This window comes from Odontesthes bonariensis, chromosome 23 (genome assembly GCF_027942865.1).
Source record: "Odontesthes bonariensis isolate fOdoBon6 chromosome 23, fOdoBon6.hap1, whole genome shotgun sequence".
Classification (NCBI taxonomy): domain Eukaryota; kingdom Metazoa; phylum Chordata; class Actinopteri; order Atheriniformes; family Atherinopsidae; genus Odontesthes; species Odontesthes bonariensis.
The window spans coordinates 378,780-522,958 of NC_134528.1; the positions used below are offsets into that span (position 1 = coordinate 378,780).

Below are 144,179 nucleotides of genomic sequence, written 5' to 3' on the forward strand. Positions count from 1 at the left end.
ACAGCTCGTGACCATAGGTGAGGGTAGGCTCTCGTTCTTTCGGTCCCTACCCACAGCTCGTGACCATAGGTGAGGGTAGGATCTCGTTCTCTCGGTCACTACTCACAGCTCGTGACCATAGGTGAGGGTAGGATCTCGTTCTTTTGGTCCCTACCCACAGCTCGTGACCATAGGTGAGGGTAGGATCTCGTTCTTTCGGTCACTACCCACAGCTCGTGACCATAGGTGAGGGTAGGATCTCGTTCTTTCGGTCACTACCCACAGCTCGTGACCATAGGTGAGGGTAGGATCTCATTCTTTCGGTCCCTACCCACAGCTCGTGACCATAGGTGAGGGTAGGATCTCGTTCTTTCGGTCACTACCCACAGCTTCTGACCATAGGTGAGGGTAGGATCTCGTTCTTTCGGTCCCTACCCACAGCTCGTGACCATAGGTGAGGGTAGGATCTCGTTCTTTCGGTCCCTACCCACAGCTTCTGACCATAGGTGAGGGTAGGATCTCGTACTTTCGGTCCCTACCCACAGCTCGTGACCACAGATGAGGGTAGGATCTCGTTCTTTCGGTCACTACCCACAGCTTCTGACCATAGGTGAGGGTAGGATCTCGTTCTTTCGGTCCCTACCCACAGCTCGTGACCATAGGTGAGGGTAGGATCTCGTTCTTTCGGTCCCTACCCACAGCTTCTGACCATAGGTGAGGGTAGGATCTCGTTCTTTCGGTCCCTACCCACAGCTCGTGACCACAGGTGATGGTAGGAACTCGTTCTTTCGGTCACTACCCACAGCTCGTGACCATAGGTGAGGATAGGAACTCGTTCTTTCGGTCACTACTCACAGCTTAGAAATTCTGTCCATAAAAATTATGAACAGAATCGGTGACAAAGGGCAGCCCTGACGGAGTCCAACCCTCACAGGAAACATGTCCGACTTACTGCCGGCAATACGGACCAAACTCTGACACCCAGGGCCAGATTAACACTTTGCTGTACCCTGGGCAACAATATTCAAGGGCCCCATGATCACGACCCCAGGATCACCATAATCTGACAAAATACAGAACTACGTCCTCTTATCAAGGACACTCACTCACATATGATGTTATGAAAACAAAACACATCAGCATCAGTATAATCTGGCAAAATTGACCCACTACATAGAGAGGGAAGGCAGTGTCCTCCATTTTCACAAAAAAATAAATAAGCAATCACTTTCAAAGCATCCAATATTTATTTAACAACACATATTCCCAACACAGATGTATTGAACTGATAAAGCCATCACAGAGGAAGTCCACAGACAAGACAAGAACAATCTAGTTATAGTGCAATATAAACATTTTGAAATCTGCCTGTTTTCTCTCAACAACAATAAACTATTTACAGCATTTCCATGGAGCCACCACAAGGAAAAAATAAATAAAATGCAGTATCTGCAGTATCATCTGTATAATTTTAACTTGTCACATCACAACTCAACAAGACTGGCAAGGGTTAAACATTTTAATGCAAAATAACATTTGGAAATCTGTCAATTTCTCTCAATTAGACAAGACAAAACAAATTTAATCTTAAATAATGGGGAAGTGCATGTTTAAATTTGAAATGCTTGATTTAATTTGGCAAACTTCTTACACTGGCATTTTTCTGGACTTTGAATGTGCAAACTGGTGTACAATATCTTCAAAATCAAGGGTACTAACAAGTTCATGTTCGATGGCCAAGAGAGAAAGTGCAGAGAGCCGTGTCTGTGACATTGTGGTCCTCAGCTCATTTTTAACTCGTTTCAAAACAGAAAACGACCTCTCACCCTCACAGTTAGACACAGGCAAGGTTAAAAACAGTCTTAGTGCAACATAAACATTTGGAAATGTTGTCTTAAGTCCATGTCTCTCAAGAGCTTGCAGCAGCTGTACAGGTGAAGTCTCATTCTGCACAAAGTGCTTGAACTGAATAAGTTCGTCTGACAAGGAACCATCTAAATCTGTCGGATAAGTGGAGCACAGTTTAGCAGCTCTTTCACGCACATCACAATCATTGCAGTCCCTCTCAAATAAAACTCCAAAGAGGTCACACACATGTGTGTAGGCTTCAATGCGCTTGGATAGGCACGAACAAAGTCTGTCAATGATGACATGATATGTTTCAACCTTAAATCTCTGACTACTATCAGTAAAAGCTACTTCACTGTCATCACTAGACTCGTCTGCAAATTTCTTTCTTTTTCTCACACGTCGAGTGTCAAATTTATAGTTTTGTGTGGCACTAATAGTGCGCGCGGATTCTTCGAGCTCAGCAAACTGTTCTCGTAAAGAGCCAACATATGAATGCAGTGACCGCAAAAGGCCAAGAGCAGTAGCTAAATCCATGTCGCTCCTTTGGAGTTGGTCACTTGTTGCCTTAAATCTATGCAGTACCCGGTCCCACAACATAGTCATTATTACTGTTTCAAGTTTATCAAGTTTTGTGACCAATGCAGCAGCTTCGAGTTTGGTTTGTGTTTTCTCATCACAGTCTGAAGCTAATTTGGCTAATGTATCTCTGATTGCCCTGTAATTTTCATTGAGAGCTTTTGTGGAGTCTGCTCTGCAACTCCATCGAGTGCTGCTGAGGGATTTTAGAGTGTATCTAATGTAATGTTCGCTGTTATGAAAAACTGTATTCCAGCGGTGTGTTGATGCGCTACAAAATGTATACAGGGACTGTAACAGTTCAAAAAATAAGTTCACCTCCTCACAGCAATTATCAATACTGTTAACACCTACGAGGTTCAGCGAATGGGCAGCACACGGTGTATAATGAATTAGTGGGTTTTGTTTTTTCAAGTGTGCCTGGAGGCCGCTGTATTTGCCAGACATATTGCTAGCATTATCAAAACTTTGGCCACGACAGTTTGACAAGTCTAACCCCAAGCCTCGCACCATTTCAATCACAGATTCAGCTAGGCTTGCACCTGTGTGGCTGTGGATGGGCTCAAACCCAATGAATCTTTCCAAGACTCTGCCATCTGCACTGACAAAACGAAAAACAAATGTGAGCTGATGTGTGCTAAATCTGGTGTTGAATCAACGATTACAGAGAAATATTTAGCGTGTCTGATTTCCTCTGCTATCACTTGCTTAGTTTTGTCACCCATTAATGAAATAAATTCTTCACACACAGTTGAGGACATGTAAGATGGCCTACCTCTGCCCTTATTGCCATGCTTCTCAAGGTGCTCCTTTAAAAAGGGATCAAACTCCGCGATCAGTTCAAGCAGTCCCAAATAGTTCCCATTGTGCGCGGAGCCCAGCAGCTCGTTGTCGCCTCGAAATGGCAGTCCTCTCGCTCCCAAAAATTTAATAACGGCAACCACACGTCGAAGGACTTCTTTCCAGTACTGCTGTTCTGCCTCACACTGTCGGGCAAGAGAAGCGTCAACTCTGCATGCGAATTTAGACCGGTGCAATAAAGAAAGCATGTTTTGTCTGTGTTCTGCACTCTTTTCATGATCACTAATCCTCTCTGGATGTTTCCAATCACAGAATCCGCTGACAAATGCAGGCTTTTGGGATGATAAGAGTTTGCAGGCATAGCAATAAACTGATCCAGTTGATGGCGAGTAAAGAAGCCATTCCCTTGGCACAATTTGGTTGTTTGGGAGACGACAATTAAGCACATCGTTGGTGAGGGAGCGTGTCCAACTCCCAAGCCCGGACTCTCTTACCGATGCCGGATACTTAGCAGCCCGGTTCTGGAAAGCTGCAGGCCCCCGGGAGATCGCCTCTTCCCGCAGCTGCTCCGTAACCGGTCCCCACAGTGCAGGATCCCCAGGGAGTAGCAGAGGCGTTGAGGTACAGGGGCAACTCTCAGACTCGATGAGCGGCTCAGATGGCGGTGAGACTCGAGGCCCATCACCGCTTCCCTCAACGGTCGCACTCGCGGCAGAATTTGGGCCGTCGGTTGAAGATGCCGGGGGCTCTTTGCTAACCTCTTCGCTCTCTGGGCTGTGGACATTAGCTAGCGCCAGCAATGAAGAAATATCCTGGCTAGCTGAGCTGTCCTTGTTGACGGAAGCTACCTTAGAACAGTTGGTAACATTTACTGGAGTGAAGAAGTTACCTATTTTTGGAATATACTTTAAATTTTCTGTGTTTCTGATGTCCTTCTCCTTTTTTAATTTCCGTTTCGCGCTCCCACTCAGCTTCTCCATGTTTGCTAATTGTGAACAAGCGCTTGACATCATGAAACCGCTCAGTGCACGTTGATTGGCGTCACCTTTAACCCGCCTCATACGGGCTGACCAATCACAGCTCATGGTCACAGTCACAGAAAGCCAGGGGCAGAGATTCTGTGCCGCGCATAGACTACAGATGCAGCGCAACGGCTCCCGCGGACAGTTTAATACGCGAGAGATAACCAGATATTTTGCTTGTGCCGTCACTGCCCAGGGCCCCATAGAAGTCGAGGGCCCCTGGGCAATTGCCCAATTGCCCATATGGTTAATCCGGCCTTGCTGACACCGGTCATTCAGAGACCGAACAGCCCATATCAAGGGGTTAGGCACTCCATACTCCCGGAGCACCCCCCACAAGAGTCCCCGAGGGACACGGTCGAACGCCTTCTCCAAGTCCACAAAACACATGTAGACCTTAACAAAACTAAGACATGAAAAACTAAAACATGGTAAAACTAAGAACTTATAGAGAAACTAAAAATGTGACAAAAACCCACAGACATGACATGTGGTAGCTAACGCAGCACTCTGTGGTAACTAACGCAGTACTCTGGGCAGATTACTTCCCTGAATGCTCTCGGACATCCTGACCTTATCTGACTTCATCTTCTTGCTCTCAGTTTCTTCGTCCCTGCTCAGTTATTCAGATGATTATTTAACTCATTTGCTGCTTAATATTCAGACTTCTGGACTTCCTCTCCATCTGCTGCCTAATGGACTGAAGTTGATGTGAAATTCTTCAGTTTTAAACACTTCTGAGCGGACTTGTTCCAGCACGAGCTCTGCTTAATATTTAACCCACTAAGTGGTTGTTAAAGCAGACTGAGTGAACCCCAGCAGCTGTTTGTGGGGTGTTTTAATAACTAACGCGGCCTGGTGGCTGCATTATGGATGCTGAATTAAACATGGCTGCACATCTTCCACCATACATCCTTTTATGCAGACAGGCAGCCAATGAGAAGCCAGTAAGCTTGATTTCAGAGCTCTGATTGGACCAGAGATACTAAGCTGATGACTCAATGAGGTTTACCTGGTCACAGGTTATTACAGGACCGGGTCACAGATACTGTTCATACTAAAGCCGGTTCTGCTGCAGTTCTGGATCTTTCACTAAATTCAGTCTGACCCAGTCTGACCCAGTCTGACCCTATCTGATCCAGTCTGATCCAGTCTGATCCAGTCTGATCCAGTCTGAACCTATCTGATCCAGTCTGATCCAGTCTGATCTTGTCTGATCCAGTCTGATCCAGTCTGATCCCATCTGATCTTGTCTGATCCAGTCTGATCCAGTCTGACCCAGTCTGACCCAGTCTGATCCAGTCTGATCCAGTCTGATCCCGTCTGATCTTGTCTGATCCAGTCTGATCTAGTCTGACCCAGTCTGATCCAGTCTGACCCAGTCTGATCCCATCTGATCCAGTCTGATCCAGTCTGATCCAGTCTGATCCCATCTGATCTTGTCTGATCCAGTCTGACCCAGTCTGATCCAGTCTGACCCAGTCTGATCCCATCTGATCCAGTCTGATCCAGTCTGATCCAGTCTGATCCAGTCTGACCCAGTCTGATCCAGTCTGATCCCATCTGATCTTGTCTGATCCAGTCTGACCCAGTCTGACCCAGTCTGATCCAGTCTGACCCAGTCTGATCCAGTCTGATCCAGTCTGACCCAGTCTGACCCAGTCTGACCCAGTCTGATCCAGTCTGACCCAGTCTGACCCAGTCTGACCCAGTCTGATCCAGTCTGACCCAGTCTGACCCAGTCTGATCCCATCTGATCTTGTCTGATCCAGTCTGACCCAGTCTCATCCAGTCTGACCCATCTGACCCAGTCTGATCCAGTCTGATCCAGTCTGATCCCATCTGATCTTGTCTGATCCAGTCTGATCCAGTCTGATCCAGTCTGATCCAGTCTGAACCTATCTGATCCAGTCTGATCCAGTCTGATCCAGTCTGACCCAGTCTGATCCAGTCTGACCCAGTCTGACCCAGTCTGATCCACTCTGATCCAGTCTGATCCAGTCTGATCTTGTCTGATCCAGTCTGACCCAGTCTGACCCAGTCTGATCCAGTCTGATCCAGTCTCATCCAGTCTGACCCATCTGACCCAGTCTGATCCAGTCTGATCCAGTCTGACCCAGTCTGACCCAGTCTGACCCAGTCTGATCCAGTCTGATCCAGTCTGACCCAGTCTGACCCAGTCTGATCCAGTCTGATCCAGTCTCATCCAGTCTGACCCATCTGACCCAGTCTGATCCAGTCTGATCCAGTCTGACCCAGTCTGACCCAGTCTGACCCAGTCTGATCCAGTCTGATCCAGTCTGACCCAGTCTGACCCAGTCTGATCCCATCTGATCTTGTCTGATCCAGTCTGATCCAGTCTGAACCTATCTGATCCAGTCTGATCCAGTCTGACCCAGTCTGACCCAGTCTGATCCAGTCTGACCCAGTCTGATCCAGTCTGACCCAGTCTGATCCCATTTGATCTTGTCTGATCCAGTCTGATCCAGTCTGACCCAGTCTGATCCAGTCTGACCCAGTCTGATCCAGTCTGATCCAGTCTGACCCAGTCTGATCCAGTCTGATCCAGTCTGATCCAGTCTGAACCTATCTGATCCAGTCTGATCCAGTCTGACCCAGTCTGACCCAGTCTGATCCAGTCTGACCTAGTCTGATCTTGTCTGATCCAGTCTGATCCAGTCTGACCTAGTCTGATCTTGTCTGACCCAGTCTGATCTTGTCTGATCCAGTCTGATCCCATCTGATCTTTTCTGATCCAGTCTGACCCAGTCTGACCCAGTCTGACCCAGTCTGACCCAGTCTGATCCACTCTGATCCAGTCTGATCCAGTCTGATCTTGTCTGATCCAGTCTGACCCAGTCTGACCCAGTCTGATCCAGTCTGATCCAGTCTCATCCAGTCTGACCCATCTGACCCAGTCTGATCCAGTCTGATCCAGTCTGACCCAGTCTGACCCAGTCTGACCCAGTCTGATCCAGTCTGATCCAGTCTGACCCAGTCTGACCCAGTCTGATCCCATCTGATCTTGTCTGATCCAGTCTGATCCAGTCTGAACCTATCTGATCCAGTCTGATCCAGTCTGACCCAGTCTGACCCAGTCTGATCCAGTCTGACCCAGTCTGATCCCATTTGATCTTGTCTGATCCAGTCTGATCCAGTCTGACCCAGTCTGATCCAGTCTGACCCAGTCTGATCCAGTCTGATCCAGTCTGACCCAGTCTGATCCAGTCTGATCCAGTCTGATCCAGTCTGAACCTATCTGATCCAGTCTGATCCAGTCTGACCCAGTCTGACCCAGTCTGATCCAGTCTGACCTAGTCTGATCTTGTCTGATCCAGTCTGATCCAGTCTGACCTAGTCTGATCTTGTCTGACCCAGTCTGATCTTGTCTGATCCAGTCTGATCCCATCTGATCTTTTCTGATCCAGTCTGACCCAGTCTGACCCAGTCTGATCCAGTCTGACCCAGTCTGATCCAGTCTGACCCAGTCTGACCCAGTCTGATCCAGTCTGACCCAGTCTGATCCAGTGTGTGTGTGTGTGCGTGTGTGTGTGTGTGTGTGTGTGTGTGTGTGTGTGTACGCAGCGACATTAACATTAAAATGATAACTGCTTGGTTCTTTAAAGTCGTCTTCAAAGACAAAATGGAAGTTGAGGCTTTTTTGACTGGCAGATGGAAACTGACCAATCACAGGCTGACCTGAGGAAGGATGACTGACAGCTAATTAACAACAGTATGTGCAGATCAGCCTTTTGAAGCTGATTCCCCGTCTCACACGTGCACACACACATTACAATAACATGACTCAGCAGCTCACCTGTAATAACAGGAGTGATGATGATTGATTGTGTTTCCATGGTGACGTTTAAATGGAGGATTAGTTCAGGTGTAACTACCTGAGGTGGACTCACTCCCTGTCTGTCAAATTTAGATCCAAAACAGCTCCGCCCCCTGATGGCTGCCTACTGTATGGGTCATAAGCTCCGCCCCCTGATGGCTGCCTACTGTATGGGTCATAAGCTCCGCCCCCTGATGGCTGCTTACTGTATGGGTCATAAGCTCCGCCCCCTGATGGCTGCTTACTGTATGGGTCATATTAAGCTCCGCCCCCTGATGGCTGCTTACTGTATGGGTCATAAGCTCCGCCCCCTGATGGCTGCCTACTGTATGGGTCATAAGCTCCGCCCCCTGATGGCTGCCTACTGTATGGGTCATAAGCTCCGCCCCCTGATGGCTGCTTACTGTATGGGTCATATTAAGCTCCACCCCCTGATGGCTGCTTACTGTATGCGTCATAAGAAAACGTGGAGAGTCTAACCCTAACCCTAAACGTGGACAGGCTAACCCTAACCCTAAACGTGGACAGGCTAACCCTAACCCTAAACGTGGACAGGCTAACCCTAACCCTAAACGTGGACAGGCTAACCCTAACCCTAAACGTGGACAGGCTAACCCTAACCCTAAACGTGGACAGGCTAACCCTAACCTTAAACGTGGACAGGCTAACCCTAACCCTAAACGTGGACAGGCTAACCCTAACCCTAAACGTGGACAGGCTAACCCTAACCCTAAACGTGGACAGGCTAACCCTAACCTTAAACGTGGAGAGGCTAACCCTTACCCTACCATAGAAAACGTGGACAGGCTAACCCTAACCTTAAACGTGGACAGGCTAACCCTAACCCTAAACGTGGACAGGCTAACCCTAACCCTAAACGTGGACAGGCTAACCCTAACCTTAAACGTGGACAGGCTAACCCTAACCCTAAACGTGGACAGGCTAACCCTAACCCTAAACGTGGACAGGCTAACCCTAACCTTAAACGTGGACAGGCTAACCCTAACCTTAAACGTAGACAGGCTAACCCTAACCCTAAACGTGGACAGGCTAACCCTAAGCCAGACGCAGAAAACAAAGACTAAACCAGAAGAACTCCAGAAAGGAGAATCAGATCAGAAATCATTTTATTTCCATGTGTGTGTGTTTTCCTGAGTATGTTTCCCCCTTTCTTCTTCTTCCTTTAAAGATTTCTTGCTTTTGAGGCTCTCCTCGGCCCCCGTGTCGGAGCATCTTCCTCGCTGTGACTCTTCTTCTTCACGCTGGGACGGCGTGTGCACTGACATTTGTGAGCAGCATGCCTCTGACTGTGTTCAAAGCGCTCTCAGCTGGTTCCGGATCAGCCTGAGCCCGCTGACATTCAGCCGGTCTCAGGTCATCCTGACTCCCCTCTTCTTCTTCTGTGCTGCTGCTTCCTGGCTTCTTCTTCTTTAATTAGCTTACAGTGAGAGCTCGTTAGCTGAATGGAACGGCCGTGATTTGATTACTCGTTGGGATCGGGGTGTTAACGAGCTGCTGAGTGTTTACATGAATGCTTTTTACGCTACATGTTGTTTGTTTTCAGAGGCTAAACGCTCATTAATGAAGCTCCCGTCTGGTTCATTCATGTGAAGGAGCTGTTTCTGTCTGTGGAATCTTCTGCATATATTTGGGAGTTTGTGAGTCGCTCATTGACTCTGTAGCGCCCCCTACGATGCTTAAAAATGGTCCCCGCATTGGGGTTAGTTTAGCGTGGGACAACAAAATTCGGTACACTCATTCATCATGCCCAGACGCACAAAAAAGTCTCAGGCCGCCATGGTCCCACGTCCACAGGAAGGCGGCCATTTTGGATTTAAGGTACGTTTTGGTGCCATTTTTGACCGATTCCACGCCTTGCATAAGATCGAACTCGTCCTACAGATTTAATGCTACAGACTTCAAACTTGGCCAGGTTACTCTTAAGACATGGGGGGAAATTTATGGGGAAACCTTTTCAAAACTTAAAGGGCGTGGCCGTGGCGACGCCTCAAAGTTTGATGACTCGCCATCACTCGCCACAAAAAATGAAGTCGCTTATAACTCCCATATACATTATCCAATCTGTCCCAAACTCCATACGGTGAATGCTGGACCCAGCCTGAACGCACACATATTATCATAACGACATCCACCTATAGCGCCACCTGCTGGTGGTTGTAAACGTCTCTTTTTTTCCATACCTCACATTTGATCGAATTCCTCCTACAGATTTAATGGTAACAGCTCCAAACTTGGCCAGGTTACTCTTAAGACACGGGGGAAAAATCATGGAGAAACTTTTCCAAACTCTGAACGGTGTGGGCGTGGCCAGGCGGTGAAAATCGTGTGATGGCGTTTGTGATTTGAAAGCCTTATCATCATCGCAAGGTCATGAAACTTGGCACACACGTCCACCCTGACGACCTCGTACGTATGTAAAGGGTATCGTATGTGGGCGGAGCTGCGCGACTACGGCGTGCAGCGCATGCCCCAACGTGCGCACATCTCGGCCCCGCATGCTTGCAGCTTTAATTCTGCTGGTTTCTGTTGTCTGATTTGAATCATATTTCACTTATTTGAGTTAAATCTTCGTCCTCCTTCTGTCTGGTGATGAGGTTTGGGGCCATCAAAGCATCCGTCCACCTGTAATTCTGTTGAGTTCAACATTAGTAGATGTATTGATTTTGGCTGATTATGTTTGAGTTGAAGGGAAAATGGAGGATAAACAGACATTTCATCCCTTTATCAGGTTAAAAGACCAAACAAAGAGGTTTCTGCAGTGGAGGAGTCATGTGATACCGGCTCCAGCGTTCTTTCAGACGAGGCTCTGGGTCTCCGTTCATCCAGGAGTCGGTCCTCCTCCTCTTTAACTGACTGCCTCTCTCCTCCTCTTCCTCCTCTTCTTCTCTTTAACAGACTGCCTCTCTCCTCCTCTTCCTCCTCTTCTTCTCTTTAACTGACTGCCTCTCTCCTCCTCTTCCTCCTCTTCTTCTCTTTAACTGACTGCCTCTCTCCTCCTCTTCCTCCTCTTCTTCTCTTTAACTGACTGCCTCTCTCCTCCTCTTCCTCCTCTTCTTCTCTTTAACTGACTGCCTCTCTCCTCCTCTTCTTCTCTTTAACTGACTGCCTCTCTCCTCCTCTTCCTCCTCTTTAACTGACTGCCTCTCTCCTCCTCTTCCTCCTCTTTAACTGACTGCCTCTCTCCTCCTCTCTCCTCCTCTTCCTCCTCTTTAACTGACTGCCTCTCTCCTCCTCTTCCTCCTCTTCTTCTCTTTAACTAACTGCCTCTCTCCTCCTCTTCTTCTCTTTAACTGACTGCCTCTCTCCTCCTCTTCCTCCTCTTTAACTGACTGCCTCTCTCCTCCTCTTCTTCTCTTTAACTGACTGCCTCTCTCCTCCTCTTCTTTTCTTTAACTGTCTGCCTCTCTCCTCCTCTTCCTCCTCTTTAACTGACTGCCTCTCTCCTCCTCTTCCTCCTCTTTAACTGACTGCCTCTCTCCTCCTCTTCCTCCTCTTCTTCTCTTTAACAGACTGCCTCTCTCCTCCTCTTCTTCTCTTTAACAGACTGCCTCTCTCCTCCTCTTCTTCTCTTTAACAGACTGCCTCTCTCCTCCTCTTCTTCTCTTTAACTGACTGCCTCTCTCCTCCTCTTCCTCCTCTTCTTCTCTTTAACTGACTGCCTCTCTCCTCCTCTTCTTCTCTGTCTGATTTTAGCTGCAGGGCTCTGGGCGCTGCTTCTGATTGGCTGCTGAATTGCAGAGGGAATCACTGTGATTGGCAGCTGAAACAGTTTGGCAGGAAGAACACAAGGCAGCTAATTACTGAGAAGTGTGTGAGCTCTGGTCCTCCATCATGTGCCGATCCTGTTGTTTCCAGTTTGGGAGGCAGTTTGGGAGGCAGAGCCTTCAGTTATCAGGCCCCTCTCTGTGGAACCAGCTGCCAGTTTGGGAGGCACAGCCTTCAGTTATCAGGCCCCTCTCTGTGGAACCAGCTGCCAGTTTGGGAGGCAGAGCCTTCAGTTATCAGGCCCCTCTCTGTGGAACCAGCTGCCAGTTTGGGAGGCAGAGCCTTCAGTTATCAGGCCCCTCTCTGTGGAACCAGCTGCCAGTTTGGGAGGCAGAGCCTTCAGTTATCAGGCCCCTCTCTGTGGAACCAGCTGCCAGTTTGGGAGGCAGAGCCTTCAGTTATCAGGCCCCTCTCTGTGGAACCAGCTGCCAGTTTGGGAGGCAGAGCCTTCAGTTATCAGGCCCCTCTCTGTGGACAACTGCCATGATTAACAGTAAGGAGTGTTTTTGACCAAAATAAGTTGGTGTGTAAATAACTCATGACTTCTTGGGCATTTATTAAACCTGTGAGAGCAAACAACCTCCTGACTGTGGTGGCAAACTGGTACTGTAGTCAAAAGCATCTGTTTGCTTCGGAACAACTGGTTCTGTGGTTTCTAGACAGAACAAAGACACAATAGAACGCCACAATGGTTATCTTGCTTAAAACAAAATATGGGAGAGCTGTTGGCTGACCTTTAGGAGCCTCAAACGGTCAAAGGACCTTAGAGATGAAGCTGCTCACAGAACACCAGCATGAAACCTCGATGGAGGTCAAACTGTACATCACCCACTGTCTGATCCAAACGGTTCTTCTGGAGATGGTGGGGTTCTTCTGGATGTTTTCCAGGATGCAGCAGTCCCCGGGGCTGTGGGAGTCCTGCTGTGGTGGAAGTCAGATCAGAGCGTCGTTAGGAGCTGCAGACAGGAAACTCCTCTCAGATGTGATAGTCATGTCTGCAGACTGAGAGCTGAACCAAAATCAGTTCTGACTCTGTTTAATGATTAAAAACGCTGAATTCCCCTTTAAAAGTTTTCCCAGAAGGACAAAAAAACAGCTTCAATCACACAGTGGTCATCTGTGTGTGTGTGATGTTTGATGATTGGATCCATTCAGATCAATCCCAAAGCTCAGAGCTCCAGAGCACCCTGAAGAACTCTGGGATGCATCCCGTATTCCCTCTAATGTTCGCTCTAATGTTCGCTCTGATCATTGGGTGGACTTCCTGTCTTTAATGGGACCTGTTTGACATCTGCATCTCCATCCGCATCTCCATCCATTCTCCTGTCCATTCATCTGCCCATCCATCCATCTATGAGTCCATCTGTCCATCCATCCATCCATCTATCCATCCATCTATCCATCCATCCATCCATCCATCTATCTGTCCATCCATCCATCCATCCATTAGTCCATCCATCCATCCATCCATCCATCCATCCATCCATCCATCCATCCATCCATCCATCTATCTGTCCATCCATCCATCCATCCATTAGTCCATCCATCCATCCATCCATCCATCCATCCATCCATCCATCTATGAGTTCATCTGTCCATCCATCCATCCATCTATCCATCCATCCATCTGTCCATCCATCCATCCATCCATTAGTCCATCTGTCCATCCATCCATCCATCTGTCCATCCATCCATCTATGAGTCCATCTGTCCATCCATCCATCCATTAGTCCATCTGTCCATCCATCCATCCATCTGTCCATCCATCCATCTATCCATCCATCCATCTGTGAGTCCATCTGTCCATCCATCCATCCATCTGTCCATCCATCCATCCATTAGTCCATCCATCCATCCATCCATCCATTAGTCCATCTGTCCATCCATCCATCCATTAGTCCATCCATCCATCCATCCATCCATCCATTAGTCCATCTGTCCATCCATCCATCCATGAGTCCATCCATCCATCCATCTGTCCATCCATCCATCCATGAGTCCATCCATCCATCCATCCATCCATCCATCCATTAGTCCATCTGTCCATCCATCCATCCATGAGTCCATCCATCCATCCATCTGTCCATCCATCCATCCATTAGTCCATCTGTCCATCCATCCATCCATTAGTCCATCTGTCCATCCATCCATCCATCTGTCCATCCATCCATCTATCCATCCATCCATCCATGAGTCCATCCAACCATCTATCTGTCCATCCATCCATCCATTAGTCCATCCATCCATCCATCCATCCATTAGTCCATCTGTCCATCCATCCATCCATTAGTCCATCCATCCATCCATTAGTCCATCCATCCATCCATCCATCCATTAGTCCATCTGTCCCTCCATCCATCCATTAGTCCATCCATCCATCCATCCATCCATTAGTCCATCTGTCCATCCATCCATCCATGAGTCCATCCATCCATCCATCTGTCCATCCATCCATCCATGAGTCCATCCATCCATCCATCCATCCATCCATCCATTAGTCCATCTGTCCATCCATCCATCCATGAGTCCATCCATCCATCCATCCATCCATGAGTCCATCTGTCCATCCATCCATCCATGAGTCCATCCATCCATCCATCCATCCATTAGTCCATCTGTCCATCCATCCATCCATTAGTCCATCCATCCATCCATTAGTCCATCCATCCATCCATCCATCCATTAGTCCATCTGTCCATCCATCCATCCATTAGTCCATCCATCCATCCATCCATCCATTAGTCCATCTGTCCATCCATCCATCCATGAGTCCATCCATCCATCCATCTGTCCATCCATCCATCCATGAGTCCATCCATCCATCCATCCATCCATCCATCCATTAGTCCATCTGTCCATCCATCCATCCATGAGTCCATCCATCCATCCATCTGTCCATCCATCCATCCATTAGTCCATCTGTCCATCCATCCATCCATTAGTCCATCTGTCCATCCATCCATCCATCTGTCCATCCATCCATCTATCCATCCATCCATCCATGAGTCCATCCAACCATCTATCTGTCCATCCATCCATCCATCCATCCATCCATCCATCTGTCCATCCATCCATCTATGAGTCCATCTGTCCATCCATCCATCCATTAGTATATCTGTCCATCCATCCATCCATCTGTCCATCCATCCATCCATGAGTCCATCCATCCATCCATCCATCCATCTATCCATCCATCCATCCATCCATCTATCTGTCCATCCATCCATCCATCCATTAGTCCATCCATCCATCCATCCATCCATTAGTCCATCCATCCATCCATCCATCCATTAGTCCATCCATCCATCTGTGAGTCCATCCATCCATCCATCCATTAGTCCATCCATCCATCTGTGAGTCCATCCATCCATCCATCCATCCATTAGTCCATCCATCCATCCATCCATCCATTAGTCCATCCATCCATCCATTAGTCCATCCTTCCATCTATTAGTCCATCCATCCATCCATCCATCCATAGTGACAGGATGGTGTCGTGGTAAAATCTTCATCAGTGTCTCGGAGTGTTACGTTTCGTGGACGCGAGGCTTGGAAGGACACGAATGCGGACTTCAAAAACAAAACAGGACTTGATTTATTTTCACAAAGAGAACAAGGTTAACATAAAACACGGCTGGCTGGATGAAAAAAACTAAACCATGAAAAGAAAACATGACTAAACAAAACACAGAACATGGCTTGGCAATACATGAAAACACTCAACTTGGTTTAGCGTGGCGTAACGTGGCGCAGTGTGGCGTGGCGTTGTGTGGCGTGGCGTGGCGTTGAGTAACGTGGCGTCGGGTTGCGTTGCGTTGCGTTGCGTTGCGTTGCGTTGCGTGGCGTGGCGTGGCGTGGCGTGGCGTGGCGTGGCGTGGCGTGGCGTGGCGTACAGGATGAATGGTTAAGGTGCAAGGATCTCACAATGAGAGAAAACAGGGAACCTAAAAGCTGTGGGGACTGATGAGTCAAACTGATGACCTGAACATGGGGACTGAGGAAAGAGAAACTGAGGAAAACTAAAGACTAAACAGGAACTAAACACCAAGGCATGAGAAACTAAAACCTGATTAAACACAAAACTAAGAACTAAAAACATGGCACCAAACCCCATGTTGGTGGCAGAGTTTGTAAAATCAGTGATTTCTGACTCATTTGGTTTGTTTCTGCTGCTCAGACAGGAACTTTTCTTTCCTTCATCGTTCAGGAAACGAACTCAGACTTTAAATCTGTCATCTTGTCTAAAGGTCGACAGCAGCGGAGCTACTGAGTAAAAACTAATGACGGGAATAAAACCCACATTACACCTGTGTGTGTGTGTCATTACCTGTGCTCTACAAAAACATTAATGACACCTATAAAAGTAAAAAATGAGAGTTTTAATGTGCGGCAGTCATCATGCAGCTGCTGTCGGTGTGTGCGTGTGCGCCTGCTGTGTCTGGAGGCTGGTCAGTTGTTCCATTAATGGCCCCTCCCACCTTAACGAGCTGAAGATGAGGCCTCGTTAAGGCAGAGATCAGCTCAATAAAACCCAGAACTTCTCTCTTTCACCTGCTGAAACTGTGGTGACCAAGAGTTGGAGCAGGAGCGTGCACCTGGCGGTCATACGATCACATGATCATCCACTCATAAGAGGACCAAGGTTCAGGACTGTCCGGATCAGGATGCCCCGAGTGCCCTGAGGGAAGAGGGCGGAGCCTCCGGCCCCGAGGGAAGAGGGCGGAGCCTCCGGCCCCGAAGGAAGAGGGCGGAGCCTCCGGCCCCGAGGGAAGAGGGCGGAGCCTCCGGCCCCGAAGGAAGAGGGCGGAGCCTCCGGCCCCGAGGGAAGAGGGCGGAGCCTCCGGCCCCGAGGGAAGAGGGCGGAGCCTCCGGCCCCGAGGGAAGAGGACGCAGCCTCCGGCCCCGAGGGAAGAGGGCGGAGCCTCCGGCCCCAAGGGAAGAGGGCGCAGCCTCCGGCCCCGAGGGAAGAGGGCGGAGCCTCCTGCCCCGAATGAAGAGGGTGGAGCCTCTGGCCCCCAACTGAAGAGGGCGGAGCCTCCGGCCCCGAGTGAAGAGGGTGGAGCCTCCGGCCCCGAAGGAAGAGGGTGGAGCCTCTGGCCCCCAACTGAAGAGGGCGGAGCCACCGTCCCCGAGAAAAGAGGGTGGAGCCTCCGGACCCCAAGTGAAGAGAGTGGAGACTTTGGCCCCCAAGTGAAGAGGGCGGAGCCTCTGGCCCCCAAGTGAAGAGGGTGGAGCCTCTGGCCCCCAAGTGAAGAGGGCGGAGCCTCCAGCCCAGAGTGAAGAGGGTGGAGCTTCTGGCCCCCAAGTGAAGAGGGCGGAGCCTCCAGCCCAGAGTGAAGAGGGCGGAGCCTCCGGCCCAGAGGGAAGAGGGTGGAGCCTCCGGCCCCGAATGAAGAGGGCGGAGCCTCAGGCCCAGAGGGAAGAGGGTGGAGCCTCCGGCCCCCAAGTGAAGAGGGCGGAGCCTCTGGCCCCCAACTGAAGAGGGCGGAGCCTCCGTCCCCGAGAGAAGAGGGCGGAGAATACGGCCCCCAAGTGAAGAGGGCGGAGCCTCTGGCCCCCAAGTGAAGAGGGCGGAGCCTCAAGCCCAGAGTGAAGAGGGTGGAGCTTCTGGCCCCCAAGTGAAGAGGGCGGAGCCTCCAGCCCAGAGTGAAGAGGGCGGAGCCTCCGGCCCCCAAGTGAAGAGGGCGGAGCCTCTGGCCCCCAAGTGAAGAGGGCGGAGCCTCAAGCCCAGAGTGAAGAGGGTGGAGCTTCTGGCCCCCAAGTGAAGAGGGCGGAGCCTCCAGCCCAGAGGGAAGAGGGTGGAGCCTCCAGCCCCCAAGTGAAGAGGGTGGAGCCTCTGGCCCCCAAGTGAAGAGGGTGGAGCCTCCGGCCCCGAGGGAAGAGGGTGGAGCCTCCGGCCCCCAAGTTAAGAGGGTGGAGCCTCCGGCCCCGAATGAAGAGGGTGGAGCCTCCGGCCCCCAAGTGAAGAGGGTGGAGCCTCTGGCCCCCAACTGAAGAGGGCGGAGCCTCTGGCCCCGAGGGAAGAGGGTGGAGCCTCTGCCCCCCAAGTGAAGAGGGTGGAGCCTCTGGCCCCCAACTGAAGAGGGCGGAGCCTCTGCCCCCTAAGTGAAGAGGTTGGAGCCTCTGGCCCCCAACTGAAGAGGGTGGACCCTCTGGCCCCCAAGTGAAGAGGGTGGAGCCTCCGGCCCCGAGGGAAGAGGGCGGAGCCTCCAGCCCCGAATGAAGAGGGTGGAGGCTCCGGCACACAGGGAAGAGGGCGGAGCCTCTGGCCCCCAAGTGAAGAGGGTGGAGCCTCCGGCCCCAAGTGAAGAGGCTGGAGCCTCTGGCCCCCAAGTGAAGAGGGTGGAGCCTCCGGCCCCGAGGGAAGAGGGTGGAGCCTCCGGCCCCCAAGTGAAGAGGGTGGAGCCTCCGGCCCCGAATGAAGAGGGTGGAGCCTCCGGCCCCCAAGTGAAGAGGGTGGAGCCTCTGGCCCCCAAGTGAAGAGGGCGGAGCCCCTGGCCCCCAAGTGAAGAGGGCGGAGCCCCTGGCCCCCAAGTGAAGAGGGTGGAGCCTCCGGCCCCGAGGGAAGAGGCTGGAGCCTCTGGCCCCCAAGTGAAGAGGGCGGAGCCTCTGGCCCCCGAGTGAAGAGGGTGGAGCCTCTGGCCCCCAAGTGAAGAGGGTGGAGCCTCTGGCCCCCAGAGTGAAGAGGGCGGAGCCTCCGTCCCCGAGAGAAGAGGGCGGAGCCTCTGGCCCCCAACTGAAGAGGGCGGAGCCTCCGTCCCCGAGAGAAGAGGGTGGAGCCTCTGCCCCCCAATTGAAGAGGGTGGAGCCTCCGGCCCAGAGTGAAGAGGGCGGAGCCTCCGTCCCCGGGAGAAGAGGGTGGAGCCTCTGCCCCCCAATTGAAGAGGGTGGAGCCTCCGGCCCAGAGTGAAGAGGGCGGAGCCTCTGCCCCCCAATTGAAGAGGGTGGAGCCTCCGGCCCAGAGTGAAGAGGGCGGAGCCTCTGCCCCCCAAGTGAAGAGGGTGGAGCCTCCGGCCTCCAAGTGAAGAGGGTGGAGCCTCTGGCCCCGAATGAAGAGGGTGGAGCCTCCGGCCCCCAAGTGAAGAGGGTGGAGCCTCTGCCCCCCAAGTGAAGAGGGCGGAGCCTCTGGCCCCGAGGGAAGAGGGTGGAGCCTCTGCCCCCTAAGTGAAGAGGTTGGAGCCTCTGGCCCCCAACTGAAGAGGGTGGACCCTCTGGCCCCCAAGTGAAGAGGGTGGAGCCTCCGGCCCCGAGGGAAGAGGGCGGAGCCTCCAGCCCCGAATGAAGAGGGTGGAGGCTCCGGCACACAGGGAAGAGGGCGGAGCCTCTGGCCCCCAAGTGAAGAGGGTGGAGCCTCCGGCCCCAAGTGAAGAGGCTGGAGCCTCTGGCCCCCAAGTGAAGAGGGTGGAGCCTCCGGCCCCAAGTGAAGAGGCTGGAGCCTCTGGCCCCCAAGTGAAGAGGGTGGAGCCTCCGGCCCCGAGGGAAGAGGGTGGAGCCTCCGGCCCCCAAGTGAAGAGGGTGGAGCCTCCGGCCCCGAATGAAGAGGGTGGAGCCTCCGGCCCCCAAGTGAAGAGGGTGGAGCCTCTGGCCCCCAAGTGAAGAGGGCGGAGCCCCTGGCCCCCAAGTGAAGAGGGTGGAGCCTCCGGCACCGAGGGAAGAGGCTGGAGCCTATGGCCCCCAAGTGAAGAGGGCGGAGCCTCTGGCCCCCAAGTGAAGAGGGTGGAGCCTCCAGCCCCGAGTGAAGAGGGTGGAGCCTCTGGCCCCCAAGTGAAGAGGGTGGAGCCTCTGGCCCCCAGAGTGAAGAGGGCGGAGCCTCGGTCCCCGAGAGAAGAGGGCGGAGCCTCTGGCCCCCAACTGAAGAGGGCGGAGCCTCTGGCCCCCAACTGAAGAGGGCGGAGCCTCCGTCCCCGAGAGAAGAGGGTGGAGCCTCTGCCCCCCAATTGAAGAGGGTGGAGCCTCCGGCCCAGAGTGAAGAGGGCGGAGCCTCCGTCCCCGGGAGAAGAGGGCGGAGCCTCTGCCCCCCAAGTGAAGAGGGTGGAGCCTCTGGCCCCCAACTGAAGAGGGTGGAGCCTCTGGCCCCGAGGGAAGAGGGCGGAGCCTCTGCCCCCCAAGTGAAGAGGGCGGAGCCTCTGGCCCCCAAGTGAAGAGGGTGGAGCCTCTGGCCCCGAGGGAAGAGGGCGGAGCCTCTGCCCCCCAAGTGAAGAGGGTGGAGCCTCTGGCCCCCGAATGAAGAGGGCGGAGCCTCCGGCCCCGAGTGAAGAGGGTGGAGCCTCTGGCCCAGAGTGAAGAAGGCGGAGCCTCCGGCCCCGAGTGAAGAGGGCGGAGCCTCCGTCCCCGAGTGAAGAGGGCGGAGCCTCTGGACCCGAGGGGAAGAGGGCGGAGCCTCCGGCCCCGAGTGAAGAGGGCGGAGCCTCTGGCCCCGAGGGAAGAGGGCGGAGCCTCCGGCCCAGAGTGAAGAGGGTGGAGCCTCCGGCCCAGAGTGAAGAGGGCGGAGCCTCCTGCCCCAAGTGAAGAGGGCGGAGTCTCATGCCCAGAGTTAAGAGGGCGGAGCCTCCGGCCTAGAGTGAAGAGGGCGGAGCCTCCGTCCCCGAGTGAAGAGGGCGGAGCCTCTGGCCCCGAGTGAAGAGGGCGGAGCCTCCATCCCCGAATGAAGAGAGGGCGGAGCCTCTGGCCCCGAGTGAAGAGGGCGGAGCCTCCGGCCCAGAGTGAAGAGGGTGGAGCCTCCGGCCCCGAGTGAAGAGGGCGGAGCCTCCTGCCCAGAGTGAAGAGGGCGGAGCCTCTGGCCCCGAGGGGAAGAGGGCGGAGCCTCCATCCCCGAATGAAGAGAGGGCGGAGCCTCTGGCCCCGAGGGAAGAGGGCGGCGCCTCCGGCCCAGAGTGAAATAAAACAGGAAGTAATACAAAGACAGCTTAGCCTTTTCTCCCTGTTTCCCTTCTATAAAATCCACTCTGTAAATAGAATGAATTGAGTCTCTTGGTGTGTATTCAGAATGATGCATTGTGGGTAATAAAAAGTGAAAATCTTCCTGATAATGAGACAAAGTTTCCTTTTATCTGCAGGAACACATCAGGACAGATGAAAGCAGGAGCGTGTTAATGACGGGGCCTTCAGGGTTCATCCTTAAACATTATCATCTGTACAGGATGTCATCAGAAAGTCTACGCCGTTACCGTGGAAACCAGAGCCTGACAACGAAGCAGAGCGGATCAATAACAGTCTGATCTGGTTTATTCTGGTTTATTCTGGTTTTGGACCTGATTTATTCTGGTTTAGTCCTGTTTTACAGCTGTTTTAGTCCTGTTTTAGTCCTGGTTTATTCTGGTTTAGACCTGTTTTAGTCCTGATTTATTCTGGTTTTAGACCTGTTTTAGTCCTGGTTTATTCTGGTTTAGTCCTGTTTTACAGCTGTTTGTCATGTTAAAGGCGTCTGTGTCTCAGTTCTGTGGCTGCTGACTGAAACACTGACGTGCTGCAGGATCAGGATCAGGATCAGGATCAGGATCACACCACAGGCGTGTGCTTTGGAAACAATACGACACACACCTGAGAGTCTGAACAACATGTGCACAGGAACCTGTTCCCACCCACTGGGCATGCTCAGTAGAGAGCATAAACCTTCATTGTTGGTTTGCCTGCTCTGCTGGGAGACGCCTCAGAACTTTTTGTATTTGTTGGTGTTTGAGTTTCATCTGGGAGGGGGGGGTAGTCATGTGACCCAGGTGCAGGACAGATCTGCTCCTCAGGATGTTTAGTCTGCAGCCTTTTCTTCCTTGTTGTCTCATTAATCACTTCCTCCTCTCTCATTAGCCGGAGCCGTGTGACCTCACAGAGTGTAAACGTGACCTCAGAGAACGCGCAGCCGACGCTCAGCAGGTGTTATCGATCTGCAGTGATGCTTAGATCCTTAGTGATGCGGTTCGGTGGGATTAATGATGGCATCGCAGCTTTGGGGCGGAGTCCCAGTCTGATTACAGAGTCAGCACGGGATGTGCAGACCGTTTGGGATGCAGTGACCTCTGACCTCTGTCGTACTGCAGCAGCGGCTGCAGAAGCTCACCTGCAGAACTCCATACAAAAAGGTTTAATTAAAGCTCCTCCTCTGACAATCAGCTGCTCGTCATCCGATTAACACGCTGCAGCGAAACAGAGCGGAGCAGAACCAGAACCTGTTCCCCACAGCTGGTCCTGGTCTGGGCTGTTGGCTCCACAGGAGTCCAGCTTCGCAGGACTGGATCCGTCTCGGTTCTGGTCTGTTTTCTTTAAAAAAGGAAACTAAGCCTGATCCTGCAGGAACAGATGCATGGAGCAGGTTTTCTGCATCACTCTGAGACAGGATGTTCCTGATTTTAACAAGGTTACGAAGGTGGAAGAAGGCAGTCCTAGAAACCTGTTTTATATGCGAGTCAGAGGACAGATCCTGGTCAGAAACAGTGCACGTGCCCTGGGCGTGTGCACGTGTCATCAGAGCAGAGCATCCTGTTTTATGTTGATGTCTGCTTCCTCTTGTTTACAAACAACTTTTCAGTGTGTGTGTGTGTGTGTGTGTGTGTGTGTGCATGTGCATGTGCATGTGCACGTGCACGTGCCTCTCTGAGCTTCTCTTGTTTGCTCTGATAAACTCTGGGCCAGTTCCATCTCTCTGTTCTTTGTTCTTCATCTGGACTCGGGCTGATCTCGGTCCCTCGGCTCTCCGCTCTTCCAGGACTCTCCAGGATTCTCCAGGACCTCCTCTGATGTGTGTTCCAGGTGAGGCTGCTGCAGGAGATGCAGCCAGAACACAGACCTGGACCTGGACCAGGAAGCAGAGTGTTGCAGATGGTGCGCTCCTGTGGGACGGCCGACCACCAGGTCATGTGACCCCGACAGATTGCTTTCCTCTCGTTCCCCCCCCACCCCCCCTCTCTTCCTCTTTATGCTCTCGGTTCCCCCCCTCTCTTCCTCTATACTCTCGGTTCCCCCCCTCTCTTCCTCTTTATACTCTCGGTTCCCCCCCTCTCTTCCTCTCTATGCTCTCGGTTCCCCCCCTCTCTTCCTCTATGCTCTCGGTTCCCCCCCTCTCTTCCTCTATGCTCTCGGTTCCCCCCCTCTCTTCCTCTCTATGCTCTCGGTTCCCCCCCTCTCTTCCTCTAAACTCTCGGTTCCCCCCCTCTCTTCCTCTATGCTCTCGGTTCCCCCCCCCTCTTCCTCTATGCTCTCGGTTCCCCCCCTCTCTTCCTCTAAACTCTCGGTTCCCCCCCCCTCTTCCTCTTTATGCTCTCGGTTCCCCCCCTCTCTTCCTCTTTATACTCTCGGTTCCCCCCCCCTCTCTTCCTCTTTATAATGTTTTCAGTTTGTTTTGTTTACACTTTCTTCTTCTGTGTCTTCAGATTATAAAACCAGTTCAGATGTTTCTGTAAACAGCTGATTATTAGTGGAACCACAGCTCCACCTGTAGGAGGCCCAGAGCACTGCAGGACAGAGAGTCCAGCCTCCGTCGGTGCAGCCTCCGTCGGTGCAGCCTCCGTCGGTGCAGCCTCCGTCGGTCGGTGCAGCCTCCATCGATCGGTGCAGCCTCCGTCGGTGCAGCCTCCGTCGGTCGGTGCAGCCTCCGTCGGTCGGTGCAGCCTCCATCGATCGGTGCAGCCTCCGTCGGTGCAGCCTCCGTCGGTGCAGCCTCCGTCGGTGCAGCCTCCGTCGATGCAGCCTCCGTCGGTCGGTGCAGCCTCCGTCGGTGCAGCCTCCGTCGGTCGGTGCAGCCTCCGTCGGTGCAGCCTCCGTCGGTGCAGCCTCCGTCGGTGCAGCCTCCCGGTAGTCGTCCATTGTGCCGTCACGTCAACTTAACTCGCCGGATTGGATGCCTAGTGTCGCCGTGTTGCTACTACAGAGGGGCGTGTATACGAAGTTGTAGATAGAATATACGGTAGAATGGCTCCGGGGGAAAGTAAATAACTTGTGATTTTAACCAACCGAAGTTTCTCCCTCTAAAAATGTGAGTTTTGGATGGAAATTAATGTGTATAAATCGTCAGCAATGGAACATTATTTCATATTGCACCATGGATCTGGATCTGCGAGCGAGGAGAGCTGCTGTGCTGCTGCTGCGACACAGGAGATCACATGATCTACTGTCATTGGGTAACGCACTACGACTGCCGTGGCTAATTTGCATAAACTTCGAGCGAGCCAAACTTTTTGACGTGCCGCAGGTCCCCCGCTCACCGTGCCGGAATCCCAGCATGCTTTGCGAACACGGCGACAACGATCGGCCGGATTACATTGAAAATGAACTGAATCCGTTGGATACGGCTTGCGTTGACGGAACAATGGACGCCTAGCGTCCTTCGGTTCAGGGTTTTATGAATCACAACACAATGAAAAATCATCTTTGTAGTGAATAAAGAACAAAGAAAGAACAGTTCCCCTTCTGTTCTCAGATGATGTGCAGATGAACATAAACGTCTTCTGACTTTGGGAGGAAACTGCAGTGAATCATTGATCGTTCACAGAAGACCTTAATCAATAATTATTAAGTGATCAGGAAGAATTTCTGAGGAATCAGCCTCAGTTTTCTCTGCTTTTTTTTAAACATTTTTTTATTGGAGAGAATGAGCATTGATCAAAGTTATTCAACATATTTTTTCTTCACTCGTATCCTTCACTATGATGGATACGATGGAGAACCTTGAACTGAATGAAGCCAAGGCATGAGGTCGACCCATTTACTCTATAACCCAGCATCCCAGGTTGGACATATCTGTTCCAAGTTCTCCTACACTGAAAAAAACAACTCGTAAGATTTACTTAGAAAACCCTTTGTAAGTATTTGCACTCAGATTATTTAAGTAATATTTAATGCAGCCAATATCAAGTAAATGTTACTCACCATAAAACACAACAGTTTTGAAGATATTAAGTAACATTAACTTAATTACATCTAAGTTTTATTTATTTAAACAAATGAAGTAAAGTCTACTTGTTTTTCATAGGCAGGAACATCATTTTACTCAAAATTCTAAGTAAATGTTATATATCTGTAGTATTTGCTGTTATGAAGTAACTTAGTAGATTTTAACGATACACTTTCAGAGTAAAGTTTATGTACATACAACTATTAAACATTTAAATTGTATGAGGAAACCTAAGTAAAACTTACTCTTCCCCCATAATTCATGTATTACGTTAATAAAATGTTTAATTTTATTTAAGAAGCTCGAGTTCTTACTGAATCTTAAAAATACAAGGTAGAAATTATGTTACTCTAATAGAGTTTACTTCAACAAAAAGTCACTTTGTTCTGTGACCTGATACTATTACGCATTATTGAGATGAGACCTCTACGGTGCGTGGGAATTTGCAGAATGACATCTATTCCTTTTTTCGGAGGTAAATTAGGGAAACGTGGGCTGCTTAAGTAAGGACAAAGGTATTCAAAAAATGAGGAACAATTTCAATTTAATAGTTCCAAAAAAGTCAAATATGAATAACAATTAAATCGTACAAAAAACTAATTTGGGCCCGACTAAAATGAGGTCAACTAATTTAACACTAACAACACAACCAAAAACTGACCTCCAAACAAAGAACCATAGGCTGCTTAAACAGGGACGGAGTAACCCAAATCTGCCACATGAGGGAGCATAATAAAAGGGAAAAATTACAAAATTAGCTTCAGCAAGATATAAAACAAATAAAGCAAAACTAACTTTACCTTAGCACAAATAATAAGTGAATGTTAAAGTGACAAAATTAAGGAACTAAGGCCAAATTTAACAAATAAAGCCCCCCCCCCCTCAGTCTTTTAGAAAGAGTGGTATGTTCCAGGCTTCCTCCTCCAGCTGATCTCAATTTGCAGAAGAACAAGTGTAAATCATTCAAATTATCTAAAATGCAAATATAGAATAAATAAATACTAACACGATGTGGTGGTGGTAAGAGCTTCCACCACAGTACCAACAAACTGGCGAATCTGAAAATAGCGTTAAAGGTTGAAGCGCTGTAAGTTAAATCTGGTGGAGCGAGCGTAAAAGGTTCCATCTCATAGAGGTCACTAAATGTGCTTCAGCCTCTGAACAAAGAGGATCTGAAGTGGCTGAGATGGACATGATGACTGCAGGTGGGAGCATAGAGAGAGAAGTCTGTCGGATTAAACTTTATGGTGGACAACAGGACACGAGGAGTGTTGTTCAGGGCTGTGTTCCAAACCGCCTACTACATACTACATACTGCATACTACATACTGCATACTGCATACTGCATACTGCATACTACATACTGCATACTACATACTACATACAGTACTACATACTACATACTGCATACTGCATACTACATACTGCATACTACATACTGCATACTGCATACTGCATACTGCATACTACATACTGCATACTACATACTGCACACTGCATACTGCATACTACATGCTGCATACTGCATACTGCACACTACATACTGCATACTGCATACTGCATACTACATACTACATACTACATACTGCATACTGCATACTGCATACTACATGCTGCATACTGCATACTGGATACTACATGCTGCATACTACATACTGCATACTACATACTGCATACTACATACTGCATACTGCATACTGCATACTACATGCTGCATACTGCCTACTGCATACTACATGCTGCATACTACATACTGCATACTGCATACTACATGCTGCATACTGCATACTGCATACTGCATACTGCATACTACATACTGCATACTGCATACTACATACTGCATACTGCATACTGCATACTACATGCTGCATACTGCATACTGCATACTATATGCTGCATACTACATACTACATGCTGCATACTGCATACTACATACTGCATACTGCATACTACATGCTGCATACTGCATACTGCATACTACATGCTGCATATTACATACTGCATACTACATACTACATACTGCATACTACATACTGCATACTACATAATGCATACTGCATACTACATACTGCATACTGCATACTGCATACTACATGCTGCATACTGCATACTGCATACTGCATACTGCATACTACATACTGCATACTGCATACTACATACTGCATACTGCATACTACATACTGCATACTGCATACTGCATACTACATGCTGCATACTGCATACTGCATACTATATGCTGCATACTACATACTACATGCTGCATACTGCATACTACATACTGCATACTGCATACTACATGCTGCATACTGCATACTACATACTGCATACTGCATACTACATGCTGCATACTGCATACTGCATACTACATGCTGCATATTACATACTGCATACTACATACTGCATACTGCATACTACATACTGCATACTACATAATGCATACTGCATACTGCATACTACATGCTGCATACTGCATACTACATACTGCATACTGCATACTACTTGCTGCATACTGCATACTGCATACTACATACTGCATACTGCATACTACATACTGCATACTACATGCTGCATACTACATGCTGCATACTACATGCTGCATACTACATACTACATACTGCATACTACATGCTGCATACCGCATACTGCATACTGCATACTACATACTGCATACTGCATACTACATGCTGCATACTACATACTGCACACTGCATACTACATACTGCATACTGCATACTGCATACTGCATACTTTATACTACATGCTGCATACTACATACTGCATGCTGCATACTACATACTGCATACTGTATACTACATACTGCATACTGCATACTGCATACTGCATACTACATACTGCATACTGCATACTGCATACTACATACTGCATACTACATACTGCATACTGCATACTACATACTGCATACTACATACTGCATACTGCATGCTGCATACTGCATACTACATACTGCATACTGCATGCTGCATACTACATACTGCATACTGCATACTACATACTGCATAGTACATACTGCATACTGCATACTACATGCTGCATACTACATACTGCATACTACATACTGCATACTGCATACTACATACTGCATACTACATACTGCATACTACATACTGCATACAACATACTGCATACTACATACAGCATACTACATACTGCATACTGCATACTACATACTGCATACTATATACTGCATACTGCATACTGCATACTGCATACTACATAACACATACTGCATACTGCATACTACATACTGCATACTGCATACTGCATACTACATACTACATACTGCATACTGCATACTACATACTGCATACTACATACTGCATACTGCATACTACATACTGCATACTGCATACTGCATACTACATACTACATAACACATACTGCATACTGCATACTACATACTGCATACTGCATACTACATACTGCATACTACATACTGCATACTGCATACTGCATACTACATACTACATAACACATACTGCATACTGCATACTACATACTGCATACTGCATACTGCATACTGCATACTGCATACTACATACTACATACTACATACTGCATACTGCATACCACATGCTGCATACTACATGCTGCAAGTTAAATCTGGTGGAGCGAACATCAAAGGTTCCATCTTATAGAGGTCACTAAGCCTCTGCCTCTGAACAAAGAGGATCTGATGTGGCTGGAGACTGACCTCCAGACCTGAACCCGGAGTCCAGAACCGGGTCCTAAGAAGAGGTAGGCCTGAAGGCCGGCCAATCAGAGAGCTTCAAACGGTCTCATTCAGGTCAACAGTTTCCTCTGATGTTTGCTGAGCCGCGTGCACGTGCACATGCACATGCACACACACATGCACCCCCCCCTCTGGGAGGTTATTTGAACATTTTTGGTCAAACAGTTTTTCTTCTCTTTGCTGCAAACTGACAGAAAATCAATCTGTCCTTCATCTTCCATCTTGTTTTTCTCCTCCTCCTCCTCCTCCTCACCTGGATCCCGTCAGCATCACGTGGTAACCGTGACAACCAAACTAACGGCCCTGATTGGTTCCCTGCCTTTGTTCAGAGGTTTGTTTTGACTTTCAGCTGAACCTGTGTGTGTGTGTATGTGCATGTGTGTGTGTGTGTGTGTGCACGTCACTCTGTGGGCAGGTCAGGTGACCTCTGACCCCTCCCCCCAGCTGACAGCCTCACACTGTAACAAACGCTGTGGGGGGGTTTACACGTCTGGTTCTGGTTGGTTGGAGGGTAATTAATCACATGGCTGTCAGAGCTGTCCATCAGAGTGACGTGCACACTCACACGCACATGCACACACACACACACACACACACAGGAACAGTAATGTTTTAATGTTTTAATGTTTTCCTTTGAGCCGAGCAGCTGCAGGGTTTCTGCATCCTGATCAATATGAACACACCTGTCCTCTCTGACAGCCCGCCTCTGATTGGATGAAACAGAACCTGACAGAACGCCTCTGATTGGATGAAACAGAACCAGAGTTCAGTTAAAGGTAGTTTGGTGAAGAGCTCCGTGAGCTCTATGAGTTAATTATTAAAGGTAAGAAGTCATTAGAGGGAAACCCGGCGTTGGGCTGTCAGCTGTCAGTCACACAGATGAAAGGGAACATGTTTCATCTGAACACATTCTGTGGGAATAAATTAATGTGGGGCTGGTTTTAGTGAAGTTGTGAGGACAAAAATCAGTATCAGAAATATTAGTCATTCAGTTCTGGTCCTCTGAAGTTATGGAAACGCACACATATGTGACTGTGTTTTATGTATTCAGCAGACCGCTATCCTGACCATTCTACATCCTGACCATCCTACATCCTGACCATCCTACCTCCTGACCATCCTACATCCTGACCATCCTACGTCCTGACCATCCTACCTCCTGACCATCCTCCATCCTGACCATCCTCCATCCTGACCATTCTACATCCTGACCATCCTACATCCTGACCATCCTACATCCTGACCATCCTCCATCCTGACCATCCTACATCCTGACCATCCTACCTCCTGACCATCCTACCTCCTGACCATCCCACCTCCTGACCATCCTACCTCCTGACCATCCTACCTCCTGACCATCCCACCTCCTGACCATCCCACCTCCTGACCATCCTACATCCTGACCATTCTACATCCTGACCATCCTACATCCTGACCATCCTACCTCCTGACCATCCTACCTCCTGACCATCCTACCTCCTGACCATCCCACCTCCTGACCATCCTACATCCTGACCATCCTACCTCCTGACCATCCTACATCCTGACCATCCTACCTCCTGACCATCCCACCTCCTGACCATTCTACATCCTGACCATCCTACCTCCTGACCATCCCACCTCCTGACCATCCTACATCCTGACCATCCTACATCCTGACCATCCTACATCCTGACCATCCTCCATCCTGACCATCCTACATCCTGACCATCCTCCATCCTGACCATCCTACCTCCTGACCATCCTACATCCTGACCATCCTGACCATCCTCCATCCTGACCATCCTACCTCCTGACCATCCTACATCCTGACCATCCTGACCATCCTACATCCTGACCATCCTACATCCTGACCATCCTCCATCCTGACCATCCTACATCCTGACCATCCTACATCCTGACCATCCTCCATCCTGACCATCCTCCATCCTGACCATCCTCCATCCTGACCATCCTACCTCCTGACCATCCTCCATCCTGACCATCCTCCATCCTGACCATCCTACATCCTGACCATCCTCCATCCTGACCATCCTACATCCTGACCATCCTACCTCCTGACCATCCTACATCCTGACCATCCTACATCCTGACCATCCTACATCCTGACCATCCTACATACTGACCATCCTACATCCTGACCATCCTCCACCCTGACCATCCTACATCCTGACCATCCTACATCCTGACCATCCTCCATCCTGACCATCCTACCTCCTGACCATCCTACATCCTGACCATCCTACATCCTGACCATCCTACCTCCTGACCATCCTACATACTGACCATCCTACATCCTGACCATCCTCCATCCTGACCATCCTACATCCTGACCATCCTACATACTGACCATCCTACATCCTGACCATCCTCCACCCTGACCATCCTACATCCTGACCATCCTACATCCTGACCATCCTCCATCCTGACCATCCTACATCCTGACCATCCTACCTCCTGACCATCCTACATCCTGACCATCCTACATCCTGACCATCCTACCTCCTGACCATCCTACATCCTGACCATCCTACATCCTGACCATCCTACATCCTGACCATCCTACCTCCTGACCATCCTACATCCTGACCATCCTACATCCTGACCATCCTACGTCCTGACCATCCTACATACTGACCATCCTACATCCTGACCATCCTCCATCCTGACCATCCTACATCCTGACCATCCTCCATCCTGACCATCCTCCATCCTGACCATCCTACCTCCTGACCATCCTACCTCCTGACCATCTTACGTTCTGACTATCCTACGTTCTGACCATCCTACATCCTGACCATCCTACATCCTGACCATCCTACATCCTGACCATCCTACCTCCTGACCATCTTACGTTCTGACTATCCTACGTTCTGACCATCCTACCTCCTGACCATCCTACATCCTGACCATCCTCCACCCTGACCATCCTACATCCTGACCATCCTACATCCTGACCATCCTACATCCTGACCATCCTCCATCCTGACCATCCTACATCCTGACCATCCTACATCCTGACCATCCTCCATCCCGACCATCCTCCATCCTGATCATCCTACCTCCTGACCATCCTACATCCTGACCATCCTACATCCTGACCATCCTACATCCTGACCATCCTACCTCCTGACCATCCTCCATCCTGACCATCCTCCATCCTGACCATCCTCCATCCTGACCATCCTACATCCTGACCATCCTCCATCCTGACCATCCTACATCCTGACCATCCTACATCCTGACCATCCTCCATCCTGACCATCCTCCATCCTGACCATCCTACATCCTGACCATCCTACATCCTGACCATCCTCCATCCCGACCATCCTCCATCCTGATCATCCTACATCCTGACCATCCTACCTTCTGATCATCCTACATCCTGATCATCCTACATCCTGACCATCCTACGTCCTGACCATCCTCCATCCTGATCATCCTACATCCTTACCATCCTACCTCCTGACCATCTTACGTTCTGACCATCCTACATCCTGACCATCCTACATTCTGACCATCCTACATCCTGACCATCCTACATCCTGACCATCCTACATCCTGACCATCCTCCATCCTGACCATCCTACGTCCTGATCATCCTACATCCTGACCATCCTACCTCCTGACCATCCTACATCCTGACCATCCTACGTCCTGATCATCCTCCATCCTGACCATCCTACATCCTGACCATCCTACGTCCTGATCATCCTACGTCCTGACCATCCTACATCCTGACCATCCTAAATCCTGACTATCCTACGTCCTGACCATCCTACATCCTGACCATCCTACGTCCTGACCATCCTACATCCTGATCATCCTACGTCCTGACCATCCTACATCCTGACCATTCTCCAACCTGACCATCCTACGTCCTGACCTGCAGCCTGCTGATCTATCATCTATGGTGAGAAGATTCTTCCAATGCTGGTCTCTTAACCTCTCCAACGCTGGTCTCTGAACCTCTCCAACGCTGGTCTCTTAATTTCTCCAACGCTGGTCTCTAAACCTCTCCAACGCTCATCTCTGAACCTCTCCAACGCTGGTCTCTAAACCTCTCCAACGCTGGTCTCTAAACCTCTCCAACGCTCATCTCTGAACCTCTCCAACGCTGGTCTCTGAACCTCTCCAACGCTGGTCTCTGAACCTCTCCAACGCTGGTCTCTAAACCTCTCCAACGGTGGTCTCTGAACCTCTCCAACGCTGGTCTCTGAACCTCTCCAACGCTGGTCTCTGAATCTCTCCAACGCTGGTCTCTGAACCTTTCCAACGCTGGTCTCTGAACCTCTCCAACGCTGGTCTCTAAACCTCTCCAACGCTGGTCTCTGAATCTCTCCAACGCTGGTCTCTGAACCTTTCCAACGCTGGTCTCTGAACCTCTCCAACGCTGGTCTCTGAACCTCTCCAACGCTGGTCTCTGAATCTCTCCAACGCTGGTCTCTGAACTTCTCCAACGCTGGTCTCTGAACCTCTCCAACGCTGGTCTCTAAATTTCTCCAACGGTGGTCTCTGAACCTCTCCAACGCTGGTCTCTTAACCTCTCCAACGCTGGTCTCTGAACCTCTCCAACGCTGGTCTCTAAACCTCTCCAACGCTCATCTCTGAACCTCTCCAACGCTGGTCTCTGAACCTCTCCAACGCTGGTCTCTGAACCTCTCCAACGCTGGTCTCTAAACCTCTCCAACGGTGGTCTCTGAACCTCTCCAACGCTGGTCTCTGAACCTCTCCAACGCTGGTCTCTGAATCTCTCCAACGCTGGTCTCTGAACCTTTCCAACGCTGGTCTCTGAACCTCTCCAACGCTGGTCTCTAAACCTCTCCAACGCTGGTCTCTGAATCTCTCCAACGCTGGTCTCTGAACCTTTCCAACGCTGGTCTCTGAACCTCTCCAACGCTGGTCTCTGAACCTCTCCAACGCTGGTCTCTGAATCTCTCCAACGCTGGTCTCTGAACTTCTCCAACGCTGGTCTCTGAACCTCTCCAACGCTGGTCTCTAAATTTCTCCAACGGTGGTCTCTGAACCTCTCCAACGCTGGTCTCTTAACCTCTCCAACGCTGGTCTCTGAACCTCTCCAACGCTGGTCTCTAAACCTCTCCAACGCTCATCTCTGAACCTCTCCAACGCTGGTCTCTGAACCTCTCCAACGCTGGTCTCTGAACCTCTCCAACGCTGGTCTCTAAACCTCCCCAACGCTGGTCTCTGAACCTCTCCAACGCTGGTCTCTGAACCTCGCCAACGCTGGTCTCTGAACCTCTCCAACGCTGGTCTCTAAACCTCTCCAACGCTGGTCTCTGAACCTCTCCAACGCTGGTCTCTGAACCTCTCCAACGCTGGTCTCTGAACCTCTCCAACGCTGGTCTCTAAACCTCTCCAACGCTGGTCTCTAAACCTCTCCAACGCTGGTCTCTGAACCTCTCCAACGCTGGTCTCTAAACCTCTCCAACGCTGGTCTCTAAACCTCTCCACCGCTGGTCTCTAAACCTCTCCAACGCTGGTCTCTGAACCTCTCCAACGCTGGTCTCTAAACCTCTCCAACGCTGGTCTCTGAACCTCTCCAACGCTGGTCTCTAAACCTCTCCAACGCTGGTCTCTAAACCTCTCCACCGCTGGTCTCTAAACCTCTCCAACGCTGGTCTCTGAACCTCTCCAACGCTGGTCTCTGAACCTCTCCAACGCTGGTCTCTGAACCTCTCCAACGCTGGTCTCTGAACCTCTCCAACGCTGGTCTCTGAACCTCTCCAACGCTGGTCTCTAAACTTCTCCAACGCTGGTCTCTGAACCTCTCCAACGCTGGTCTCTGAACCTCTCCAACGCTGGTCTCTGAACCTCTCCAACGCTGGTCTCTAAACCTCTCCAACGCTGGTCTCTAAACTTCTCCAACGCTGGTCTCTTAACCTCTCCAACGCTCATATCTGAACCTCTCCACCGCTGGTCTCTGAACCTCTCCAACGCTGGTCTCTAAACCTCTCCAACGCTCATCTCTAAACCTCTCCAACGCTGGTCTCTGAACCTCTCCACCGCTGGTCTCTGAACCTCTCCAACGCTGGTCTCTGAACCTCTCCAACGCTGGTCTCTAAACCTCTCCAACGCTGGTCTCTAAACTTCTCCAACGCTGGTCTCTTAACCTCTCCAACGCTCATATCTGAACCTCTCCACCGCTGGTCTCTGAACCTCTCCAACGCTGGTCTCTAAACCTCTCCAACGCTCATCTCTAAACCTCTCCAACGCTGGTCTCTGAACCTCTCCACCGCTGGTCTCTGAACCTCTCCAACGCTGGTCTCTGAACCTCTCCAACGCTGGTCTCTGAACCTCTCCAACGCTGGTCTCTGAACCTCTCCAACGCTGGTCTCTGAACCTCTCCACCGCTGGTCTCTGAACCTCTCCAACGCTGGTCTCTGAACCTCTCCAACGCTGGTCTCTAAACCTCCCCAACGCTGGTCTCTGAACCTCTCCAACGCTGGTCTCTGAACCTCTCCAACGCTGGTCTCTGAACCTCTCCAACGCTGGTCTCTGAACCTCTCCAACGCTGGTCTCTGAACCTCTCCAACGCTCATATCTGAACCTCTCCAACGCTGGTCTCTGAACCTCTCCAACGCTCATATCTGAACCTCTCCAACGCTGGTCTCTAAACCTCCCCAACGCTGGTCTCTGAACCTCTCCAACGCTGGTCTCTGAACCTCTCCAACGCTGGTCTCTGAACCTCTCCAACGCTGGTCTCTGAACCTCTCCAACGCTGGTCTCTGAACCTCTCCAACGCTCATATCTGAACCTCTCCAACGCTGGTCTCTGAACCTCTCCAACGCTGGTCTCTAAACCTCTCCAACGCTCATATCTGAACCTCTCCAACGCTGGTCTCTGAACCTCTCCACCGCTGGTCTCTGAACCTCTCCAACGCTGGTCTCTGAACCTCTCCAACGCTGGTCTCTGAACCTCTCCAACGCTGGTCTCTGAACCTCTCCAACGCTCATATCTGAAACTCTCCAACGCTGGTCTCTGAACCTCTCCACCGCTGGTCTCTGAACCTCTCCAACGCTGGTCTCTGAACCTCTCCAACGCTGGTCTCTAAACCTCTCCAACGCTGGTCTCTAAACCTCTCCAACGCTGGTCTCTAAACCTCTCCAACGCTGGTCTCTGAACCTCTCCAACGCTGGTCTCTGAACCTCTCCAACGCTGGTCTCTGAACCTCTCCAACGCTGGTCTCTGAACCTCTCCAACGCTGGTCTCTAAACCTCTCCAACGCTGGTCTCTAAACTTCTCCAACGCTGGTCTCTTAACCTCTCCAACGCTCATATCTGAACCTCTCCACCGCTGGTCTCTGAACCTCTCCAACGCTGGTCTCTAAACCTCTCCAACGCTCATCTCTAAACCTCTCCAACGCTGGTCTCTGAACCTCTCCAACGCTGGTCTCTAAACTTCTCCAACGCTGGTCTCTAAACCTCTCCAACGCTCATCTCTAAACCTCTCCAACGCTGGTCTCTGAACCTCTCCAACGCTGGTCTCTAAACTTCTCCAACGCTGGTCTCTGAACCTCTCCAACGCTGGTCTCTGAACCTCTCCAACGCTGGTCTCTAAACTTCTCCAACGCTGGTCTCTAAACCTCTCCAACGCTGGTCTCTGAACCTCTCCAACGCTGGTCTCTAAACTTCTCCAACGCTGGTCTCTAAACCTCTCCAACGCTCATCTCTAAACCTCTCCAACGCTGGTCTCTGAACCTCTCCAACGCTGGTCTCTGAACCTCTCCAACGCTGGTCTCTGAACCTCTCCAACGCTGGTCTCTAAACCTCTCCAACGCTGGTCTCTAAACCTCTCCACCGCTGGTCTCTAAACCTCTCCAACGCTGGTCTCTGAACCTCTCCAACGCTGGTCTCTGAACCTCTCCAACGCTGGTCTCTGAACCTCTCCAACGCTGGTCTCTAAACTTCTCCAACGCTGGTCTCTGAACCTCTCCAACGCTGGTCTCTAAACCTCTCCAACGCTGGTCTCTGAACCTCTCCAACGCTGGTCTCTAAACCTCTCCAACGCTGGTCTCTAAACCTCTCCAACGCTGGTCTCTGAACCTCTCCAACGCTGGTCTCTAAACCTCTCCAACGCTGGTCTCTAGACCTCTCCAACGCTGGTCTCTGAACCTCTCCAACGCTCATATCTGAACCTCTCCAACGCTGGTCTCTGAACCTCTCCAACGCTGGTCTCTGAACCTCTCCAACGCTGGTCTCTAAACCTCCCCAACGCTGGTCTCTGAACCTCTCCAACGCTGGTCTCTGAACCTCTCCACCGCTGGTCTCTGAACCTCTCCAACGCTGGTCTCTGAACCTCTCTAACGCTGGTCTCTAAACCTCTCCAACGCTCATATCTGAACCTCTCCAACGCTGGTCTCTGAACCTCTCCACCGCTGGTCTCTAAACCTCTCCAACGCTGGTCTCTGAACCTCTCCAATGCTGGTCTCTGAACCTCTCCAACGCTGGTCTCTGAACCTCTCCAACGCTGGTCTCTGAACCTCTCCACCGCTGGTCTCTGAACCTCTCCAACGCTGGTCTCTAAACCTCTCCAACGCTGGTCTCTAAACCTCTCCAACGCTGGTCTCTAAACCTCTCCAACGCTGGTCTCTAAACCTCTCCAACGCTGGTCTCTAAACTTCTCCAACGCTGGTCTCTGAACCTCTCCAACGCTCATATCTGAACTTCTCCAACGCTGGTCTCTGAACCTCTCCACCGCTGGTCTCTGAACCTCTCCACCGCTGGTCTCTGAACCTCTCCAACGCTGGTCTCTGAACCTCTCCACCGCTGGTCTCTGAACCTCTCCAACGCTGGTCTCTAAACCTCTCCAACGCTGGTCTCTAAACCTCTCCAACGCTGGTCTCTAAACCTCTCCAACGCTGGTCTCTAAACCTCTCCAACGCTGGTCTCTAAACTTCTCCACCGCTGGTCTCTGAACCTCTCCAACGCTCATCTCTGAACCTCTCCAACGCTGGTCTCTGAACCTCTCCAACGCTGGTCTCTGAACCTCTCCAACGCTGGTCTCTGAACCTCTCCAACGCTGGTCTCTAAACCTCTCCAACGCTGGTCTCTGAACCTCTCCAACGCTGGTCTCTGAACCTCTCCAACGCTTGTCTCTAAACCTCTCCAACGCTGGTCTCTAAACTTCTCCAACGCTGGTCTCTAAACCTCTCCAACGCTGGTCTCTAAACCTCTCCAACGCTGGTCTCTAAACCTCTCCAACGCTGGTCTCTTAACCTCTCCAACGCTGGTCTCTAAACCTCTCCAACGCTGGTCTCTTAACCTCTCCAACGCTGGTCTCTGAACCTCTCCAACGCTGGTCTCTGAACCTCTCCACCGCTGGTCTCTGAACCTCTCCAACGCTGGTCTCTAAACCTCTCCAACGCTCATCTCTAAACCTCTCCAACGCTGGTCTCTGAACCTCTCCAACGCTGGTCTCTGAACCTCTCCAACGCTGGTCTCTAAACCTCTCCAACGCTGGTCTCTGAACCTCTCCAACGCTGGTCTCTGAACCTCTCCAACGCTGGTCTCTAAACCTCTCCAACGCTGGTCTCTGAACCTCTCCACCGCTGGTCTCTGAACCTCTCCAACGCTGGTCTCTAAACCTCTCCAACGCTGGTCTCTAAACCTCTCCAACGCTGGTCTCTAAACCTCTCCAACGCTGGTCTCTAAACTTCTCCAACGCTGGTCTCTGAACCTCTCCAACGCTCATATCTGAGCTTCTCCAACGCTCATCTCTGAACCTCTCCAACGCTGGTCTCTGAACCTCTCCAACGCTGGTCTCTGAACCTCTCCAACGCTGGTCTCTAAACCTCTCCAACGCTGGTCTCTAAACCTCTCCAACGCTGGTCTCTGAACCTCTCCAACGCTGGTCTCTAAACCTCTCCAACGCTGGTCTCTAGACCTCTCCAACGCTGGTCTCTGAACCTCTCCAACGCTCATATCTGAACCTCTCCAACGCTGGTCTCTGAACCTCTCCAACGCTGGTCTCTGAACCTCTCCAACGCTGGTCTCTAAACCTCCCCAACGCTGGTCTCTGAACCTCTCCAACGCTGGTCTCTGAACCTCTCCACCGCTGGTCTCTGAACCTCTCCAACGCTGGTCTCTGAACCTCTCTAACGCTGGTCTCTAAACCTCTCCAACGCTCATATCTGAACCTCTCCAACGCTGGTCTCTGAACCTCTCCACCGCTGGTCTCTAAACCTCTCCAACGCTGGTCTCTGAACCTCTCCAATGCTGGTCTCTGAACCTCTCCAACGCTGGTCTCTGAACCTCTCCAACGCTGGTCTCTGAACCTCTCCACCGCTGGTCTCTGAACCTCTCCAACACTGGTCTCTAAACCTCTCCAACGCTGGTCTCTAAACCTCTCCAACGCTGGTCTCTAAACCTCTCCAACGCTGGTCTCTAAACCTCTCCAACGCTGGTCTCTAAACTTCTCCAACGCTGGTCTCTGAACCTCTCCAACGCTCATATCTGAACTTCTCCAACGCTGGTCTCTGAACCTCTCCACCGCTGGTCTCTGAACCTCTCCACCGCTGGTCTCTGAACCTCTCCAACGCTGGTCTCTGAACCTCTCCACCGCTGGTCTCTGAACCTCTCCAACGCTGGTCTCTAAACCTCTCCAACGCTGGTCTCTAAACCTCTCCAACGCTGGTCTCTAAACCTCTCCAACGCTGGTCTCTAAACCTCTCCAACGCTGGTCTCTAAACTTCTCCACCGCTGGTCTCTGAACCTCTCCAACGCTCATCTCTGAACCTCTCCAACGCTGGTCTCTGAACCTCTCCAACGCTGGTCTCTGAACCTCTCCAACGCTGGTCTCTGAACCTCTCCAACGCTGGTCTCTAAACCTCTCCAACGCTGGTCTCTGAACCTCTCCAACGCTGGTCTCTGAACCTCTCCAACGCTTGTCTCTAAACCTCTCCAACGCTGGTCTCTAAACTTCTCCAACGCTGGTCTCTAAACCTCTCCAACGCTGGTCTCTTAACCTCTCCAACGCTGGTCTCTAAACCTCTCCAACGCTGGTCTCTAAACCTCTCCAACGCTGGTCTCTTAACCTCTCCAACGCTGGTCTCTAAACCTCTCCAACGCTGGTCTCTTAACCTCTCCAACGCTGGTCTCTGAACCTCTCCAACGCTGGTCTCTGAACCTCTCCACCGCTGGTCTCTGAACCTCTCCAACGCTGGTCTCTAAACCTCTCCAACGCTCATCTCTAAACCTCTCCAACGCTGGTCTCTGAACCTCTCCAACGCTGGTCTCTGAACCTCTCCAACGCTGGTCTCTGAACCTCTCCAACGCTGGTCTCTGAACCTCTCCAACGCTGGTCTCTAAACCTCTCCAACGCTGGTCTCTGAACCTCTCCACCGCTGGTCTCTGAACCTCTCCAACGCTGGTCTCTAAACCTCTCCAACGCTGGTCTCTAAACCTCTCCAACGCTGGTCTCTAAACCTCTCCAACGCTGGTCTCTAAACTTCTCCAACGCTGGTCTCTGAACCTCTCCAACGCTCATATCTGAGCTTCTCCAACGCTCATCTCTGAACCTCTCCAACGCTGGTCTCTGAACCTCTCCAACGCTGGTCTCTGAACCTCTCCAACGCTGGTCTCTGAACCTCTCCAACGCTGGTCTCTGAACCTCTCCAACGCTCATCTCTGAACCTCTCCAACGCTGGTCTCTGAACCTCTCCAACGCTGGTCTCTGAACCTCTCCAACGCTGGTCTCTAAACCTCTCCAACGCTGGTCTCTGAACCTCTCCAACGCTGGTCTCTGAACCTCTCCAACGCTGGTCTCTAAACCTCTCCAACGCTGGTCTCTAAACTTCTCCAACGTTGGTCTCTTAACCTCTCCAACGCTCATATCTGAACCTCTCCACCGCTGGTCTCTGAACCTCTCCAACGCTGGTCTCTAAACCTCTCCAACGCTCATCTCTAAACCTCTCCAACGCTGGTCTCTGAACCTCTCCAACGCTGGTCTCTGAACCTCTCCAACGCTGGTCTCTGAACCTCTCCAACGCTGGTCTCTAAACCTCTCCAACGCTCATATCTGAACCTCTCCAACGCTGGTCTCTGAACCTCTCCACCGCTGGTCTCTGAACCTCTCCAACGCTGGTCTCTGAACCTCTCCAACGCTGGTCTCTAAACCTCTCCAACGCTCATATCTGAAACTCTCCAACGCTGGTCTCTGAACCTCTCCACCGCTGGTCTCTGAACCTCTCCAACGCTGGTCTCTGAACCTCTCCAACGCTGGTCTCTAAACCTCTCCACCGCTGGTCTCTAAACCTCTCCAACGCTGGTCTCTAAACCTCTCCAACGCTGGTCTCTGAACCTCTCCAACGCTGGTCTCTGAACCTCTCCAACGCTGGTCTCTGAACCTCTCCAACGCTGGTCTCTAAACTTCTCCAACGCTGGTCTCTGAACCTCTCCAACGCTGGTCTCTGAACCTCTCCAACGCTGGTCTCTAAACCTCTCCAACGCTGGTCTCTAAACCTCTCCAACGCTGGTCTCTGAACCTCTCCAACGCTGGTCTCTAAACCTCTCCAACGCTGGTCTCTAAACCTCTCCAACGCTCATATCTGAACCTCTCCACCTCTGGTCTCTGAACCTCTCCAACGCTGGTCTCTAAACCTCTCCAATGCTCATCTCTAAACCTCTCCAACGCTGGTCTCTGAACCTCTCCAACGCTGGTCTCTGAACCTCTCCACCGCTGGTCTCTGAACCTCTCCACCGCTGGTCTCTGAACCTCTCCACCGCTGGTCTCTAAACCTCTCCAACGCTGGTCTCTAAACCTCTCCAACACTGGTCTCTAAACCTCTCCAACGCTGGTCTCTGAACCTCTCCAACGCTGGTCTCTAAACCTCTCCAACGCTGGTCTCTAAACCTCTCCAACGCTGGTCTCTGAACCTCTCCAACGCTCATATCTGAACCTCTCCAACGCTGGTCTCTGAACCTCTCCAACGCTGGTCTCTAAACCTCTCCAACGCTGGTCTCTAAACCTCCCCAACGCTGGTCTCTGAACCTCTCCAACGCTGGTCTCTGAACCTCTCCACCGCTGGTCTCTGAACCTCTCCAACGCTGGTCTCTGAACCTCTCCAACGCTGGTCTCTAAACCTCTCCAACGCTCATATCTGAACCTCTCCAACGCTGGTCTCTGAACCTCTCCACCGCTGGTCTCTGAACCTCTCCAACGCTGGTCTCTGAACCTCTCCAATGCTGGTCTCTGAACCTCTCCAACGCTGGTCTCTGAACCTCTCCAACGCTGGTCTCTGAACCTCTCCAACGCTGGTCTCTGAACCTCTCCAACGCTGGTCTCTGAACCTCTCCAACGCTGGTCTCTGAACCTCTCCACCGCTGGTCTCTGAACCTCTCCAACGCTGGTCTCTAAACCTCTCCAACGCTGGTCTCTAAACCTCTCCAACGCTGGTCTCTAAACCTCTCCAACGCTGGTCTCTGAACCTCTCCACCGCTGGTCTCTGAACCTCTCCAACGCTGGTCTCTAAACCTCTCCAACGCTGGTCTCTGAACTTCTCCAACGCTGGTCTCTGAACTTCTCCTACGCTGGTCTCTGAACCTCTCCAACGCTGGTCTCTGAACCTCTCCAACGCTGGTCTCTGAACCTCTCAAGAACACAGATGACCTTATCATGATGGCGAGGAACAGACCAGATCACTTCCTGTTTTCTCTGTTTGCCAGCATGAAGTTTTTATGTGTGAACATCAGGAGGAAGCAGAGCTCTGATATATTCATAACCGCGTCCTGTTTTTTCTCATGAAGAATTCATGCAGCAGACACCAGAACAAAGCTCGGCTAAATGAAAGCCCCTGAAATGCCACTCAGGGGGTAAAAGGATCTTTATACCCAGAGTCACGCTTCATGTTTCATGTCTGACGCTTTTATTTCTGCCTCAGATGGCACGCCGACGGCGACAGGAAGAAAACACGTGGCTGAAAGTGTTGAGCTGTTTCCTGCTGGAGCTGCCAGTTTGGGAGGCAGAGCCTTCAGTTATCAGGCCCCTCTCTGTGGAACCAGCTGCCAATTTGGGAGGCAGAGCCTTCAGTTATCAGGCCCCTCTCTGTGGAACCGGCTGCCAGTTTGGGAGGCAGAGCCTTCAGTTATCAGGCCCCTCTCTGTGGAACCTGCTGCCAGTTTGGGAGGCAGAGCCTTCAGTTATCAGGCCCCTCTCTGTGGAACCGGCTGCCAGTTTGGGAGGCAGAGCCTTCAGTTATCAGGCCCCTCTCTGTGGGACCGGCTGCCAGTTTGGGAGGCAGAGCCTTCAGTTATCAGGCCCCTCTCTGTGGAACCAGCTACCAGTTTGGGAGGCAGAGCCTTCAGTTATCAGGCCCCTCTCTGTGGAACCAGCTGCCAGTTTGGGAGGCAGAGCCTTCAGTTATCAGGCCCCTCTCTGTGGAACCAGCTGCCAGTTTTGGAGGCAGAGCCTTCAGTTATCAGGCCCCTCTCTGTGGAACCAGCTGCCAGTTTTGGAGGCAGAGCCTTCAGTTATCAGGCCCCTCTCTGTGGAACCAGCTGCCAGTTTTGGAGGCAGAGCCTTCGGTTATCAGGCCCCTCTCTGTGGAACCAGCTGCCAGTTTGGGAGGCAGAGCCTTCGGTTATCAGGCCCCTCTCTGTGGAACCAGCTGCCAGTTTGGGAGGCAGAGCCTTCAGTTATCAGGCCCCTTTCTGTGGAACCAGCTGCCAGTTTGGGAGGCAGAGCCTTCAGTTATCAGGCCCCTCTCTGTGGAACCAGCTGTCAGTTTGGGAGGCAGAGCCTTCTGTTATCAGACCCCTCTCTGTGGAACCAGCTGCCAGTTTGGGAGGCAGAGCCTTCAGTTATCAGGCCCCTCTCTGTGGAACCTGCTGCCAGTTTGGGAGGCAGAGCCTTCAGTTATCAGGCCCCTCTCTGTGGAACCAGCTGCCAGTTTGGGAGGCAGAGCCTTCAGTTATCAGGCCCCTCTCTGTGGAACCAGCTGCCAGTTTGGGAGGCAGAGCCTTCAGTTATCAGGCCCCTCTCTGTGGAACCAGCTGCCAGTTTGGGAGGCAGAGCCTTCAGTTATCAGGCCCCTCTCTGTGGAACCAGCTGCCAGTTTGGGAGGCAGAGCCTTCAGTTATCAGGCCCCTCTCTGTGGAACCAGCTGCCAGTTTGGGAGGCAGAGCCTTCAGTTATCAGGCCCCTCTCTGTGGAACCAGCTGCCAGTTTGGGAGGCAGGGCCTTCAGTTATCAGGCCCCTCTCTGTGGAACCAGCTGCCAGTTTGGGAACCAGAGCCTTCAGTTATCAGGCCCCTTGTTGTAATTTGGTGCTATTTTAATAAAATGAATTGAATTAAATCATTATTTAAGCACACCATTCACCAGTGACAGGATTTAAGAAGCAGGCTGATGTGGTCCCAGCTGATTCTGGTTCTGGTTCTGGTTCTGGTTCTGGATCACTGCAGCAGTCTAAAGAATTAATCTAATGAATACTGAAGGAGAAGCAGACTTAATACTTTCTGAGAGGAGGGAAGCTCTTTGTTCAGGAGGAAATTTGTGAAAGAGGGGAGGGGCAGAAGAGGGGGGGGCAGAAGAGAGGGGGGGGCTGAAGGGGGTGGGGGAGGGGGGAGGGGGGCAGGAGGAGCAGATACATGTTCGGGGGCCTCGGGGACGGAGATTTTCCGCTCAGAATCCTTCAACATGAAGACGATGTGAAACAGGCTGACGGAGGGGAGGAAACAGTCAGAGCTGACGGAGGAGTGGAGGGGTGGAGGGGTGGTGGAGCAGGGGGGGCCGGAGGGACCGGAGTCCTATCCCAAACAGCGTTTAGCACTCTGATGACCTTCATCATCCTCCTCCTCTCATTCCTTCATCGTGCTCAGGTTCTTTCGCTCCGTTTGCTCAAACAGCTTCCACTCGTTTAACTGAGCCTCAGGAGAGGCTTCTGTTCATCTGTTCATCCATCTATCTGTTCATCTGTTCATCCATCCATCCATCTGTCCATCCATCTATCTGTTCATGTGTTCATCTGTCCATCTATCTATCTGTTCATCTGTTCATCCATCCATCCATCCGTCTGTCCATCCATCTATCTGTTCATGTGTTCATCCGTCTGTTCATCTGTCCATCCATCCGTCTGTCCATCCATCTATCTGTTCATGTGTTCATCTGTCCATCTATCTATCTGTTCATCTGTTCATCCATCCATCCATCTGTCCATCCATCTATCTGTTCATGTGTTCATCTGTCCATCTATCTATCTGTTCATCTGTTCATCCATCCATCCATCTGTCCATCCATCTATCTGTTCATGTGTTCATCTGTCCATCTATCTATCTGTTCATCTGTTCATCCATCCATCCATCCGTCTGTCCATCCATCTATCTGTTCATGTGTTCATCTGTCCGTCCATCCATCCATCCATCTATCTGTTCATCCGTCTGTTCATCTGTCCATCTATCTATCTGTTCATGTGTCCATCTATCTATCTGTTCATCCATCCGTCTGTTCATCCATCTATCCGTCCATTACAGTTTTTCTCAGTCGCTTTGGTGCAATTCTCGAATTATCCTCGCCATTTGCAAAACAGTACGCCATTTCTCAAAACTATTTGGACAAATAGCAAAACACCATGGATGACCTGCAAAAGCCACTCTCCTGCTCAAAATCCTTAGTTCATCTCTCAAAACTAAATATCTGTGTCAATGAACATGTCAGTGCCATCAGAATGTCAAGTCCTTGTGTCATTGTGTACGGATAAGACAGTCAAACTGCTTAGTCATGTTGTCAATATAACAGTGTACTCTGGAGGGATGTTCTGATGTAAACTATGGCTAAGTTTTGATGACAATTATTGTAATTTACACCTTAGTGTATGTGTGAGATTGATTACAAGAGACAAGATTCACAATTACCCTTTTACTGTTTGTAATTTGTACAAAAAAGAAAAGACAGCACTGCATAGCACAAAGAAAAAGTAGAAATGTGAACCTACAATCTAGTAAGGGAAAACTGTACATACAGTGCTGTAGGAATTACAGTGCAGACAGTCTTCCTAGACCTGTTGACGTTCCGGTCTGTTGGGCCATATTCTCATCCACGTCACATTGAATATTATCTCTTGCGATGCAGCGTGGAAAGAATCTTCTTGAGTGTCTTATCCAGCCTCTGCAGGCATCTGCTGTGATGTCCTCACACGCCGCATCCATGGCAGCCAGAAGGGTAATTTGTGTATGTGGCTGGCGATCATACACTTACCAACGCCACGCAGAGAAAAACTCTTCAATGGGGTTAAGGAATGGGGAGTAGGGTGGGAGGAACTCCATCAGCATCCTATTGTGAGCTGCAAACCATTGCCTGACGATGTTTGAGCGATGGAAGCTGACATTGTCACAAATTACCACATGCTTTGGCAAGTCATCTCCAATCTGACCTCTCATGTTCAGACATGAGATCCCTGTAAAGAGCGTCTAAAAAGGTGACTGGACGCTCTGTGTTATATGGACCAATAAGGGGAATATGCGTTAGCACACCATTTTCTGAGATGGCAGCACCCATTGTTATGTTCCCGCCCCGTTGGCCTGGCCCGATGATATTTCGCCCACGCCTTCTGCGTTTTGTGAGGTTGAAGCCAGCCTCATCCATGTAGATGAAGCTGTGCAGTGGCTCGCTTGCTTCCAGTTCCATTATACGCTATATCCAGAATACACAAAATTAGTTTTATGAGTTACATGCATTTTCATTTTGATAAGGTTACATCAAATGTATACAGCACATATTGCATCTTCTTTTCTACAGCCATAGCAAATGTGTAAAGGTCACACTTACTGTACTGTATATCACTATGCAATGTTGTACTGTTTACTGTGAAGTACGGCTACTGTATGCTCATACATGTTTTACCTGTACATAATGGTAGCGCAGCTCCGTCACTCTTTCAAAGGGAACAGTGTACAGCTGTTTCATATGCATTTGGTGTCTTTTCAGTACCCTGTCAATTGTTGAGATGCTGACTGTTTGGATGTTTGCAAAGATGTTGTTGTCCTCTATGATGGCACTCTGTATCTCCCTAAGTCTTATGGCATTGTTCTCTATAACCATGGTGCAAATGGCCTCCTCCTGTTCAGGTGTGAAAAGGGGCCCTCTGCCACCCCTGTGAAGTTGTCTTGCAGTCCTATGTGGAAACAATATAGCAATGCAAAACACAAAATTGAGTAAGATAAAATGTCACTGTATGAAGTATACTTACTCATATTGTAATGTGGAATACTGTTACATTGTATGAAGCATTACAGAACAGTGCCTGTTGTTGGATTACATACCTGTTCTCTCGACGAAAAGTCTGAACGATTGAGGACACAGTTGTTCTGCCAACATTTGGCTGCACCCTTCGACCAGCCTCTGCCATGTAAGCCCATGATTAAGAACATGGTCCACAAGGGTGGCTCTGATGAGATCCTCATGATATGTATGATGATATGTCCTCGGCCTCTTCTGCCTCTTCCTCTGTTCTGCCTCCCAACTCCTCCTCCTCCTCCTCCTCCTCCTCCTCCTCCTCCTCCTCCTCCTCTTCCCTGTTGGCCCCGTCTAATTCCTTCCATTGTCAGACATTGAAACATTGTGTTGTGCTCCAGCTATATATATATTTGTCAGTTGATTGGTCGTTAGAGAAAGTCAACATTCACCTGGGAGCAATTTACCAATTCTGGACAGATTTTGAACAAAAGTCTAAGACATATTATGACAACTTGTTCAACCATTTTGCATGTAAAGACCTATACGATGAACTAATGCCTTAATGTTGTGGGGGGTGAGACTATTCAACAGAGACCTGTACAATACATTTTGATCAACATGACAAAAGCAATTGATAATGTAGGAAACAGCAGAGAATTGTACATAATCATGTGCATGGATGTGCCAAAGCATTGGCAACTTGCTGAAAGAAATGAGAAACTGCTTGTTTGATGTGCACAAGTGAGAAAAACTGTAAGATTAAGATCAGATTTATTGTCATGCATACACACGAAATGTGTCCTTCGCTTTTAACCCATCCAGCACCTGTTTGACACACACATGCACATGCACATGCACATGCACATGCACATGCACATGCACATGCACATGCACATGCACATGCACATGCACATGCACATGCACATGCACATGCACATGCACATGCACAGGGTCACACACTCAGAGACAGATGCCAGCCTGGAGCGGTGGGCAGCCATGAAGCGCCCGGGGAGCATGTGGGGCACGGTGCCTTGCTCAAGGGCACCTCAGCCATGACAAGGAGGTGGACTGACACCCCTCCAGCTATCAGTTCCACCAGTCTTTTTTTTTGAGTGGTGAGAGTGGGAATCGAACCGCCAACCTTCCGGTTATTGGACGACCAACTCTAACCACTCACTCTCTCTCTCTCTCTATCCATCCATCCATCCATCCATCCATTTAAATCTGTCATCATGATAAATCTTTTTTCCTGAAACTGAGTTTCTCTTTGATTTCGAAATAAAATCCACATTCGATCGTCTTTGATCTTTGAATCTCTGACCAATACCATCAAACACAGTGTGATGATGTCACTGTGTCTTATTTTGAACAGTTGTTGTATGAAGTGGGTTTAAAACATCTGGTTTCTACTAACTTTATGATCCTAAACATACAGGTAATTTACAGAAACCTTTATAACGGCAAACCGATGAAGCTGTGTCAGATCTTTATGTCTCTGCCGCCACCTGCTGGTCACTTTGTTTCACTGCAGCACCAGACTGACCGCAGATCAGCTCTTTCTGTGAGTGACCGGAAGTGGGGACAGTTTTCACTTCAGTTTCTCACAAATGCAAGACATCAAATAACGTGTTTTGACATTTTTGACCTTTGAACGTGAAGCCTCGAAATCTCGCGAGAGTTTGCCATCGCCATCATTGGGCTGCTTTAAAATCTCGCGAGAGTTTTTAAACTTGATTTGCAACAAAGCAGAATAACGACATATAAATGTGTACATAACGTCAAAAAAAAAAAAAAAAAAAAGCCAGTCAAGGGGAGCATAAGGATGAGAATAATAATAAGAGAATGACAGTCACAAAACTCTTGCAAAAAGAAAACTATTGAACAAACTGACATATGTGCCGAGGAGTCTCGTGTAAAAAAAAAAACAAATAAAACAAAGATTTAGGACAACAGTTCGTCCATAATCCCAAGTTGGGAACAAGCCCATATTGTTGTTTTTGCTTTATGATTAGTTGAAGGTTTAATTGTGAGCAAGTATTGCTTTTATTCAATCAAAAAAACATAGAAATGTGGTTTTCTTTTAAAAAAAAATTGCATTTGTGTAAGTGAAACTTTGCTTTGACAATTAATAAATGAATAAAGAAAACCTTCGGATTCATTTTGCCACTGACATGTTCCCAGTACAACTGGAAGCTTGCTGATATTTTTAAGTCAACAAAATTACAAAAATGTTGCCAGAAATCTTTACACTGAGGACACATCCAGAACAAATGAGTCATGGACTCAGGGCAAAGGTCACAAAAGGTACAGTTCACATTAACGTTAGAGCTGAACTTCTTTAGGTAGTCTTTAGCAGGGTGGATCCTGTGCGAGAGTTTGCCATCGCTATCATTGACCTGCTTTGAAATCTCGCGAGAGTTTGCCATCACTATCATTGGCCTGCTTTGAAATCTCGCGAGAGTTTGCCATCGCTATCATTGACCTGCTTTGAAATCTCGCGAGAGTTTGCCATAGCTATCATTGGCCTGCTTTACTCTGACGTGAAAAAATTTGAAAACCATGTAAGGCAAGAAAAAGTGAACGTGATTGGTCAGCCTGTCAACAACGTAGCTTCCGGTCCAATACTGAGACTTCAAAGCTAAATCACATGAATATTCAGCGTGATGAATAGCCCACTGGCGCGCTGCTGTGAGTCATAAACCAGTTTGAACTGGTTTTAAAGATGCTTCTTCGGCTCCCTGTGAATCTCTTTAGAAAGAAGATGTGCGTGTTTCACACACGCGGAGCACGAGCAGACCACAGACTCTTATTGTGACGCTCATACCGGAAGTACAGCGGTGGTCGCTGTAAACTTTGTGTTGCCGGTCAACAGAAGGTCGGCCAACAACCCACAAGCTGCAACAGCGAGCGGGTAGTTAGTCAGCAGCTAGTTAGCAGCAAGTTAAACCGGTGACCAGCCCCAATAACCCGGTGGGGTTACTCTGTGAAGGCGGGAAACGGGCTGCTTCCGGTCTGCGTTGGACGCGAACGGGCTGTTTACAGGCTGGTTAGCCGTTAGCATGCAGTGTGCTAATCTGCTGAAGAGGCGGGGCCTGGAGGCGGAGGCGGAGCCGTGGAGCCGCAGACCGGTGAGACACCTGTCCTGTCAGGACCTCTGCAGGTGGAGCTGTAGCTCACAGGTGGAGCTGCAGCTCACAGGTGGAGCTGTAGCTTACAGGTAGAGCATTAGCTTACAGGTGGAGCTGTAGCTTACAGGTGGAGCTGTAGCTCACAGGTAGAGCTGTAGCTCACAGGTGGAGCTGTAGCTTACAGGTAGAGCATTAGCTTACAGGTGGAGCTGTAGCTTACAGGTAGAGCTGTAGCTTACAGGTGGAGCTGTAGCTCACAGGTGGAGCATTAGTTTACAGGTGGAGCTGTAGCTTACAGGTGGAGCTGTAGCTTACAGGTGGAGCTGCAGTTTACAGGTGGAGCTGCAGCTCACAGGTGGAGCTGTAGCTTACAGGTAGAGCATTAGCTTACAGGTGGAGCTGTAGCTTACAGGTGGAGCTGTAGCTCACAGGTGGAGCTGCAGTTTACAGTTGGAGCTGTAGCTCACAGGTAGAGCTGTAGCTTACAGGTGGAGCTGTAGCTTACAGGTGGAGCTGCAGCTTACAGGTGGAGCTGTAGCTTACAGGTGGAGCTGCAGTTTACAGGTGGAGCTGCAGCTCACAGGTGGAGCTGTAGCTTACAGGTAGAGCATTAGCTTACAGGTGGAGCTGTAGCTTACAGGTGGAGCTGTAGCTCACAGGTAGAGCTGTAGCTTACAGGTGGAGCTGTAGCTTACAGGTAGAGCATTAGCTTACAGGTGGAGCTGTAGCTTACAGGTGGAGCTGTAGCTCACAGGTGGAGCTGCAGTTTACAGGTGGAGCTGTAGCTCACAGGTAGAGCTGTAGCTTACAGGTGGAGCTGTAGCTTACAGGTGGAGCTGCAGCTTACAGGTGGAGCTGTAGCTCACAGGTAGAGCTGTAGCTCACAGGTAGAGCTGTAGCTTACAGGTGGAGCTGTAGCTCACAGGTGGAGCATTAGTTTACAGGTGGAGCTGCAGCTCACAGGTGGAGCTGTAGCTTACAGGTGGAGCTGTAGCTCACAGGTGGAGCTGCAGTTTACAGGTGGAGCTGTAGCTCACAGGTAGAGCTGCAGCTCACAGGTGGAGCTGTAGCTTACAGGTAGAGCTGCAGCTCACAGGTAGAGCTGTAGCTTACAGGTGGAGCTGTAGCTCACAGGTGGAGCTGCAGTTTACAGGTGGAGCTGTAGCTCACAGGTAGAGCTGCAGTTTACAGGTGGAGCTGTAGCTCACAGGTAGAGCTGCAGCTCACAGGTGGAGCTGTAGCTTACAGGTAGAGCTGCAGCTCACAGGTGGAGCTGTAGCTTACAGGTGGAGCTGTAGCTTACAGGTAGAGCTGCAGTTTACAGGTGGAGCTGTAGCTCACAGGTGGAGCTGCAGCTTACAGGTGGAGCTGTAGCTTACAGGTAGAGCTGTAGCTCACAGGTGGAGCTGCAGCTTACAGGTGGAGCTGTTGCTTACAGGTAGAGCTGTTGCTTACAGGTGGAGCTGTAGCTTACAGGTGGAGCTGCAGCTCACAGGTGGAGCTGTAGCTTATAGGTGGAGCTGTAGCTTACAGGTAGAGCTGCAGCTTACAGGTGGAGCTGTAGCTACAGGTGGAGCTGCAGCTTACAGGTGGAGCTGCAGCTTACAGGTAGAGCATTAGCTTACAGGTGGAGCATTAGCCTACAGGTGGAGCATTAGCTTACAGGTGGAGCATTAGCTTACAGGTGGATCTGCAGCTCACAGGTGGAGCTGCAGTTTACAGGTGGAGCTGTTGCTTACAGGTAGAGCTGTTGCTTACAGGTGGAGCTGTTGCTTACAGGTGGAGCTGTAGCTTACAGGTGGAGCTGCAGCTCACAGGTGGAGCTGTAGCTTATAGGTGGAGCTGTAGCTTACAGGTAGAGCTGCAGCTTACAGGTGGAGCTGTAGCTACAGGTGGAGCTGCAGCTTACAGGTGGAGCTGCAGCTTACAGGTAGAGCATTAGCTTACAGGTGGAGCACTAGCCTACAGGTGGAGCTGCAGCTTACAGGTGGAGCATTAGCTTACAGGTGGAGCATTAGCTTACAGGTGGAGCTGCAGCTCACAGGTGGAGCTGCAGTTTACAGGTGGAGCTGCAGCTTACAGGTGGAGCTGTAACTTACAGGTGGAGCTGCAGTTTACAGGTGGAGCTGTAGCTTACAGGTAGAGCTGCAGCTTACAGGTGGAGCTGTAACTTACAGGTGGAGCTGTAGCTTACAGGTAGAGCTGCAGCTTACAGGTGGAGCTGTAGCTTACAGGTAGAGCAGCAGCTTACAGGTGGAGCTGTAGCTTACAGGTGGAGCTGTAGCTCACAGGTGGAGCTGTAGCTTACAGGTGGAGCTGTAGCTTACAGGTAGAGCTGCAGTTTACAGGTGGAGCTGTAGCTTACAGGTGGAGCTGTAGCTCACAGGTGGAGCTGTAGCTTACAGGTAGAGCTGTAGCTTACAGGTGGAGCTGCAGCTCACAGGTGGAGCTGTAGCTTACAGGTAGAGCTGTAGCTTACAGGTGGAGCTGTAGCTTACAGGTGGAGCTGTAACTTACAGGTGGAGCTGTAGCTTACAGGTAGAGCTGCAGTTTACAGGTGGAGCTGTAGCTTACAGGTGGAGCTGTAGCTCACAGGTGGAGCTGTAGCTTACAGGTAGAGCTGCAGCTTACAGGTGGAGCTGTAGCTTACAGGTAGAGCTGCAGCTTACAGGTGGAGCTGTAGCTTACAGGTAGAGCAGCAGCTTACAGGTGGAGCTGTAGCTTACAGGTGGAGCTGTAGCTTACAGGTAGAGCTGCAGTTTACAGGTAGAGCTGCAGCTTACAGGTGGAGCTGCAGCTTACAGGTGGAGCTGCAGTTTACAGGTGGAGCTGCAGCTCACAGGTGGAGCTGCAGTTTACAGGTGGAGCTGTAACTTACAGGTGGAGCTGCAGTTTACAGGTGGAGCTGTAACTTACAGGTGGAGCTGCAGCTCACAGGTAGAGCTGCAGCTTACAGGTGGAGCTGTAACTTACAGGTGGAGCTGTAGCTTACAGGTGGAGCTGTAGCTTACAGGTAGAGCTGCAGCTTACAGGTGGAGCTGCAGCTTACAGGTGGAGCTGTAGCTTACAGGTAGAGCTGCAGCTTACAGGTGGAGCTGTAGCTTACAGGTGGAGCTGTAACTTACAGGTGGAGATGTAGCTTACAGGTGGAGCTGCAGTTTACAGGTGGAGCTGCAGTTTACAGGTGGAGCTGCAGTTTACAGGTGGAGCTGTAGCTTACAGGTGGAGCTGCAGCTTACAGGTGGAGATGTAGCTTACAGGTGGAGCTGCAGTTTACAGGTGGAGCTGCAGCTTACAGGTGGAGCTGTAGCTTACAGGTTGTCACCGGGAGTCCACTGGTCACTGGGAGGCCCCTGGGGGGCCCCGGTACCTGGGAGGCCCCTGCTTGGTTCCGTGTGCCAACAGTAATTGAGGATAATGATGTTTGCTTTCAGAAGCGGATGTGTTTGGAGGCGGAGCTTCAGGGGTCTGAGAGTCCAATGGAAACGTCCCACTCTGCGACCAATCGGCAGCCGGAGCAACAGGTCAGTGAAGGTTGTCATGACAACAGGGCCTAACAGAGTCCAACAGTCTGAGAGAAGCTGAAGGTGATCCGCAGCAGATGGCGAGCAGAAGAAGAGAGAAGAAGAAGGGGGATGATGTCACAGATCACAACAGACTGGCTGCGGCCTGAAAAACAGGAAGTATGAAGACGTGATGTAAACAAGCATTAATGTAGCTAAAACTACATTTAGCTAACTAACGCTGACCGTAACACGCTGACGCCGTCACACGCTGACGCCGTCACACGCTGACGCCGTCACATGCTGACAGTTACACGCTGACCGTTACACGCTGACAGTTACACGCTGACCGTTACACGCTGACAGTTACACACTGACAGTTACACTCTGACAGTTACACACTGACAGTTACACTCTGACAGTTACACACTGACAGTTACACTCTGACAGTTACACACTGACAGTTACACTCTGACAGTTACACACTGACAGTTACACACTGACAGTTACACTCTGACAGTTACACGCTGACCGTTACACGCTGACAGTTACACGCTGACAGTTACACTCTGACCGTTACACGCTGACAGTTACACGCTGACAGTTACACTCTGACAGTTACACGCTGACAGTTACACGCTGACCGCTACACGCTGACAGTTACACGCTGACAGTTACACGCTGACCGCTACACGCTGACCGTTACACGCTGACAGTTACACGCTGACAGTTACACTCTGACCGTTACACGCTGACAGTTACACGCTGACAGTTACACGCTGACCGCTACACGCTGACCGTTACACGCTGACAGTTACACGCTGACAGTTACACTCTGACCGTTACACGCTGACAGTTACACGCTGACCGCTACACGCTGACCGTTACACGCTGACAGTTACACGCTGACCGCTACATGCTGACCGCTACACGCTGACAGTTACACGCTGACCGCTACACGCTGACCGTTACACTCTGACCGTTACACGCTGACAGTTACACGCTGACCGTTACACGCTGACAGTTACACGCTGACCGCTACACGCTGACCGTTACACGCTGACAGTTACACGCTGACAGTTACACGCTGACCGCTACACGCTGACAGTTACACGCTGACAGTTACACTCTGACCGTTACACGCTGACAGTTACACGCTGACAGTTACACGCTGACCGCTACACGCTGACCGTTACACGCTGACAGTTACACGCTGACAGTTACACTCTGACCGTTACACGCTGACAGTTACACGCTGACCGCTACACGCTGACCGTTACACGCTGACAGTTACACGCTGACCGCTACACGCTGACAGTTACACACTGACAGTTACACGCTGACAGTTACACCCTGACAGTTACACGCTGACAGTTACACGCTGACAGTTACACGCTGACAGTTACACTCTGACAGTTACACACTGACAGTTACACTCTGACCGTTACACGCTGACAGTTACACACTGACAGTTACACGCTGACCGCTACACGCTGACAGTTACACACTGACAGTTACACACTGACCGTTACACACTGACAGTTACACTCTGACAGTTACACACTGACAGTTACACACTGACAGTTACACGCTGACAGTTACACACTGACAGTTACACTCTGACAGTTACACTCTGACAGTTACACGCTGACAGTTACACGCTGACAGTTACACTCTGACAGTTACACGCTGACAGTTACACTCTGACAGTTACACGCTGACAGTTACACACTGACAGTTACACGCTGACCGCTACACGCTGACAGTTACACGCTGACAGTTACACGCTGACAGTTACACGCTGACAGTTACACACTGACAGTTACACGCTAACAGTTACACGCTGACAGTTACACGCTGACAGTTACACACTGACCGCTACACGCTGACAGTTACACACTGACAGTTACACGCTGACAGTTACACGCTGACAGTTACACGCTGACAGTTACACGCTGACAGTTACACGCTGACAGTTACACGCTGACCGTTACACGCTGACAGTTACACGCTGACAGTTACACGCTGACCGTTACACGCTTACCGTTACACGCTGACGCTGACAGTTACACACTGACAGTTACACACTGACAGTTACACACTGACCGTTACACACTGACAGTTACACTCTGACAGTTACACGCTGACCGTTACACACTGACAGTTACACACTGACCGTTACACGCTGACAGTTACACGCTGACGCTGACAGTTACACTCTGACAGTTACACGCTGACAGTTACACGCTGACAGTTACACACTGACAGTTACACTCTGACAGTTACACTCTGACAGTTACACGCTGACAGTTACACACTGACAGTTACACTCTGACAGTTACACACTGACCGTTACATGCTGACAGTTACACACTGACAGTTACACACTGACAGTTACACACTGACAGTTACACACTGACAGTTACACACTGACAGTTACACTCTGACAGTTACACGCTGACAGTTACACTCTGACAGTTACACAGTGACCGTTGCACTCTGACAGTTACACTCTGACAGTTACACACTGACAGTTACACACTGACCGTTACACACTGACAGTTACACGCTGACAGTTACACACTGACAGTTACACACTGACAGTTACACGCTGACAGTTACACGCTGACAGTTACACGCTGACCGTTACACGCTGACCGTTACACGCTGACCGTTACACGCTGACCGTTACACGCTGACGCTGACAGTTACACACTGACAGTTACACACTGACAGTTACACACTGACAGTTACACACTGACCGTTACACACTGACCGTTACACACTGACAGTTACACGCTGACAGTTACACGCTGACCGTTACACACTGACAGTTACACACTGACAGTTACACACTGACCGTTACACGCTGACAGTTACACGCTGACGCTGACAGTTACACGCTGACGCTGACAGTTACACGCTGACAGTTACACGCTGACAGTTACACACTGACGCTGACAGTTACACGCTGACAGTTACACGCTGACGCTGACAGTTACACGCTGACAGTTACACGCTGACAGTTACACGCTGACGCTGACAGTTACACGCTGACGCTGACATTTACACGCTGACAGTTACACGCTGACAGTTACACGCTGACAGTTACACGCTGACAGTTACACGCTGACGCTGACAGTTACACGCTGACAGTTACACGCTGACAGTTACACGCTGACGCTGACAGTTACACGCTGACGCTGACAGTTACACGCTGACGCTGACAGTTACACGCTGACAGTTACACGCTGACAGTTACACGCTGACAGTTACACACTGACAGTTACACACTGACAGTTACACACTGACAGTTACACTCTGACAGTTACACGCTGACAGTTACACGCTGACAGTTACACGCTGACAGTTACACACTGACAGTTACACTCTGACAGTTACACGCTGACCGTTACACGCTGACAGTTACACTCTGACAGTTACACACTGACAGTTACACGCTGACAGTTACACTCTGACAGTTACACACTGACCGTTGCACTCTGACAGTTACACTCTGACAGTTACAGCTGACAGTTACACTCTGACAGTTACACTCTGACAGTTACACACTGACAGTTACACACTGACAGTTACACACTGACCGTTACACACTGACAGTTACACGCTGACAGTTACACTCTGACAGTTACACACTGACAGTTACACGCTGACAGTTACACTCTGACAGTTACACTCTGACAGTTACACTCTGACAGTTACACTCTGACAGTTACACGCTGACAGTTACACTCTGACAGTTACACACTGACCGTTACACGCTGACAGTTACACTCTGACAGTTACACTCTGACAGTTACACGCTGACCGTTACACGCTGACAGTTACACTCTGACAGTTACACGCTGACAGTTACACTCTGACCGTTACACGCTGACAGTTACACGCTGACAGTTACACTCTGACAGTTACACGCTGACAGTTACACGCTGACAGTTACACGCTGACAGTTACACTCTGACAGTTACACGCTGACAGTTACACGCTGACCGCTACACGCTGACAGTTACACACTGACAGTTACACACTGACAGTTACACGCTGACAGTTACACTCTGACCGTTACACGCTGACAGTTACACTCTGACAGTTACACTCTGACCGTTACACGCTGACAGTTACACGCTGACAGTTACACTCTGACAGTTACACTCTGACCGTTACACGCTGACAGTTACACGCTGACAGTTACACTCTGACAGTTACACGCTGACAGTTACACGCTGACAGTTACACTCTGACCGTTACACGCTGACAGTTACACTCTGACAGTTACACGCTGACAGTTACACGCTGACCGCTACACGCTGACAGTTACACACTGACAGTTACACACTGACAGTTACACGCTGACAGTTACACTCTGACCGTTACACGCTGACAGTTACACGCTGACAGTTACACGCTGACCGCTACACGCTGACCGTTACACGCTGACAGTTACACGCTGACAGTTACACTCTGACCGTTACACGCTTACAGTTACACGCTGACCGCTACACGCTGACCGTTACACGCTGACAGTTACACGCTGACCGCTACACGCTGACCGCTACACGCTGACAGTTACACGCTGACCGCTACACGCTGACCGTTACACTCTGTCCGTTACACGCTGACAGTTACACGCTGACCGTTACACGCTGACAGTTACACGCTGACCGCTACACGCTGACCGTTACACGCTGACAGTTACACGCTGACAGTTACACGCTGACCGCTACACGCTGACAGTTACACGCTGACAGTTACACGCTGACAGTTACACTCTGACCGTTACACGCTGACAGTTACACGCTGACAGTTACACGCTGACCGCTACACGCTGACCGTTACACGCTGACAGTTACACTCTGACCGTTACACGCTGACAGTTACACGCTGACCGCTACACGCTGACCGTTACACGCTGACAGTTACACGCTGACAGTTACACGCTGACAGTTACACACTGACAGTTACACGCTGACAGTTACACGCTGACAGTTACACGCTGACAGTTACACGCTGACCGTTACACGCTGACAGTTACACACTGACAGTTACACGCTGACCGCTACACGCTGACAGTTACACACTGACAGTTACACGCTGACAGTTACACACTGACAGTTACACACTGACAGTTACACGCTGACAGTTACACACTGACAGTTACACGCTGACAGTTACACGCTGACAGTTACACGCTGACAGTTACACACTGACCGCTACACGCTGACAGTTACACGCTGACAGTTACACGCTGACAGTTACACGCTGACAGTTACACGCTGACCGTTACACGCTGACAGTTACACGCTGACCGTTACACGCTGACCGTTACACGCTGACAGTTACACGCTGACCGCTACACGCTGACCGTTACACGCTGACAGTTACACGCTGACCGTTACACGCTGACGCTGACAGTTACACACTGACAGTTACACACTGACAGTTACACACTGACAGTTACACACTGACCGTTACACACTGACAGTTACACGCTGACAGTTACACGCTGACAGTTACACGCTGACCGTTACACACTGACAGTTACACACTGACCGTTACACGCTGACAGTTACACGCTGACGCTGACAGTTACACTCTGACAGTTACACGCTGACAGTTACACGCTGACAGTTACACACTGACAGTTACACTCTGACAGTTACACTCTGACAGTTACACGCTGACAGTTACACACTGACAGTTACACTCTGACAGTTACACACTGACCGTTACATGCTGACAGTTACACACTGACAGTTACACACTGACAGTTACACACTGACAGTTACACACTGACAGTTACACACTGACAGTTACACTCTGACAGTTACACTCTGACAGTTACACGCTGACAGTTACACTCTGACAGTTACACAGTGACCGTTGCACTCTGACAGTTACACTCTGACAGTTACACACTGACAGTTACACACTGACCGTTACACACTGACAGTTACACGCTGACAGTTACACACTGACAGTTACACACTGACAGTTACACGCTGACAGTTACACGCTGACAGTTACACGCTGACCGTTACACGCTGACCGTTACACGCTGACCGTTACACGCTGACCGTTACACGCTGACGCTGACAGTTACACACTGACAGTTACACACTGACAGTTACACACTGACCGTTACACACTGACCGTTACACACTGACAGTTACACGCTGACAGTTACACGCTGACCGTTACACACTGACAGTTACACACTGACAGTTACACACTGACCGTTACACGCTGACAGTTACACGCTGACGCTGACAGTTACACGCTGACGCTGACAGTTACACGCTGACAGTTACACGCTGACAGTTACACACTGACGCTGACAGTTACACGCTGACAGTTACACGCTGACGCTGACAGTTACACGCTGACAGTTACACGCTGACGCTGACAGTTACACGCTGACGCTGACAGTTACACGCTGACAGTTACACGCTGACGCTGACAGTTACACGCTGACGCTGACATTTACACGCTGACAGTTACACGCTGACAGTTACACGCTGACAGTTACACGCTGACAGTTACACGCTGACGCTGACAGTTACACGCTGACAGTTACACGCTGACAGTTACACGCTGACGCTGACAGTTACACGCTGACGCTGACAGTTACACGCTGACGCTGACAGTTACACGCTGACAGTTACACGCTGACAGTTACACGCTGACAGTTACACACTGACAGTTACACACTGACAGTTACACACTGACAGTTACACTCTGACAGTTACACGCTGACAGTTACACGCTGACAGTTACACGCTGACAGTTACACGCTGACAGTTACACGCTGACAGTTACACACTGACAGTTACACTCTGACAGTTACACACTGACCGTTACACGCTGACAGTTACACTCTGACAGTTACACTCTGACAGTTACACACTGACAGTTACACGCTGACAGTTACACTCTGACAGTTACACACTGACCGTTGCACTCTGACAGTTACACTCTGACAGTTACAGCTGACAGTTACACTCTGACAGTTACACTCTGACAGTTACACACTGACAGTTACACACTGACCGTTACACACTGACAGTTACACGCTGACAGTTACACTCTGACAGTTACACACTGACAGTTACACGCTGACAGTTACACTCTGACAGTTACACTCTGACAGTTACACTCTGACAGTTACACTCTGACAGTTACACGCTGACAGTTACACTCTGACAGTTACACACTGACCGTTACACGCTGACAGTTACACTCTGACAGTTACACGCTGACAGTTACACTCTGACAGTTAGACACTGACCGTTGCACTCTGACAGTTACACTCTGACAGTTACAGCTGACAGTTACACTCTGACAGTTACACTCTGACAGTTACACACTGACAGTTACACACTGACAGTTACACACTGACCGTTACACTCTGACAGTTACACTCTGACAGTTACACTCTGACAGTTACACACTGACAGTTACACGCTGACAGTTACACTCTGACAGTTACACACTGACCGTTACACGCTGACAGTTACACTCTGACAGTTACACGCTGACAGTTACACTCTGACAGTTACACACTGACCGTTGCACTCTGACAGTTACACACTGACCGTTACACTCTGACAGTTACACTCTGACAGTTACACTCTGACAGTTACACGCTGACAGTTACACGCTGACCGCTACACGCTGACAGTTGCACTCTGACAGTTACACGCTGACCGTTACACGCTGACAGTTACACGCTGACAGTTACACGCTGACCGCTACACGCTGACCGTTACACGCTGACAGTTACACGCTGACCGTTACACGCTGACAGTTACACGCTGACAGTTACACGCTGACCGCTACACGCTGACCGTTACACGCTGACAGTTACACGCTGACAGTTACACGCTGACCGTTACACGCTGACGCTGACAGTTACACACTGACAGTTACACACTGACAGTTACACACTGACCGTTACACACTGACAGTTACACGCTGACAGTTACACGCTGACCGTTACACACTGACCGTTACACACTGACAGTTACACACTGACAGTTACACACTGACCGTTACACACTGACAGTTACACACTGACCGTTACACACTGACAGTTACACTCTGACAGTTACACGCTGACAGTTACACACTGACAGTTACACACTGACAGTTACACACTGACAGTTACACTCTGACAGTTACACGCTGACCGTTACACACTGACAGTTACACACTGACAGTTACACACTGACCGTTACACACTGACAGTTACACTCTGACAGTTACACACTGACAGTTACACACTGACCGTTACACGCTGACAGTTACACTCTGACAGTTACACACTGACAGTTACACACTGACAGTTACACACTGACAGTTACACACTGACAGTTACACACTGACAGTTACACACTGACAGTTACACACTGACAGTTACACTCTGACAGTTACACACTGACAGTTACACACTGACAGTTACACGCTGACAGTTACACGCTGACAGTTACACGCTGACAGTTACACGCTGACAGTTACACGCTGACAGTTACACGCTGACAGTTACACGCTGACAGTTACACGCTGACCGTTACACGCTGACAGTTACACTCTGACAGTTACACACTGACAGTTACACACTGACAGTTACACACTGACCGTTACACACTGACAGTTACACACTGACAGTTACACACTGACAGTTACACACTGACAGTTACACACTGACCGTTACACACTGACAGTTACACACTGACAGTTACACACTGACAGTTACACACTGACAGTTACACACTGACAGTTACACACTGACAGTTACACTCTGACAGTTACACGCTGACAGTTACACGCTGACAGTTACACTCTGACAGTTACACTCTGACAGTTACACACTGACCGTTGCACTCTGACAGTTACACTCTGACAGTTACACACTGACAGTTACACTCTGACAGTTACACTCTGACAGTTACACGCTGACAGTTACACGCTGACAGTTACACTCTGACAGTTACACACTGACCGTTACACTCTGACAGTTACACTCTGACAGTTACACTCTGACAGTTACACACTGACAGTTACACTCTGACAGTTACACTCTGACAGTTACACGCTGACAGTTACACACTGACAGTTACACTCTGACAGTTACACACTGACCGTTACACTCTGACAGTTACACACTGACAGTTACACACTGACAGTTACACACTGACCGTTACACTCTGACAGTTACACTCTGACAGTTACACACTGACAGTTACACACTGACCGTTACACTCTGACAGTTACACTCTGACAGTTACACTCTGACAGTTACACGCTGACAGTTACACGCTGACAGTTACACGCTGACCGTTACACGCTGACCGTTACACGCTGACCGTTACACGCTGACGCTGACAGTTACACACTGACAGTTACACGCTGACCGTTACACGCTGACCGTTACACGCTGACCGTTACACGCTGACCGTTACACGCTGACGCTGACAGTTACACTCTGACAGTTACACTCTGACAGTTACACACTGACAGTTACACACTGACCGTTACACACTGACAGTTACACACTGACAGTTACACTCTGACAGTTACACGCTGACAGTTACACGCTGACAGTTACACGCTGACAGTTACACGCTGACAGTTACACTCTGACAGTTACACTCTGACCGCTACACGCTGACAGTTACACGCTGACAGTTACACGCTGACAGTTACACGCTGACAGTTACACGCTGACCGTTACACACTGACAGTTACACACTGACAGTTACACACTGACCGTTACACACTGACAGTTACACACTGACCGTTACACACTGACAGTTACACTCTGACAGTTACACGCTGACAGTTACACTCTGACAGTTACACGCTGACCGTTACACACTGACAGTTACACACTGACAGTTACACACTGACCGTTACACACTGACAGTTACACTCTGACAGTTACACGCTGACAGTTACACACTGACAGTTACACACTGACAGTTACACACTGACAGTTACACACTGACAGTTACACTCTGACAGTTACACGCTGACAGTTACACTCTGACAGTTACACGCTGACCGTTACACGCTGACCGTTACACACTGACAGTTACACACTGACAGTTACACACTGACAGTTACACACTGACAGTTACACTCTGACAGTTACACGCTGACAGTTACACTCTGACAGTTACACGCTGACCGTTACACACTGACAGTTACACACTGACAGTTACACACTGACCGTTACACACTGACAGTTACACACTGACAGTTACACACTGACAGTTACACACTGACAGTTACACTCTGACAGTTACACACTGACAGTTACACACTGACAGTTACACTCTGACAGTTACACGCTGACAGTTACACACTGACAGTTACACTCTGACAGTTACACACTGACCGTTACACTCTGACAGTTACACTCTGACAGTTACACACTGACAGTTACACACTGACCGTTACACTCTGACAGTTACACACTGACAGTTACACACTGACAGTTACACACTGACCGTTACACTCTGACAGTTACACTCTGACAGTTACACACTGACAGTTACACACTGACCGTTACACTCTGACAGTTACACTCTGACAGTTACACACTGACAGTTACACACTGACCGTTACACACTGACCGTTACACACTGACAGTTACACTCTGACAGTTACACTCTGACAGTTACACTCTGACCGCTACACGCTGACAGTTGCACTCTGACAGTTACACGCTGACCGTTACACGCTGACAGTTACACGCTGACAGTTACACGCTGACCGTTACGCTGACAGTTACACGCTGACAGTTACACGCTGACCGTTACACTCTGACAGTTACACGCTGACCGCTACACGCTGACCGTTACACGCTGACAGTTACACGCTGACAGTTACACGCTGACCGTTACACGCTGACCGTTACACGCTGACGCTGACAGTTACACACTGACAGTTACACACTGACAGTTACACACTGACCGTTACACGCTGACAGTTACACGCTGACGCTGACAGTTACACTCTGACAGTTACACACTGACAGTTACACTCTGACAGTTACACTCTGACAGTTACACACTGACAGTTACACGCTGACAGTTACACACTGACAGTTACACTCTGACAGTTACACGCTGACAGTTACACTCTGACAGTTACACACTGACAGTTACACGCTGACAGTTACACACTGACAGTTACACACTGACAGTTACACTCTGACAGTTACACTCTGACAGTTACACTCTGACAGTTACACTCTGACAGTTACACACTGACAGTTACACGCTGACAGTTACACACTGACAGTTACACTCTGACAGTTACACTCTGACAGTTACACACTGACAGTTACACGCTGACAGTTACACACTGACAGTTACACTCTGACAGTTACACGCTGACAGTTACACTCTGACAGTTACACTCTGACAGTTACACACTGACAGTTACACTCTGACAGTTACACACTGACAGTTACACTCTGACAGTTACACACTGACCGTTGCACTCTGACAGTTACACTCTGACAGTTACACACTGACAGTTACACTCTGACAGTTACACTCTGACAGTTACACTCTGACAGTTACACTCTGACAGTTACACGCTGACAGTTACACGCTGACAGTTACACGCTGACAGTTACACACTGACAGTTACACTCTGACAGTTACACTCTGACAGTTACACGCTGACAGTTACACGCTGACAGTTACACACTGACAGTTACACACTGACAGTTACACACTGACAGTTACACACTGACAGTTACACTCTGACAGTTACACGCTGACAGTTACACGCTGACAGTTACACACTGACAGTTACACACTGACCGTTACACTCTGACAGCCGCTTAGCTCTGAGATACATATACAGTTCTACACCCAGAGTAAATTCATTCCTCATCAGATGTGCCAGCCTCTGCTGACGTGACACCACAGGTGGCATTGTGTATGCTTTCTTCGTATGCTTTTCTTCGTCCGGTTCTTCAGCTTGTTTCCTCAACAGTGACGCTCGCTGGTCTGGAGAGAACTGCAAATGTGACGCATACTCGGCGCAAACTGCGCTTATGAGCTGAAGGAACAGTGAAGGGGCTGGCGCTTTCGATGACGTCATTAATGGTTCTCGAGCCAGAACAGTTGCGCGGTTGTGCTGAGTAAGAATCAGGCTTTACACGCTGACCGTTACACACTTCATCTGTTTGTTCCGGGGCAGAACTGTTCTGAGACTCTCAGGCTGTTGGACTTTATGCGCTGCTGCTGTTGCTATGGAAACCCGTTGATGTGTGTGTGCACGCAGGTTGGTGCCGCCCAGCTCAGACCTTCTTCGCTCTGCTGCCCCCGGTGCCTCGGAGGAGAACCGGTAAGACGCCAGGATGTGCTGCTCTGTGATTGGCTGATTGCTGGTGAAATGCATCCTGGGAGTCGTATTTTAAGTGTGTTTTAATTTCAGGGTCACATCAGCCACATCATGGGGCACTGAGGAGGAAAAGGAGGAAGAGGAGGGATGAGAGGAAGGAGGAGGAGGAAACCGTCCAGCTGTCCAATCACATTTCTGCTTCATGATGTCATCATGGCCACACCTGATTGGACCAATGGGGTGCCTCTCTGTCATCATTGATCCATCAGTCTGCTTCCTTTACCTTTATCAGTTGCCCCCTCCTCCTCCTGATCATCTGATTGGTGAACCTGTTCTGTTCGACATGAAAGCAGCACTTTAAAATGTGTGAAGTTTTACATCAGCTGATCGGTAATCGTTGCCTCGGCTGTGACCTCTGACCTCCCCGTGAGGCGTTCACCGTCTCTTTCTGTAGACGTCAAAGGGCTATCGCTCAGTGGGTGTTTTAAACCCAGACTCTGAGCTCTCAGGATCACTCCTCATTTGGGAGTCTTTAAAGTTCTTCTTCTGTGGTGTTCAAGTTTTTGCTCTTTTCAAAGGGACTGAACATGTTTATTGATCTGAAGTCTGTATTAATTAATCTGATTAACGAGGCATTAAAGTGATTAAATCTGATGAGAAGAAGATCAAACATTTAGAAAACTTTCTATTTTTATGAGGCATATTTTTAGATTTTTACCTTTAATCTGAATGTTAAAACTGCTTCCTGCAGAGGGCTATTTCTGATGACATCACTTCCTACTCCAGGGCTGACCAATCAGAGGACAGCATTTGTACTGTACACCGATTTCAAATAAAATATTTGACAGAAAACCTGATGTTTGTGTTTCATGGGAACTGATAAACCCAGGGTGTTGTCTGGCAGGCGGCAGCAGAAGCTGCCGGGTCACATGACTCACGGCTTGTTTTGTTATGGAAACGATAGAAATGAAAACCAAACAGGAAGTCATTTTTAAACCATTTATTGACCCAAAATCAGAACTCAAAATGTCACATGACTGAAAACTAAAGCAGAAGAAGAACTCTGGATGGCTCCTCCCCCTGGTGGCTCCTCCCCCGGGCCGTCCTCCTTCAGGTGGGTTTGGCCCTCTTGGCTGCGGGCGCCTCACCTGCACAGGTGAACACAGAGAGCTCAGGTCAGGACCGAGTCCACAGAACGCCACACATCCCCAGGGATTCAACGATTCAGTCCGTCTGGTACCAACTCGGTTCAGCCCAGATATTTGGGACTGAATCGTTGAATCCCTGGGGATGTGTGGCGTTCTGTGGAGTCTGAGGTGAAAACGGGTCGACGTGACGTCGGTCCGGCGCCACTGATGCAGAACGAGAACACGCTGAAGGAGGTCCCGGGAGGTTCTGGCTCCAGGAGGTCTGGATCCAGTCCACTGGGTCAGGTTCAGGTTCTGTTGTAGTTCTGCAGAACCGCACCAGGATCAACCCGCTCGGTGTTCTGATTCTGACGGTCGGACTCGTCTTCACCTCAGACTCAGCTGGACCGACCCGGGAGAAAACTTACAGTCCGCCGGGTCCTGTGGCGCCTCCTGCTGGGTCCTCAGCGTGAACACGGCGCCGCTGGCGGTCTGCCTGGTTTCTGCACACACACACGCACGCACACACGCACGCACGCACGCACACACACACACACACTGTGGTCAGAGGGTTTCTGACAGCATCAGCAGAACTTTACTGGGTCAGAACCAACCTGCATGCAGCAGAGCAGCTCTGCAGGTGGAGGACACGGCTTCTTTGGCATCTCCGTCTGACAAACCGAAGAGCAACGCTCTGAGGGCCACATCAGGAAAACATCGGGAACACATCGGGAACACATCGGGATCACAAACACATCGGGAACACATCGGGAACACATCGGGAACACAAACACATCAGGAACACATCGGGAACACAAACACATCAGGAACACATCGGGAACACATCGGGAACACATCGGGAACACAAACACATCGGGAACACAAACACATCGGGAACACAAACACATCGGGAACACAAACACATCAGGAACACATCGGGAACACATCGGGAAAACATCGGGAACACATCGGGAACACATCGGGAACACAAACACATCGGGAACACATCGGGAACACATCGGGAACACATCGGGAACACAAACACATCAGGAACACATCGGGAACACATCGGGAACACATCGGGAACACATCGGGAACACATCGGGAACACATCAGGAACACATCGGGAACACAAACACATCGGGAACACAAACACATCGGGAACACATCGGGAACACATCGGGAACACATCGGGAACACATCGGGAACACATCAGGAACACATCGGGAACACAAACACATCGGGAACACATCGGGAACACATCGGGAACACAAACACATCGGGAACACATCGGGAACACATCGGGAACACATCGGGAACACAAACACATCGGGAACACATCGGGAACACATCGGGAACACAAACACATCGGGAACACAAACACATCGGGAACACATCGGGAACACATCAGGAACACATCGGGAACACATCGGGAACACATCAGGAACACATCAGGAACACAAACACATCGGGTACACAAACACATCGGGAACACAAACACATCGGGAACACATCGGGAACACATCAGGAACACATCGGGAACACAAACACATCGGGAACACATCGGGAACACATCAGGAACACAAACACATCGGGAACACATCAGGAACACATCGGGTACACAAACACATCGGGAACACATCGGGAACACATCGGGAACACGAACACATCGGGAACACATCAGGAACACATCGGGAACACATCGGGAACACATCGGGAACACATCGGGAACACAAACACATCAGGAACACATCGGGAACACATCGGGAACACAAACACATCGGGAACACATCGGGAACACATCGGGAACACATCAGGAACACATCGGGAACACAAACACATCGGGAACACATCGGGAACACATCAGGAACACATCGGGAACACATCGGGAACACATCAGGAACACAAACACATCGGGTACACAAACACATCGGGAACACATCGGGAACACAAACACATCGGGAACACATCGGGAACACATCGGGAACACAAACACATCGGGAACACATCAGGAACACATCAGGAACACATCGGGAACACAAACACATCGGGTACACAAACACATCGGGAACACAAACACATCGGGAACACATCGGGAACACATCAGGAACACATCAGGAACACAAACACATCGGGAACACATCGGGAACACATCAGGAACACATCAGGAACACAAACACATCGGGAACACATCGGGAACACATCGGGAACACAAACACATCGGGAACACATCGGGAACACATCAGGAACACAAACACATCGGGAACACATCGGGAACACATCAGGAACACAAACACATCGGGTACACAAACACATCGGGAACACATCGGGAACACATCGGGAACACAAACACATCGGGAACACATCGGGAACACATCAGGAACACAAACACATCGGGAACACATCAGGAACACATCAGGAACACAAACACATCGGGTACACAAACACATCGGGAACACATCGGGAACACATCGGGAACACAAACACATCGGGAACACATCGGGAACACATCAGGAACACAAACACATCGGGAACACAAACACATCGGGAACACATCGGGAACACAAACACATCGGGAACACATCGGGAACACAAACACATCGGGAACACAAACACATCGGGAACACATCGGGAACACATCGGGAACACAAACACATCGGGAACACAAACACATCGGGAACACAAACACATCGGGAACACATCGGGAACACATCAGGAACACATCGGGAACACAAACACATCGGGAACACATCGGGAACACATCGGGAACACATCGGGAACACATCGGGAACACATCGGGAACACAAACACATCGGGAACACATCAGGAACACATCGGGAACACAAACACATCGGGTACACAAACACATCGGGAACACATCGGGAACACATCAGGAACACAAACACATCGGGAACACATCGGGAACACATCAGGAACACATCAGGAACACATCGGGAACACATCGGGAACACATCAGGAACACAAACACATCGGGAACACATCGGGAACACATCAGGAACACATCAGGAACACATCGGGAACACATCGGGAACACATCAGGAACACATCAGGAACACATCGGGAACACATCGGGAACACAAACACATCAGGAACACATCGGGAACACATCAGGAACACATCGGGAACACATCAGGAACACATCGGGAACACAAACACATCGGGAACACATCAGGAACACATCGGGAACACAAACACATCGGGAACACATCGGGAACACATCAGGAACACATCAGGAACACATCGGGAACACATCGGGAACACATCAGGAACACATCGGGAACACATCGGGAACACATCGGGAACACAAACACATCAGGAACACATCGGGAACACATCGGGAACACAAACACATCGGGAACACATCAGGAACACATCAGGAACACATCGGGAACACAAACACATCAGGAACACATCGGGAACACATCGGGAACACATCAGGAACACATCGGGAACACAAACACATCGGGAACACATCGGGAACACATCAGGAACACATCGGGAACACATCAGGAACACATCAGGAACACAAACACATCGGGAACACATCGGGAACACATCGGGAACACATCGGGAACACATCGGGAACACATCGGGAACACAAACACATCGGGAACACATCGGGAACACATCAGGAACACATCGGGAACACATCGGGAACACATCAGGAACACAAACACATCGGGTACACAAACACATCGGGAACACATCGGGAACACATCGGGAACACAAACACATCGGGAACACATCGGGAACACATCGGGAACACAAACACATCGGGAACACATCAGGAACACATCAGGAACACATCGGGAACACAAACACATCGGGTACACAAACACATCGGGAACACAAACACATCGGGAACACATCGGGAACACATCGGGAACACAAACACATCGGGAACACATCGGGAACACATCGGGAACACAAACACATCGGGAACACATCGGGTACACAAACACATCGGGAACACAAACACATCGGGAACACAAACACATCGGGAACACATCGGGAACACATCAGGAACACATCGGGAACACAAACACATCGGGAACACATCGGGAACACATCGGGAACACATCGGGAACACATCGGGAACACAAACACATCGGGAACACATCGGGAACACATCGGGAACACATCGGGAACACATCGGGAACACATCGGGAACACAAACACATCAGGAACACATCGGGAACACATCGGGAACACAAACACATCGGGAACACATCGGGAACACATCGGGAACACAAACACATCGGGAACACATCGGGAACACATCAGGAACACATCGGGAACACATCGGGAACACATCAGGAACACAAACACATCGGGTACACAAACACATCGGGAACACATCGGGAACACAAACACATCGGGAACACATCGGGAACACAAACACATCGGGAACACATCAGGAACACATCAGGAACACATCGGGAACACAAACACATCGGGAACACATCGGGAACACATCGGGAACACATCGGGAACACAAACACATCGGGAACACAAACACATCGGGAACACATCAGGAACACATCGGGTACACAAACACATCGGGAACACAAACACATCGGGAACACATCAGGAACACATCAGGAACACAAACACATCGGGAACACATCGGGAACACATCAGGAACACATCAGGAACACAAACACATCGGGAACACATCGGGAACACATCGGGAACACATCGGGAACACAAACACATCGGGAACACATCGGGAACACATCAGGAACACAAACACATCGGGAACACATCGGGAACACATCAGGAACACATCAGGAACACAAACACATCGGGTACACAAACACATCGGGAACACATCGGGAACACATCGGGAACACATCAGGAACACAAACACATCGGGAACACATCGGGAACACATCGGGAACACAAACACATCGGGAACACATCGGGAACACATCAGGAACACATCGGGAACACAAACACATCGGGAACACATCGGGAACACATCGGGAACACATCGGGAACACAAACACATCGGGAACACATCAGGAACACATCGGGAACACAAACACATCGGGTACACAAACACATCGGGAACACATCGGGAACACATCGGGAACACAAACACATCGGGAACACATCAGGAACACATCAGGAACACAAACACATCGGGAACACATCGGGAACACATCAGGAACACATCAGGAACACATCGGGAACACATCGGGAACACATCAGGAACACATCAGGAACACATCGGGAACACATCGGGAACACAAACACATCAGGAACACATCGGGAACACATACACATCGGGAACACATCAGGAACACATCAGGAACACATCGGGAACACAAACACATCAGGAACACATCGGGAACACATCGGGAACACATCAGGAACACATCGGGAACACAAACACATCGGGAACACATCGGGAACACATCAGGAACACATCGGGAACACATCAGGAACACATCAGGAACACAAACACATCGGGAACACATCGGGAACACATCGGGAACACATCGGGAACACATCGGGAACACAAACACATCGGGAACACATCGGGAACACATCAGGAACACATCGGGAACACATCGGGAACACATCAGGAACACAAACACATCGGGTACACAAACACATCGGGAACACATCGGGAACACATCGGGAACACAAACACATCGGGAACACATCGGGAACACATCGGGAACACATCGGGAACACAAACACATCGGGAACACATCAGGAACACATCAGGAACACATCGGGAACACAAACACATCGGGTACACAAACACATCGGGAACACAAACACATCGGGAACACATCGGGAACACATCGGGAACACAAACACATCGGGAACACATCGGGAACACATCGGGAACACAAACACATCGGGAACACATCGGGAACACATCGGGAACACAAACACATCGGGAACACATCGGGAACACATCGGGAACACATCAGGAACACATCAGGAACACAAACACATCGGGAACACATCAGGAACACAAACACATCGGGAACACATCGGGAACACATCGGGAACACATCAGGAACACATCAGGAACACAAACACATCGGGTACACAAACACATCGGGAACACATCGGGAACACATCGGGAACACATCAGGAACACAAACACATCGGGAACACATCGGGAACACATCGGGAACACAAACACATCGGGAACACATCGTGAACACATCGGGAACACATCGGGAACACATCGGGAACACAAACACATCGGGAACACATCAGGAACACATCGGGAACACAAACACATCGGGTACACATCGGGAACACATCGGGAACACAAACACATCGGGAACACATCGGGAACACATCGGGAACACAAACACATCGGGAACACATCAGGAACACATCAGGAACACAAACACATCGGGAACACATCGGGAACACATCAGGAACACAAACACATCGGGAACACATCGGGAACACATCAGGAACACATCGGGAACACATCGGGAACACATCAGGAACACAAACACATCGGGAACACATCGGGAACACATCGGGAACACAAACACATCGGGAACACATCGGGAACACATCAGGAACACATCGGGAACACAAACACATCGGGAACACATCGGGAACACATCAGGAACACATCGGGAACACATCGGGAACACATCGGGAACACATCGGGAACACAAACACATCGGGAACACATCAGGAACACATCGGGAACACAAACACATCGGGTACACAAACACATCGGGAACACAAACACATCGGGAACACATCAGGAACACATCAGGAACACAAACACATCGGGAACACATCAGGAACACATCGGGAACACAAACACATCGGGAACACATCAGGAACACATCGGGAACACAAACACATCGGGTACACAAACACATCGGGAACACATCGGGAACACATCGGGAACACAAACACATCGGGAACACATCAGGAACACATCGGGAACACATCGGGAACACATCAGGAACACATCAGGAACACATCGGGAACACATCGGGAACACATCGGGAACACATCAGGAACACATCAGGAACACATCGGGAACACATCGGGAACACATCAGGAACACATCAGGAACACCTGTAAGTCAACACTTAAACACTGACTCTAACCTGATACGCACACAGTGTGTGTCGATCACTGATTGGAGGATACAGGTTGGTGACATCATACGGTCCTCTGAGCTCCAGAGCCTGAAAACACAAAGATCAGATTAGAGAAGTACGGTGGCCCCAAAGGGTCAAAACTACAGAGCCACAAGGCTCTGAAGGACCGGTCCAAACCAATGGGCAGAACTAACCCAAACACTCCCACCCAAACACTCCCACCCAAACGCTCCCAGCCAAACGCTCCCAGCCAAACTCCCAGCATGCTTTGCAGAGGAAAAGAGGAGGAGACCACAGATCGGTGACTCACCTTCTCAGCTGCGCTGGACAGGATCACATTCTGAAAAACACAAAACACCTTTCAGGTTACATCTGTGATGTCAGTGATGATGTCACACAGCAGACCACCAATCCCACGCCAGGCCCACGGCGCACACCTTTCCTTTGCAGCTCTCCATCAGACACACGGCGTTGGCGATGGTGTAGCGCCTCATGGTGGAGTCTCTGATGGCGGCGGCGTAGGACACCTCGAACACCACACCTCTGTCTATGGCCTGCCAACACACACAAGCTCTGAGTCATTCCTTTGAGGAGTGTTCAGGAATAGTTCTCCAGGCTTCTTGAAGGACATCCCAAAGCTCTTCTTTGGATGTGGGCTGCCTTTTGTTGCGTTCTCTGCCAACATGACCCCACACTGCTTCAGTAATGTTGAGGTCTGGGCTCTGGGGAGGATTCATCCCTCCATCAGACCTGCTGCCGCTGATTTTCAGTCCACTTCTTGTGTCATCCCAACCCAGTCTCACAGCAAAACGTGTGATAGCTACGTTGGTCCTCAAGGGAAAACGTGGTATTGTCACAATTTGGCCCCCAAAATTGTGACAATACCACGTTTTATTTGGCCTATTCATTTACATTGCTCCATAGCAACCACCTTAACAACGGTACAAAATGTTTTATTGTTACGTTTTTTCAAGGAGATACTAAAATCTTTGGCGAAACTAATAAACGAAAGATCGTCTACATTCTTATGAAAATATGATGCATAGATCTCGCTAGAAATGCCATCGAAATGCATACAGATGCTTTCTTAAAATGTTATGTTTTTCACAGAAAAAAAGGTCGACAGTCGGCCATTTTCTTTCTTTAGCTGAGGGAAACTTGATAGTCACGTGACCTGGTTGCGAAGCAATGTAAATGAATAGGCCAAATAAAACGTGGTATTGTCACATTTTTGGGGGCCAAATTGTGACAATACCACGTTTTCCCTTGTGGACCAACGTAGCTATCACATATTTTCTGTGAGACTGGGTTGTCCTTTGGCACAGCTCAGCCTTTTCTCCCTGTTTCCCTTCCTTAAGAACGGCTTCTTGACAGCCACCCTTCCATGGAGCCCATTTCTGATCAGGCTTGGGCCAACAGCAGATGGATCAGCTGAAGGTCCAGATGCATCTCTCAGCTCCTGTGTCAGGTCTTTGCTGGATTTTTTCCTCTTTCTTAAGGACATCACTTTCAGATCCTGTTCATCTGCTGGAGATAGTTCTTTAGGCCTGACACTTCTTCTTCTGTCCTCCACTTGTCCAGTTTCCTCAAATGTTTTAAGGACACACTGCACACCATGCTGAGATATGCCAAGTTTCCAGCTAACAGCTCTTTGGGAATCAGCTTGTTGCTGCAGAAATCCTGTTTTCTGTCTGTCACACTGTGTTATCTTTGCTGTTTTTCACACATGCAGCTAAAGAAATGGGAACAAATCTTAATTCCAGCCTAAAACCCACAAAGAGCTTCTAGATTATTCATTTCTGGTGGCATAAAACAGTTTAATCATTTCATTTATATTAATTGTTCCATAATTAGTCATCAGATTATATTTTCTATTCCTTTTTTAAGCTTTAAATTGAATCTTATTTACTTTTTCTTGATGTTGAATAACATATAATTCTTATTTTTGTCTGTTTTTTTCCTACTTTTCTACTTTTAGACGTGATAACGTTCATTATTTTGGGATTAGGATTTTTTTTTAAACTGAATTTCTTATATTAATTTGACTCTTTTGGTAACTGAAAGCAGTTTTAACGTAAATGTACAAAAAAGTTGAAACTATGAAGCTGTTTTTCACACATGCAGCTAAAGAAATGGGAACAAATGATGTGTCTCTGTGACAGGCTGCTGGGAACAAAGTGCCTAAAGATCCAGTTTAAAATGTGGACACAACACTGGTCCATCCCTTGAGTTAGGAGCCTTTTTCCTGCCTGAATGGTTCACAGCTCAGAGTTAAGTGGCTTAACGAAGAAAAAACACATTCCTCTGAAGATGCTCAGGTACAAGGGCTGAAGAGAGGGAAGAAGCAGAAAACTCTGAGAGCTTCAGGAAGCTGCAGAACTGCTGATCATGGCTCTGTTTTGTTTTTGGTTTTTTTGTTTTTTTTAAATGTTTTTCTGTTTTCTTTTGTGGGTTTTTTTGTGTTTTATTTTGTGTTTTTTTGAGTTTTATTTTGTGTTTTTTGTGTTTTATTTTGTGTTTTTTGTGTTTTATTTTGTGTTTTTTGAGTTTTATTTTGTGTTTTTTGTGTTTTATTTTGTGTTTTTTGTGTTTTATTTTGTGTTTTTCTGTTTTATTTTGTGTTTTTTCTGTTTTATTTTCTGTTTGTTCTGTTTTATTTTGTGTTTTTTCTGTTTTATTTTGTGTTTTTTCTGTTTTATTTTGTGTTTTTTCTGTTTCATTTTGTGTTTTTCTGTTTTATTTTGTGTTTTTTGTGTTTTATTTTCTGTTTTATTTGGTGTTTTTTCTGTTTTTCTGCAGAACTGCTGATCAGGCTGTGAGGTGTAGCAAACAACAGTAAAGTGTGTGTTGTCACCCCGTTGATCGGCGCTCTCTTGAAGAAGAAGGGCAGTTTCTCCGTCACTGAGATGCAGACGATGTCGACCTCGTACAGCATGCACGCCGCCTGGAGACAGAGAGTTCTGACATGTTAAAGTACCACAGCGTAAATCCTGCTTGTTGTTGTTTTCATTTTTAAGTAATGTAAGTTCAGAACATTGTGACATTTTTCTTTTCTTTATTGCCGTTGTAAGACTTGTTTGTTTTGGGAGTTGAGATGAACAGAGTGAAGCTCACATGAAACAGTTTCTCTGTGGTCGGCTGGACAGCGAGGAGGTCGAAGCGACGATACTCCGGCTCGTTCGGCCTCTGAGCGCACATACAGACACAATCAGACACTCACCTCTCAGGTTATTGATCTATAGGCTCGGATCAACACTCACAAAGTGACTGGAGTCTGACATCACCACCGTCAGCCTGTTCAGAACTCTGATTGGTCGAGAGCGGCCCTGAACCACAGGCAGCTGATCAATCAGCTCATTGATCGGCGTAGGGGTGGGGACTTCCTGCAGAGAGGAAACAAACACAATTTACTTTATTGATCAGTGATTAATGATCAGAAGTACAGGGGTTACATCTGGGGTACATCTGTGTCCCAGCTGGGGTACAGCTGGGGTACAGCTGGAGTACAGCTGGGGTACAGCTGGGGTACAGCCGGAGTACAGCTGGAGTACAGCTGGGGTACAGCCGGAGTACAGCTGGGGTACAGCCGGGGTACAGCTGGAGTACAGCTGGGGTACAGCTGGGGTACAGCTGGAGTACAGCTGGAGTACAGCTGGAGTACAGCTGGGGTACAGCTGGAGTACAGCCGGAGTACAGCCGGAGTACAGCTGGAGTACAGCTGGAGTACAGCTGGAGTACAGCTGGGGTACAGCTGGGGTACAGCTGGAGTACAGCTGGAGTACAGCTGGGGTACAGCTGGAGTACAGCCGGAGTACAGCCGGAGTACAGCTGGGGTACAGCCGGAGTACAGCTGGGGTACAGCTGGAGTACAGCTGGAGTACAGCTGGAGTACAGCTGGGGTACAGCTGGAGTACAGCCGGAGTACAGCCGGAGTACAGCTGGAGTACAGCTGGAGTACAGCTGGGGTACAGCTGGAGTACAGCCGAAGTACAGCTGGGGTACAGCCGGAGTACAGCTGGGGTACAGCTGGGGTACAGCTGGAGTACAGCTGGAGTACAGCTGGAGTACAGCTGGAGTACAGCTGGGGTACAGCTGGGGTACAGCTGGGGTACAGCTGGGGTACAGCCGGAGTACAGCTGGGGTACAGCTGGGGTACAGCCGGAGTACAGCTGGAGTACAGCTGAGGTACAGCTGGGGTACAGCCGGAGTACAGCTGGGGTACAGCCGGAGTACAGCTGGGGTACAGCCGGAGTACAGCTGGGGTACAGCCGGAGTACAGCTGGGGTACAGCTGGGGTACAGCTGGGGTACAGCTGGAGTACAGCCGGAGTACAGCTGGAGTACAGCCGGAGTACAGCTGGGGTACAGCTGGGGTACAGCTGGGGTACAGCTGGGGTACAGCTGGGGTACAGCCGGAGTACAGCCGGGGTACAGCTGGGGTACAGCTGGAGTACAGCTGGGGTACAGCCGGAGTACAGCTGGGGTACAGCCGGAGTACAGCTGGGGTACAGCCGGAGTACAGCTGGGGTACAGCCGGGGTACAGCTGGGGTACAGCTGGGGTACAGCTGGAGTACAGCCGGAGTACAGCCGGAGTACAGCTGGGGTACAGCCGGAGTACAGCTGGAGTACAGCTGAGGTACAGCTGAGGTACAGCTGAGGTACAGCCGGAGTACAGCTGGGGTACAGCTGGAGTACAGCTGGAGTACAGCTGGGGTACAGCTGGAGTACAGCTGGGGTACAGCTGAGGTACAGCCGGAGTACAGCTGGGGTACAGCCGGAGTACAGCTGGAGTACAGCCGGAGTACAGCTGGGGTACAGCTGGAGTACAGCTGGAGTACAGCTGGGGTACAGCTGGGGTACAGCTGGGGTACAGCTGGAGTACAGCTGGGGTACAGCCGGAGTACAGCTGGGGTACAGCTGGAGTACAGCTGGAGTACAGCTGGGGTACAGCCGGAGTACAGCTGGGGTACAGCCGGAGTACAGCTGGAGTACAGCTGGGGTACAGCCGGAGTACAGCTGGGGTACAGCCGGAGTACAGCTGGGGTACAGCTGGAGTACAGCTGGAGTACAGCTGGAGTACAGCTGGAGTACAGCTGGGGTACAGCTGGGGTACAGCTGGGGTACAGCTGGAGTACAGCTGGAGTACAGCTGGGGTACAGCCGGAGTACAGCTGGAGTACAGCTGAGGTACAGCTGGAGTACAGCTGGGGTACAGCTGGGGTACAGCTGGGGTACAGCTGGGGTACAGCTGGAATACAGCTGGGGTACAGCCGGAGTACAGCTGGAGTACAGCTGGAGTACAGCTGGGGTACAGCTGGAGTACAGCTGGGGTACAGCTGGAGTACAGCTGGAGTACAGCTGGAGTACAGCCGGAGTACAGCTGAGGTACAGCTGGAGTACAGCTGGGGTACAGCTGGAGTACAGCTGGGGTACAGCTGGGGTACAGCTGGGGTACAGCTGGGGTACAGCTGGGGTACAGCTGAGGTACAGCTGGAGTACAGCTGGGGTACAGCTGGGGTACAGCTGGGGTACAGCTGGGGTACAGCTGGAATACAGCTGGGGTACAGCCGGAGTACAGCTGGAGTACAGCCGGAGTACAGCTGGGGTACAGCTGGGGTACAGCTGGGGTACAACATGTTTACAGGCAGCTAAAACTCCTTAATCAGAGTAAGAATGGTTTGTGTGTGACAGTGTTTTTCTCACCTGTTTCTTCTTGGTCGTGGGCTCAAACACATAGTTGATGGCGATGGTGGAGAAACCCACTGTGGGAGTAACAGAGACACTCGTTAAAACGCAGTCCACCTGTTGTCTGGAGCTGTTTTCATGGCACAACCACACAGGTGAGTCTGAATACCCGAACAATAAGGAAAGCACAGAATGTTCTCACCCGGGACATCATCTGTCTGAGCTGCTTCCTTCAGGCGCTTTGGATCACCCAAAACCAAAAAGAGTTAAGAGTTTTTTATGCCATCTGAGAGCTTAACAGATCAAAAACCTGTGAAATATCACTTAAAGTTATGAGTGCCCATGTAATGAGGCTGTGTGACGTTCTTCCTGTCGTGCACGCTCAGGACGGGTGATTGGATCAGAGAGAAGTTTTAATGCAACCTGTTGGTTTCCTGAGCTCGGCTGCTTTTTGAATGGCTCTGTATGAATTGGATTTGATTGGCTTAAATCAAACTGTATCTTTGAAGTGGCTTGAGGTGACTTTATTTGGGATTTTGGGCTATATAAACAGAATTTATTTCAATTGAAAAAACTGTTATTTGTTCCTTATGGAAGTAAAAAAAAAACTTCAGGATTTTCTTCTTCTCTTATTTCCGGGACAGTTCGAATATCATGGCTTGTTGTTGTTGTTGTTGTTGTTGTTGTTACAACCTGCCGGTAAACACTGATTAACACACCACTGACTGAAGGAAAGTTTAATCGATTTAAAGTTCATCTAAATAGTTTTTTAACTTTAATTTCTTTTAATTGCGGTATTTTTTAACGGAGTCTGGTGTCAGTTTGCTGTCTGTTTTTCTGAGCTCATCAGCTGATCACAGCTTATTCAAAGTGATGGGTCAGTTGTTCTCATCTCCAGCCGGAACGGAGGAGGGACCCCCGGACACAGCAGCGGACCCGCAGCGCTGCTGGTGGGGTCCCGGTTCTGTCAGAGGCGGCGCCGCCACGGCCGCTGCAGAACTCCGGCTATAAAAGTGCTGATTTAAGGCTGCGGACACTTACGGTGAGCGGCCGTCTCCACCACGCTCTGCAGCCTGCTTCTGTCCGCAGAAAACAACACGTTCAGGTCCATGAACGCCGACATGACGCCGATACGACACGAGGGCCCGGCCGAAAGGCATGCTGGGAGAATGAGTCAAAATACAGCAGGCGCCATGTTGCATTCCGAGAACCTCGGAAAAAAGGAGATCTCGCCTCAGTCTGGCAGAGCGGGTCAGATCTGTCCGGGGTTTGGCTGCTGGTTCTGTTGGTTTCACACTGAAACGGATTCTGTTGGCTTCTCAGTCACAGCTCCCAGCGTTTCAGCTCACAATAAACATGTAAGAAAATCTAAGTAAATAAAAACAATGGCTCGGTTCCAACAGGTGGCGCAGCTGCGCAGCCTGCCGATGAACGAGCAGCAGAAGAAGAAGAAGAAGAAGAAGAAGAAGAGGTCAGCCCTGATATAAGCCGGACACGCGTGCACATGCAGTGAATTCACAGCTGACTTTGTGAATCTGACTGATCTGATGACTGATGACAGAACCGAACAGAACCGAACAGATCTGGTGACTTTCTAAGGTTCGGACGGACAGATGTTTTCAAGGTTTCACACAAACTAACACATAACTGGAACATGTCATTGTGCGCGGGCGTGTTTCTGTGCGTGTGTGTGTGGTTGAACCCAAAACCATGTTGTTGTTGTTGTTGGAACATGTAAACAAACTTACTGACAGAAAGTGTTTGAGCAGAAGTTTAAAGCTGCCTAAAGACGGAGTGATGTTTGGATGTCCTGAACTTACTTTTTCACTTCAGTTCAATAAAACTTTATTAATCCCGGAAAGATCCCAGGAAATATATTCCTGCAGTATTAATTATTATCAAAGATCAGCTGTTACAGATAACAGGATAAAACATAAGAGAGGAAGGTGTATGAGAAACCTTCAGAGGTCTCCATCAGTGGGTCGGGCTGTTGTTTCTGTTGCTTAGCAACAGCTCAGCTGATGATGTCACACACAGCGTCAGCAGGTAGCTGATGATGTCACACAGCGTCAGCAGGTAGCTCAGGTGAACTCTCTCAGCAGACAACATGGACAGAAGCTCACAGCCAGCAGTTCAACATCTGGGCTGCAGAGAATCCAGGTCCAGGATTACAGCATCTGTTGTTAACCAGCAGATGCTGTAACTGTATGTAGTATGTAGTATGTAGTATGCAGTATGTAGTATGTAGTATGCAGTATGTAGTATGTAGTATGCAGTATGTAGTATGTAGTATGTAGTATGCAGTATGGAAGTATGCAGTATGCAGTATGTAGTAGGAAGTATGCAGTATGGAAGTATGCAGTATGCAGTATGTAGTATGCAGTATGGAAGTATGTAGTATGCAGTATGTAGTATGCAGTATGTAGTATGTAGTATGTAGTATGTAGTATGCAGTATGGAAGTATGCAGTATGCAGTATGTAGTAGGAAGTATGCAGTATGGAAGTATGCAGTATGCAGTATGCAGTATGTAGTATGCAGTATGTAGTATGCAGTATGTAGTATGTAGTATGCAGTATGTAGTATGTAGTATGCAGTATGTAGTATGTAGTATGTAGTATGCAGTATGGAAGTATGCAGTATGTAGTAGGAAGTATGCAGTATGGAAGTATGCAGTATGCAGTATGTAGTATGCAGTATGGAAGTATGTAGTATGCAGTATGTAGTATGCAGTATGCAGTATGTAGTATGTAGTATGCAGTATGGAAGTATGCAGTATGCAGTATGTAGTATGCAGTATGGAAGTATGTAGTATGCAGTATGTAGTATGCAGTATGCAGTATGCAGTATGTAGTATGTAGTATGTAGTATGCAGTATGTAGTATGTAGTATGCGGTATGCAGTATGTAGTATGCAGTATGCAGTATGTAGTATGCAGTATGCAGTATGCAGTATGGAAGTATGTAGTATGCAGTATGCAGTATGTAGTATGCAGTATGCAGTATGTAGTATGTAGTATGTAGTATGCAGTATGTAGTATGTAGTATGCAGTATGCAGTATGTAGTATGCAGTATGTAGTATGCAGTATGCAGTATGTAGTATGTAGTATGCAGTATGTAGTATGCAGTATGCAGTATGCAGTATGGAAGTATGTAGTATGCAGTATGCAGTATGTAGTATGCAGTATGCAGTATGTAGTATGTAGTATGCAGTATGGAAGTATGTAGTATGCAGTATGTAGTATGTAGTATGTAGTATGCAGTATGGAAGTATGTAGTATGTAGTATGCAGTATGAAGTATGTAGTATGCAGTATGGAAGTATGCAGTATGTAGTATGTAGTATGTAGTATGGAAGTATGTAGTATGTAGTATGCAGTATGTAGTATGTAGTATGCAGTATGCAGTATGCAGTATGTAGTATGCAGTATGTAGTATGCAGTATGGAAGTATGTAGTATGCAGTATGCAGTATGAAGTATGTAGTATGCAGTATGCAGTATGCAGTATGTAGTATGCAGTATGCAGTATGTAGTATGTGGTATGTGGTATGCGGTATGCGGTATGCGGTATGCAGTATGCAGTATGTAGTATGCAGTATGCAGTATGCAGTATGCAGTATGTAGTATGTAGTATGCAGTATGTAGTATGCAGTATGCAGTATGTAGTATGTAGTATGCAGTATGCAGTATGTAGTATGGTAGTATGCAGTATGTTATATGTAGTATGCAGTATGGAAGTATGTAGTATGCAGTATGTAGTATGTAGTATGTAGTATGCAGTATGGAAGTATGCAGTATGTAGTATGTAGTATGCAGTATGCAGTATGTAGTATGTAGTATGCAGTATGTAGTATGTAGTATGCAGTATGTTATATGTAGTATGCAGTATGTAGTATGTAGTATGTAGTATGCAGTATGTAGTATGTAGTATGCAGTATGTAGTATGGTAGTATGCAGTATGTTATATGTAGTATGCAGTATGTAGTATGTAGTATGTAGTATGCAGTATGTAGTATGTAGTATGCAGTATGTAGTATGTAGTATGTAGTATGCAGTATGTAGTATGTAGGATGCAGTATGTAGTATGTAGTATGCAGTATGTAGTATGTAGTATGTAGTATGCAGTATGTAGTATGTAGTATGCAGTATGTAGTATGCAGTATGCAGTATGTAGTATGCAGTATGTAGTATGTAGTATGCAGTATGTAGTATGTAGTATGTAGTATGCAGTATGTTATATGTAGTATGTAGTATGCAGTATGCAGTATGTAGTATGCAGTATGTAGTATGTAGTATGCAGTATGTAGTATGTAGTATGTAGTATGCAGTATGTAGTATGCAGTATGTAGTATGTAGTATGCAGTATGTAGTATGCAGTATGTAGTATGCAGTATGCAGTATGCAGTATGTTATATGTAGTATGTAGTATGCAGTATGCAGTATGTAGTATGCAGTATGTAGTATGTAGTATGTAGTATGCAGTATGTAGTATGTAGTATGTAGTATGTAGTATGCAGTATGCAGTATGTAGTATGTAGTATGCAGTATGTAGTATGCAGTATGTAGTATGCAGTATGTAGTATGTAGTATGTAGTATGCAGTATGTAGTATGTAGTATGCAGTATGTTATATGTAGTATGCAGTATGTTATATGTAGTATGCAGTATGTAGTATGTAGTATGCAGTATGTTATATGTAGTATGCAGTATGCAGTATGTAGTATGTAGTATGTTGTATGTAGTATGCAGTATGGAAGTATGTAGTATGTAGTATGTTGTATGTAGTATGCAGTATGGAAGTATGTAGTATGTAGTATGTTGTATGTAGTATTCAGTATGGAAGTATGTAGTATGTAGTTTGCATTTGAAACATTTTCAGGTGAGAAAGTAGTCGTTTAGACCCCCAAGGTGTTGAAAATCTGACAAAATACCGGCTGTTTACAATTTTGTTCCCACGAATTCGGTTCTAAAGCTAGCCGCAGTGAGCAACGCACTTCCGGTTATGCCGTTTTGACTGCTCTCGTCCCGTTAACGGAATTTGACCGTTCAAATGGCGATGGGCGACGTCACGTTACGTTGCATCTTGGGTAGTTAGAGTGTGACAAGTAACCTCATGATGCATACCCAACATTTCGGCGAATCTAGTATGCATCCGGGAGTAGTATGACTAGTATGACTAGAAGGAATAGTAGGAGAAGTAGGCGGTTTCGAACACAGCCTCTGTCTGCTCAGGACTCTCTGCAGTTTTTGTTCTGACAGTTTCCAACTGCAGCCACGGTTCCACTGTGCCCTGCTCCATGTCTGCAGGCAGGAGAACCAGACCAGACCGGTTCAGCCCACTTCAGCCAGACCAGACCAGTTCAGCCCACTTCAGCCAGACCAGACCACTTCAGCCCACTTCAGCCAGACCAGACCAGTTCAGCCCACTTCAGCCAGACCAGACCGGTTCAGCCCACTTCAGCCAGACCAGACCGGTTCAGCCCACTTCAGCCAGACCAGACCGGTTCAGCCCACTTCAGCCAGACCAGACCGGTTCAGCCCACTTCAGCGTCCTCCAGCCCAAAATGGCCGCCCTGCTCAGACCTTTGAGGACCCTTTTCTCCGCCGGTCAGCCGACCCGCTGCTGCTCAGACTTCGTGTCCAGGATGAGGTTCGGGAGCTCGTCCCACTGACTGATGACCTGATTGATTAGTTATTGATTAGTTATTGATTGATTATGGATCCGTCCTCTCAGGTACATGAACCGGCTGAAGGAGGACGATGAGGCGTGTGCCGCAGCGCTCCAGGAGGGCCACATCTTCCTGTTCCACCGCCTGAGTCCTCTGCTGCAGCACCAAGACACGGGAACCCTCCGACCCGTCAGCCTCAGCTGCCCAGGTACGTCAGAGCCAAGACCAGAACCACAGGTTAGACCAGAACCACAGGTCAAGACCAGGACCACAGGTAGACCAGAACCACAGGTTAGACCAGGACCACCTCAGAGCCAAGACCAGGACCACAGGTAGACCAGGACCACAGGTAGACCAGAACCACAGGTTAGACCAGGACCACAGGTTAGACCAGGACCAAGACCAGAACCACCTCAGAGCCAAGACCAGGACCACAGATAGACCAGGACCACAGGTAGACCAGGACCACAGGTTCCAGAACCAGTCCACAGAGGTAGAGTTCAGCATCAGGCTCAGGTCGGTGCCTCTCAAACAGAAATTTTTTGCTCTTGTTCCAGATTTGCGGTCGGTCCTGGAGAGATTCGGCTCTGACGGATCTCTGCTGAAGGAGTCGGTTCTGATTGGCTGCTCTGAACAGAACCAAACTCAGTTCTGTCTGGATGTTGGTATGAATAGATGCAGTTTGGATGAATGTGTTGGATAATGTGGATGATTCTGGTGTGTGTTCAGGAGAACTGGACCTGATTCTGGTTTTTGTTCAGGAGAACTGGACCAGGCAGCAGTAGCTGCAGAGTGTCAGGGAACCTTCATCGATCTGAGGAAAGCCTTCTTTCTCCTGCCAGGACCAGAGGCGCCCCTCGTGGCCAAGGTGGGTAACTACACTCTGAGGTTCTATGTGATCCAGTCCAGGTTCTGGTCCATGTTGTGGTCCATGTTCTGGTCCATGTTGTGGTCCATGTTCTGGTCCATGTGCTGGTCCATGTTGTGGTCCATGTTCTGGTCCATGTTCTGGTCCATGTTCTGGTCCATGTGCTGGTCCATGTTCTGGTCCATGTTGTGGTCCATGTGCTGGTCCATGTTGTGGTCCAGGTTCTGGTCCATGTTCTAGTCCATGTTCTGGTCCATGTTCTGGTCCATGTGCTGGTCCATGTTCTGGTCCATGTTGTGGTCCATGTTCTGGTCCATGTGCTGGTCCATGTTCTGGTCCATGTTGTGGTCCATGTGCTGGTCCATGTTGTGGTCCATGTTGTGGTCCTGACGCCGGTCTTCCTGCAGGCTCAGGCTCTGCTGCGATGGCATCAGACCCACAGGTTCTGCAGTGCTACAGGCCACCCGACCCAGCGGAACCAGGCCGGCAGCCAGAGGGTCTGCAGCAGCAGTTCTATAGTCTACTACCCAAAGGTGATGACCGAGAACCGAACCCGCCCTGAGTCTGATCAGAACCAAACCCAATTTAAACCAGACCGTGGTAAAATGCAGTCTAACGGTTTTCTAACGGTTTTCTAACGTTATTAAAACATTTTCTGACTGTTTTCTAACGTTTTCTAACATTTTCTGACTGTTTTCTAACGTTTTCTAACGTTTTCTGACTGTTTCCTGACTGTTTTCTAACGTTTTCTAACATTTTCTGACTGTTTTCTAACGTTTTCTAACGTTTTCTGACTGTTTTCTAACGTTTTCTGACTGTTTTCTGATTGTTTCCTGACTTTTCCTGACTGTTTTCTGACTGTTTTTCTAACCGTTTCCTGACTGTTTCCTGACTTTTTTCTTGACTGTTTTCTGACTGTTTTCTGTTTTCCTGACTGTTTTCTGACTGTTTTCTAACCGTTTCCTGACTGTTTCCTGACTTTTTTCTTGACTGTTTTCTGACTGTTTTCTGTTTTCCTAACCGTTTCCTGACTGTTTCCTGACTTTTTTCCTGACTTTTTTCTGACTGTTTTCTGACTGTTTTCTAACCGTTTCCTGACTGTTTCCTGACTTTTTTCTTGACTGTTTTCTGTTTTCCTGACTGTTTTCTGACTGTTTTCTAACTGTTTTCTGACTGTTTCCCTGCAGATGTCTCCGGTGGTGATCGTCCTGGTTTCCGATGGAAAGCGGTGTCTCCTTGGCCGTCAGGCGTCTTTTCCTCGGGGGCTGTACAGCGCTCTGGCCGGTTTCTGTGACATGGGTCAGTATCACCTGCTGACACACCTGAGTATCACCTGATGACACACCTGAGTATCACCTGATCACACACCTGAGTATCACCTGATGACACACCTGAGTATCACCTGATGACACACCTGAGTATCACCTTCTGACACACCTGAGTATTACCTGATGACACATCTGAGTATCACCTGCTGACACACCTGAGTATCACCTGATCACACACCTGAGTATCACCTGCTGACACACCTGAGTATCACCTGCTGACACACCTGAGTATCACCTGCTGACACACCTGAGTATCACCTGATGACACACCTGAGTATCACCTGCTGACACACCTGAGTATCACCTGATCACACACCTGAGTATCACCTGATCACACACCTGAGTATCACCTGATCACACACCTGAGTATCACCTGCTGACACACCTGAGCATCACCTGATCACACACCTGAGTATCACCTGCTGACACACCTGAGTATCACCTGATGACACACCTGAGTATCACCTGATGACACACCTGAGTAACACCTGATGACACACCTGAGTATCACCTGATGACACACCTGAGTATCACCTGATGACACACCTGAGTATCACCTGCTGACACACCTGAGTATCACCTGATCACACACCTGAGTATCACCTGATGACACACCTGAGTATCACCTGATGACACACCTGAGTATCACCTGCTGACACACCTGAGTATCACCTGATCACACACCTGAGTATCACCTGCTGACACACCTGAGTATCACCTGATCACACACCTGAGTATCATCTGATCACACACCTGAGTATCACCTGATCACACAACTGAGTATCACCTGATGACACACCTGAGCATCACCTGATCACACACCTGAGTATCACCTGATCACACACCTCAGTATCACCTGATCACACACCTGAGTATCACTTGATGACACACCTGAGTATCACCTGCTGACACACCTGAGTATCACCTGATGACACACCTGAGTATCACCTGCTGACACACCTGAGTATCACCTGATCACACACCTGAGTATCACTTGATGACACACCTGAGTATCACCTGCTGACACACCTGAGTATCACCTGATGACACACCTGAGTATCACCTGATGACACACCTGAGTATCACCTGCTGACACACCTGAGTATCACCTGATGACACACCTGAGTATCACCTGATCACACACCTGAGTATCACCTGATCACACCCCTGAGTATCACCTGATCACACCCCTGAGTATCACCTGATCACACACCTGAGTATCACCTGATGACACACCTGAGTATCACCTGATGACACACCTGAGTATCACCTGCTGACACACCTGAGTATCACCTGATGACACACCTGAGTATCACCTGATCACACACCTGAGTATCACCTGCTGACACCCCTGAGTATCACCTGATCACACCCCTGAGTATCACCTGATCACACACCTGAGTATCACCTGATGACACACCTGAGTATCACCTGCTGACACCCCTGAGTATCACCTGATCACACACCTGAGTATCACCTGATGACACACCTGAGTATCACCTGATCACACACCTGAGTATCACCTGATGACACACCTGAGTATCACCTGATCACACACCTGAGTATCACCTGATGACACACCTGAGTATCACCTGCTGACACACCTGAGTATCACCTGATCACACACCTGAGTATCACCTGATGACACACCTGAGTATCACCTGATCACACACCTGAGTATCACCTGATGACACACCTGAGTATCATCTGATCACACACCTGAGTATCACCTGATCACACAACTGAGTATCACCTGATGACACACCTGAGCATCACCTGATCACACACCTGAGTATCACCTGATCACACACCTCAGTATCACCTGATCACACACCTGAGTATCACTTGATGACACACCTGAGTATCACCTGCTGACACACCTGAGTATCACCTGATGACACACCTGAGTATCACCTGCTGACACACCTGAGTATCACCTGATCACACACCTGAGTATCACTTGATGACACACCTGAGTATCACCTGCTGACACACCTGAGTATCACCTGATGACACACCTGAGTATCACCTGATGACACACCTGAGTATCACCTGCTGACACACCTGAGTATCACCTGATGACACACCTGAGTATCACCTGATCACACACCTGAGTATCACCTGATCACACCCCTGAGTATCACCTGATCACACCCCTGAGTATCACCTGATCACACACCTGAGTATCACCTGATGACACACCTGAGTATCACCTGATGACACACCTGAGTATCACCTGCTGACACACCTGAGTATCACCTGATGACACACCTGAGTATCACCTGATCACACACCTGAGTATCACCTGCTGACACACCTGAGTATCACCTGATGACACACCTGAGTATCACCTGCTGACACCCCTGAGTATCACCTGATCACACCCCTGAGTATCACCTGATCACACCCCTGAGTATCACCTGATCACACACCTGAGTATCACCTGATCACACACCTGAGTATCACCTGCTGACACACCTGAGTATCACTTGATGACACACCTGTATGTCCCCCCCATGCTCATCCTTCAAAACTGCATGATTCTGGTTCTGGTGTGTCTGACTGGTTCTGGGTCTGGTTCTGGTGTGTCTGACTGGTTCTGGTGTTTCTGACTGGTTCTGGGTCTGGTTCTCATGTGTCTGACTGGTTCTGGTTCTGGTGTGTCTGACTGGTTCTCATGTGTCTGACTGGTTCTAGTTCTGGTGTCTCTGACTGGTTCTGGTGTGTCTGACTGGTTCTGGTTCTGGTGTCTCTGACTGGTTCTGGTGTGTCTGACTGGTTCTGGTTCTGGTGTCTCTGACTGGTTCTGGTGTTTCTGACTGGTTCTCATGTGTCTGACTGGTTCTGGTTCTGGTGTGTCTGACTGGTTCTGGTTCTCATGTGTCTGACTGGTTCTGGTTCTGGTTCCAGGGGAGACTCTGGAGCAGACCCTGTGCAGGGAGGTGGCAGAGGAGGTGGGACTGGAGGTCCGGAGTCTGTCCTACAGCTCGTCGCAGCACTGGCCGTTTCCTAACAGCTCCTTCATGCTGGGCTTCCACGCCACCGTAAGCCCCGCCCACTCCCAGGTGAGCCCCGCCCACTCTACAGGTGCTTTCTTTGTGTACGTTCCGCCGTCATTTGACCTGCTGCGGTTCCCACGCAGCTGGACGTGGACCGCTCGGAGCTGGAGGACGCTCGCTGGTTCAGCCCGGAGGAAATCGCCGGCGCCCTGCAGGTGAAGACCCCGCCCAGGTCCGGCGACCCCCCCGTCCTCTGGCTGCCTCCCAGGCACGCCGTCGCCAACCACCTGATCACGGAGTGGTGGGAGCGGCAGCGCCGCGGCGAGGGCTCGGCGTGATGTCAGAACATGATGTCAGAACACAGCGAGCAGCTGATGGCGCTCCGATTCTGGCCCTGCTCCGATTCTGGCCCCGCCCCCTGGTCAGCACTTCTGTTTTTCCCTCCATGAGCCAACTTTGCACTGTTACAGTCGCCTCGGGAGGATATTTGTAACGCACAATTCCTCAGCAAACACATGGCATTGCCCTCGTGCCAAACCAAGGATGTCACGTGTCCACAACAATATCAGCAAATGGCATTTATTTCAAACGAACCGGGATGTGTTCAGAACAGAATAAACCATCTGGAGCGATCCTGAGGCCATTCAAATTCATGTTTCACAACACTGACGACATGTTGAGATGTTGTGAAGAAGTAGTTGACAAAAACAAAAAAGCGTTGGCCTATTGTGAATGTCTCACTGAGTAAAGTCTACAGAACATTTGATCATGTTGTGACTTGGTGTGTTTTTTATGTTTTCTCATTGATCACAGAAAAACTAACTGAAACAAATGTATAGAAAATGCAATAAAGTCAAAATGAAATGATAATGAAACGGCAGTGACGCACTCTATAGTACACAATAAAATGTATAGGCCTATGGCATCTTATGAGATGTTGGCTTATGGATATGAGTAATAGCTTAAGAGAAAATGTGCACTGACCAAACAAAAGTTTACTATACAGTAAACTTAGGAGGGTCTAAGGTGAAGAGAGGGGCAATTCAGTTTGTTCAAGAGGGGGAGAAAGTTAATAAGACGATAAGGAGGCACGGCAGCTTGGAGGATGCTTGTGATTGGGAGATGCAGGTAGATTTAGGAAATAAGCTTGTTGTTCCCCAGGAGATAGCCTCTACAAATCTAAGGCCTGATACAGTCTTGTGGTCTAGGAGTAGAATGAGAGTCTATTTCATAGAGCTGACTGTTCCTTGGGAGGAATTAGTAGCAGAAGCATATGAAAGGAAAAAGCTTAGATATGTGGAGTTGGGGGCAGAAGCAGAGCAGCGAGGATGGAAGGTTAGAATCTGTCCAGTGGAAGTAGGATGTAGAGGATTTGTTGCAAAGTCTGTTGTCTCATTGCTGAGGGAGCTGGGTGTAAGTGGACAGAGTGTGAGGAAAATAGTGAAAGAAGTGTCAGATGAGACAGTAAAGTCCAGTCAGTGGATTTGGATAAGAAGAAGCAATAGCAGCTGGGGGCCCAGCAGGGGGGGCACTTAGGGTAAACAGACTCTTGGAAGAAGCAAAGAAGAAGTTCAGGATATTTAAGTGGAGGGTGTGGCCCATGTGAGCCTTTTGAAACCAGGCGGCCATTTTGGGTGAGTTGGCTTTGAGTGAGGTGTATGGCTTTGCTTCTGCTGGCATTTTTGCTGATTATAGGACTGTTTAGGTGAGTTTGTCTGCTGAATCTGCTCGTGTGTCTTGTCCTGCCTCCACCTCTGGCACCCTCTATACTTTCATTACCCCCTACCCGAACCAGGGTTTGCATCCCCACCCCGCTGTGACTGGTGTGCAGTTGGTGAGAGGCTGGGCTTGTGGCTGTAAAAGATGGTTGTTGTGGTGTGAGGAGCAGTGATGGCTGGCTTTAGGGGGGTGACTCTGGGACGCCAGTGGTCACTCTCTAGCATGCTGGAGGTATCGTGGGCCCAACTAGACGAAACACAGATGAAAGGAGGTTCCCACCTGATGACCCCAATGACATGTTGGTCAGCACTGCTCACTGGTCTATATTATAGGGAATTACTCACTGAGTCTGGTCCATTTATTTATTTTTTCTTTAGCACAAGTTTCTCGTGTTTACCTTGAATACAAATAAAAACAATATATACAATAGACCGGGAATTGATAGATTTTAAGTCATACTGTTTAATAATTAATTCATTTGTGAGGAAAACGATTCAACCGGAAGTGCATTCGCGGTTTTATTTTTAAATGTACGCCGTGCATTTCTGGGGCTGTGTTCGAAACCGCCTACTTCTCCTACTATTCCTACTAGTCATACTTTTTTAAGTTCCCAGATGTACACTAGATGCATACTAGATTCGCCGAAATGTTGAGTATTCATCATGAGGTCACTTGTCACACTCAAACTACCCAAGATGCAACGTAACGTGACGTCGCCCATCGCCATTTGAACGGTCAAATTCAGTTAACGGGACGAGAGCAGTCAAAACGGCGAAACCGGAAGTGCGTTGCTCACAGCGGCTAGCTTTACTAGCGGCGAATTCGTGGGAACAAAATTGTAAATAGCCGGTATTTTGTCAGATTTTCAACACCTTGGGGGTCTAAATGACTACTTTCTTGCCTGAAAATGTTTCAAATGTTGCTAAAGTTATATATTTACAGAGTTTATAGCTTAAGCGAAATCAGCTTTTCAGGCCGGCTGATTTCGGCTCGGGCAGGAGTGAAGTGCACTGTGTGTAAACGCTCTGCATACTGTCAGATCGATGAGTATGCCGTTTTCAAGTATGTAGTAGGCGGTTTCGAACACAGCCTGGGTCTGACAGTGGAGGTCTACTTTAACTGAGAATGAACTTCCGGTCTGAAAATCATCCAAAAGAATTCTAAATAAAACTAGATTTCAACACATTTACAGAAATAAATTCACTTTGATTTTTAAACCGTTTTTCTTAAAATGGTTCGAATTATTATTTTACATTTTCTAATAGGGCTCGGGCACGTGACGTCACTACGTGAGCGGCGGCCATACTGGAGGCTCAGAACTGTTTTGTTTACATTGTTTTCCACTGCGCGCAGACGTACTCCCGCCTGGTCTCGGAACTTTCTTCGTTGGTTTATCTATTTTACTTATTGTCTTTGCCACTATGGTCGCACGTTGCTGTGTCGTGGGGTGCAATAGCGTAAGCCGTGACAGGAATGGGGGGGAAATCGTAAATGGTTTATCTTTTTACCGGTTTCCTGCTTGGAGGCGCACCCACGGAGACCAAGTGTCCGAGATAACAAAGCGTCGTCGACTAGCATGGATCGCTGCTGTAAGACAACCAAGCATAACTTTCCACTCAATCCCGGTGTCGATGAGAGTGTGTTCTCTGCATTTTCATTCTGGTAAGTTACAGACTTTTGTGTGCTGAGGTAAAGATCCCCGCCTTCACAAGAGGACACTGTCAGTTGGAAGCAAGGGACGTCTCAATGGGTTAAAAGCAGAGGACAAATTTCGTGTGTATGCATGTATACATGACAATAAATCTGATCTTAATCTTAATTTAATGTGGAAAATACAAGGAAAATTCCCCATCTCCAAATTCACATGGAAAGGGCGATTGGAACTGTCAGAAACACCTTTTTGTCAGCAAAAGTACCTATCAACATAGTTTTGCCATGCGAAGGTGAAGACAAAACATTCTTTGACAAGATTGTGTCTGTATGTTGTACTCTGACCACCATGAGCAGGAGTGTTGTGCAAAGTTGAAGTCGTCTGAAATAAATATGCTTTGAGATACAGCCAAGTGTGTGTGTTTCATTATTTATTTACAAGTAGAGTACATGACAAAAGTGTAAAGTGTCATTATAATTGAAACTGTTGCAAAGTATAAGCACTGACACCACATACTATATACGCAATTATGTCCGAAAGGGTGAACTTAGGCAGTAAATCTTCGTCGACAATCCATTCCTTGCTCGGTATTTCATAAGGGTCCAGTCCGTTTATAACGCCAATCTTCTGTACCGATCTCTGGCTTCCTTCTGTAATGTATCCCGGTATATCCCACATCCTTTCTTCCATTTTAACATGCTTTTCTCTCACTTTTCTCTCACTGTTTGTTCCTTGATCTCTGTCTTGCCTCGGTTTGTTTACGATAGATTGTGCCTCCAATATGGCGACCATATCCCAGAATGCAACGCGTGTGCCCGAGCCCTATAAAAACCTGAAGATGTTTTCTGGACTTTAATCAACAATGCGCCGGAAGCGGAATCTTTTTCCACCGGAAGTTGTGGTTCCGGTCGGAGCATGATCAGGGGACACTTCCGGCAGGTGTGTGTGAGCGGTGTGTTGTCCCGAGCTGAAGTCCTGCTCCGGTGGCGGTGTTTTTGTCTTTGTCGGAGCCCCCGGTGCTCCGCTGATGTTCCGCGGGGCAGCGGGACCTCCAGCCGGTTACCCACAGCCGTCAGCCCGGGTCCGGCGGCCGCTCCGCCCGCAGGATGAGCTCTTCCGCGGCCCCCCTGCACACCCAGCTGGCCACCGTCATGGAGTCTCTGGTCCACGCTGCCGTGGCGGAGCTGAAGAAGTTGGTGGAGGACGGCCCGACCTCCGGAACCGGAGACCCCGGAGAGGAGCCGCCACAACCTGGCAGAGAGCCGGCGGTGAGGCGGGATAAGACGGTGAGCAGCGCGGGGGCGGCAGCTCCGGTTTCCGGCGGCTGAAGCTGGATTTATAGCGCGTCCTGAAAAGGGGCTTTATTATTATTATTGTTGTTGTTATTGTTGTTGTTGTTGCATCCTGAAAGGTAACGATGATTCCCAAGTGTGTCCACTGAAGAACACTATTTCATAACAAACAAAGAAAAGGAAACACAATAAACTTAAAGTCCTACAGCAGCATTAGCCGCTTTCGGACAGAGCCGTTCTAAGAACTGTCCTTCTCCAGCGGATCTGTTTCAGTCTGCATTCCCATGAGTCGGACCTAATAGGGACTGATGCCTGCGACAGCGACGTGTTACTTTAGCGCCACATTCAACAACAAAACAAAACCCGGTAAAGGTAAGGAGAGAAGAAAAAACAGCACCAAGAAGCTAACATGGAGAGCAGGGAGGCCACTGTGTTCATGGTCTGCATGATGGTGATATTAATCATGGACGATCACATGGGGCGTCTAACATGGAGGCTGGAAGAGCTCACCAAGGGCTACCGACCACCAAACACCCCCGTCAGATGTGTTCCTGTGGAACCCAGAACAGACCCAGCTGAGGAGAAGGAGCTGAAATGGTTCCAGGAACTGAGGGCCGTGGCCCCTAGTTTTTCTTCTCTCCTTACTTTTACCGGGTTTTGTTTTGTTCTGTTTTGTTGTTGAATGTGGCGCTAAATCAGAATCAGAATTACTTTATTAATCCCTTGCGGGAAATTCCTTTTTTGCAGTGCCCTCGTTACAGAAAAAAAAAAAAAGTAACACGTCGCTGTCGCAGCGCTGTTAGCGTTGCACCTGTTAGCGCTGCACCTGTTAGCGTTGCACCTGTTAGCGTTGCACCTGTTAATGCTGCACCTGTTAGCGTTGCACCTGTTAATGCTGCACCTGTTAGCGCTGCACCTGTTAGCGTTGCACCTGTTAGCGCTGCACCTGTTAGCGTTGCACCTGTTAGCGCTGCACCTGTTAGCGTTGCACCTGTTAGCGCTGCACCTGTTAGCGCTGCACCTGTTAGCGTTGCACCTGTTAGCGTTGCACCTGTTAATGCTGCACCTGTTAGCGTCGCACCTGTTAGCGTTGCACCTGTTAGCGCTGCACCTGTTAGCGTTGCACCTGTTAATGCTGCACCTGTTAGCGTCGCACCTGTTAGCGCTGCATCTGTTAATGCTGCACCTGTTAGCGTTGCACCTGTTAATGCTGCACCTGTTAGCGCTGCACCTGTTAGCGCTGCACCTGTTAATGCTGCACCTGTTAGCGCTGCACCTGTTAATGCTGCACCTGTTAGCGCTGCACCTGTTAGCGTTGCATCTGTTAATGCTGCACCTGTTAGCGCTGCACCTGTTAATGCTGCACCTGTTAGCGCTGCACCTGTTAATGCTGCACCTGTTAGCGCTGCACCTGTTAATGCTGCACCTGTTAGCGCTGCACCTGTTAATGCTGCACCTGTTAGCGCTGCATCTGTTAATGCTGCACCTGTTAGCGCTGCACCTGTTAATGCTGCACCTGTTAGCGCTGCACCTGTTAATGCTGCACCTGTTAGCGCTGCACCTGTTAGCGCTGCACCTGTTAATGCTGCACCTGTTAGCGCTGCATCTGTTAATGCTGCACCTGTTAGCGCTGCACCTGTTAATGCTGCATCTGTTAGCGCTGCACCTGTTAATGCTGCACCTGTTAGCGTTGCACCTGTTAATGCTGCACCTGTTAGCGCTGCATCTGTTAATGCTGCACCTGTTAGCGTTGCACCTGTTAATGCTGCACCTGTTAGCGTTGCACCTGTTAATGCTGCACCTGTTAGCGCTGCACCTGTTAGCGCTGCACCTGTTAGCATTGCACCTGTTAGCGCTGCACCTGTTAGCGCTGCACCTGTTAGCATTGCACCTGTTAGCGCTGCACCTGTTAGCGCTCCACTCGTGCCCTCAGGAGCAGTTCGCCTCCGTCATGGAGACTCTGGGGAACGAGGCTCTGGGGAGGATCCTGAACATCGTGGATGAGGCGCGGCTGCTGGTGGAGATGCAGGCGGGGCGGAGCGGGAGGAAGCCGCACACAAGAGTCCTCAACATCCTCAACACAGCTGACGTAGGTAGGTACAGGCCCCGCCCCCAGCTTCCCCCGCACCGCAGGAGGCAGAGTGCGACGTCATGCTAACTGTGACATCATGCTAACTGTGATTCTGTCCCTCAGAGCTGGAGCACTCCTATGGAGTCCGACATCAGAGCTGCGACGCACACCTGCCGCCCCAGGTGAGGCTCCCACCTGTCTCTGTGGTGCGTTCATGGACCTACCAATACTGTGGTATGAACCACCTCTGATTCTGTCCATCAAAACCAGATCATGGACAGAATCAGAGGTGGTTCAGAAGTTTTTTCTGTGCACGTTGGAGAATGTTCTTCTGAAACAGCCTCAGGGGTCCGATGGGGTGCAAACTGTTTTTATTTATGTTATATGCTGATCACATGACCTCAGGGACAGATCACATGACCTCAGGGACAGATCACATGACCTCAGGGACAGATCACATGACCTCAGGACAGATCACGTGACCTCAGGGACAGATCACATGACCTCAGGACAGATCACGTGACCTCAGGACAGATCACGTGACCTCAGGGACCGATCACGTGACCTCAGGGACAGATCACGTGACCTCAGGGACAGATCACATGACCTCAGGGACAGATCACATGACCTCAGGGACAGATCACATGACCTCAGAACAGATCACATGACCTCCTAACAGATCACATGACCTCCTAACAGATCACGTGACCTCCTAACAGATCACGTGACCTCAGGGACAGATCACGTGACCTCAGGGACAGATCACGTGACCTCAGGGACAGATCACGTGACCTCAGGACAGATCACATGACCTCAGGGACAGATCACATGACCTCAGGGACCGATCACATGACCTCAGGGACAGATCACATGACCTCAGGGACAGATCATGTGACCTCAGGGACCGATCACATGACCTCAGAACAGATCACATGACCTCCTAACAGATCACATGACCTCCTAACAGATCACGTGACCTCAGGGACAGATCACGTGACCTCAGGGACAGATCACGTGACCTCAGGGACAGATCACATGACCTCAGGGACAGATCACGTGACCTCAGGGACCGATCACATGACCTCAGAACAGATCACATGACCTCCTAACAGATCACATGACCTCCTAACAGATCACGTGACCTCAGGACAGATCACATGACCTCAGAACAGATCACATGACCTCCTAACAGGTCACGTGACCTCAGGGACAGATCACATGACCTCAGGGACAGATCACATGACCTCAGAACAGATCACATGACCTCCTAACAGATCACATGACCTCAGAACAGATCACGTGACCTCAGGGACAGATCACGTGACCTCAGGGACAGATCACGTGACCTCAGGGACAGATCACGTGACCTCAGGGACAGATCACGTGACCTCAGGGACCGATCACATGACCTCAGGGACAGATCACATGACCTCAGGGACAGATCACATGACCTCAGGTCATTTGTTGCTGTTAGGGGCGCCCGTGGTTCGGTGGTTAGAGTTGGTCGGCCAATAACTGGAAGGTTGGCAGCTGGAGGGGTGTCAGTCCACCTCCTTGTTACGGCCGAGGTGCCCTTGAGCAAGGCACCGTACCCCCTGCTGCCCACCGCTCCAGGTTGGCATCTGTCTCTCTGAGTGTGCCACCCTGTGAATGTTCAACAGGTGCCAACCTGGATGGTTAAAAGCGGAGGACAAATTTCGTGTTTATGTATGACCAATAATTCTGATCTTAATCTGAACTCTGTAATCAAACTCCGCCCTGATGTTGGATCGCCACCGCAGACCAAGATGGAGGAAGAGGAGGTGGAGGAGGCGCCGTTTGTGCCGGCGGTCACCGTGAAAGACAAGCACGGACACATCGACCTGGGAGCCATCGCAGACAGTGAGCAGCCCCAGTTAAACCCCAGTTAAACCCCAGTTAAACCCCAGTTAAACCCAGTTAAACCCCAGTTAAACCCCAGTTAAACCCCAGTTAAACCCAGTTCTGGTCAGTTAAACCCAGTTAAACCCCAGTTAAACCCAGTTAAACCCCAGTTCAACCCCAGTTCAACCCCAGTTAAAACCCATTTAAACCCCATTTAAACCCCAGTTAAACCCCATTTAAACCCAGTTAAACCCCAGTTCAACCCCAGTTCAACCCCAGTTCAACCCCATTTAAACCCATTTAAACCCCAGTTAAACCCCAGTTCAACCCCAGTTCAACCCCAGTTAAAACCCATTTAAACCCAGTTAAACCCCAGTTAAACCCAGTTAAAGGTAGGGTAGGAGATCCTGGATTTTGAGTCCAGCGAAGCTGCATTTTGAAAATACACCGGTAAAAAGTCCCAACCCTTTTCTTCACTTTCCCCCCGAAGCCACGCCTCTAAAGTACATGAACGAGCACGAAGGTGCACGAGCGCTGTTCTGACAGCAAGCATCGATCGTTGCCGTATTTAGTATATGCTAACTATACGTTTAATAATGCTAGGTGCTAGCCAAGCTGGCTCTAGTTTAGCTTCCTGCCAAGCTTCGTTCACGGAGCAGGGTACGCGCACAGGGGGGAGGAGGGGGGGGGAGGGGCAGATTGCAGTTTGATAGACGCATCAGTATCCAATCATTGTGAACGGTCCGTTCAGTATGATTGGATACTGTTTTTCCTAGATTGTACGTTCTAGAGGCCACTAAAACTTTTCATTTTTGTGTCAAAACTTTTAATTAATTGGTTGCAATGGGGGTGTGAAGAGTATTTCAAGCAATATGTAAAAAAAATGTTCCAGAAAAAGAGCCCCTACTCAACCTTTAAACCCCAGTTAAACCCAGGTAAACCCCAGTTAAACCCAGTTAAACCCCAGTTAAACCCCGTTAAAAACAGTTAAAAACAGTTAAACCCCAGGTAACCCCAGGTAAACCCCCGTTAAACCCCGTTAAAAACAGTTAAACCCCAGTTAAACCCCAGGTAAACCCCAGTTAAACCCAGTTAAACCCCAGGTAAACCCCAGTTAAACCCAGTTAAACCCCAGTTAACCCCAGTTAAACCCAGTTCTGACCAGTTAAACCCAGTTCTGACCAGTTAAACCCAGTTAACCCCCAGTTCTGACCAGGTAAACCCCAGTTAAACCCAGTTAAACCCCAGTTAAACCCCAGTTAAACCCCAGGTAAACCCCAGTTAAACCCCAGTTAAACCCCAGGTAAACCCCAGTTAAACCCAGTTAAACCCCAGGTAAACCCCCGTTAAACCCCGTTAAAAACAGTTAAACCCCAGGTAACCTCAGTTAAACCCAGTTAAACCCCAGTTAAACCCCAGGTAAACCCCCGTTAAACCCCGTTAAAAACAGTTAAAAACAGTTAAACCCCAGGTAAACCCCCGTTAAACCCCGTTAAAAACAGTTAAAAACAGTTAAACCCCAGTTAAACCCCAGGTAACCCCAGTTAAACCCAGTTTAACCCCAGGTAAACCCCAGGTAAACCCCCGTTAAACCCCGTTAAAAACAGTTAAACCCCAGTTAAACCCAGTTCTGACCAGTTAAACCCAGTTCTGACCAGTTAAACCCAGTTAACCCCAGTTAAACCCCAGTTCTGACCAGTTAAACCCAGTTAAACCACAGTTAAACCCAGGTAAACCCCCGTTAAACCCCGTTAAAAACAGTTAAAAACAGTTAAACCCCAGTTAAACCCCAGGTAACCCCAGTTAAACCCAGTTTAACCCCAGGTAAACCCCAGGTAAACCCCCGTTAAACCCCGTTAAAAACAGTTAAACCCCAGTTAAACCCCAGTTAACCCCAGTTAAACCCAGTTCTGACCAGTTAAACCCAGTTCTGACCAGTTAAACCCAGTTAACCCCAGTTAAACCCCAGTTCTGACCAGTTAAACCCAGTTAAACCACAGTTAAAACCCAGTTAAACCCAGGTAAACCCCAGGTAAACCCCCGTTAAACCCCGTTAAACCCCAGTTAAACCCAGTTCTGACCAGTTAAACCCAGTTAACCCCAGTTAAACCCCAGTTAAACCCCAGTTCTGACCAGTTAAACCCAGTTAAACCACAGTTAAACCCAGGTAAACCCCCGTTAAACCCCGTTAAAAACAGTTAACCCCAGTTAACCCCAGTTCTGACCAGTTAAACCCAGTTAAACCCCAGTTAAACCCCAGTTCTGACCAGTTAAACCCAGTTAAACCACAGTTAAAACCCAGTTAAAACCCTTTTAAACCACAGTTAAAACCCTTTTAAACCCAGTTAAACCACAGTTAAAAACCTTTTAAACCACAGTTAAAACCCAGTTAAAACACCAGTTAAACCCCAGTTCTGACCAGTTAAACCAAGTTCTGACCAGTTAAACCCTTTTAAATCCCAGTTAAACCCAGTTCTGACCAGTTAAACCCAGTTCTGACCAGTTAAACCCAGTTTTATCCTCTTGCAGGAGCCCGTGCTGAAGCCGCTCCGCCGTCGCCGCCCGAGGTGTCCGGCCCGCCAGAGTTGGACCCTCAGAACGCCTCCTGGAAGTCCTTCTCCTCGCATAGCGACTTGAAGTCGCATCGCCTGGTCCACGCGGCCGAGACGCCGTTCCCGTGCGGCGTCTGCGGCCGGGCCTTCCGCCAGCGCCACAGCCTGCAGAGCCACGCCCACACGCACAGCGGCGAGCGGCCCTTCCAGTGTCCGCAGTGCGGGAAGCGCTTCGCCAAGCCGGCGCAGCTGAAGACGCACGCCATCATCCACACCGGGGAGAAGCCGCACGCCTGCGACGTGTGCGGCCGCCGCTTCAACGTGCTGCAGAACCTGCAGCGCCACGCCGTCACCCACACGGGCCTGAAGGTCTTCGTCTGCAGCGTGTGCGGGAAGGGCTTCACGCGCGCCGTCACGCTGAAGGCGCACCAGCTGATCCACAGCGGGCAGAAGCCCTTCCACTGCGAGCAGTGCCCCAAGAGCTTCCGGCACGCCGTCAACCTGCGCAACCACCAGCGCACGCACAGCGGCGTGCGGCCGTTCAGCTGCGACCTCTGCGGGAAAAGCTTCCGGCAGGCGGTGAACCTGAAGATCCACCGCCGGATCCACACCGGCGAGCGGCCCTTCAGCTGCCGCGAGTGCGGCAAGACGTTCAGCCAGCAGAGCAGCCTGATCTCGCACGGCCGCACGCACTCCTCCGAGAGGCCGTTCCACTGCGGCGCCTGCGACAAGAAGTTCAACAACGCCAACAGCCTCAAGCTGCACGTGCGCGTGCACACCGGAGAGAAGCCGTACGCCTGCGACGTGTGCGGCAAGACCTTCAGCCAGGGCAGCCACCTGAGGACGCACAAGAGACACGTGCACGCCGGCGGCAAGCAGTACATCTGCGACAAGTGCGGCAAGAGATACGCCGACCAGCGCAACCTCAAGCTGCACAAGTGCGGCTACGCCTGATGGCGGCTACGCCTGACGCCAGCTATGCATGATGGCGGCTACGACCGAAATGCTTGACCGCGGCTACAACCACCGCTACGACCGCGGCTACGCCTGATGGTGGCTAATACCGCGGTTACGCCTGACCGCGGCTACAACCGCGGCTACACCTGGCTCGGAGCTGCCGTGGTCAGGCGTAGCCGCCATCGCTCAGGTTCCCGGGTGGGGCGGACGGGAAGCCTACCTGTTGGACCAATCAGAGCTCAGACATTCTGAAGGAGGCGGGGCCTCTGCTCTTCTGATCCTTAGCTCACAGTTCGCACTGTTCCTGCCCGCTGTGACATCACCCCGTTCAGAGCCTCTGATTGGTCTGAACCTTCAGCCATTGATCATGAGCCTTCCTGTAAATGTATTCTTTAATTTTATAAATGCCATTTTTCATTTTTGGGAAATAAAATATTCTGTTGAAGGAGCACATCTGTCCAGCTGTGACTTAAAGGAACAGTACACTGTTTTTAGCCCTGATGTTCAGTCACATGATAAACAACATTCATTTTTTTCATTGATGAATAAGTCGGCATCAGTTTCTATAATCTGTGACGACATGAAACTGAATCCATTCAAGATTTTATCATGAAAAGATGCTGATGAGAAACATTTATAGTTTAAATCACAGAAACAACAGTTTACTTTAGTCACACAGTGGAACATCTGCGGTTCTGATCTGAGTTGAGCTACATTTACCTTCATGGACGGGATCTGGTTTGAAAGCTCAGAGCTGTAACCCAGCTCTGCTGTTTACAGGTGGTGGGAACGAGAAGCTTTCAGGTTGCTGCTCCATCTTTGCTCCATCTTTGTTTCATCTTTGCTCCATCTTTGCTCCATCTTTGTTCCATCTTTGCTCCATCTTTGCTCCATCTTTGCTCCATCTTTGTTTCATTTTTGTTCCATCTTTGTTTCATTTTTGTTCCATCTTTGTTTCATTTTTGTTCCATCTTTGCTCCATCTTTGCTCCATCTTTGCTCCATCTTTGTTCCATCTTTGCTCCATCTTTGTTTCATCTTTGCTCCATCTTTGCTCCATCTTTGCTCCATCTTTGTTCCATCTTTGCTCCATCTTTGCTCCATCTTTGCTCCATCTTTGCTCCATCTTTGTTCCATCTTTGCTCCATCTTTGCTCCATCTTTGCTCCATCTTTGTTCCATCTTTGCTCCATCTTTGCTCCATCTTTGCTCCATCTTTGCTCCATCTTTGTTTCATTTTTGTTCCATCTTTGTTTCATTTTTGTTCCATCTTTGTTTCATTTTTGTTCCATCTTTGCTCCATCTTTGCTCCATCTTTGCTCCATCTTTGTTCCATCTTTGCTCCATCTTTGTTTCATCTTTGCTCCATCTTTGCTCCATCTTTGCTCCATCTTTGCTCCATCTTTGTTTCATCTTTGCTCCATCTTTGTTTCATCTTTGCTCCATCTTTGCTCCATCTTTGCTCCATCTTTGTTTCATCTTTGCTCCATCTTTGCTCCATCTTTGCTCCATCTTTGCTCCATCTTTGTTTCATCTTTGCTCCCATCTTTGCTCCATCTTTGCTCCATCTTTGTTCCATCTTTGCTCCATCTTTGCTCCATCTTTGCTCCATCTATGTTCCATCTTTGCTCCATCTTTGCTCCATCTTTGTTCCATCTTTGTTTCATCTTTGCTCCATCTTTGCTCCATCTTTGCTCCATCTTTGTTCCATCTTTGCTCCATCTTTGCTCCATCTTTGCTCCATCTTTGTTTCATCTTTGCTCCATCTTTGCTCCATCTTTGTTTCATTTTTGTTCCATCTTTGTTTCATTTTTGTTCCATCTTTGTTTCATTTTTGTTCCATCTTTGCTCCATCTTTGCTCCATCTTTGCTCCATCTTTGTTCCATCTTTGCTCCATCTTTGTTTCATCTTTGCTCCATCTTTGCTCCATCTTTGCTCCATCTTTGCTCCATCTTTGTTTCATCTTTGCTCCATCTTTGTTTCATCTTTGCTCCATCTTTGCTCCATCTTTGCTCCATCTTTGTTTCATCTTTGTTCCATCTTTGCTCCATCTTTGCTCCATCTTTGTTCCATCTTTGTTTCATCTTTGTTCCATCTTTGCTCCATCTTTGCTCCATCTTTGTTTCATCTTTGTTTCATCTTTGTTCCATCTTTGTTCCATCTTTGCTCCATCTTTGCTCCATCTTTGTTCCATCTTTGCTCCATCTTTGCTCCATCTTTGTTTCATCTTTGTTTCATCTTTGTTCCATCTTTGTTCCATCTTTGCTCCATCTTTGCTCCATCTTTGTTCCATCTTTGCTCCATCTTTGCTCCATCTTTGCTCCATCTTTGTTTCATCTTTGTTTCATCTTTGTTCCATCTTTGTTCCATCTTTGCTCCATCTTTGCTCCATCTTTGTTCCATCTTTGCTCCATCTTTGTTCCATCTTTGCTCCATCTTTGCTCCATCTTTGTTCCATCTTTGTTTCATCTTTGTTTCATCTTTGTTCCATCTTTGCTCCATCTTTGCTCCATCTTTGCTCCATCTTTGCTCCATCTTTGTTCCATCTTTGCTCCATCTTTGCTCCATCTTTGTTCCATCTTTGCTCCATCTTTGCTCCATCTTTGCTCCATCTTTGTTTCATTTTTGTTCCATCTTTGTTTCATCTTTGTTTCATTTTTGTTCCATCTTTGCTCCATCTTTGCTCCATCTTTGCTCCATCTTTGTTCCATCTTTGCTCCATCTTTGTTTCATCTTTGCTCCATCTTTGCTCCATCTTTGTTTCATCTTTGCTCCATCTTTGTTTCATCTTTGCTCCATCTTTGCTCCATCTTTGCTCCATCTTTGTTTCATCTTTGCTCCATCTTTGCTCCATCTTTGCTCCATCTTTGTTTCATCTTTGCTCCCATCTTTGCTCCATCTTTGCTCCATCTTTGTTCCATCTTTGCTCCATCTTTGCTCCATCTTTGCTCCATCTATGTTCCATCTTTGCTCCATCTTTGCTCCATCTTTGCTCCATCTTTGTTCCATCTTTGTTCCATCTTTGCTCCATCTTTGTTCCATCTTTGCTCCATCTTTGCTCCATCTTTGCTCCATCTTTGTTCCATCTTTGCTCCATCTTTGCTCCATCTTTGCTCCATCTTTGTTCCATCTTTGTTCCATCTTTGTTTCATCTTTGTTTCATCTTTGTTTCATCTTTGTTTCATCTTTGTTTCATCTTTGTTTCATCTTTGCTCCATCTTTGCTCCATCTTTGCTCCATCTTTGGGCACAGATCTGGGTAGAGACCCAAAGAAGGAGGTCGTGGATACGAGCGTCTGAAGTAAGTTTGAGTTTCCTTCAGAGGGGGGCGGGGCTCAGCCTTAGAGAAGGGGGAGGAGCTGACGATAGGACCACCGTAAGCTGTACAGACTGCTGTATCTGACCATAGGACCACCGTAAGCTGCACAGACTGCTGTATCTGACCACAGGACCACCGTAAGCTGCACAGAGACTGCTGTATCTGACCATAGGACCACCGTAAGCTGCACAGAGACTGCTGTATCTGACCATAGGACCACCGTAAGCTGCACAGACTGCTGTATCTGACCATAGGACCACCGTAAGCTGTACAGACTGCTGTATCTGACTATAGGACCACCGTAAGCTGCACAGACTGCTGTATCTGCCCATAGGACCACCGTAAGCTGCACAGACTGCTGTATCTGACCATAGGACCACCGTAAGCTGCACAGACTGCTGTATCTGACCATAGGACCACCGTAAGCTGCACAGACTGCTGTATCTGACCATAGGACCACCGTAAGCTGCACAGACTGCTGTATCTGACCATAGGACCACCGTAAGCTGCACAGACTGCTGTATCTGACCATAGGACCACCTTAAGCTGTACACAGACTGCTGTATCTGACCATAGGACCACCGTAAGCTGTACAGACTGCTGTATCTGACCATAGGACCACCGTAAGCTGTACAGACTGCTGTATCTGACCATAGGACCACCGTAAGCTGCACAGACTGCTGTATCTGACCATAGGACCACCGTAAGCTGCACAGACTGCTGTATCTGACCATAGGACCACCGTAAGCTGCACAGACTGCTGTATCTGACCATAGGACCACCGTAAGCTGCACAGAGACTGCTGTATCTGACCATAGGACCACCGTAAGCTGCACAGACTGCTGTATCTGACCATAGGACCACCGTAAGCTGCACAGAGACTGCTGTATCTGACCATAGGACCACCGTAAGCTGTACAGACTTCTGTATCTGACCATAGGACCACCGTAAGCTGCACAGAGACTGCTGTATCTGACCATAGGACCACCGTAAGCTGTACACAGACTGCTGTATCTGACCATAGGACCACCGTAAGCTGCACAGAGACTGCTGTATCTGACCATAGGACCACCGTAAGCTGTACAGACTGCTGTATCTGACCATAGGACCACCGTAAGCTGTACACAGACTGCTGTATCTGACCATAGGACCACCGTAAGCTGCACAGACTGCTGTATCTGACCATAGGACCACCGTAAGCTGTACAGACTGCTGTATCTGACCATAGGACCACCGTAAGCTGCACAGACTGCTGTATCTGACCATAGGACCACCGTAAGCTGTACACAGACTGCTGTATCTGACCATAGGACCACCGTAAGCTGTACAGACTGCTGTATCTGACCATAGGACCACCGTAAGCTGTACAGACTGCTGTATCTGACCATAGGACCACCTTAAGCTGTACACAGACTGCTGTATCTGACCATAGGACCACCGTAAGCTGCACAGACTGCTGTATCTGACCATAGGACCACCGTAAGCTGCACAGAGACTGCTGTATCTGACCATAGGACCACCGTAAGCTGTACACAGACTGCTGTATCTGACCATAGGACCACCGTAAGCTGCACAGAGACTGCTGTATCGGACCATAGGACCACCGTAAGTTGTACAGACTGCTGTGTCTGCCCATAGGACCGCCGTAAGCTGTACACAGACTGCTGTATCTGACCATAGGACCACCGTAAGTTGTACAGACTGCTGTGTCTGCCCATAGGACCGCCGTAAGCTGTACACAGACTGCTGTATCTGACCATAGGACCACCGTAAGCTGCACAGAGACTGCTGTATCTGACCATAGGACCACCGTAAGCTGCACAGACTGCTGTATCTGACCATAGGACCACCGTAAGCTGCACAGAGACTGCTGTATCTGACTATAGGACCACCGTAAGCTCCACAGACTGCTGTATCTGACCATAGGACCACCGTAAGCTGCACAGAGACTGCTGTATCTGACCATAGGACCACCGTAAGCTGTACACAGACTGCTGTATCTGACCATCGGACCACCGTAAGCTGTACAGAGACTGCTGTATCTGACCATAGGACCACCGTAAGCTGCACAGAGACTGCTGTATCTGACCATAGGACCACCGTAAGCTGTACACAGACTGCTGTATCTGACCATAGGACCACCGTAAGCTGCACAGAGACTGCTGTATCTGACCATAGGACCACCGTAAGCTGTACACAGACTGCTGTATCTGACCATAGGACCACCGTAAGCTGCACAGACTGCTGTATCTGCCCATAGGACCACTTTAAGCTGCACAGAGACTGCTGTATCTGACCATAGGACCACCGTAAGCTGCACAGAGATGATGGATGAAGATAAATAAACTTGTTTCAGTTTTCCGGAGATTCGATACTGGGGCGGAGGTTCAGCTTCCAGCAGGACGAAGACCACCCGCTGTTCTAACAGCACTGAGGTGTTAGAGGTGTTTTAGTCAGTCCTCAGAATCTGTGGTATGACTTACTGTAAGTGGCTTTGGATAAAAGCGTCTGCAGAACGACCGTAACGTGATGTAATGACTTACAGACAGCTGAACAGCAGCAGGACCTCCCACATGAGTGAGCTGGAGCAGTTTTACCGTGAATAATGGATCAAATCCCAGAAGCTCACGGAGACAAGAAGGAGGATCCACAGTTCTGACTTCTGTTGATTGGCTTTTTTTTGTACTAGATTTTCTTTGGGGTGAATACATTTCCCCTTCAGAGGGATGTTTTCCAGGAAAGGAAAGATAACTGGTGTCAACAGGCTGTTCGCACCTGGTGGAGTTATCTAGTCAAGTCAGTTTTATTTGTCAATTCTTTCACATGTTCCAAACATACAAAGGAATCGAAATTCTCTATGGTCAATTCTCATGAAATTATCATGAGACAACAAAGATACCGAAGGTGTTTACCGGCAGACTATCCAAACTTTGCTTTCTGTCCCACCCCCTCTGGAAAATACACCAACTCACAGCTGACATGAAAGAGACCTCCCACTGAGTCACATTACTGTGAAAGTTAAAACGCTCTGTTCAACACTCGAAGTTTAGTACTGCAAGAATAAATGGACGCTTAAACAAATAGGTCTATATGGTAATTAGGTGAATAAATAACTGTGTAAGTCAAACTGTACGGGGGTGGAGGCACCTTCTGAGTTGGGTCACTGAAGGTGCTTTGGAGAGGTCTCCCAAATGAAAGGATGATTGTTTAGGATTAAGGATTAAGTCGTGCGTACGAGTGATTTAAGAGAACATTCACCAATCTTTTAGTATTTCACGTTTTCTTTCAGGTACGAACAGAATTTACGAGTAGAATTTAGGAGTTTCCTAAAACAGTCCGCTGTTATTCCAATCAAGTTTGCTCGACTCATGGATTGTATTTTTAATTACTTTGAAGCAAACATGAATAAATATATACATGATACCCCATAATGATGCTGACATTATTCTGTTTGACTTAAATTATGCACTAATTGAAGGTTAATTTGACTCTGTATATAACAAGGCCAATGGGAAGCGTAACCAGCGGCTGACTTGCTACTTTTGGATGCCTTAGCGCGTCAGGCTCTTGGAAGAGAGCGTGTGTTCCGAGACCATCCTGATTTAGATCACCAAGGACTGTGCTGCTGCAAATATGCAGCTTGTTAGAGCCACAACTCCAGAGAGAAACACGCCGATCAAACCCAATTCCACCACACGTCCAGGTCCTCACCACCCTTGGATTTTTGGCCACTGGAACCTTTCAGAGGGAGATTGGAGACAGATCGGGGGTGTCCCAGTCCTCTGTGAGTCCTGCGCTCCCCTTGGTCATCAAAGCTCTCATCAGTTTATCTCCTGTAACCTGTTGGAAAAACCTGTTGTTCCATAAGTAACCTGTGGAGAGACAAAATGTAAAAACATTTAGAAAATATTATTTTTATTTCATGGAGTATTATTTTAATGCAATTCTAAAGCACAATCTTTATTTTATTCTGTATTTAATTTATTCATTTGGGTTATCCCAGAGGTCAGCTTCCAGTCAAGTAGTGGTTCTGTGAGGAGGAAGCGATTTCATTCGCTCATTCCGGAGCAGCCGGATCGCGATAGGAGAAAGCCAGCTCATGCCCGCCTCCTTGGCGCGAGTTAGTGGGATGCACAGAGACACGCACGCAGAGCGCGTGGCATGAAGAGAGCAGAGACACGGATGTCTGGAATGATAAAAAGTTCGGAAAAAACACTGGATATTGAGCAAGAGGAGCTGTTGGAGCTGGCACCTGAGCGTCCGGTAACCTCCACAAGCGACCCTGGGAACCCCAGCTTTTGTTTATTCCTTTCTTTGCCCGGTGAGTGCTGTGAAAAGTAGTTAGCTCCACGTGTTAGCATTAGCTAGCACGCCGAACTGGAGCCTCATCTCACTGTGTGGTGTTTAATTTCCTTGATAGATGAGAAAAGTACATGTGGGAAAAGAGTATGTGTCTGTTATTTACGTTGTGTGAGCAGAGACTGCTTGATTTATTTTTGTGTGTGTATATTACTGTGCTGTTCCATTCAGGCACAAGTTAAAGGTTGAACAAGTTTCACTTACCTTAAGCCAGCGTGAGTGCACTATTGAACTGTGAGTGGTTTAAAATCATTTACATGTGATTTCTGTTTGTTTATCAGTGATTTAATAATTTATTTATTTTTCATTATAAGAGAAAAACAGTGAAGTTAACATTGCATATGCTAACACTGTAAATCAGAGGTTATCTTGAAATAAGTTAAGTGGGAAAAGTTGATTTTACATTGATATTGATTACATTGAGAAAATACAAACTGTACAGTTAAAAGGAAAAAAGTGAATAGATTTATTTAAGCCTGTTGTTATGCAGGCTGGGTTTTTTGGACACCCTTGGATCTTGGAGCGAGATTCTCTTCCTGACGAGGGAGAGCGGCGAGCCAACCCGTGAGACCACTTGGATTAAAGAGGACATCTCTTAGCCAACCAACGTTCTATCGGTTTGAAAGAACTAAGAAAAACTCAAACATTTAAGGAACACTATTTTCTACTCTTGGAAAAGAGACATTTTATTTTATTTTATTTTAAGGGTGCACCCGATTCAGAGACATTTAAAGTGTGACTAAAGGCCGGCCGAAATTGTAACAGTGTTATATGATGTGTGTTAATACATTCAAATATTGCTAAAACTCACCTCTGCGTGTTCCCTCTTAATTAATTGGTGTCCAGTTCATTAATCTACCATTTCTCCCTCGCGAGTCTAGGAAAATTCTGGTCCGTGTTACTTACCTTACAGGTGGGTTACCATACACCGCTGTCCAACAAATGTAAATGTATTTTATTTATACAGCCCTTTACAAACAATTACAAACAATCCTTACGGTGTACCAAAGTGCTTTACAGCAGGTAATAAATGCTCTATAACCTGCCCTATAACCTGCCCTGTAACCTGCCCTATAACCTGCTCTATAACCTGCCCTATAACCTGCCCTATAACCTGCTCTATAACCTGCTCTATAACCTGCTCTATAACCTGCCCTATAACCTGCTCTATAACCTGCTCTATAACCTGCCCTATAACCTGCTCTATAACCTGCTCTATAACCTGCTCTATAACCTGCCCTATAACCTGCTCTATAGCCTGCCCTATAACCTGCCCTATAACCTGCTCTATAACCTGCTCTATAACCTGCCCTGTAACCTGCCCTATAACCTGCCCTATAACCTGCTCTATAACCTGCTCTATAACCTGCCCTATAACCTGCTCTATAACCTGCCCTATAACCTGCCCTATAACCTGCCCTATAACCTGCTCTATAACCTGCCCTATAACCTGCCCTATAACCTGCTCTATAACCTGCCCTATAACCTGCCCTATAACCTGCCCTATAACCTGCTCTATAACCTGCCCTATAACCTGCTCTATAACCTGCTCTATAACCTGCCCTATAACCTGCTCTATAACCTGCTCTATAACCTGCACTGTAACCTGCCCTATAACCTGCTCTATAGCCTGCCCTATAGCCTGCCCTATAACCTGCTCTATAACCTGCTCTATAGCCTGCTCTATAGCCTGCTTTATAACCTGCTCTATAACCTGCTCTATAGCCTGCTCTATAACCTGCCCTATAACCTGCTCTATAACCTGCTCTATAACCTGCTCTATAACCTGCCCTATAACCTGCTCTATAACCTGCCCTATAACCTGCCCTATAACCTGCTTTATAACCTGCCCTATAACCTGCTCTATAACCTGCTCTATAGCCTGCTCTATAACCTGCCCTATAACCTGCCCTATAACCTGCTCTATAACCTGCCCTATAACCTGCCCTATAACCTGCTCTATAACCTGCTCTATAGCCTGCTCTATAACCTGCCCTATAACCTGCTTTATAACCTGCCCTATAACCTGCTCTATAACCTGCTCTATAGCCTGCTCTATAACCTGCCCTATAACCTGCTCTATAACCTGCCCTATAACCTGCCCTATAACCTGCTCTATAACCTGCTTTATAACCTGCCCTATAACCTGCTCTATAACCTGCTCTATAGCCTGCTCTATAACCTGCTCTATAACCTGCTCTATAGCCTGCCCTATAACCTGCTCTATAACCTGCTCTATAGCCTGCCCTATAACCTGTCCTATAACCTGCCCTATAACCTGCCCTATAACCTGCTCTATAACCTGCCCTATAACCTGTCCTATAACCTGCCCTATAGCCTGCTCTATAACCTGCCCTATAGCCTGCCCTATAACCTGCTCTATAACCTGCCCTACAACCTGCTCTATAACCTGCCCTATAACCTGCCCTATAACCTGCCCTACAACCTGCCCTATAACCTGCCCTACAACCTGCCCTACAACCTGCTCTATAACCTGCCCTATAACCTGCCCTATAACCTGCTCTATAACCTGCCCTACAACCTGCCCTACAACCTGCCCTACAACCTGCTCTATAACCTGCCCTACAACCTGCTCTATAACCTGCTCTATAACCTGCCCTACAACCTGCCCTACAACCTGCCCTACAACCTGCTCTATAACCTGCCCTACAACCTGCTCTATAACCTGCTCTATAACCTGCCCTACAACCTGCTCTATAACCTGCCCTATAACCTGCTCTATAACCTGCTCTATAACCTGCTCTATAACCTGCTCTATAACCTGCTCTATAACCTGCTCTATAACCTGCCCTACAACCTGCTCTATAACCTGCTCTATAACCTGCCCTACAACCTGCTCTATAACCTGCCCTATAACCTGCTCTATAACCTGCTCTATAACCTGCTCTATAACCTGCTCTATAACCTGCTCTATAACCTGCCCTACAACCTGCCCTACAACCTGCCCTACAACCTGCTCTATAACCTGCCCTATAACCTGCCCTACAACCTGCCCTATAACCTGCTCTATAACCTGCCCTATAACCTGCTCTATAACCTGCCGTATATCCTGCACTATAACCTGCTCTATAACCTGCTCTATAACCTGCCCTACAACCTGCCCTATAACCTGCTCTATAACCTGCCCTACAACCTGCCCTATAACCTGCTCTATAACCTGCTCTATAACCTGCTCTATAACCTGCCCTATAACCTGCCCTACAACCTGCCCTACAACCTGCCCTACAACCTGCTCTATAACCTGCCCTATAACCTGCTCTATAACCTGCCCTACAACCTGCCCTACAACCTGCCCTACAACCTGCTCTATAACCTGCCCTACAACCTGCCCTATAACCTGCTCTATAACCTGCTCTATATCCTGCACTATAACCTGCCCTATAACCTGCTCTATAACCTGCTCTATAACCTGCTCTATAGCCTGCCCTATAACCTGCCCTATAACCTGCCCTACAACCTGCCCTATAACCTGCTCTATAACCTGCTCTATAACCTGCTCTATAACCTGCCCTATAACCTGCCCTATAACCTGCCCTACAACCTGCTCTACAACCTGCCCTATAACCTGCTCTATAACCTGCCCTATAACCTGCTCTATAACCTGCTCTATAACCTGCCCTATAACCTGCCCTATAACCTGCCCTACAACCTGCCCTACAACCTGCTCTATAACCTGCCCTATAACCTGCCCTATAACCTGCTCTATAACCTGCTCTATAACTTGCCTCTGTACAACATGGAAGCTCCTGTCAGGCTCCACAGTGGATAAGTTGTAGGGTCATGAACACCAGAAGAACTGAACACCAGTTACTGATCAACAGAACTGTCACTCAAGACTGAGATCAGACACAAAACACCGCCTGGATCGACTGCCAGCCTGCGGCTCGGTGCTGCAGACCTGGATGCAGACAGCTTTGAGCAGCCAAGGTCGTGTATTTCCAGCTGCTGCGTGGGAATCTGCATCTGCTCAGTGAATCATTAACCTTTGGGATATAAGTACAGCTCAGAGACATCAGACTGTACATCAGATCACTTCAGCACAGCTCTCACCATGAAGGTGAGTTGATGACTTTAAACATGTGAATATTCATCAGTAGTTTTATATGGTAACAGGCTGAGTCAGCTTCTTCCAGGTGAATTTCTCTGCTTTCCTTCACATTTCCAGCTTAAAGTGCTCAAAGTGCTGCCAGTCCTCCTCCTGGTTCCACTGCTGACCAGCTGCACAGATCTAACCCTAACCCTCCCTCTGGACTGCAGCGACATCTATAACAGCGATACCAGCCGACCCAGTGGAGTGTACACCATCTATCCCATCGGAGCCACGTCTGCTGTGCAGGTACCCCGACCCTTACTTTCTGTGATACCAGTCCACAGCTCAGTGCCTAACCCTAACCCGGCTGGAGGGCCTGGAGCCCTGTTCTCCTTAACCCTAACCCTAACCCTAAGGCCCAATCCCAATTCACCCCTTGGCCCTACCCCTTACCCCTTCCCCTCCGTTTTACGCGTTCACGTGTAGGGGTAGTGTTGTCCCAATGCTCTTCCAAAGCCCTTCCCCTTGGCCCTACCCCTCCGTTGTAGCCCTTGAAACGGAGGGCTTCGGCCAGGCAGACTCCGTTTGAAGGGGTATGATATATTTCCCAGAGTACAACGCGACTACCGGGAGATCGCGAGTCTTTTTAAAAATGGCAGAGGCAAGAGCACCACACAAATGTAAGTTCTTCTATTTTTTTGCCATAATTTAACTGTTTTAATCGTTTTAGGTTGTGATAACTGGTGTATTGTGTGAGTTTAACATGGTGGCAATGTGTAGTTATTTTCTGTTATAAACGCACATGGGAAAAGTCGCTATTTTACATGGAGTAATCGGTCAATGTATGTGAAGGTGCTGCGAAAGAGTTGTCGTTTTTGAAATTGTAACACGAGTATTTACAAGCAATGTAGTTGGTTAACCATAGAGAAGTTCCTTTTGAGTGACGTGAGCGTCATTTCGCTACCTATTATCACAAGTATTCATATACGTGACTGATTCACAGGGACTCAAGCACAAACAAAGAACCTGATCAGGTTTAGCGCCGAAAACGAAGATCTGTTTCTAAAGTCATCCCCATCCCCAAAAAGAAGTAGGAAGTCCAATCCCATAATGGATTACCTGATACAGGAGAGCCTGGAGGAGCAGAAGCGCCACGAGCAGAAAACGGAGCGCTTTTTAGCTCGGTTTGAGCGCATGATAGACCAACTTTACGGTGAGTTGATGCGCGATGCACCTATTGTACACACAGCCACCACTACCGCATTCTGAAACACCTTTTTTTAATTTTTTACAATGGATGAAAGTGCATGCTATAATGTCATGTCGTGTCTTGTTCCCCCAGAACATCACTGAGTCCATGCAGCACCTCCGATGTGCCCTTCGCTGTTCCTGCTCCGGTCATCTCGTTCTTGATGATTGCACTGTTGCCCGTTTATATTCATACTGTTTATTACACACACTTTACAGCAGACACTTTAAGCTGTTATTTCTGAAAATAAGCTGCCTTACCAGTCTGTAATGTGAGCCTAATAAAAGAAATTAAGGACAAAAGGTTTGTGAGCATGATTATCACATCAACATCATATGAACGACTGGAACGGATACTAGTATGAAGAGATTTATTATAGAAGGGATAACAAAAAAATTTGCGTACATGTTGTGGTCCAATGGGCAATAATTTCTAGGATGACCTGTCTGCTGGAAAGAAAAACATGGAAAGATCAGGCTTTCATCCTCCCAAACCAACACATTGATAGCACACACAATGCAGTGCATTTATTTATGTCATCAAATCTGAACCTGGTACAAAGAAAACCGCTTCAAAAACGCATGAGCTGCATGTTTATCCCAAACGGAACGAGGCGAGTAACAAAGGCTAAACGTTAGCTTATGCTTTCAGCTAGGTTAGCCAGGTTAGGATACTACTCCAATCAGCAAATCCAACGAGACAAGCAAATTGTTTCTATATTACACGATATCACAAATGTACAGTTAGAAGCACTTTCAAACACACACACATATTATCATATTCACACGCCGGCTCTGGAAGCTACCAGCTGCTCACTCACAAGCGTTATTTGCATTAATTTATCATTATACATACCGTAACAAGATCCAGCAATGCTCCCAGATGTCGAAGACGCCTTCGCCTCATGGCACTCCGTCGATTCGACGCAGATATTTCTAAAAATATCCGAATAGCCCAGGACAGCGCGAACACCACAGCACCGGTCATGTTTGTTTACTTCTGGCTAAAGGTGTCGCTTTTGGTTACGTAACAACTGACGGCGCGGACTTATTACGTTCGTGAGTGTGAAGTGCTGTCCCAATTCGAAGGGGTGTGTTTTCAGACCCTCCGCCTACCCCTACGTTCGAAGGGGCGAGGGGTAGGCGAAGGGGTAGGAAAATAGAATTGGGATTGGGCCAAACCCTAACCCCCTAACCCTATGCACTCCTACATAAAGCCAGCTATCATCCAAAACACACATTTAAAGGCATCATCAAATCCCAAATAATCAGGTTCCATCGCATCTCTTCCCTAACCTCCGATTTCGAAGCATCCACCCGCACCCTATTTACCGCTCTCCGCAAACGTAACTATTCCCAAAGATTCCTCAGACAGATCAAAAACAGTACCTTGGCCTCCCTCGCTCCCGCTCGCTCTACGCAGTCACAGGACACATCGCGCCCCCCAGCACAGAACCCTTTCCCCTCCTCCTTCCCTAACCCTAACCTTTCCCCTCCTCCTTCCCTAACCCTAACCTTTCCCCCGACCCGAAACAGGGTTTGCATCCCAACCCTAACCCTAATCCTAACTCTAACACCTAATCCTAAACCTAACCCTAACCTTTCCCCCTACCCGAAACAGGGTCTGCATCCCGTTCCTAACCCTAACCTCTCCTCCCCCTACCTTAACCCAGACACAAGTTTTCCCCTGATCCCTACCTTGGTTGGGGGCGCGATGTGTCCCCAAAGCACACCATCACAAATCCCCACTGAACAACTCCTCCCCTTAGTCTCCACATTCTCTCATAGGATCACCAATCTCCACCAAATAATAAAGTCCCATTTTACAAGAACACAACCCCATTACTCCCCCAATAAGAACCACAGGGTCATATCTGCCTTTAGAAAGAACCCTAACCTCCAAAACATCCTGGTCAAATCAAAATTCACCCCTAACCTCCTACCCGTTGAAATCTCAGAGAACCGGTATTTCAAAAATAGAAAATTCATTACCAACCCGTACAGCAAATTGTCATTCCCCCCACGGTTCATTCTCTCTCAACCATAGCAACATAGTCTATATCATCACCTGCACAACCTGCAATAAACATTACATCGGTGAAACGCAAAACAAACTCATCACCCGCCTTCAACAACACCTCAGAAACATTCGATTAAATATACTCACCACTCCATTAGTCACTCATTTCCAACTCCACACCCCAGACTCGATCATCATCTCCGGCCTACAAGCAAACATCACCTGGATCGTAGGGCAGAGGAGAAGAGCTGAAAGAATTTGGATTCACAGATTAGTTACCACAGTCCCAACAGGTCTTAACGACACCCCATAACCCCTCTACCCACCATGCATTTTCTCCATCCCACCGTCACAGCCAGACTCGAATCCGGTTACCCCGCACGGCAGACCATTGCCTTATCCACTCAGCCACAGATCCTCTTATGACAACTTACCCTCATCATCCTTTTTTTTCTTTTCTTTTATTTGGACCTTGGACTCTCTGTTGGCAGGCCAGTGCACTTAAGGCCCAACCGACAACCCTAACCCTAACCCCAACCCCAACCCTAACCCTAACCCCAGCCCCAGCCCCAAACCGGCCCTAGGGCCTGGAGCCCGGTTCTCCTTAACCCTAACCCCAGCTCTAACCCTAACCCTAACAGTGGAAATAATGGTTATTGCTGCCTGAAGTCCAGGGTAACACGTTCCCTTTGATCCATTTTGTCTGAGCAACAGTCCCAAAGTTCAAAATGTTGAGTTTACTGTTACAGAAACCAACAAACGCACAAAGATTCACTATCAGAGAGACTGACTCACTTCCACTCATCAGCTTGTTTCCATGTGTGCTGCAGAGTGCTGGTTTATTATTAACCAGGAGTTTATTAACGAGGAGGTTATTAACCAGGAGGTTATTAACCAAGAGGTTATTAACGAGGAGGTTATTAACCGGAGGTTATTAACCGAAGGTTATTAACCAGGAGGGCAACGAGCAGCAGCAGAGTTCCAGCTTTAACGGACTTCTTACTAACGAGTGTGTGTGTGTGTGTGCACAGGTGCATTGTGACATGGCCTCGTTGGAGGGACGGTGGACGGTGAGTATTTCCACTCATGGCTTTCAGCTCATCTTCCACTGTTTGCTCTGTGGTCAGTGAAGCTGTTTCTCTTCATAGTTTTTAAATGGTTCCACAGTTCAGATGCTGAACATGTGAGACAGATGGAGTGATTTAGGACACGCCCATCTTTCATGATTTAGTTTTACCTCCAGATTTCTCACCATCGCTTACTTTGGAGCACCTGTTCCACATGTTTGTTCTGATTTTCTCTAAACGTTTTAAACCCTGGCTGTCCGATCACAAAAACACCATGAGCTGATTTAAGTTGTGACGGCTCATCTCTGATTGGCTGACATATTTCAGCCTGAGACTTAATCAAGGCCCTAAAGTTTCCTTCTGTTTCCCCGTTAGAGGCCACTGACATGAAAGACTTAAATCCTGAATGCGACAAACCTCGTTGTGGAAACATGAGCTGTCAGAAATCTGCCGTGTTCAGCTGGTTAACCACCTTATCGCCCCCCCCCCCCCCCCCCCCCCCCCCCCAGGTGTTCCAGAGGAGGATGGACGGCTTGGTGAACTTCTACCAGCCCTGGGATCACTACAAGATGGGCTTTGGGAACGCTGCTGGGGAGTACTGGCTCGGTGAGACTCCAGTTCATAAAGAACCAACATCACACTCTGATGGATCATGGACATTGATCTACCCAAAGCTTTCCACACGGAGGATCGTGATCGGACCACTGAAGCTTCTCAGTGTTGGGCTCTAATTACATTACGGTCATTCTGCAGACGCTTTTATCCAAAGCGACTGACAATCAGTGTGTTCCACATCGGGAGGCAAAAGAACTTCAGGTCACAAGAAATCACAAGTGCATTTCCTTCCAAAACCAAACAGCTAAGAGCAGAACTAGTGCACAGTTAGTGCGGTAAGTTAAGTACCGAGACACATGGGAAGACAATTTAGGAAACAATGACAATTTAGGAACCAAAGACAATTTAGGAAACAAAGACAATTTAGGAAACAAAGACAATTTAGGAACCAAAGACAATTTGGGAAACAAAGACAATTCAGGAAACAAAGACAATTTAGGAAAACAAAGACAATTTAGGAAACAAAGACAATTTAGGAAAACAAAGACAATTTAGGAAACAAAGACAATTTAGGAAACAAAGACAATTTGGGAAACAAAGACAATTTAGGAAACAAAGACAATTTAGGAAACAAAGACAGTTTAGGAACCAAAGACAATTTAGGAACCAAAGACAATTTGGGAAACAAAGACAATTTGGGAAACAAAGACAATTTAGGAAACAAAGACAGTTTAGGAACCAAAGACAATTTAGGAACCAAAGACAATTTGGGAAACAAAGACAGTTTAAAAGACAAAGACAATTTAGGAAACAAAGACAATTTAGGAAACAAAGACAGTTTAAAAAAACAAAGACAATTTAGGAAAACAAAGACAATTTAGGAAACAAAGACAATTTAGGAAACAAAGACAATTTAGGAAACAAAGACAATTTAGGAAAACAAAGACAATTTAGGAAACAAAGACAATTTAGGAAACAAAGACAATTTAGGAAAACAAAGACAATTTAGGAAACAAAGACAATTTAGAAAACAAAGACAGTTTAGGAAACAAATACAGTTTAGGAAACAAAGACAATTTAGGAAACAAAGACAGTTTAAAAAACAAAGACAATTTAGGAAACAAAGACAATTTAGGAAAACAAAGACAATTTAGGAAACAGACAGTTTAGGAAACAAAGACAATTTAGGAAACAAAGACAATTTAGGAAACAAAGACAGTTTAGGAAACAAAGACAATTTAGGAAACAAAGACAATTCAGAAAACAAAGACAATTTAGGAAACAAAGACAGTTTAGGAAACAATGACAATTTAGGAACCAAAGACAATTTAGGAAACAAAGACAATTTAGGAAACAAAGACAGTTTAGGAAACAAAGACAATTTAGGAAACAAAGACAATTTAGGAAACAAAGACAATTTAGGAAACAAAGACAATTTAGGAACCAAAGACAATTTGGGAAACAAAGACAATTCAGGAAACAAAGACAATTTAGGAAAACAAAGACAATTTAGGAAACAAAGACAATTTAGGAAAACAAAGACAATTTAGGAAACAAAGACAATTTAGGAAACAAAGACAATTTGGGAAACAAAGACAATTTAGGAAAACAAAGACAATTTAGGAAACAGACAGTTTAGGAAACAAAGACAATTTAGGAAACAAAGACAATTTAGGAAACAAAGACAGTTTAGGAAACAAAGACAATTTAGGAAACAAAGACAATTCAGAAAACAAAGACAATTTAGGAAACAAAGACAGTTTAGGAAACAATGACAATTTAGGAACCAAAGACAATTTAGGAAACAAAGACAATTTAGGAAACAAAGACAGTTTAGGAAACAAAGACAATTTAGGAACCAAAGACAATTTAGGAAACAAAGACAATTTAGGAAACAAAGACAATTTAGGAACCAAAGACAATTTGGGAAACAAAGACAATTCAGGAAACAAAGACAATTTAGGAAAACAAAGACAATTTAGGAAACAAAGACAATTTAGGAAAACAAAGACAATTTAGGAAACAAAGACAATTTAGGAAACAAAGACAATTTGGGAAACAAAGACAATTTAGGAAACAAAGACAATTTAGGAAACAAAGACAGTTTAGGAACCAAAGACAATTTAGGAACCAAAGACAATTTGGGAAACAAAGACAATTTGGGAAACAAAGACAATTTAGGAAACAAAGACAGTTTAGGAACCAAAGACAATTTAGGAACCAAAGACAATTTGGGAAACAAAGACAGTTTAAAAGACAAAGACAATTTAGGAAACAAAGACAATTTAGGAAACAAAGACAGTTTAAAAAAACAAAGACAATTTAGGAAAACAAAGACAATTTAGGAAACAAAGACAATTTAGGAAACAAAGACAATTTAGGAAACAAAGACAATTTAGGAAAACAAAGACAATTTAGGAAACAAAGACAATTTAGGAAACAAAGACAATTTAGGAAAACAAAGACAATTTAGGAAACAAAGACAATTTAGAAAACAAAGACAGTTTAGGAAACAAATACAGTTTAGGAAACAAAGACAATTTAGGAAACAAAGACAGTTTAAAAAACAAAGACAATTTAGGAAACAAAGACAATTTAGGAAAACAAAGACAATTTAGGAAACAGACAGTTTAGGAAACAAAGACAATTTAGGAAACAAAGACAATTTAGGAAACAAAGACAGTTTAGGAAACAAAGACAATTTAGGAAACAAAGACAATTCAGAAAACAAAGACAATTTAGGAAACAAAGACAGTTTAGGAAACAATGACAATTTAGGAACCAAAGACAATTTAGGAAACAAAGACAATTTAGGAAACAAAGACAGTTTAGGAAACAAAGACAATTTAGGAAACAAAGACAATTTAGGAAACAAAGACAATTTAGGAAACAAAGACAGTTTAGGAAACAAAGACAGTTTAGGAAACAAAGACAGTTTAGGAAACAAAGACAATTTAGGAAACAAAGACAATTTAGGAAAGAAAGACTTTAAAAAACAAAGACAATTTAGGAAAACAAAGACAATTTAGGAAACAAAGACAATTTAGGAAAACAAAGACAATTTAGGAAACAAAGACAATTTAGGAAACAAAGACAATTTAGAAAACAAAGACAGTTTAGGAAACAAATACAGTTTAGGAAACAAAGACAATTTATGAAACAAAGACAGTTTAAAAAACAAAGACAATTTAGGAAACAGACAGTTTAGGAAACAAAGACAATTTAGGAAACAAAGACAATTCAGGAAACAAAGACAGTTTAGGAAACAATGACAATTTAGGAACCAAAGACAATTTAGGAAACAGACAATTTAGGAAACAAAGACAATTTAGGAAACAAAGACAATTTAGGAAACAAAGACAATTTAGGAAACAAAGAATTTATAAAACAAAAACAATTTAGGAAACAAAGACAGTTTAGGAAACAAAGACAGTTTAGGAAACAAATACAGTTTAGGAAACAAAGAATTTAGAAAACAAAAACAATTTAGGAAACAAAGACAGTTTAGGAAACAATGACAATTTAGGAACCAAAGACAATTTAGGAAACAAAGAATTTAGAAAACAAAAACAATTTAGGAAACAAAGACAGTTTAGGAAACAGAGACAATTTAGGAACCAAAGACAATTTAGGAAACAAAGACGGTTTAAAAAACAAAGACAATTTAGGAAAACAAAGACAATTTAGGAAACAGACAGTTTAGGAAACAAAGACAATTTAGGAAACAAAGACAATTCAGAAAACAAAGACAATTTAGGAAACAAAGACAGTTTAGGAAACAATGACAATTTAGGAACCAAAGACAATTTAGGAAACAAAGACAATTTAGGAAACAAAGAATTTAGAAAACAAAAACAATTTAGGAAACAAAGACAGTTTAGGAAACAAAGACAGTTTAGGAAACAAAGACAGTTTAGGAAACAAAGACAATTTAGGAAACAAAGACAGTTTAGGAAACAAAGACAATTTGGGAAACAAAGACAGTTTAAAAGACAAAGACAATTTAGGAAACAAAGACAATTTAGGAAACAAAGAATTTATAAAACAAAAACAATTTAGGAAACAAAGACAGTTTAGGAAACAAAGACAGTTTAGGAAACAAATACAGTTTAGGAAACAAAGAATTTAGAAAACAAAAACAATTTAGGAAACAAAGACAGTTTAGGAAACAATGACAATTTAGGAACCAAAGACAATTTAGGAAACAAAGAATTTAGAAAACAAAAACAATTTAGGAAACAAAGACAGTTTAGGAAACAGAGACAATTTAGGAACCAAAGACAATTTAGGAAACAAAGACGGTTTAAAAAACAAAGACAATTTAGGAAAACAAAGACAATTTAGGAAACAGACAGTTTAGGAAACAAAGACAATTTAGGAAACAAAGACAATTCAGAAAACAAAGACAATTTAGGAAACAAAGACAGTTTAGGAAACAATGACAATTTAGGAACCAAAGACAATTTAGGAAACAAAGACAATTTAGGAAACAAAGAATTTAGAAAACAAAAACAATTTAGGAAACAAAGACAGTTTAGGAAACAAAGACAGTTTAGGAAACAAAGACAGTTTAGGAAACAAAGACAATTTAGGAAACAAAGACAGTTTAGGAAACAAAGACAATTTGGGAAACAAAGACAGTTTAAAAGACAAAGACAATTTAGGAAACAAAGACAATTTAGGAAACAAAGACAGTTTAAAAAAACAAAGACAATTTAGGAAAACAAAGACAATTTAGGAAACAAAGACAATTTAGGAAACAAAGACAATTTAGGAAACAAAGACAATTTAGGAAAACAAAGACAATTTAGGAAACAAAGACAATTTAGGAAACAAAGACAATTTAGGAAAACAAAGACAATTTAGGAAACAAAGACAATTTAGGAAACAAAGACAATTTAGGAACCAAAGACAATTTGGGAAACAAAGACAATTCAGGAAACAAAGACAGTTTAAAAAACAAAGACAATTTAGGAAACAAAGACAATTTAGGAAAACAAAGACAATTTAGGAAACAAAGACAATTTAGGAAACAAAGACAATTTGGGAAACAAAGACAATTTAGGAAAACAAAGACAATTTAGGAAACAGACAGTTTAGGAAACAAAGACAATTCAGAAAACAAAGACAATTTAGGAAACAAAGACAGTTTAGGAAACAATGACAATTTAGGAACCAAAGACAATTTAGGAAACAAAGACAATTTAGGAAACAAAGACAGTTTAGGAAACAATGACAATTTAGGAACCAAAGACAATTTAGGAAACAAAGACAATTTAGGAAACAAAGACAGTTTAGGAAACAAAGACAATTTAGGAACCAAAGACAATTTAGGAAACAAAGACAATTTAGGAAACAAAGACAATTTAGGAACCAAAGACAATTTGGGAAACAAAGACAATTCAGGAAACAAAGACAATTTAGGAAAACAAAGACAATTTAGGAAACAAAGACAATTTAGGAAAACAAAGACAATTTAGGAAACAAAGACAATTTAGGAAACAAAGACAATTTGGGAAACAAAGACAATTTAGGAAACAAAGACAATTTAGGAAACAAAGAATTTAGAAAACAAAAACAATTTAGGAAACAAAGACAGTTTAGGAAACAAAGACAATTTGGGAAACAAAGACAATTTAGGAAACAAAGACAGTTTAGGAACCAAAGACAATTTAGGAACCAAAGACAATTTGGGAAACAAAGACAGTTTAAAAGACAAAGACAATTTAGGAAACAAAGACAATTTAGGAAACAAAGACAGTTTAAAAAAACAAAGACAATTTAGGAAAACAAAGACAATTTAGGAAACAAAGACAATTTAGGAAACAAAGACAATTTAGGAAACAAAGACAATTTAGGAAAACAAAGACAATTTAGGAAACAAAGACAATTTAGGAAACAAAGACAATTTAGGAAAACAAAGACAATTTAGGAAACAAAGACAATTTAGAAAACAAAGACAGTTTAGGAAACAAATACAGTTTAGGAAACAAAGACAATTTAGGAAACAAAGACAGTTTAAAAAACAAAGACAATTTAGGAAACAAAGACAATTTAGGAAAACAAAGACAATTTAGGAAACAGACAGTTTAGGAAACAAAGACAATTTAGGAAACAAAGACAATTTAGGAAACAAAGACAGTTTAGGAAACAAAGACAATTTAGGAAACAAAGACAATTCAGAAAACAAAGACAATTTAGGAAACAAAGACAGTTTAGGAAACAATGACAATTTAGGAACCAAAGACAATTTAGGAAACAAAGACAATTTAGGAAACAAAGACAGTTTAGGAAACAAAGACAATTTAGGAAACAAAGACAATTTAGGAAACAAAGACAATTTAGGAAACAAAGACAGTTTAGGAAACAAAGACAGTTTAGGAAACAAAGACAGTTTAGGAAACAAAGACAATTTAGGAAACAAAGACAATTTAGGAAAGAAAGACTTTAAAAAACAAAGACAATTTAGGAAAACAAAGACAATTTAGGAAACAAAGACAATTTAGGAAAACAAAGACAATTTAGGAAACAAAGACAATTTAGGAAACAAAGACAATTTAGAAAACAAAGACAGTTTAGGAAACAAATACAGTTTAGGAAACAAAGACAATTTATGAAACAAAGACAGTTTAAAAAACAAAGACAATTTAGGAAACAGACAGTTTAGGAAACAAAGACAATTTAGGAAACAAAGACAATTCAGGAAACAAAGACAATTTAGGAACCAAAGACAATTTAGGAAACAGACAATTTAGGAAACAAAGACAATTTAGGAAACAAAGACAATTTAGGAAACAAAGACAATTTAGGAAACAAAGAATTTATAAAACAAAAACAATTTAGGAAACAAAGACAGTTTAGGAAACAAAGACAGTTTAGGAAACAAATACAGTTTAGGAAACAAAGAATTTAGAAAACAAAAACAATTTAGGAAACAAAGACAGTTTAGGAAACAATGACAATTTAGGAACCAAAGACAATTTAGGAAACAAAGAATTTAGAAAACAAAAACAATTTAGGAAACAAAGACAGTTTAGGAAACAGAGACAATTTAGGAACCAAAGACAATTTAGGAAACAAAGACGGTTTAAAAAACAAAGACAATTTAGGAAAACAAAGACAATTTAGGAAACAGACAGTTTAGGAAACAAAGACAATTTAGGAAACAAAGACAATTCAGAAAACAAAGACAATTTAGGAAACAAAGACAGTTTAGGAAACAATGACAATTTAGGAACCAAAGACAATTTAGGAAACAAAGACAATTTAGGAAACAAAGAATTTAGAAAACAAAAACAATTTAGGAAACAAAGACAGTTTAGGAAACAAAGACAGTTTAGGAAACAAAGACAGTTTAGGAAACAAAGACAATTTAGGAAACAAAGACAGTTTAGGAAACAAAGACAATTTAGGAAACAAAGACAATTTAGGAAACAAAGACAATTTAGGAAACAAAGACAATTTAGGAAAACAAAGACAATTTAGGAAACAAAGACAATTTAGGAAAACAAAGACAATTTAGGAAACGAAGACAATTTAGAAAACAAAGACAGTTTAGGAAACAAATACAGTTTAGGAAACAAAGACAATTTAGGAAACAAAGACAGTTTAAAAAACAAAGACAATTTAGGAAACAAAGACAATTTAGGAAAACAAAGACAATTTAGGAAACAGACAGTTTAGGAAACAAAGACAATTTAGGAAACAAAGACAATTCAGAAAACAAAGACAATTTAGGAAACAAAGACAGTTTAGGAAACAATGACAATTTAGGAACCAAAGACAATTTAGGAAACAAAGACAATTTAGGAAACAAAGACAGTTTAGGAAACAAAGACAATTTAGGAAACAAAGACAATTTAGGAAACAAAGACAATTTAGGAAACAAAGACAGTTTAGGAAACAAAGACAGTTTAGGAAACAAAGACAGTTTAGGAAACAAAGACAATTTAGGAAACAAAGACAATTCAGAAAACAAAGACAATTTAGGAAACAAAGACAGTTTAGGAAACAATGACAATTTAGGAACCAAAGACAATTTAGGAAACAAAGACAATTTAGGAAACAAAGACAGTTTAGGAAACAAAGACAATTTAGGAAACAAAGACAATTTAGGAAACAAAGACAATTTAGGAAACAAAGACAGTTTAGGAAACAAAGACAGTTTAGGAAACAAAGACAGTTTAGGAAACAAAGACAATTTAGGAAACAAAGACAATTTAGGAAAGAAAGACTTTAAAAAACAAAGACAATTTAGGAAAACAAAGACAATTTAGGAAACAAAGACAATTTAGGAAAACAAAGACAATTTAGGAAACAAAGACAATTTAGGAAACAAAGACAATTTAGAAAACAAAGACAGTTTAGGAAACAAATACAGTTTAGGAAACAAAGACAATTTATGAAACAAAGACAGTTTAAAAAACAAAGACAATTTAGGAAACAGACAGTTTAGGAAACAAAGACAATTTAGGAAACAAAGACAATTCAGGAAACAAAGACAGTTTAGGAAACAAAGACAATTTATGAAACAAAGACAGTTTAAAAAACAAAGACAATTTAGGAAACAGACAGTTTAGGAAACAAAGACAATTTAGGAAACAAAGACAATTCAGGAAACAAAGACAGTTTAGGAAACAAAGACAATTTATGAAACAAAGACAGTTTAAAAAACAAAGACAATTTAGGAAACAGACAATTTAGGAAACAAAGACAATTCAGGAAACAAATACAGTTTAGGAAACAAAGACAATTTATGAAACAAAGACAGTTTAAAAAACAAAGACAATTTAGGAAACAGACAGTTTAGGAAACAAAGACAATTTAGGAAACAAAGACAATTTAGGAACCAAAGACAATTTAGGAAACAGACAGTTTAGGAAACAAAGACAATTTAGGAAACAAAGACAATTTAGGAAACAAAGAATTTATAAAACAAAAACAATTTAGGAAACAAAGACAGTTTAGGAAACAAAGACAGTTTAGGAAACAAATACAGTTTAGGAAACAAAGAATTTAGAAAACAAAAACAATTTAGGAAACAAAGACAGTTTAGGAAACAAAGACAGTTTAGGAAACAAAGACAGTTTAGGAAACAAAGACAATTTAGGAAACAAAGACAGTTTAGGAAACAAAGACAATTTGGGAAACAAAGACAGTTTAAAAGACAAAGACAATTTAGGAAACAAAGACAATTTAGGAAACAAAGAATTTATAAAACAAAAACAATTTAGGAAACAAAGACAGTTTAGGAAACAAAGACAGTTTAGGAAACAAATACAGTTTAGGAAACAAAGAATTTAGAAAACAAAAACAATTTAGGAAACAAAGACAGTTTAGGAAACAATGACAATTTAGGAACCAAAGACAATTTAGGAAACAAAGAATTTAGAAAACAAAAACAATTTAGGAAACAAAGACAGTTTAGGAAACAGAGACAATTTAGGAACCAAAGACAATTTAGGAAACAAAGACGGTTTAAAAAACAAAGACAATTTAGGAAAACAAAGACAATTTAGGAAACAGACAGTTTAGGAAACAAAGACAATTTAGGAAACAAAGACAATTCAGAAAACAAAGACAATTTAGGAAACAAAGACAGTTTAGGAAACAATGACAATTTAGGAACCAAAGACAATTTAGGAAACAAAGACAATTTAGGAAACAAAGAATTTAGAAAACAAAAACAATTTAGGAAACAAAGACAGTTTAGGAAACAAAGACAGTTTAGGAAACAAAGACAGTTTAGGAAACAAAGACAATTTAGGAAACAAAGACAGTTTAGGAAACAAAGACAATTTGGGAAACAAAGACAGTTTAAAAGACAAAGACAATTTAGGAAACAAAGACAATTTAGGAAACAAAGACAGTTTAAAAAAACAAAGACAATTTAGGAAAACAAAGACAATTTAGGAAACAAAGACAATTTAGGAAACAAAGACAATTTAGGAAACAAAGACAATTTAGGAAAACAAAGACAATTTAGGAAACAAAGACAATTTAGGAAACAAAGACAATTTAGGAAAACAAAGACAATTTAGGAAACAAAGACAATTTAGAAAACAAAGACAGTTTAGGAAACAAATACAGTTTAGGAAACAAAGACAATTTAGGAAACAAAGACAGTTTAAAAAACAAAGACAATTTAGGAAACAAAGACAATTTAGGAAAACAAAGACAATTTAGGAAACAGACAGTTTAGGAAACAAAGACAATTTAGGAAACAAAGACAATTTAGGAAACAAAGACAGTTTAGGAAACAAAGACAATTTAGGAAACAAAGACAATTCAGAAAACAAAGACAATTTAGGAAACAAAGACAGTTTAGGAAACAATGACAATTTAGGAACCAAAGACAATTTAGGAAACAAAGACAATTTAGGAAACAAAGACAGTTTAGGAAACAAAGACAATTTAGGAAACAAAGACAATTTAGGAAACAAAGACAATTTAGGAAACAAAGACAGTTTAGGAAACAAAGACAGTTTAGGAAACAAAGACAGTTTAGGAAACAAAGACAATTTAGGAAACAAAGACAATTTAGGAAAGAAAGACTTTAAAAAACAAAGACAATTTAGGAAAACAAAGACAATTTAGGAAACAAAGACAATTTAGGAAAACAAAGACAATTTAGGAAACAAAGACAATTTAGGAAACAAAGACAATTTAGAAAACAAAGACAGTTTAGGAAACAAATACAGTTTAGGAAACAAAGACAATTTATGAAACAAAGACAGTTTAAAAAACAAAGACAATTTAGGAAACAGACAGTTTAGGAAACAAAGACAATTTAGGAAACAAAGACAATTCAGGAAACAAAGACAATTTAGGAACCAAAGACAATTTAGGAAACAGACAATTTAGGAAACAAAGACAATTTAGGAAACAAAGACAATTTAGGAAACAAAGACAATTTAGGAAACAAAGAATTTATAAAACAAAAACAATTTAGGAAACAAAGACAGTTTAGGAAACAAAGACAGTTTAGGAAACAAATACAGTTTAGGAAACAAAGAATTTAGAAAACAAAAACAATTTAGGAAACAAAGACAGTTTAGGAAACAATGACAATTTAGGAACCAAAGACAATTTAGGAAACAAAGAATTTAGAAAACAAAAACAATTTAGGAAACAAAGACAGTTTAGGAAACAGAGACAATTTAGGAACCAAAGACAATTTAGGAAACAAAGACGGTTTAAAAAACAAAGACAATTTAGGAAAACAAAGACAATTTAGGAAACAGACAGTTTAGGAAACAAAGACAATTTAGGAAACAAAGACAATTCAGAAAACAAAGACAATTTAGGAAACAAAGACAGTTTAGGAAACAATGACAATTTAGGAACCAAAGACAATTTAGGAAACAAAGACAATTTAGGAAACAAAGAATTTAGAAAACAAAAACAATTTAGGAAACAAAGACAGTTTAGGAAACAAAGACAGTTTAGGAAACAAAGACAATTTAGGAAACAAAGACAGTTTAGGAAACAAAGACAATTTAGGAAACAAAGACAATTTAGGAAACAAAGACAATTTAGGAAACAAAGACAATTTAGGAAAACAAAGACAATTTAGGAAACAAAGACAATTTAGGAAAACAAAGACAATTTAGGAAACGAAGACAATTTAGAAAACAAAGACAGTTTAGGAAACAAATACAGTTTAGGAAACAAAGACAATTTAGGAAACAAAGACAGTTTAAAAAACAAAGACAATTTAGGAAACAAAGACAATTTAGGAAAACAAAGACAATTTAGGAAACAGACAGTTTAGGAAACAAAGACAATTTAGGAAACAAAGACAATTCAGAAAACAAAGACAATTTAGGAAACAAAGACAGTTTAGGAAACAATGACAATTTAGGAACCAAAGACAATTTAGGAAACAAAGACAATTTAGGAAACAAAGACAGTTTAGGAAACAAAGACAATTTAGGAAACAAAGACAATTTAGGAAACAAAGACAATTTAGGAAACAAAGACAGTTTAGGAAACAAAGACAGTTTAGGAAACAAAGACAGTTTAGGAAACAAAGACAATTTAGGAAACAAAGACAATTTAGGAAAGAAAGACTTTAAAAAACAAAGACAATTTAGGAAAACAAAGACAATTTAGGAAACAAAGACAATTTAGGAAAACAAAGACAATTTAGGAAACAAAGACAATTTAGGAAACAAAGACAATTTAGAAAACAAAGACAGTTTAGGAAACAAATACAGTTTAGGAAACAAAGACAATTTATGAAACAAAGACAGTTTAAAAAACAAAGACAATTTAGGAAACAGACAGTTTAGGAAACAAAGACAATTTAGGAAACAAAGACAATTCAGGAAACAAAGACAGTTTAGGAAACAAAGACAATTTATGAAACAAAGACAGTTTAAAAAACAAAGACAATTTAGGAAACAGACAGTTTAGGAAACAAAGACAATTTAGGAAACAAAGACAATTCAGGAAACAAAGACAGTTTAGGAAACAAAGACAATTTATGAAACAAAGACAGTTTAAAAAACAAAGACAATTTAGGAAACAGACAATTTAGGAAACAAAGACAATTCAGGAAACAAATACAGTTTAGGAAACAAAGACAATTTATGAAACAAAGACAGTTTAAAAAACAAAGACAATTTAGGAAACAGACAGTTTAGGAAACAAAGACAATTTAGGAAACAAAGACAATTTAGGAACCAAAGACAATTTAGGAAACAAAGACAATTTAGGAAACAAAGACAATTTAGGAAACAAAGACAATTTAGGAAACAAAGAATTTATAAAACAAAAACAATTTAGGAAACAAAGACAGTTTAGGAAACAAAGACAGTTTAGGAAACAAATACAGTTTAGGAAACAAAGAATTTAGAAAACAAAAACAATTTAGGAAACAAAGACAGTTTAGGAAACAATGACAATTTAGGAACCAAAGACAATTTAGGAAACAAAGAATTTAGAAAACAAAAACAATTTAGGAAACAAAGACAGTTTAGGAAACAAAGACAGTTTAGGAAACAGAGACAATTTAGGAACCAAAGACAATTTAGGAAACAAAGACGGTTTAAAAAACAAAGACAATTTAGGAAAACAAAGACAATTTAGGAAACAGACAGTTTAGGAAACAAAGACAATTTAGGAAACAAAGACAATTCAGAAAACAAAGACAATTTAGGAAACAAAGACAGTTTAGGAAACAATGACAATTTAGGAACCAAAGACAATTTAGGAAACAAAGACAATTTAGGAAACAAAGAATTTAGAAAACAAAAACAATTTAGGAAACAAAGACAGTTTAGGAAACAAAGACAGTTTAGGAAACAAAGACAATTTAGGAAACAAAGACAATTCAGAAAACAAAGACAATTTAGGAAACAAAGACAGTTTAGGAAACAATGACAATTTAGGAACCAAAGACAATTTAGGAACCAAAGACAATTTAGGAAACAAAGACAATTTAGGAAACAAAGACAATTTAGGAAACAACGACAATTTAGGAAACAAAGACAATTTAGGAAACAAAAACAGTTTAAGAAACAAAGACAGTTTAGGAAACAAAGACAATTTAGGAAACAAAGACAATTTAGGAAACAACGACAATTTAGGAAACAAAGACAATTTAGGAAACAAAGACAATTTAGGAAACAAAGACAATTTAAAAAACAAAGACAATTTAGGAAAACAAAGACAATTTAGGAAACAAAGACAATTTAGGAATCAAAGACAATTTAAAAAACAAAGACAATTTAGGAAAACAAAGACAATTTAGGAAACAAAGACAATTTAGGAAAACAAAGACAGTTTAGGAAACAAAGACAATTTAGGAAACAAAGACAATTTAGGAAACAACGACAATTTAGGAAACAAAGACAATTTAGGAAAACAAAGACAATTTAGGAAACAAAGACAATTTAAAAAACAAAGACAATTTAGGAAAACAAAGACAATTTAGGAAACAAAGACAATTTAGGAATCAAAGACAATTTAAAAAACAAAGACAATTTAGGAAAACAAAGACAATTTAGGAAACAAAGACAATTTAGGAAAACAAAGACAGTTTAGGAAACAAAGACAATTTAGGAAACAAAGACAATTCAGAAAACAAAGACAATTTAGGAAACAAAGACAGTTTAGGAAACAAAGACAATTTAGGAAACAAAGACAGTTTAGGAACCAAAGACAATTTAGGAAACAAAGGCAATTTAGGAAACAACGACAATTTAGGAAACAAAGACAATTCAGAAAACAAAAACAGTTTAGGAAACAAAGACAGTTTAGGAAACAAAGACAGTTTAGGAAAACAAAGACAATTTAGGAAACAAAGACAATTTAAAAAACAAAGACAATTTAGGAAAACAAAGACAATTTAGGAAACAAAGACAATTTAGGAAACAAAGACAGTTTAGGAAACAAAGACAATTTAGGAAACAAAGACAATTTAGGAAACAAAGACAATTTAGGAAACAAAGACAATTTAGGAAAACAAAGACAATTTAGGAAACAAAGACAATTTAGGAAAACAAAGACAATTTAGGAAACGAAGACAATTTAGAAAACAAAGACAGTTTAGGAAACAAATACAGTTTAGGAAACAAAGACAATTTAGGAAACAAAGACAGTTTAAAAAACAAAGACAATTTAGGAAACAAAGACAATTTAGGAAAACAAAGACAATTTAGGAAACAGACAGTTTAGGAAACAAAGACAATTTAGGAAACAAAGACAATTCAGAAAACAAAGACAATTTAGGAAACAAAGACAGTTTAGGAAACAATGACAATTTAGGAACCAAAGACAATTTAGGAAACAAAGACAATTTAGGAAACAAAGACAGTTTAGGAAACAAAGACAATTTAGGAAACAAAGACAATTTAGGAAACAAAGACAATTTAGGAAACAAAGACAGTTTAGGAAACAAAGACAGTTTAGGAAACAAAGACAGTTTAGGAAACAAAGACAATTTAGGAAACAAAGACAATTTAGGAAAGAAAGACTTTAAAAAACAAAGACAATTTAGGAAAACAAAGACAATTTAGGAAACAAAGACAATTTAGGAAAACAAAGACAATTTAGGAAACAAAGACAATTTAGGAAACAAAGACAATTTAGAAAACAAAGACAGTTTAGGAAACAAATACAGTTTAGGAAACAAAGACAATTTATGAAACAAAGACAGTTTAAAAAACAAAGACAATTTAGGAAACAGACAGTTTAGGAAACAAAGACAATTTAGGAAACAAAGACAATTCAGGAAACAAAGACAGTTTAGGAAACAAAGACAATTTATGAAACAAAGACAGTTTAAAAAACAAAGACAATTTAGGAAACAGACAGTTTAGGAAACAAAGACAATTTAGGAAACAAAGACAATTCAGGAAACAAAGACAGTTTAGGAAACAAAGACAATTTATGAAACAAAGACAGTTTAAAAAACAAAGACAATTTAGGAAACAGACAATTTAGGAAACAAAGACAATTCAGGAAACAAATACAGTTTAGGAAACAAAGACAATTTATGAAACAAAGACAGTTTAAAAAACAAAGACAATTTAGGAAACAGACAGTTTAGGAAACAAAGACAATTTAGGAAACAAAGACAATTTAGGAACCAAAGACAATTTAGGAAACAAAGACAATTTAGGAAACAAAGACAATTTAGGAAACAAAGACAATTTAGGAAACAAAGAATTTATAAAACAAAAACAATTTAGGAAACAAAGACAGTTTAGGAAACAAAGACAGTTTAGGAAACAAATACAGTTTAGGAAACAAAGAATTTAGAAAACAAAAACAATTTAGGAAACAAAGACAGTTTAGGAAACAATGACAATTTAGGAACCAAAGACAATTTAGGAAACAAAGAATTTAGAAAACAAAAACAATTTAGGAAACAAAGACAGTTTAGGAAACAAAGACAGTTTAGGAAACAGAGACAATTTAGGAACCAAAGACAATTTAGGAAACAAAGACGGTTTAAAAAACAAAGACAATTTAGGAAAACAAAGACAATTTAGGAAACAGACAGTTTAGGAAACAAAGACAATTTAGGAAACAAAGACAATTCAGAAAACAAAGACAATTTAGGAAACAAAGACAGTTTAGGAAACAATGACAATTTAGGAACCAAAGACAATTTAGGAAACAAAGACAATTTAGGAAACAAAGAATTTAGAAAACAAAAACAATTTAGGAAACAAAGACAGTTTAGGAAACAAAGACAGTTTAGGAAACAAAGACAATTTAGGAAACAAAGACAATTCAGAAAACAAAGACAATTTAGGAAACAAAGACAGTTTAGGAAACAATGACAATTTAGGAACCAAAGACAATTTAGGAACCAAAGACAATTTAGGAAACAAAGACAATTTAGGAAACAAAGACAATTTAGGAAACAACGACAATTTAGGAAACAAAGACAATTTAGGAAACAAAAACAGTTTAAGAAACAAAGACAGTTTAGGAAACAAAGACAATTTAGGAAACAAAGACAATTTAGGAAACAACGACAATTTAGGAAACAAAGACAATTTAGGAAACAAAGACAATTTAGGAAACAAAGACAATTTAAAAAACAAAGACAATTTAGGAAAACAAAGACAATTTAGGAAACAAAGACAATTTAGGAATCAAAGACAATTTAAAAAACAAAGACAATTTAGGAAAACAAAGACAATTTAGGAAACAAAGACAATTTAGGAAAACAAAGACAGTTTAGGAAACAAAGACAATTTAGGAAACAAAGACAATTTAGGAAACAACGACAATTTAGGAAACAAAGACAATTTAGGAAAACAAAGACAATTTAGGAAACAAAGACAATTTAAAAAACAAAGACAATTTAGGAAAACAAAGACAATTTAGGAAACAAAGACAATTTAGGAATCAAAGACAATTTAAAAAACAAAGACAATTTAGGAAAACAAAGACAATTTAGGAAACAAAGACAATTTAGGAAAACAAAGACAGTTTAGGAAACAAAGACAATTTAGGAAACAAAGACAATTCAGAAAACAAAGACAATTTAGGAAACAAAGACAGTTTAGGAAACAAAGACAATTTAGGAAACAAAGACAGTTTAGGAACCAAAGACAATTTAGGAAACAAAGGCAATTTAGGAAACAACGACAATTTAGGAAACAAAGACAATTCAGAAAACAAAAACAGTTTAGGAAACAAAGACAGTTTAGGAAACAAAGACAGTTTAGGAAAACAAAGACAATTTAGGAAACAAAGACAATTTAAAAAACAAAGACAATTTAGGAAAACAAAGACAATTTAGGAAACAAAGACAATTTAGGAAACAAAGACAGTTTAAAAAACAAAGACAATTTAGGAAAACAAAGACAATTTAGGAAACAAAGACAATTTAGGAAACAAAGACAGTTTAGGAAACAAAGACAATTTAGGAAACAAAGACAATTTAGGAAACAAAGACAATTTAGGAAAACAAAGACAATTTAGGAAAACAAAGACAATTTAGGAAACAAAGACAATTTAGGAAAACAAAGACAATTTAGGAAACAAAGACAATTTAGGAAAACAAAGACAGTTTAGGAAACAAAGACAATTTAGGAAACAAAGACAATTTAGGAAACAAAAACAATTTAGGAAACAGACAATTTAGGAAACAAAGACAGTTTAGGAAACAAAGACAATTTAGGAAACAAAAACAATTTAGGAAACAAAGACAATTTAGGAAACAATGACAATTTAGGAAACAAAGAATTTAGAAAACAAAAACAATTTAGGAAACAAAGACAATTTAGGAAACAAATAAGTGCGTAAGGAACTAGGACGAAGCAGGTGATGTCCTAAGAGGGTGGTACTGGTTTAAAAACAACCTGCCTGGCAGACCTGAGCAGGAAAAGGTTCCATTTCTGAGCTTATTGATGTGACTGAAGGTGTTCCACAGGGCTTGGTCCTGGGACCACTGCTAATAATTTCTTACACCAATAATCAAGATCAAAATGTTTGAATTTAGATTTTCTTTTCTTTCTGTCTTCTCATATCATCACTTGAAATATTTACCTTTTGATTTCATGACGGATTCATATTTAATCTGATGCTAACTTTGTATAATTATTTTGTATTTGTCAAATGTCTGAAATATGTTGGAGCTGTGCTGACCAGGAGACCAGCAGGAGACTCCTTTCAGTTCATCTTTTCACATAAAGATAATGATGATGATGATGATTGCAGGATGAGGAAGCAGAGAGCTCTGAGCTCTCAGTTTCTGTATGTTTTCAGGTCTGGAGAGTCTCTTCCACCTCACTCAGAGGAAAAAGTACGAGCTGCTGGTGGACATGGAGGACTTCGAGGGAAACAAGGCGTTTGCTCGTTACTCCTCGTTTTCCATCGACTCAGAATCTGACGGATACAGACTGCAGGTGTCTGGATTCACTGATGGAGGAGCAGGTGGGTAACAGATCAGAAACTCAGGGATTTGTACAGACAAAATAAACTACAAACAAAAAGAGATACATACAAAGTTAATGAGTTAATACAGTTGTGAAAACTCTACTGGTTTACTTATCTGGACATAATAAACTCAGCTGTTCCTCAGCAGGTTAAACTCAGTGAATCCAACCTTACAACCTTACACCGTCTCATTATTTACTGAACAAAAACTGAGACAGAACACAGAAGTGAGTTAGAAACTAAGTGAACCCTTCCCCCTTCCTGAGGCCTCCAGGCCTCAGTTAGCATGTTAAAGGTTAAAGGTCACCCCAAGGTCAGAAACCCAGGAGTTACATCTCAGACTCTGCAGGCCTCAGTTAGCATGTTAAAGGTTAAAGGTCATGACAGCACAGTTAGAAACAAACTGCCTGAGCCTAAATCAGCCGGCCTGAAGCTGATTTCTCTTAAGCTCTAAACTCTGTAAACTTTAGCAACATTTGAAACATTTTCAGGTGAGAAAGTAGTCGTTTAGATCCCCAACGTGTTGAAAACCTGACAAAATACCGGCTGTTTACAATTTTGTTCCCACGAATTCGGCGCTACTAAAGCTAGCCGCAGTGAGCAACGCACTTCCGGTTATTTTCACAAAATAAAATACCCGTTGCCTTTTATCATAGGGAAAGCCATTACCATACAATTGGTGCTTTTGTTTTGAAAACAGGAAGTGAACCTACCCTCGTTGTAGCTAGCTTGAAACTGCCGTTTTGACAGGAAATGACGATCGGCGACGTCACGTTACGTTGCATCTTGGGTAGTTTGAGTATGAGTAGTAACCTCATGATGCATACCCAACATTTAGGAGAATCTAGGATGCATCTGGGGACTTAAAAAAAGTTAAACTTAGTAGGAGAAGTAGGCGGTTTGGAACAGAGCCATAGTTCTTTCTGCTCTGCATCTTCTCCACTCAAACATTCCCTTCTTATATTTGCTGTTTCTGCAGGAGAAACTGAAACATTCCCTTCTTATATTTGCTGTTTCTGCAGGAGAAACTGAAACATTCCCTTCTTATATTTCCTGTTTCTGCAGGAGAAACTGAAACATTCCCTTCTTATATTTCCTGTTTCTGCAGGAGATAGTCTGCTTCATCACAACGGAAGGAAATTCTCCACCTTCGACAAAGACCAGGACGCCTGGCCTGGAAACTGTGCCAAATCATTCCTGGGGGCATGGTGGTATGGGCACTGTCTCGATTCAAACCCCAACGGAGTTTACCGCTGGGGGGCTGATGCTACCATCCATGCTGTTGGAGTGGAGTGGGAACACTGGAAGGGGAATGACTATTCCCTGAAGGCCATCAGCATGAAGATCCGTCCTGTTCAGTAACTCTGCGGGACAAACTAACAGAACATCGTCAGAGGTCCATCTGTGTCTGTTCTCTCATCTATCATGTAACCCAACAGAATCTTTGGAATTAAAGCATCAATCAAGTTTCAAGTTTCAAGTTTAATTTGTCATATTAATGAAAACACAGGGTCAACAATGCAGTCAATAAGAAACAACGAAAATAGTTTAAAGAAAAGAGCGACATTAATATCGTTTGTTTGTTTATTTTGTGTAAACGGTGTCATACACCAAAAAGGTGCCCGGCCCGCATACAGGACACACCATAAGTAATGAAAAGCAACAGTCCAAAGAACATCTCCATCATGGCTAATCCAACATGTACGGTCCTCAGTAGACAACAACCCCACTCAGACATAAAGTTGGTGAGCTTCCAACACATATTGGACTAAATAAAACACTTTTATGTAAGTCTGCACTCATAGAAAACAAATCGTGACATTCCAAGGTCGATTTAAGGAAGAGCTTAAGTCTAAATACATGGTAAAAAGGACCGTAAAACCCAAAATGCATCTCATTTTCCACCTCATTTAAGTCACACAGGTGACACTTTCTGTTCTATTGTTTTATTAATATTGAATAAAACTATAAATGTGCAATTGCAGTTTGGAAATACAATACAAATACAAGTCTATTTGTTGTCTGCCCGGCGGTAACAGCGAGGACCGTCTGGATGGCTGTGGTCCCTGAGGATGTGCGTCCTCCTCAGACACCGGCGGTGGAAGATAGAAGAGAAAAATACTTTATTCAAATTAGTCAAGTAACTCAACATTTTTTTAAATATTTACAATTATTGTATTAACAACAACAATAATTCCAATTCTAGGAAAAAAAATACTACTACCAACTAATAAGAACAATAAATTACTAAATAAACAAATAAATAAATAATAAAAATATAAATAAATAAATAATGTATTAAAATAATAAAATAAAATAAAAATAAACAAAGTAAACTATTTAAAATCAATCCATTTGAGAAGAACTCAGCAGTCACTGTTAAAAAGCCTTCTGGCTGTGGGGACAAAGGACCTCCTGAACCTGGAAGATGTCCTGAACGGTAGGCAGTCTGATGCACTCAGCCGTCTCCACCACTCTGTAGGGATTTCCTGTGGGCAGAACAGTTCCCGTACCAAACCGTGATACCGATCATCCTGTAGAAGTTGGAAAGGATGGTTGAGTTCATACCAAATTTCTTCAGCCTCCGAAGGAAGAAGAGCCGCTGGCGAGCGAGCCGCTGGTCATCATGTCGGTTTGGCGTGACCACTTGAAGTCCTCGGAGACGTTCACACCGAGGAACTTGAAGCTGCTGACCCTTTCCACCCAGAGTCCTGACCCAGAGTCCTGACCCAGAGTCCTGACCCAGAGTCCTGACCCAGAGTCCTGACCCAGAGTCCTGACCCAGCTTCAGCTAACTGAGGATCCTGTTGGACCAGCAGACAGAGTTAGATTCCTCTGAGTGAGCACAGAGGTGCTGATCAGAGGTAAAACATCCATAAACAGCCTGACAGGTAATACAACGGTTCTGAGGACCCATCTGAGGTACCAGGTACACCTGCACAGGTAACCAGTCCATCGCAGGGCCACACGATGTCCTCCACTCAGTTCAGAATCACCAGTTAACCTAACCTGTTTCTGGACTGTGGGGGGGAGCTGGAGAACCCGGACAGAAAGAACCAACTGAGATCAGAACCTGAAACTTAGAGTCTAAATGATCAGAACCGTGATTTTACCTGAAATAAAGTCATTATTTCTGCTCTCTGCGGGTTAAACTGAGCCTTGTTCCCAGAGGCGTCGCACTTTTACAGCAAGATGATTTCACCTTTTTGAATTTTCAATGACCAAATAAAGTTTTAACAAATCATAAAATGTGTTTTAAAGACTCTGTACCCTCTTTAGAATAATTCCATTCAGATTTGAGCAGGGTAACTATTGTAGTTTCCATACAGGACCTAGTTTAGGGCGATCAGAATGCAGTGAAATGGCCCTGTTCTGCATTTTCCCAAATCAGAGAAAGGTTTCACAAATCCCAAACAAGGTTTTAATTAATCTACAGCCTCTTTAGAATAATTCCATCCAGATTTGAGCAGTCTAACTATTGTAGTTTCCATACAGGATCTAGTTTAGGGCGATCCAAATGCAAAAATGCAGTGAAATGGCCCTTTTATGCCCATCCATTTAATTCGCGAATCGGATTCCAACTTCAGCGTGGTGTCTCTGGGCTTGATGTGGCGCTCATGTGCCCCCCTGGAACATTTAAAATCACTGCTCCGCCCCTGCTTGTTCCGTCTCCTGGCCTCAGACTCCGGGTCCCTGCTGTCCTCCCGCCGCTGGGGGGCGCTGTTGTTTCCACACAGTCGGACTCGGATCGAGTGTTTCCGGGTCTCGGTGGATCACCCAGTTGGTCAACACGCGTGCAGTCTTCGTCTTTCTGCCAAAACACACGGACACTCTTCATCACAACACCCAGGGAGAGTGCTTGAATATCGGCTTCTTCCTGCCACCATGGGTCCGGTGAGTGGAACCGTTAAATCACCGTTTTTTAGAAGGCAGTCTGGTCCGGTCCTCATGCTCTGTGGACGAGCTGCAGGCAGAGCAGACGCTTCTCTGCTCTGCCACCAGACTCCATAGAGAAAATAGTGAATTTAAGATATAAAGAAAGTTACGGTTAAATGTAGGTTTTTCATAATGGAGTCTGGTCTGTCTGCCTGATGGTCTCACATCTCACATCTCAGTCCTACTTCTGTACAGCCCTGAACCTGAACCAGACTCCATAGAGAAAAGTGTGAAATTAAACTTCACGTTTGCTTTAAACGTGTTAGTAGGTGAATAAATAGATGCATGAAGTCACAGTTAGATTAAGAGAGTCTGGGCTCCATGTTTGTTGTTCTGTACCAGACTCCATCTTCTATTCTGTAGATTTGTTTATAGCTGATAGAATATAATAGAAATGGAATAGAAAAATACTTTATTCATCCCCCAATGGGGGAAATTCAAATTAGTCAAGTAGCTCAAAATTTTTTTTTTATAAATTTACAATCATTATATATAAACATCATGTTTATTCTCTATTTTTATTCTATTCTATTTGCTTGTTTTTCCTTGTAATTGTTTACATTTCTTTTATACTGTACGCTGCTGCAACACAATAATTTCCCAAATTGGGATGAATAAAGTACTTATCTATCTATCTATCTATCCATCTATCTATCTATCTATCTATCTATCTATCTATCTATCTATCTATCTATCTATCTATCCATGGAGAATTCTCTGAATTTAAAGGAGACCTGGTCTGTTAGCTGACTGTTGGATAATCAGTCATGTTTGTGTTGGATTGTTGAACTGAAGTCCAGTTTCTCTCCATCAGTTTTACTTTGAGAACCAAACAGAGTCCGAACACCATGAGAACAAAGAGTTTAATCCCGGACAGATCAGTTCTCAGCTCCTTTGCTGATCAGAAACACGTCGGTTACTGTTTCCTGTTTCCTCCCTGCAGCCTCGCTCCAAGAAACGGCGTCCGACGTTCCGCCGCCTGCTGAAGACGAGCGGCGTGAAGCTGGAGAACAAGCTGAAGAACCGTCAGGCGACTCAGCAGAACGCCGCCAAAAAGCAGCGCAAGGAGCACAAGAGGCTGCGCCAGGCGGTGAAGGGCGCCGCCCTGCAGGAGCCCCGCCCCCTGGAGACCTACAGGAAGAGGCCAGGTGAGAGACCCCCCGGTCACATGATCAACCAGTCGCCAGTAAGATTTAGAATCAGAATTAGATTCAGATTCAGAATCAGAATCAGAATCAGATTCAGAATCAGAATCAGAATCAGAATCAGAATCAGAATCAGATTCAGAATCAGATTCAGAATCAGAATCAGAATCAGAATTAAAATCAGAATGCCTTTATTGTCATCATACATGGTACAACGAAATTTAAAGCCACCAAAAACAGTGCAAAGAGAGTGCGAATATTAAAAATATATAAGTAATGTAAAAAAAGGGAAGGGTGTAAGATGCACAGTTTTTTTGTTACGGTAATAAAATTGTTTGTTTTGTTTGTTTTATTAAACGGTGTCATACACCAAAAAGGTGCCGGCCCGCATACAAGACACACCATAAGTAATAAAAAGCAACAGTCCAAAGAACATCTCCATAATAGCTAATCCAACATAAACGGTCCTCAGTAGACAACAACCCCACTCACACATAAAGTTGGTGAGCTTCCAACACATATTGGGCTAAATAAAACACTTTTATGTAAGTCTGCACTCATAGAAAACAAATCGTGACATTCCAAGGTCAATTTAAGGAAGAGCTAAAGTCTAAATACATGGTAAAAAGGACCGTAAAACCCAAAATGCATCTCATTTTCCACCTCATTTAAAATAGATGAAATATGGTGTTAGTGGAAATAGATAAATAAGGTGTTCGTAGATTCAAGTATATAGATATGTTGCACACAACAGTGTTTGCACTGGAAAAAATGCCCCTCCAAAAATAAGTAAAAAAAACAACAAATAAAAGACGTTTTTGCTTGAAATAAGCAAAAAAATCTGCCAATGGAACCAGTGAAAATTGGCTTGTCCAGATTTCTTGAAATAAAATGTGATATTTAGGACTTTTGAGATAAAAGTGATCTTGAAATTAGCTTAAAAACCTCTTCAAATGAAAAAAAGCTTGTTTCATGTACTGCATACTACATACTCATCGATCAGACAGTATGCAGAGCGTTTACCCACAATGCATTTCGCTCCTGCCCGAGCTGAAATCAGCCGGCCTGAAGCTGATTTCTCTTAAGCTCTAAACTCTGTAAACTTTAGCAACATTTGAAACATTTTCAGGAGAGAAAGTAGTCGTTTAGATCCCCAACGTGTTGAAAACCTGACAAAATACCGGCTGTTTACAATTTTGTTCCCACGAATTCAGCGCTACTAAAGCTAGCCGCAGTGAGCTAACGCACTTCCTGTTATTTTCACAAAATAAAATACCCGTTGCCTTTTATCATAGGGAAAGCCATTACCATACAATTGGTGCTTTTGTTTTGAAAACAGGAAGTGAACCTACCCTCGTTGTAGCTAGCTTGAAACTGCCGTTTTGACAGGAAATGACGATCGGCGACGTCACGTTACGTTGCATCTTGGGTAGTTTGAGTATGAGTAGTAACCTCATGATGCATACCCAACATTTCAGAGAATCTA

General features: G+C 46.1%; 6 protein-coding genes across 11 annotated transcripts in view; 5 read left to right on the forward strand and 1 right to left on the reverse strand.

Annotated features, from left to right (window-relative positions):
* Positions 1-49,539: 49,539 nt before the first annotated feature.
* On the forward strand, positions 49,540-66,540 carry LOC142373934 (uncharacterized). Its single transcript, XM_075457411.1, has 4 exons — positions 49,540-49,804; positions 53,239-53,328; positions 65,629-65,691; positions 65,782-66,540. Exons 1-4 carry the CDS (start codon positions 49,736-49,738, stop codon positions 65,809-65,811), a joined length of 252 nt encoding a protein of 83 aa, XP_075313526.1. The 5' UTR covers positions 49,540-49,735; the 3' UTR covers positions 65,812-66,540.
* A 133-nt stretch (positions 66,541-66,673) lies between these two features.
* On the reverse strand, positions 66,674-80,792 carry rpp30 (ribonuclease P/MRP 30 subunit). The gene is made up of 11 exons (XM_075457409.1): positions 80,665-80,792; positions 79,642-79,700; positions 77,200-77,322; positions 77,054-77,125; positions 76,794-76,883; positions 74,377-74,493; positions 74,250-74,279; positions 73,989-74,026; positions 67,430-67,509; positions 67,244-67,318; positions 66,674-66,836 (listed from the first exon to the last, which is right to left on the reverse strand). Exons 1-11 carry the CDS (start codon positions 80,744-80,746, stop codon positions 66,799-66,801), a joined length of 804 nt encoding a protein of 267 aa, XP_075313524.1. The 5' UTR covers positions 80,747-80,792; the 3' UTR covers positions 66,674-66,798.
* Positions 80,751-91,251, forward strand: nudt13 (nudix (nucleoside diphosphate linked moiety X)-type motif 13). 2 transcript variants are annotated; one of them, XM_075457408.1, is made up of 9 exons: positions 80,751-81,247; positions 84,929-85,271; positions 85,356-85,498; positions 85,848-85,955; positions 86,052-86,158; positions 86,566-86,691; positions 87,346-87,457; positions 90,397-90,551; positions 90,629-91,251. In XM_075457408.1, exons 2-9 carry the CDS (start codon positions 85,186-85,188, stop codon positions 90,821-90,823), a joined length of 1,032 nt encoding a protein of 343 aa, XP_075313523.1. In that variant the 5' UTR covers positions 80,751-81,247; positions 84,929-85,185; the 3' UTR covers positions 90,824-91,251. The 2 variants fall into 2 exon arrangements, with proteins under 2 accessions (XP_075313523.1, XP_075313522.1); XM_075457407.1 differs by having other exon boundaries at positions 80,751-81,222.
* A 3,518-nt stretch (positions 91,252-94,769) lies between these two features.
* LOC142374609 (uncharacterized) lies at positions 94,770-103,039 on the forward strand. 2 transcript variants are annotated; one of them, XM_075458372.1, is made up of 5 exons: positions 94,770-95,141; positions 97,081-97,240; positions 97,342-97,424; positions 99,000-99,099; positions 101,611-103,039. In XM_075458372.1, exons 1-5 carry the CDS (start codon positions 94,962-94,964, stop codon positions 102,585-102,587), a joined length of 1,500 nt encoding a protein of 499 aa, XP_075314487.1. In that variant the 5' UTR covers positions 94,770-94,961; the 3' UTR covers positions 102,588-103,039. The 2 variants fall into 2 exon arrangements, with proteins under 2 accessions (XP_075314487.1, XP_075314488.1); XM_075458373.1 differs by having other exon boundaries at positions 97,342-97,400.
* Positions 103,040-108,302: 5,263 nt separating this feature from the next.
* Positions 108,303-139,079, forward strand: LOC142374623 (microfibril-associated glycoprotein 4-like). 4 transcript variants are annotated; one of them, XM_075458389.1, is made up of 9 exons: positions 108,303-110,228; positions 110,757-110,883; positions 111,148-111,179; positions 114,109-114,344; positions 114,453-114,623; positions 118,617-118,655; positions 119,162-119,258; positions 137,442-137,609; positions 138,721-139,079. In XM_075458389.1, the coding sequence occupies exons 4-9, from the start codon at positions 114,339-114,341 to the stop codon at positions 138,972-138,974; spliced, it is 735 nt and encodes a 244-aa protein (XP_075314504.1). In that variant the 5' UTR covers positions 108,303-110,228; positions 110,757-110,883; positions 111,148-111,179; positions 114,109-114,338; the 3' UTR covers positions 138,975-139,079. The 4 variants fall into 4 exon arrangements, with proteins under 4 accessions (XP_075314504.1, XP_075314506.1, XP_075314507.1 ...); XM_075458390.1 differs by lacking the exon at positions 108,303-110,228 and adding an exon at positions 110,244-110,500; XM_075458391.1 differs by lacking the exon at positions 111,148-111,179.
* Positions 139,080-141,360: 2,281 nt separating this feature from the next.
* Positions 141,361-144,179, forward strand: part of noc3l (NOC3-like DNA replication regulator) — a 20,856-nt gene continuing 18,037 nt past the window's right edge. The window contains exons 1-2 of the mRNA XM_075458364.1: positions 141,361-141,506; positions 142,492-142,696. Of these exons, the coding sequence (XP_075314479.1) occupies positions 141,498-141,506; positions 142,492-142,696 (214 nt within the window). The 5' untranslated portion in view covers positions 141,361-141,497. The remainder of the gene's footprint in view (positions 141,507-142,491; positions 142,697-144,179) is intronic.

Bases quoted from the DNA above. Each gene is read 5' to 3' on its own strand.
- LOC142373934 (XM_075457411.1), top strand. From the start codon at position 49,736: ATGCAGTGTGCTAATCTGCTGAAGAGGCGGGGCCTGGAGGCGGAGGCG. The intron at 49,805-53,238 runs GTGAGACACCTG...GTTTGCTTTCAG, and splicing joins AGCCGTGGAGCCGCAGACCG to AAGCGGATGTGTTTGGAGGC. The intron at 65,692-65,781 runs GTAAGACGCCAG...TTTTAATTTCAG, and splicing joins GGTGCCTCGGAGGAGAACCG to GGTCACATCAGCCACATCAT.
- LOC142374609 (XM_075458372.1), top strand. From the start codon at position 94,962: ATGAGCTCTTCCGCGGCCCCCCTGCACACCCAGCTGGCCACCGTCATG. The intron at 97,241-97,341 runs GTAGGTACAGGC...TCTGTCCCTCAG, and splicing joins CCTCAACACAGCTGACGTAG to AGCTGGAGCACTCCTATGGA. The intron at 99,100-101,610 runs GTGAGCAGCCCC...ATCCTCTTGCAG, and splicing joins CCTGGGAGCCATCGCAGACA to GAGCCCGTGCTGAAGCCGCT.
- rpp30 (XM_075457409.1), bottom strand. From the start codon at position 80,746: ATGTCGGCGTTCATGGACCTGAACGTGTTGTTTTCTGCGGACAGAAGC. The intron at 76,884-77,053 runs GTGAGCTTCACT...CTCTGTCTCCAG, and splicing joins CCACAGAGAAACTGTTTCAT to GCGGCGTGCATGCTGTACGA. The intron at 74,494-76,793 runs GTGACAACACAC...GTGTGTTGGCAG, and splicing joins AGAGAGCGCCGATCAACGGG to GCCATAGACAGAGGTGTGGT.
- nudt13 (XM_075457408.1), top strand. From the start codon at position 85,186: ATGGCCGCCCTGCTCAGACCTTTGAGGACCCTTTTCTCCGCCGGTCAG. The intron at 85,272-85,355 runs GTTCGGGAGCTC...CCGTCCTCTCAG, and splicing joins GACTTCGTGTCCAGGATGAG to GTACATGAACCGGCTGAAGG. The intron at 85,499-85,847 runs GTACGTCAGAGC...CTCTTGTTCCAG, and splicing joins CGTCAGCCTCAGCTGCCCAG to ATTTGCGGTCGGTCCTGGAG.
- LOC142374623 (XM_075458389.1), top strand. The intron at 119,259-137,441 runs GTGAGACTCCAG...GTATGTTTTCAG, and splicing joins TGCTGGGGAGTACTGGCTCG to GTCTGGAGAGTCTCTTCCAC. The intron at 137,610-138,720 runs GTGGGTAACAGA...CTGTTTCTGCAG, and splicing joins ATTCACTGATGGAGGAGCAG to GAGATAGTCTGCTTCATCAC.